General features: G+C 36.8%; 1 protein-coding gene and 3 non-coding genes across 5 annotated transcripts; 2 read left to right on the plus strand and 2 right to left on the minus strand.

Moving 5' to 3' along the window:
- Window positions 1-10,674: 10,674 nt before the first annotated feature.
- On the minus strand, window positions 10,675-106,672 carry PLOD2 (procollagen-lysine,2-oxoglutarate 5-dioxygenase 2). 2 transcript variants are annotated; one of them, XM_090275653.1, is made up of 20 exons: window positions 106,380-106,672; window positions 71,564-71,655; window positions 67,919-68,055; window positions 56,216-56,379; window positions 52,136-52,248; window positions 47,498-47,561; window positions 45,546-45,643; window positions 37,896-37,997; window positions 34,155-34,280; window positions 29,134-29,255; window positions 27,405-27,509; window positions 24,325-24,450; window positions 21,638-21,779; window positions 20,448-20,510; window positions 19,361-19,474; window positions 15,486-15,551; window positions 14,128-14,232; window positions 12,407-12,553; window positions 12,174-12,299; window positions 10,675-12,011 (listed from the first exon to the last, which is right to left on the minus strand). In XM_090275653.1, exons 1-20 carry the CDS (start codon window positions 106,486-106,488, stop codon window positions 11,856-11,858), a joined length of 2,277 nt encoding a protein of 758 aa, XP_090131779.1. In that variant the 5' UTR covers window positions 106,489-106,672; the 3' UTR covers window positions 10,675-11,855. The 2 variants fall into 2 exon arrangements, with proteins under 2 accessions (XP_090131779.1, XP_090131783.1); XM_090275657.1 differs by lacking the exon at window positions 20,448-20,510 and having other exon boundaries at window positions 106,380-106,491.
- Window positions 101,344-101,450, plus strand: LOC150021156 (U6 spliceosomal RNA). Its single transcript, XR_016513416.1, has one exon. It is a non-coding gene; the product is annotated as a U6 spliceosomal RNA (small nuclear RNA).
- A 6,839-nt stretch (window positions 106,673-113,511) lies between the features above and the next one.
- On the plus strand, window positions 113,512-113,641 carry LOC150021157 (small nucleolar RNA SNORA31). The gene has a single exon (XR_016513658.1). It is a non-coding gene; the product is annotated as a small nucleolar RNA SNORA31 (small nucleolar RNA).
- Window positions 113,642-113,798: 157 nt separating this feature from the next.
- LOC150021158 (U6 spliceosomal RNA) lies at window positions 113,799-113,902 on the minus strand. The gene has a single exon (XR_016513488.1). It is a non-coding gene; the product is annotated as a U6 spliceosomal RNA (small nuclear RNA).
- Window positions 113,903-141,737: the final 27,835 nt, after the last annotated feature.

Below are 141,737 nucleotides of genomic sequence, written 5' to 3' on the forward strand. Positions count from 1 at the left end.
AAATTAAATTTTATAATTTTCAAATATCCACTTCAAAGTTTTCTAAACATTTTATAGAAATTAGTAGTAATTTCAATGTTCTTTGTTGAAGATTGGCCTTAAAAATAACATTTGGAACTTCTGAAAATAATATCAGAGATAATTAAACTGGAACAGAAAAAAAGATTTGGTATTTGCATTCAGATTTTTTAAAAACTGCATTTACACACAGTTGAGGAAATCCTCATTTAAGAGCAAAACTTATTTTGTTACACATTAGAATCACTGAGGCACTCAAAAAAAAAAAAAAAAACAAACAAACAAACAAACAAAAAAACCTATACCTGGGCCTTACCCCCAGAAATTCTGGTTTACTTGGTCAGGGCTAGAACATGGGCATTACTGTTTTATAAAAGCTCCCCCAGGTGATTTTAATGTGCAGTCTGGTTTCAAAACCAGTGATCTCGTGTCTTCTTTTAAATGGCTATGGTACAACTCTTATAAAAGGTGATGAAATGTTAGGCTTTATTTCTAGAAGTACAGTGGCCTAGACCAAAAAAGGCAATCAAAACCTGCAGTCATCAGTGGTTTGTGTCCTATTCCAGGGGACAAAGGAGAGAGAAGCAGGAAGTCACAGAGAAAAGGATAATGAGATGTCATGAAAATCCAAAATGGCTGTCTTGGAGAGCAGACACAGAAAGATTACAACCCACTTGCATCACTAACGCATTGAAAAAGGCATTCAATTTAGTCCGTGTTCCTCCAAAAGGCAGAACTAGAGGCAACAGGAAGACATTAAGGGGGTAACTGTCAACAGCTCAATATAAGGAAAGGCATTCTGATAATAAGAGCTTTTCAGCCACAGATGAGCAATCTCCAAGATGTCCAAGCAGAGGCCAGTCAGTGGTCTGTCATGGGCATGGGAAGGAGGTTGGACTATGATCTTCTTTTTCTTTTACAAATAACATGAGAGAACATCTTGAATCTTCATAAAATTTCTTAAGCTATGCCTTAGTGTTTTTGGAGCTAAAGCAGAAGATACACCTGACTGAGGAAATTCAAACTATTGACTGGAACTAAGACGTCTAAACATGAGCAGTTTCTTCTTTGTGTGATTGATTGAACTAGGTTTAAAGCAACTGCCTAGCACTACTCAAGTCTCTGGAGGTAGCATACCCTCAAGAGAGAATAGTTTTGCCTTTCAATATAAAATTTTACTTATAGATTTCACCCTGATTGCCATTAACACTTGGCCAGACAGTTTTACTTAATATGGTTCCATTATTAGCAAAAAATTCTCATGTAGTAAACAAAGTATATGTTAGAAGTAGGTACTGTGTAGTGATAAAAAATAATCACCTTTGTTAAAAAATTATCCAATGACACTTGTTAAAGCACAATAAGGCAAACTTTATTCAGGACCATTGCAATAGGTATAGGAACCATTGCAATGGAATTCTGCAATGGGAGAGACTGAACTCAACTTGGAATATCGCATAGGCAAGTGGGAATTTATAGCCAAGGAGCAGGGTCGGGGTTGGGATATGGAAATGCCAAAGGGAAAACACCTGTAGAAAGGAGGGATTGTAGGTGGACAGACCTAAGAGGATTCTTGCTGAAAGCAGGCTAGGATGATGAGACATCACCTGGGGAATGTTGGAGGACAATGACCGCAATCATATCAAGGGTGATCAGACGTGAAGGCAGGGGTGTTCCTGCTAACTTGCCCAGAAATGGGCCTGGGAGAAGGTTCAAGAGGCTGACTAAAGTTTTGCCAAAAAATCTTTGTTACATTTAAAGGCTGAGAAAAGTCTGATCTTTCCAACTTTTTCTTCTTATTGGAAGCATTTAGGGAACTTTTAAAAATAATTGATTACCTTGGCTTACTCCCAGAGCATGGAATTTCCTAGGCCCATTAGAGAGTCACAGCATTAAATGCTTTAAAAAACTCCAAAGTGATTCTAAGAGAAGGCCAAGGCTGAGAAAATCTCTAAGAAAATTCTCTAAAATTTTAGGATTCTATGTTTATTTTCATGTAACTGCAAATATTGTTTTAAAAAGTAAATTAAAAAAACTGTGCCCATAATCAGCACTCTGATTAGAAGGTTCTACAGAACATGATAGGCCATCTCAATGTGCGTATGACTCTGAAGTGTTTTGTAAATTACCACAATGCAGTTGCTGAAGGTTTGCTCATCGTTTTGGATGACAGGAATCAGGAGAATGACAATATTATGTTAAGTGAGAGAATCAGCTTTCACAAAGATTGCAACAAGCTAAAACTATAATTTTGAAATAATAAATGAAATTTAATTTTAATAGCATTCTATACTTGGATCAATGAAAACAAGAAAATAAGTACTATACAGTGAAGTCATGGCTCAACAGCTTCCCATGTGAAGGAAAACAAAATTTTATCTGACTGTAAAACTTCAATGCCCACTCCCACCAAATGCAATTTGATATTAAATTGTATTAACAAAAATCCAAAATATGAGTAATCCTTCTTTGTTTATATACAACTTATACTTACATAGCACATTGAATTGAGATTTGATCACCACCACAGACATACTGACAAATCATTCCAGGTGTAAGGGCAGTGCTTGAAGTGCTACTAAGACTTTGTAAATCAGCAAGCTATGCTCAGCATGACGGAGCTTCCAGAGATGGTCATACAAGGCCTAGTGAGGCATAGGGACGTGGAGGGAACAGTTATGATTAATGCTGTTAAGTATTTAAAAGATAAGCCCATGGCATTAATTTTTTCATATTATTCACAAATTTGTAAATGAACATATTAATAGAAGTTACAAAAGACAGAATTTTGCAGTTAACAAAAAGCCTGGCTGTCTCTAGGTCAGGATTCAGTGAATAGCTAGCTGGCCACTGGATTATAATGAAGCATAATGTCTAAGTCATGTCTGTAATTTCAGGTACAACGATGGGCAAGAAACAAACACCTAATAAGCATTCTCTAAATGAAGTTTTCAAGTACAGTCTGGATGATCAATGACCAGGAATGCTTGAAAGGGATTTGTTTAGGGTGGGAGTAGGACAGAAACTAGAGTGCCTAGCTTCTGGACCACTTCCAATCCTGAGATTCTAGTTAGATGATGCAAACTAAATTGCTAAGCCCTAAAATAACTATAAGTTTTTATTATTTTTAAAATCAATACGTACATAAATCCAAATAAATTATGTTTTTTATCACACACAATTGTTGCATTAGGTAAAAATAAGCTATCTTGCAAGCCTTGAAACCTCAGTGGCTTCTCTGGGACTTGTGTGTCTCAAATGCATGAACTATCTACATCATTTCTCTTAGGCCACTGGCCCAAAGCGGCCACACAACCCACCAAACTGTGAGCAGGTGGGAAATCTGGGAAGCACACGGATACTCAGCGAAAACTCCACCTGTCACAAGAGCACACCATCATTGAAGATTGAGATTCTGGGCCATAAGCATCTGTGAGTGGATGGCAATGAATCATGTAACACAGACAAGAACATCTGTTCTTCTTGCTCTGCCCTCATTGCAGACCTTAAATGACAGTGTAACACTGGACTAACATTTGCAAGAAAGTCTGTGGGGAGATGAAACTGTGTGAAACAAGTGCACACAACATCTTCCCCAAAATGATAAAATCTTACATTTTAACACCAAGTAAAATGTGTCAAATTAGTAGATAGAACCCCTGTAATCAATGGCAAGTTTATGTCCATTTTTGGAATGTGCATTCATATCCATTTTTCACAATCTTACTTTGAAATATAATGTTTGATTATAACATTTTTATATTGATTATGCTGTTACAGTTGTCCCAATTTCTTTTCCCCCTGCTCCCCTCTCCCTGCACTTGCCCCCCCCTTAGTCCATGCCCATTGGCTGTGCATATAGTTCTTCTTAACATCTTCCTGTCTACTCCACTCCCTCCTACTATGCTTCTTAATTCCTGCATCATCTCCCTCCCTTTCCCCGCTTCCCCCTCCCCACTGACCTCCCCCTAAATGTTCCCCGTACCTATCATTCCTTTTTCCCTCTCGCTGCCTACTTAGTGTGCCTTTGTTTCGATTCCCTAGCTTCTGCTATTGGTTGTTGTGATAGTTTTTATTTTAATGTTCCTAGTTTTGATCCTCCTTCTAACCAGTCCCTTTAACATCTCATATAACAGTGGTTTGGATCTAACAAACTCCTTCAGTTTTACTTTGTCCTGGAAACACTTTCTCTGCCCTTCTATTCTGAATGACAGCTTCGCTGGATAGAGTAATCGTGGTTGTAGGTTTTTTATTTTCATTACTTTGAATATTTCTTTCCAGTCCCTTCTTGCCTGTAAAGTCTCCTTTGAGGAATCCGTTGATAGTCTAATTGGGACCCCTTTTACATAATTCTTTTCTTTTCTCTTGCTGCTTTTAAGGTTCTCTATCTTGAACTTTTGACATTTTGATTATAATGTGTCTTGATGTGGTCCTCCCTGGGTCCAGCCTATCCGGAACTCTCTGTGCTTCCTGGACCTGTAAGGTCATTTCCTTCCCCAAGTTAGGGAAGTTCTGCTTCATTATTTTTTCACATAATTTTTCAATTCCTAGTTCTTCTTCTTCACCCTCTGGCAATCCGATAATTCGAATGTTTTTTTGCTTATACCTGTCCCAGAGGTTTCTGAGCCTCTCCTCATATTTCTCACTTTTTGTGTCCTCTTTTTGCACTGGTTGACTGTTCCCTCCGTATGTTCCGATTTGTTGATTTGGTCCCTGGCTTTTCCTTTCTCACCACTTGTCTTGTATGTATTTTTGTTCATTTCAGTAGGACTAGCCTTCATTCCTTCCCTGTCTTGATTCAGCCCCGCTGTTAGGTCTGTAAGCTGTCTTATAACTATAGCTCTAAACTGAGCCTCAGAAAGATTCTCTATTTGTTCATCGGTCAAGGCCTTTATTTGTTTTTTCATTAGCTGTGTGATTGGTATTTCAATCATTAATTCTGCCATTCTGACCATTTTGTTTATTTTTCCTTCTTGGGCGGGGGGCTGTCACACCTCTTACACTATATTGGGCAGGGCCCCGTGTGCTCGTCACAACCTGGCGACCTTTCTCACCACACTGTGGCGCTTTGCGTGGGGGCAGGGATCCAAGATGGATTCCTGCTGTTACTCTCCGCTGAGAAACAGGGCCACCTCCCAATGGGGTCCGCCTTCCCGGGCATTGGAACTGCAAGCCGATGGATCTGGTCTGCAGCCGAGGCCGGCTCCCAGGCACATCTCTCCTTCCCCCAAATACAGGTGTGTACTTACTGGGTCTCGCTGTTCGCTGCCGCAGCTGCCGCAGCTGCCGCCTCCAGCACAGTTCGATCTTTCTCAGCTGTGCTTTTGCCCTTCCTATCCATTCGGATGAGCACCACTTGTTTATGTCTTCATATGTTGGACTTCCATGTAGCTTTATTTTCTGGAACTTATTACTTTTGGTTTTGCAGTAGTTGTAATCCTTCTTAGTTGTGGAGGGAGACAGAGTGTTGGTCTATGCCTCCATCTTGGCCAGAAGTCTTATTATAACTTCTGAATGTCATTATTCTCTCCCAAGATGTTACTTTTCACACTGGAATTCACTTTGTTACCCTTTATATGTTTAAGATCTGCCAAATTCTTGACCCATTTTAAAGTTAATAATATAGCCTCTATATTTACAACAAAATACTGCTTCCTAAGTCTGTTTATTCAAACTCTCACATGCAAACAAAAAGTTTATAAGTTCTGAAGGTTTTTTGTTTTTTCTGACATCACTCCAGTTACAGCTCTCTTAAACAATTTAGTTTTTTAACAGATTCATACAGGTCCATAGAGACAGATGTTTTTTGTTTTTGTTTTTAAAGATTTTATTTATTTAATTTTAGAGAGAGGGGTAGAGAGGGAGAGAGAAAGGGAGAGAAACAGCAATATGTGGTTGCCTCTCACACACACCCAACTGGGGACCTGGCCCTCAACCTGACTGGGAATTGAACTGGCAGCCCTTTGGTTGGCAGGCCAGCACTCAATCCACTGAGCCATACCAGCAAGGGCCAGGCAGAGGTGTTTTAAGTTGTGTTTTCTGGTTTCTTTTTTCTCTCACATCATAACTAGTTTAGGCTCTCCTAAACAATTCAGTTTTTGAACAAATTCACATAGGTCTATACTTTTGAAATTATAAATTTTTAATTCCATTACTTATCACATTTTTAGGACCACACTGAATAGATACTAAAATAGTGTTTGGTTAAAATCAACAAGCCACACCCAACAAGCAGGGAAATCTGTAACCATAGTAACAACAGTTCCAGAGAAAATACAATTGAAGTCACACTCCCCATGGCATTTGAAAATCCAGTTTTCACATTTCTATTTTTTTAAGTTTAAAGTGAGATAATAAAATATAGACTTTTAAGTCAGTATATTGACATAATGCTTTTTTAAAGCATTTTTCTAAAAACTGTTTTAAGAGGCATAAAACCAAATCCATGCCATTCAAAATACTATTGAAAGCCTAGTAAAATATAGGGCCCTAAGCAGGTTACTCCTATACTTACCACTTTGTTTCAGTCCTTTGACCCAGAATGTTGAGTGTAATAGTTATGTCAGTTTCTTTTTATATCTTAGTACATCATTCTGTTCAACTCAGGGCCATCTACATATCCCTCTACTCAGGAAAAAATGTACAAACTGTCTCAAGTCTTTACCTCACACATCATAACCAAAATGTACATCGATCTATTTTTATTTTTGGTCTATATGCTAAATTCAGTACTCCTATTCTCTCCAGGCTGTATGCTAGGCTCTACAAGCGTCAATACTGAATAAGGCCCAGTGGCCCTATTGAGGAAATGAAAGGTAAACACTCAGAGAAGCAGACCCTATTAGTTATCTACACGAACCACAAGGTGAGCCAGCGATGTCACAATTTGGCATGACTTACAAAATACATCAACTATGTAAACACAGATGAAAATAATTTAATAAAATAAAGTTTAATAGGATGTCATTTTCCAAATATGCACTTTTTTATATTATCTAATCATTAATGCTCAGTAGAAGAAAAATATGCTTTAATTTGTCCATTTCTCACTTGGAAGTTATTGAGCTTTGTAAAACGTAAAATTCTCCTGAGCAGTTGTAGAATTATATAACACAGTGTGATTTCCTTAAGGATTCTTTCTACCATTTCACAATAATATTCCCAAAGAAAAACTTAATGAACATAAATTAGTGTTAAGAATAATGTCTTTTAAAATTATTTTATAATTAAACTGAGTTCGCACATTACAAATCAACATAAAAGTTTTTCTCCTCCATTCCTTCCTTTTCTTTTTTTAAAAAAATATTTTATTTATTTATATTTAGAGAGAGGGAAGGGAGAAAGAGAGAGGGAGAGAAACATCAATGTGTAGTTCTTTCTTGCACTCCTCCAACGGGGACCTGGCCCATGACCCAGGCACATGCCTTGACTGGGAATCAAATTAGCAACCCTTTGGTCTGTAGGGTGACACTCAGACCACTGAACCACACCAGCCAGGGCTTCTTTTCTTTCTTTTTTTTTTTTTTTGTAGTCTAATATTTCCTTTGGTTGAGGATGTTTTAGCATTGTCTTATTTATTAAAACTATTATTTAAGTTGATTACTTGTGTGTTTTGTATTAGTAAATAGGCAGAAATTCCTTTCTAACTTTCAGAAGAGTGAGTATATTTATATTTTTTAGTCAACCATTTCTCGGGAAAAACAAAAATAGCATGCGAAAATAAACATTGTTACTTGATTTATCAAAATAATAAAAATTAAACACTACCACCTCAAAAATCAGCAAAATAATCTACTTTTCCAAATGAATGTTTTCTAATCTATTTTAATATACTAAGAATAAAGACAAAAAATATAGTTTAAAATTCATCTTAAAATTTTTCTTTAAAAGCTGTCAGGAAGAAAGGGGGAAAAATTGGAACTATTGTAACAATATAATCAATAAAATATACTTAAAAAAAAAAAGCTGTCAGGAAGATTTAAGATTTATAAAGTCTGAAAATCCCTAGTATATATAATTAATTTCAAAGTTTTCTAATTCCTTTTATTAGAATAATTTACACAGTACTTGCATTTTTAAAGCATGTTTACATGTACATTTTTCTACTTTTCATTACTTATTTTTTAGTATATTTCTCTTCAAATTTAATCCAAAATTCATTGATCTCATTAAATAATTCATACATATATCCTTTTTTTCTTACCTTTGGCTTTTTCTTCACAAAGTGTTATTCTAAAAGTTAGTTATTTAAAAAAAAAAAAAAAAGTCTTGCTATTCTAAAAGACCAAAGGTAAACAGTCATATTGACAAAGGCTGCTTTCATAAAGTCTTAAGGATTTTAATTTTCCAAAAATAGTCAACATCTAGTCAAAGAGAGGTATTTACTGAAACTGACTTCTAAACTGTGACTAAAAATTTTCTTTGGTTTTCCTGCAACTTGAAGAGAGCTTTTGAACAGACCACCCACTCTATACTCCAAATGAATGTCTGGTCCCCCAAATGTCATATAAGATGGGCTTTAGAGTTAGCAAGCAGGGAAATTGAGTGCATATGACAGGCAGGAAAACAGCAGTAAAGGAATATACAAAGAGATTCTTTCATTAGGATGGACTACTCAATTCATATCTTAATTGTTTTCCATATTTTCATTCTTTAGAGGGGTACAATTGGATACTTTAGGTTACCTAAAGTAACTTACTAGTTTTTTGCTTTTTTAAAAAATAAAACCAAATGGAGAAAACTAATATACTAGACTACTACTAAAGTACCCGCGTGAGGGGGAAATATTCACGCTGATTCCTATGCACATTAGGAATTAGAAAAAAAACTGTTGCCATGATGAGCTTTGCCTTTGGTAATATACACATGCACATGAATACACGTGCAAACATTAATGGTTACCTTTGAGGTTAATATACTTTAATCAAGCTAAATTAGTTATGAGAATTCTCCCCTTTCTACTGTCTTTAAGTTAAATAATAATATGCAAGTCTTTTCCATAATTTCATTTCCAAAAAAAAAAAAAAGAAGTTAAAGATAGCAATGATATAATCCAGCAATTCCACTTCTGGGTATATATCTAAAGAACAAATTCATTATCTCAAAAAGGCATCTGCACCCCTATGTTTATTACAACAATATTTACAATAAAAGACATGGAAACAACCTAAGTGTCCATTGACGGGTGACTAGATAAAGAAGTTATACCCACAGACAAAGACACACAAAATGGAATATTAGTCAACCCTAAAAAAGAAGGAAACATTGCCATTTGTGACAACATAGATGAGCTGTGAGGGTGTTAAGTGCAATAAGTCAGATAAAGACAGATACTGTATGCTGTCACTTATATGTAGAATCTAAAAAACATTAACTCACAGAGAGGACAGACTGATGGTTGCCAGAGCTGAGCATGTTTCAAGCTGCAGCTTTCTCCATCCATACAATTCTGTTTTCTATCTTTCAACTTTTCTGACCTACTTATGCGAATTTCTCACACTTTCTCTCACTAATTATTAATTTTTCTTTTAAAAACTATGTACAACATTTCATGAAATCTGGGATGAGAAGGAAAATAGAAACTGAGCTCAGCTGACTGCCCCAGTCCAGTTTCTGGAAACATGGCACATGGTCCACATAGTTGCTCTAGGTCAGCACCCATGTCCACCACAACCGAAATGAACTAGGATTCTGTTGATGTCATTCCTCTGAAACGATTACAAGGGACAGTGAGCTGGCTCGCACTGGCAGAACTCTGTTTTTATAACCAGAGTCTGTTCCAATTGGTGGCATTCATGACATACCAGCTGCTACATATTTGGAATACCTTCTCTGAAGTATACTTAAATATAAATCACAAATCATTACTAAGATGTCTCCTCTACCAACAGCTTGTCGGATAGTAGGAATTTACTCTGGGTATTAAGTGCCACTGAAGAAAAGAGGTAGAACCCAGCTTCCTTATTTCCTAAGTCTGTCTCCCAGTAATTATAACATCTTGTTCATCATCACATCCTCAGTGCCTATAACACTGCCTGGCCCATAGTAGAAACTTGGAAAACACCATTGAATAAGTAAATTTATATTGAAAAGAATAATGAGTAAAATAAATAATATAATAAATATATCTCTATTTCCTTACTTGTAAAATAAGTTAAATTTCTAGTCACTTTAAGATTGAAATATTAATTCTATTTATAACTCAATAGTTTTCATTAAGCTATGATACCAGTAAATGTACCAAGCAAAATGAAAAGAATCATAACCTATAATATCCAGATATTCAGGAAACTCCATTATAATTCTCTTCTGCTTTTTTAAATCCTCCTGAGGATATGTTTGTTGATTTTAGAGAGAGAAGAAGGGAATGAAAGAGAGAGAGGCAAGCACTGATGTGAGAGAAAAGCATTCATTGGTTGCCTCCCATATGCACCGAGACCGATGATCAGACCCACATCGCAAGTATGTGCCCGGATCATGAATTGAACCTGCAACCTTTTGCTGTATGGGACAACACTCCAACAAAATGAGCCACCCAGCTAGGGCTGATTCTCTTCTAAATCACCAATAATAAAGAGAACAACAAAAACTTATTTTTAATTATTTTATTTTTCATAATTTTCTAACACATGGTGTTAGAAAATGAATTTTGGCACCAGGATGTAGAACTTTTTTCAAGTTTAACCTATAAATTAAAAACAGTAGCTACAATAAGAATATTTAAACCTCACTGATAGAAATGGTGAAAATCAAGGCACAACATTTTTTGTATAGGGAAACTTTCAAAGTGGGAATTAAAAAAGCTAATACAAAGAATAAGAAGGATAAAATAGAGACTATGCTGGGAAGACAAAAAAGTGAATAACCCTCCCTAAAAAGAGAGTAAGGAGGGAGGCAAAGGGAAAAAGGGAAGAGAGGCTCACCAACTTATTTTCCTGATATAAAATTCAAGTACTTAAATTTTTTTTAATCATAAAATGCTGCTACTCATCTCAAAGAAAAAATAATCCTTATAATTTTCTAGAATTAAAAATACAACCACCTTCTTCGACTTAAGGACACTTAATGACCTTAAGTCAATACTTAAGGAACAGAAAAGTTTGAAAGCTTTTCTAAATCTAAGATCTACTTAATATAATCTACCTTGGAAAATTCACGAATGAAGATAGGACTTTATTTCTAATACCAATGTAAAAAATCTGTCTAACCATCTAAACAAAAATGTTTTCAACTGGATATGTAGCTCATTGTATTTTGTACTAAGTTCTTAAGGAAAAACATTGTGTAATACTGTTCTTTGTATTCCGTCAGGAACTACTGTAAAACATACCTACATAGGAGGTCAAAAAAGTACTTACACATTAATAGCACACAAATTCAGTTAGAATTCCAGTTTTCCAACATTTCAAAAACTGCCAATTTTCATTTATTTCCATTTTACCTAAATGTTGGTAAGTAAAATGCTTCCCAGGCTTTGTTAAATAAGAAAATATCATTAGTCTCATTTGTCACTTGTACATTTGTACCTGAATATTTTATCAATTGAAACAAAAATTCATAAAGTTGTCATTATTCTCAGAGACAATAAGGCAAAGAAATAAATATTCACTTTAACTTTTTCTTTCTTTTCTTCTTCAATCTGTGTTTTAAGGCTCAGAGCAGACATTAGGATATATCAAATATTTTTTTATAAAGTTTTTCAAATGTTTGGCCCAAAGTGAAGTTGTTCTGTTGAAGTTACTTAAATATTCCTCTCATCTTCTCAAGCACAACTTCAGACATGTTCATGCCGGTCATCCATTCCAAAAGAAACAATGATTCAAAAGAAAGTGAATAACTTAGGGGTCTATAAATGACACTGCAATGTATCTCGTTCCATTTTTAACAGGAAGTCCTTCATGCAGATGAGTGAGCCTCCCTGGATGCATGAAGCTCCAGCCCTTTCTGGGTGACTCAATAGAGCAATTGTACCTTAGAAATTTGCATCCACCTCCCTAAAAGAGATAGAACAAATAATTGTATTAGCCTATTATGCTTATTATTTTTATCAGTAGCAAAATTAAAATTATGCCATAAAAGCAGAATATTTTTTAAAAGGGTAAAAGCCTTTTTATAATAACATATTGGGAAATGTAAAAAGTAAAACTGACAATTACCTGGAAGTCTTCTCCCACATTGTTGAGTGCAATGTTGATAGTAAACGTAGAAGCATCATGATGAGGACGAAGGGAACGCTGTCTATCAGGGGAGTATTTTACCACAAAATTCAATAATGCAAATCCCTAAAGAATAAGGTAAACAAATGGATTTGCTTATTAATAAAAACATAAAATAGCATATTTGTAAAAACTAGTAGTAGGTAGGCAGGAGTAACGGGAGAATAAACTACCTTCGTGTAATAGCCTGCAAAGACTTTCAGTGTAACTGGTGCAATAAACTCCCGGATAAAATGAAGCCAAACATTCTCTAGATCAATTTGCTTCATGTGAATATCATCAGTTGGGACATTTTCATAACCACCAGATATACGGCTATCCTAGAAAGAACATAAATGACATCATAAAGTGTGGTCCATGAGCAATCCACATTTATACTATCTTGGAATTTTTTCAACCCCAAGACCATTATGACCAAAAATCTAACAGTTTAATTATGGCACACTATCTGCATTAACTGTAAAACTATCAAAAAACTTCAGTAACATGGCTTTGCAAATATATCAATGAAGCGAAATTGCAGTCAGTAGACTCCTTCCTACTTACCTAACCTACTTATCTAACCCACTTATCTAACCCAAAATTAAAAGCCCAACATAAGAAGCAACAAGTATTTATTTGAGAGCCAGAAGAACAGCTATTCAGAAAGCACTGATTCAGGCAGAAACCCAAAGAGTGTTCAGATAAACAGGCAAAAGGAAGGGGTATTTATGAAAAAGGGAAGGGGGACAATTACATCAACAGAAGGAAGGCATTTCTACAGGTGCAGATAAGCTAGCACAGTGTTGCTAATGCTAAATAATGTTTTCAATTTTCAGTCCAGGTAGCCACAGTATCTCCTTCCTTGTTATCATTGCACATGGTTGTCTGGGATACAATGCTGCCCTTAGGTGGAGTCTAAGGTTATTGTGCACTGTTTCAACACTCTAAAGATTTGAGGAATAAGATGTGCAAAGCTCTGGAGTGGCAGCTCCATCTTCATTTTAAAGTGGCTCCATTTATTAATTACATTATTTTTTTACAAAAGTGTATGTGGAGTCTGACTATAAAGTAGATAAAATTAATTTCCAAAGTCCTCCCAAGTCCCTGAAAAAAATGAGTTTTTTACAGTTACCCTTCAGGCAGTCTTAGCTGCTTGACTGATGGGCAGAGATCTGCTGGATTACCAACCACCAAAACAAGGTTTCCCAGCTCTGTTTCTCACATCTACTTTGTGGAACACAAAGTCCTCCCATGATAGGTTCTCATTATTCTGCCTGCAACCCGCTGACTTCAAGTTCTTCATCATTCTTTGAACTTTTTTCTCCCTGCTCAGCTAACTGGCTGAAGAATATAATTAAGCAGAGGCAGTAACAGTCAAGAGTTTGCACTTAAATTCTTGGCATTGTTAGGGAGTCTGCATGTGTGGGCTCTCTGAGGAAAAGAAAAACACTGAACCACTGAGAGTAAGACTAAGACTCCCTGCCAAGTCTTTGACACTGAATGCAAATGCAAAACTGAATTACACTAAAGGCATTCAAACAGATTCTTCCTTTTTACATTTTGTACCAAAAAAAAAAAAAAAAAAAAAGCTTAGACAATCTACCAGATAAACTTAGTATTAGAACAAAAAGTCATCTTGAAGAACATCACAAAGTGAAGACATACATTACCTTACCATCTCCAGCCTGGGGACAATGACTTTTAGGGACCATTCAGTGCAGTTACTTGCATAAATGAGACACTGAGGCCCAGAAAGATCAAATGTTAAACACTAATAAGTTAGTAGGAGCTAGCCTGTTCCTTTGGGTCTACTCAGAATTGTACAACAAAATCCTCTCTGAGTTCTCTAAATGTCTACTCCTCTTACCACCCACAAACACATTTTAGTTTTCTGTGTGCAATTACAACTTACATGATGTTTCCCTCCAGACCACTGACCATAATGCTCCATTTCTTCCACCAACTCATCGCAGGCTTCTTCAGAAAATATCGGAAACCAAAAGACATCTGGACAAGGCTATAAAAGAATGGCATCACCATTACAAGAATAACATTTTGTGTCTTTTAACTAAGAACTAGTATTTCAAAAGTAATAGGACAGAATATTCAATATTTATGTCATGTAGATGTCCTTTTTAAGAGATTTGTCCCATGTTACTGGCATTATTATTATATTACAAACAATACTAGTTTTTGTTTTTTTAAACATTTTCTGAGACTTTATTTTACATTTTAACATCAGTGAAATCATCATGTGTCTTAAAGTCATAGTCAAGCAGCCACTACAATGTAGTTTCAATGCTTTGTCAAACATTTATTCTGTCTTCACCCTGTATGTGTACATGTTGTGTGTCTGTGTGTGCATATGCATATGTGCATTTAGCTGGTGTTGCATCTGCTGAACTGAGTTGCCTTTTAAAATGTCTTTTTACATGATTTACACTATAATTTCCAACAGAAATGAAAAGTTACTGTATATACAGTACACTAGGACATGTAACATCTATGCATTAAGAAGTCTAAAATAAGTCTTTCAAATAAAAAAATTCTAAATGACTAAAAAACACTGTCATAGTTTAATTGGTAGTATTTTTTTTTCTTTCTCAGAGTACATAAAACAAGGTATCTCAGAATGAAAGACACCTTACATTCTCTGTTATACCTTATTAGCAATAGTTTGGAATACTAATCTAAAACAGTTCATTTTGTAAAAACTGCCTCTGAGAAGACTGTCTTGGAGCCCAATTTCTGTCAAAGGTAATTTTTCACTGAAAGAGATCTGCCAATGGCTCTTTATTTTTAGTGGTTTGAGAAAGCTAGGACATTGGGAGCACACTTAAAAAAAAGCCCATCATCTGAAATCTTCTGTTCATATCCAGATTTTACAGTTTTACAGCTAAATGACCCTTAAGGCTATAAAACTGGGAATTAAGCCATATGAATTTTACCTAAATTAGGATAGTTTCTCCACTTTCACAACACCTTCACTAAAGGAGAATTGCAGTAATAATTTGCCCCTTTGGAAAATATATAGCAAAACACTCTACATCATAGTAATTATTTTTTATTCATTTGTTATTTATAGAAAGAGTGGGATGGAGGGAGAAAGAGAAAGAAACATTGATCAGTTGCCTCTTTTATGTGTCCTGACTAGAACTGAACCTACAACACACGCATGTGTCCTGACCAGAAATCAAACCAGCTTTTCTGGACGACGCCCAATCAACTAAGCCACACCAGTCAGGGCTTGTAGTAATTATTAATACAAACCTGTTCAACTATATTTTCAGTAAAAATCTTTGAATAATCACGGTTTATATATTTTTCCTTCCAGTCCTACCAAAAAAAAAAAAAAATCAATTGAACAGATTAGAGCAAATACTTTTACAAATACTTCAATAAAAATATAAAGTATATGCATTTTAGAAATTGCTCGAACAACTTATAAATGACTGTTTTGGACAAAACAGGAGTTCTCAGAAACCACAGTTTATGTTTTTTTAATGTTTGCCTGATTCTGTGTTTGATCTTATATTTCTATGAAACACAAAATTTTTATTTATGAAGTTTTGTATCTCAGGATTTTAAAACTTGAGTGATCGATAATGATTAGATTTATATGCTATATCCTATGCACATATACAGATAAATATGTGTTTAAAATTGAACAATAACAAAGTCCATCAAATATTACTAAATATTAACACATTAATCAACTTTAGTCATACTTTTATAGTGAATTCCTCTAAAATAATTTCAATTTTTAAAATGTATTTAAAATTTCTTCTTTCACTTCAGTGTTTAATATTTCTCAAAGAATGATCATAGGGTTACTAACATTTCACTTCTTTTAGTTACTAAAATTAAGGTATATGACTTCATGTCAAAAAATAGGTCCTGTTTATACTAATTCATGAACCTGATTCTTCTCTTTAACCAATTTCTGACACATACACCACACATCTAGGATATCTAAATCTTTGTCAACATCAGCTAAGGAATCCTTTTCTTGGGTCAAGTGTTTCATTTAAAACCCCAATTATTTAAAGGGTATATATAAAAAATATTAAGTGATTTATTATCCCAAAAGATACCTTCTTAAAAGCATTTAGACAGTTTAACAAAAATCTTGATTTTCTACTTATGTAGTACAAATATAGGGAACCAAGGGGAAGAACTGAGGTACAGACATAAAATAATCCCAATCAAAATATGTACCAAAAATATTTATCTGAAATACACATTTTGAGGCTAGATTTCAGATAATTTATATGCCATTCTTAGTTTTGCATATCTCTGCTTATACATAGCTCACATTATTTTTGATATAGGGAAGCAAAGTTATCTCCAAATTTTTTAATAAATTTCATTTATAGTACATAATTATAAGAATCAAATTACTATATTATCTCAGTATTCCCTATTATTGATTAGTTTTCTGATTCCAAAATATGGGGAAAAATTATAAGTAAATAATTCATAACATTCTAGAATCTTTCTATCTTTCTTATGCATCATTACTAATTTTTAAAGTTAAAAAAAGCCTCTAAAAATTTACATTAATTTTTCATTTTAGACCACCTTTCAAATATGAATGAACAAACTGTGACCTTACTGATTTCTTAGATATTCTGATAATGGGACAATCATTAAATATTTTGCTATGTATATCTCCCACAAGGCATATCCATAAGGCTAATTTCAAAAAACAAGAAACAAAGTAAAACTATAGAAAGAAAAGCAGTCCCAAACTTACTTGTGATATTATCATTCCATACTCTCCCAAGATTTAAGTTTTTACACAAGCATCTACAATTCAGGATATAATTTGGGATATTTTTCCAGAAAGCTAACATTACGTAAGCAAGATATCAAATAATTCTCTTTCTCAAAATATCAAGAAATTTGCTGCTAAAGTATAACATGTAATTCTACCCTCACCATGTAAAAAAGTCTCTTCTCAAGTCTATTTCTGTGAAAGATGAAGATCTGCAGCTAAAATGGAAAGTACTTTAAAATACAAAAATGTCAAAAGATTTTTTTTTTCTATTCAATAGAGTGAGTATTCAGAGACCATTCAATTTACTATTCCCGGATGTCAAGGACTCCTACAAAATAAACAGAATTCTGGTAAGATGAATTGAGTCTTTGTAATTTAAAACTTTTCCTATTGGCAAGGGAAAACCATAAATAGTAGTATTACAAAGAAGATTATTGAAGGAAGTATTTTCTCTTGAATATGTGCTTACTTGACCAAAGAGACAAAAAAAAAAAGAAAAGGAAAGTTAATTCCTGTTTGATTTATATCTTTCAGTAAAAAAAATGATTTTAGACTTTAAAAGGAAATAGTTTCCTCAACTTAAGACTTCCTTTATATGCTGAATCCACTTACTCTGCAATTTTCTCTTGTTATCTTTGGTATATATTCACAATATTGTTATTAAAAAATAAAATGATAAAATAAAATGCATTTTCCCAAAGTAACACTTAAATTTTCTTCCTGAAAATCAAAATATAATATTGTCATATGGTCAGCTATTGTAATTTCTTCTGAAATTAAAAATTTGGTGGTGCTTGCCTATGTTTTCCTCTAGGACTTTTATGGTGTCATGGCTTACATTTAAGTCTTTGATCCATCTTGAGTTTATTCTCATGTGTGGTGTAAGTTGGTGGTCTAGTTTCATTTTTTTGCAAGTTCCTATCCAGTTCTCCCAGCACCATTTGTTAAAGAGGCTCTTCTCTCTTCATTTTATGTTCCTTCCTCCTTTATCAAAGATTAGTTGACCATAGAGGCCTGGTTTTATTTCTGGACTCTATTCTGTTCCACTGATCTATATGTCTGTTCTTATGCCAGTACCAGACTGTTTTGATTACAGTGGCTTTGTAGTATTGTTTGATATCTGGTGTTGTGATTCCTCCTGCTGTGTTCTTCTGTCTCAAGATTGCTTTTGTTATTTGGGGTCTTTTTTGGTTCCATATGAATTTATGGAGTGTTTGTTCTAGGTCTGTGAAATATGTCATTGGTATTTTAATAGGGATTGCATTGAATCTGTAAATTGCTTTGGGTAGTTGATGATGTTGATTCTTCCAATCCAAGAACATGTTATTTGCTTCCATTTATTTGTATCTTCCTTAATTTCTTCAATGTTATGTAATTTTCAGAGTACAGGTCTTTTATCTCTTTGGTTAAGTTTACTCCTAGGTACTTTATTTTTCTTGTTGCTATAGTAAATGGTATTTTCTTTTTTGTCTCTGTCTCTGATATTTTATTGTTGGTGTACAGAAATGCCTTAGATTTCTGTACATTTATTTTGTACCCTGCTATTTTGCCAAATTCACTTATTATATCGCCCCTATGTTCATTGCAGCACTGTTTACAATAGCTAAGTGCTGGAAACAACCTAAGTGCCCATCTGTAGATGAGTGGATCAAAAAACTGTGGTACATTTACACAATGGAGTTCTATGTAGCAGAAAGAAAGAGGAACTCCTGCCATTTGCAACAACATGGATGGAACTAGAGAGAATTTTGCTTAGTGAAATAAGCCAGGCAAAGAAAGAAAAATACCATATGATACCACCTAATACAGGAACTAAAGAACAACACAAACAAAGGAACTAAATAGAACAAAGAGCAGAATAGCAGTCAATAGGGGGAAGGGGGGAGGGAGAGAAGGGGGATAAGTAAGGGAAGGGTTTAGTCAAGGAACGTGTATAAATGACTCATGGACATGGACAACGGGGAGGGATATGATTGCGGGAGATGGGGTGGGCTGGGTTGTGGAGAGAAATGGGGGAAAATGGGACAACTGTAATTGAAAAACCAAAAATAAAAAAATAAAAAATTTGGTGGTGCTTTTCAATACATAACTAGAAATACTGAGAGAGAAATTTTTTAAAACTGCTAATTCTCTACCCCAGACCTAATATATGTCTTAATAAAAATAAAAAAATAAGTTCTCAGTCAGCTTTCATTCTACTCTAAAGAACATAAAATATAATTAATTACAGCTTTTAAAAAGTGATATAATTTTTAAAAGTTTAAAGCCTTTTACCACATTTTCATATTATTAACCCAATTTATTTTCATCCATTTAGAGTTACAGAAAAATAACTAATAAATAAAGTTGAATATGAAATACATACCACAGGATTTTCAAAAATCTGCCAGAGGTCATTGTTATAATGGGAAGTATTGTAATTAGCAGTTGATAATAGTCTTCCAAATTCATGTCTATTAGAAATGTACATAAATACACCCTATATGTCAAAAAAATAAGAGTATTAACAATCTCAGAATAAAGTACAAAATACACAGTTCACCATAGAAAAAATATTAACTTCAACTTCTATATTTTCATTCATGAACATGCATTTTATTTTTCATATAAAACATGCATGAAAAATGAGAGAAATGAAATTTTGATTCATTATGAATAAAGCCACCACACAAACTGATTGCTAGCACTGGCACTCAACTGAAAAACAGAAGAGGCAGAACGGACTGTCTGTGTCCCTTTCTCATGGATCCTAGATGTAGACATAAGGAAAAAAATTCCTGTTTGAAAGCAGAAGTGTTTTTGAAACACCAAAGTTCAATGAATTGTACCTCTTTTGGCTTCTTTCCCTTTCAAAGAAGACATCACATTTTTGAACAAGAATTGAAATGTCAATATTATTTCATCCGTCTATTTTATTCTTTTATTGTCCTAATATTTAAAACCGAACACAGATATTACTCAAACATTATAAGGCAGTTAAAGAAAATCAGTCTTATATCCCTGTCCCAAAAACAAATAAATGTGGCAACACCACTAAATTAAGTCATTTCATTTTGCACCTGTTTTAATGGTAAAAGGGTTAGTTATTAATAATAAAATAGAATTCATGAAAAATGCCCAAATCTCATTTTTATCAAGATGTACTTTATACATATTCCTACCTCTTCTCTCCCTTAAAAAACCAAAAACTAGTGAAAGGGATTTATTTAGGTTTCATTTCCTCATCTGTCAACCATAAAATGTAAATCAGCACAAGGAACTGACAGTTGAACATCACACAATCCCCACCCACAATACACAAAGCTTACAAGCACATATGCAGATTCAGAACCAATGAATACCAAAAGTTTACCGAGCTAAATGGAAAGATTTAAAAAAATGTTACTGTTAGTCAATATACAATATCTTATATTAATTAAACAAAAACAAATAAAAATAAATAAAAATAACACCTTTGGGGGGCTGAGCATTTGGAATGTTTCCGGAGTAGGGGAGTCTTTTTCCCTTTGTAACGTCTAAAATGAAGAGAAGCATTGGGTAAGTTGACCTGCACACCCACTCTCTCAGGTACTCTCAGGTAAATAAAATAGCAGCCCTTGGTGAAAAGCTGACATTCTGAAATGTCCTTCATAGAAAACATGCAGAACAAGCAAAGCTTATAGTGCACGCAAAGAAACCACTCCAGCATTTTTTTTTTTGATGAAACATAAATCCAAGCTCATTCCACAGAATTTCCAGTAGACACAAAATCAAGACAAAGAAAAAATTATGTAAGAAAAAAATGTGTAAGAGAGGCCATTCCAGGATGCGCTGTTGAGTCAAATCAGCCAAACATGAGCACAAATTATAATTACAGCGACTGAGGATATTCAATATAACAATGCACATAGGTTTGTAGGAGAAACGAACATATTCAAACAACACATGCCTATTAAACTGATAAAAAAATACTTGCCAACTTTTCTGATTTTCCCAAAATTACATTTGCTTACACAAATTTGAATAGAATAATTCAATCCTTTCTAAAACAGAAAATCGTATAAATACATTTTAAAAGGTATTTATACATTTTGAAAAAAATTACTTTCTACAGTCATTGAAGTTATATAATTAAAGTAGGTTTGTAGAATAGCAATATATCATCATTTTTTGGATAGATTAAATATACTACATTCCTTAATCCCTCTCCCACTTTGGAAGTAAGGAGTGTGAAGATATTGATGATAAAGTATGGACATCGATTTTCAGAGTAAAATTTTCTTGACTGTGTAAAAGATCACTTTACCCAGGCTCTATCTAATTAGTTTTAATTAGGTCCAGTTTTCAATATAGAATTTCAAATGGAAGTAAAGATGAATTCTTAAAAATGAAAAGCTTATTTGTAACAAATTCATATTTACTATTGAACCTCACTCTTGTTTATGAGTTAGCCTAATTACCAACCTAATTTTTCAAATGTTTCATAGGTAAATATTCACAAATTATTTTCCATAATTACTTCCAATTTTTCAACACAGAACCAAAAAAATTGGCTAATATTTACAAATTAGAAAGAAAAGGAACATCAACAGACAATGACACATCAACTGGGAAAGCAAGCCATTTTCTGAGACCATCAAGCAAGCCATCATCACATCCCTACCATTTCTCTAGCATTTCGGCAAAGAGCCATGTCAGGATCCAGTCTATCACGAACAAAATAGTTCCTTTCATTCATCTCTGATCGAAGAGTCTTTCCTTTAATTAAGTATACATTAGCCATGTATGGGACATTCCATATACCTCTGAAAGTAAAGAGAAGACATTCCAAAATACCACAAATACAAAATATTTGAAGTTTTATTTTTGTTTTAAAAATAAATGCCTTTTATGCTTTAAATTATAGTAGATATATAATTTATGTGTGTATATATATATCACTGAATCCTATTACATGGAAATGCAAACACAATGATACCTGACATATATACACACATACATATTATATATATGAGATTATCTGGTACACACTACATTTTTATGAGATAATTCACTATCTCCCTAAATAAACTTTATTTTATTTTAAAGTTGATATCTGTTTGACGTTTTGACTGTCACCCCTCACTTAGTTGTTACAGTTAGAGTATAATATTCTGTTGTACAGAAGGTATTTCCATTTAAGATTAAGCAGTTTGATAAACTAAAATAATAACATACACTGGCTCCCCAGAGCTTGCTTGTAATTTCACTTCCCAAGTCTATGCTCTGTGACTTCACATTAGAAGCCTGAAATCAGCCATGGTAGAAGTATTTACACCATAGAAATTGACAAACACTACAAATCAGGACGCCCTCCAACCCCCCAAACCAGCTGTTAGACATTTACCAGCACACCACTGAATATAGCCTAAAATTCTCCTAAAACATATTCTCTTGAAATTCATTAAGCCATCTCAAATTTTTGTAAAATGAGGAAGATAAAAAGAAATATAATCACAAGAACATACGAAGTACATTATTTTGTCCTTCCTTCTTCCCTCAGATCCATCCATCTCCTTACTCTGAACATGACTCACTTCCTAAGAACAGTATAGGAAATGATTCGCCTGAAGGAATATATATGCTTGTAGTTTTTAGAGAAGAGAAAGGGAAGATCTTGACAAAAAAATGTACGTATTAACAAGAACATAATACCATTTTGTCTTACTAGATGAGCCTCGTGAGAAGTGGTTATAAAAAATACGTATTGTGTCATCTGAATTGAGAAATTAATCACATAATAGCATAAGCAATAAAATATAATTTAAAAAAGAAATTAATCACTGGCAGAATGTACAGTCTTTCAATTTTGAAAGAAAACATACAGGTCATAAGATGTCATTCCTTTATGTAGTTTTCATACATGAAGTCTATTCTTGTATTACTTAGATCAAAAATCTCTACTTTATTCTTACCCTCACACCTTAGACAATAGTAAGAGTTAAGACAGAAAGTCACCAGTGCCTACAGCAACTTAAATAAAACATGAACTCCCTATTCTACTTCTGTGAACCCTTATTTCTACTATAGCCACAGTCAATATCAGGCATATGGTCTATACAAATAATCCCTGAGACAATATAAGTACTTTGAAACAATAGAATACAATCTTTATAGTGTTTTCTCAGCTATCATGTTTCTCCATTGTAGCTAACAAAAGCCTTTATCATATTTGTATCACTCAAATTTACTATTACTATTTGCACACCTATTTTTATTTTCACAAATAAAACATCTTTTTATTAAACTGTAGAACAAGAAGTGTGTGATTTTTTTTCTAAATTTAAGGGCACATATTTTAGTAATGAAGGAATGTTTTCCCTTTTTTAATTGGGCTGATGTATTTGAGAAACTAGGTAAAGCACTTAATATCTCCTTCACTCTGGTCTGTTGTGCATACAAAAAAAAAAAAAAGAATGACAGTTTTCCATAATATTACCTTACTAAAAAAATACTACTTCAAATGTCATTATTTTCTAGTTTAAAAAATGCCAACTATTGCCTTTGAAATAAATATCAATCATGCACACACTTTGTAACAAGTATATTCTTTTCTAATTCCAGAAACTGAAATCATATATTGGTAAGGAAATTGGTATTTAAAGGAGAATATTTTCTACTTTACACAGAAAAAGCTTTGCAATAGAAAATGTTGGGAGATTTTGATGCACAGCATTGATTTATAAGTTTCAAAAGCTATCAAAACAACCTCCATTCTGGTTATTAAATAAATTAGCTAAATTTGCTTTACAAACTTTTAACTAAAGAATAATTACTCTGTTAGTAATTGATCATAAGATTGCTACCCATGGTAACCATATATCATCTTTTAGTATTTCCCATAACAGTGAGTTGGTTCCTTTGAAGATATAGAATTTTAAATAAAACGTATTTTGTAAAATACTAGTTTACACAAGTATTTCAGGATCCCAAGTAGTCCCCAGTTTTCAAATTTCCATTAAACATAAAAAAAGATGACCTGGCTGGCTGGCTCAGTTGGTTGGAGCACTGTCTCCTACACTAAAAGGCTGTGGGATTTGATTCCAGGTAAGGGCACATGCCTAGGTTTTAGGTTCAATCCCTGGTCAGGGCATGTATGGGAGGCAACTGATCAATGTTTCTCTCACATTAATGTCGCTCTCTCTCTCTCTCTCCCCCTCCCTGCCTCCCTCCCTCCCTCAAATCAATAAACATACCCTTGGGTAAGATTGAAAAAAAAAATAGTAAAAAAAAAAAATCCCAGTAATGCTAGTAAGACCCCATCTCTAGATCATGGCATTTTATATTAAAAGATTAAATTAAGTAACTTACACTCTATTCCCTTGAACAATATCCACATAATCTTCAGATCGAGCATAGTATCCATCAGGACTAAGTGCTCCCCAGAAGTTGGACCACAGTTTTCCATGGCGAGTTACAAGAGGAGCAATGATCTTCCTAAAAAGAAAAAAAAAAAAAATCTATGTAACTAGTTTTTTTAATGATCACACAATTATGTGTTCTGGACTTAGCATGACACATAAAACAATAAAGTTAATTTAACATACATGCACTTAGTCCAAAATACTAAAATAAAATAGAGAAATTTCTTCCCAAAACTTTTTCTAAGTACACTGCTGATTTTCAATATTTCTTTAAAAGACTACAAAAGTAACTAAAAATGTGAATGAAAGTATAAAAAGGACTTCTAAAAGATCCTTACTTATGTCCAAAAAGTGAAACTATCTTAATTATTTCAGAAACTGTACTATATAAAATCAAATATTTTCATTGTTATTAGAGACATAACAATCACTGGTGCATTAAGGTATCCAATAAATATGTTGAATAATAAAAAAGAATGTTGATGGGCTAAAATATCTGTAAATGAGCCAGTACTCCTAAAGTTAAGTTCTCCCTTTAAAGTTTGTTTCCATTTTTTACAACTTTGAAAACAGGCTGTGCTAAGCCTGGCAACATGGAAAACTTCTGATCCCGTCACTATTTCAGAAGTCAGAAGACAAGGTAACTGCTGTAACACTGACCTACCCGGAAATAGTCTCTTTGAGGAAAGCACCTTACAAATCCAAAACATGTCATATTTCTCCGTAGGAAAATCTAATTTGTAACGTGTCAACGTTTTCCAAATAAGGTAACAAAATCTATTGTTTCTTTAGAATTACTTATAAAACACACTGCACTGTAGTGATATCTCACAGGTTTTAAGAAAAGCTCACAGAACTCCAAGTGAAAGCTTATGGACGAACTATTCTCCATGAAAAAACCTATTTGACAACACGCCCATCTTGTGAAGACCAGGCGTGCCCTTTCTCTTACCACAGAAAGGGAAACTTAGTCATAATATACACAACATGCAAAATAATGATTCTGGTTTAATTTTTTCTGGTTCCTATTAAAATGAAATGTTAACCAGCAACACTTGTATTTTTATTTGTTTAAAATACAAAGATAACAAATTAGAATCAATACATTATGTTTAAGAAATGATAATTCAGTGTCAATAATGGACAGATAAAATTTAAAAGAAAAAATTAAAATCTTAGCTGCCTCCCAAAGATAGATGGGCAAAGAAATGTTGAAAATCAAAATCCATGTGCTGTGTGCCTAGACAGCTGTGTGCTGAGTATGGAAATACAAGAATAACAGCTGGGGGTGATGAAGTGCACTAAATAACTGAAGGAGTAAAATTTGGAGCAAGGCAGACAACAGCAGAGACAGGAAGAAGAGAGGGCAAACAGGACTGGATGAGATGCCAGAAGCCTCATGCCCTAAGATGCAACCCACCCTGTGCTCCTCCAGCCTTCAGTGAAGTCTACTGCAAGAGTCTCGGTATATTACATGAGTTGTGGAAACTACATGCTCGGATACAGGGGCATATCATGTGAAACGACTCCTTTGATTAATTTACAGAAATTTGTGAAACTGGAGAAATAACCAAAGTTTTACTGGCTCTTATGAAGGATATTTTATATTTTACAAGGTTAAAAACATTAGATTGATTTTAAGGGGGGGTATACATTAAATGTATAGTATGAATTCATTAATGGTTCACTACAAGAATTAGTAAGTACCTACCAAGTGTCATATAAAAACATCTAAATATTATTAGAATCATGTGTATATACAAGTATTGAATTTCAGTCAAATTAAGAGAAAATTAACAAGGCAATCTCAAGAAAATATTACTGAATTCCACAGATTTTAAGAATTACAAATTACAACTTTATTCCATATGCTTTTTCTTGTGTGATGATTAAAACCTTATACACATGTTTTTAAAAATTGCCTGCAGCCTTGCTGGTGTGGCTCAGTGGACTGAGCGCCAGACTACAAACCAGAGGGTTGCTGGTTCAATTCTCAGTCAGGGCACATGCCTGGGTTTCAGGCCAGGTCCCCATTGGGGGCGCACAAGAAGCAACCACACTTTGATGTTTCTCTCCCTTTCTTCCCCTCTCTCTAAAAATAAATAAATAAAATGTTTTTAAAAATTATTTATACTTATCTTAGGTTGATATGTATCTATTCATAGTTATATAGTGGAACTGTATATACTGATTAATACTGAGAAGTCTTAGATTTTGAAGTATTAACTTAATTCTCAAATTGACAGATCGTTTATACACAGGGTGGGTTAGTAGGGCATAACAGCTTTCTCATATATTTTACCCAGTAAAATAAAAACAGTAATACTTCACTGTTAACTACTCTTTCATGAGAAATAATTGTGTTAATATATATAAGTATATTTAGAACAATACTTGGCACTTAATAAGCACTCATTAATGGTGTATTAATAATACTATTATTAGTGGTAGCAGTGGTATTAAAAAGTGAAGATTTAATATCATTATAAGCTGATATAGATGGAGTCTTTTTCCCATTTCCATTCAGTTAAGTGAAAACAGGTACAGACCAGTAATAATTAGTATAGTACTAAATAAACCCACAGCTCTGGCTGTGAAGTAATTTTTACCTCCAAAATTTCAACTTCTAAGAATTATAGCTCTCTTTGTAATAACTTTTTAGGTCAAAAGTTCTATGGAATTCTACTTCAAAAATATTTACAGAAAATTTAAAAATTCCAAATTTTATTTCTATCAGATATATCATAATTTCACCTACCTTTAAACAGAAAAATATGGCAAATATAATTGCAAACATCACATTTGTGATTGCAACTAATAACAAATACTAATTTTAATTAGCTTATTTTCTATTTGACTTCTTTAAAAGAAAACTAGTTGGAATTAAAAGTTTATAAAGTACAGAAAATGCTTAGTGTGAGTTCCTTCAATTTTTTCCTTCCACAGATGTCATTATAGTTTGCCCACAGTGAGAAAGAAAATGATCATTGTTTTCAAAATAAGTTGACACTGAATTTTATATAATACCTGTTTTGTTCAATCAAAATTTTTAAAGTCTTTGGATTTGTCAAAACAACATCTGCATCCACACTAAAGTAATAATCACAGCTGTCATCCTGACGGCAAAAATCCCTGACATGGAAAAAGAAATAAGAATTAGAAAAAAATAAATATTTTCTATTGAAAAATGTTAATATAAAGCTTATGTGTAAATTAAACAGTCTCTAATATAGTTTTCTAATCAAAATAGTAAGACGATATCCAAAAGGGTAAGTATTGCCTTGAATTTCAAAATGGTCAGTTTATTAACACAGATGTTCACAGGTAGATCAACACTAAAAATTTTAGGGCAAGTGAAATATGTTTTCAGCTAGTATATATATTAGAACATAAAATAACACATCAGAATGGCAATTTAGAATTCAGAATTAAATCCTCTCTAAAAGGGGAAAATAGTTTACCTCAATGTATTTATCAACTTTTTCAAAACTGCAAAATGTTTTTACACATGTGCAAATGCACACACACAAACACATACTGCAAAATCTTGTATATCCAAAAACTCAGATTTAAGTGAATCTTGAAGATACAGGTAAATTCCTCTTTAGATATTAATATGTATTTTAACTTGATTAGCATGGATTCTTTCTAAGATTGCTAAGTCTTTGCTTCTTACCAGGGACACTGACTACAGTGCATGATTTTCTCAGTAGCCTGCAGTGTTCCATCAGGACACCATGGAATGAATCACTTGTGATTCATGAAAATCTTCCCAGTATTATGGTTTCTGCATGAGGTCCTTCCTTTCTGGACTCCCAGATATCACTTTCAGCTATTGTCAGTGTGTAGCTCCACTGACAAACCAGTACACCAGGCAGCAAGTAGTTAAAATTGTACAAATAATTCAAAAAATAAGTTTTGAATGTGGACCCAAGGATTCTCCAAAAAACAAGTTATGGAACTATTAGTAAAGACATCGGTTTGGTTTTCCTGAGACCTGTTTCCCATATACTCACTACCCCCACACCAAGCAGTATCTATCACGCTGAGCCCTAAGCTTTCACAGCGCAAAAGAAGTCACCATGACTTATTCACCCTTTCATCAGTGGTTATTAACCCACTGCCTGGGATATTCAATTATCATTTTCTGAATAAATAATTGTTTATACTACTACCAGAAATTTTATTAGCAATCTCTCTGAAGTATTAAAAGGGTTAGACAAAGGACCTAAAATACTTCTTTTTTTTTTTTTTAATTTTTTTATTTTGGTTTTTCAATTACAGTTGTCCCCTTTTCCCCTAATTTCTCTCCCCTACCCAACCCACAAATACTTCTTTTGATATAGTATTTTCTAGATCACTGGGTAACTAGAATGCAGAAATAACCTTTCTCCCCCTTAGTCTAAAACACTCATTCTTACCACACAAAACCTTCAGATCATAGATATTTAAATCACTGCTTACATAAGTCATACTATACATTTGTCTGAGTATTTTTTAATCTTGACCTTAAGTTTAATTAATAGCTTGATTAAGTATGTGGGCTCTTAACCATGAAAAGAAAAATGAAAATCACTTCCACACCCTTTATATACAAACGCAGATAGAGTCTAACAGTAGAAGATGCTCGCGTATGTGCACAAACTCACATGCATACACATATAATTGAGACATCCAAATTTGGGTACTAATTTTTTAAGTTTTTAAAAAAATTTCTTCTGTAGAAATTGTTTAATTTAAATTTATTAAAACATACATTCCCATGTTTCTGGCTTCGGCGTGACTTAGATTTTCTTCGGGTCCTACTATTTTTATAGTACTGATTTCATGTTTAGCTTTATCAAAAAATGCCTTGATGTCTTTTTCATGATAAACTTCCTGTAACATATTTAAAAAAAAGAAAATTAGTGAGAAAATAAGACAATACAATAACTGAAGTATTCATATGTAGGATGGGTTCATATTCAAAGCAGTAAAGTCCAGTGTACATAATCACCCAATTACAGAAAAAAATCATAATTAAATTAAACATGTTTTATTTAAATTTAACCTAAATGTTACATGTAGAATCTAAAATAGGTAAATATTTTTTTAAGGGAAGATGCCTCAATATTATTTTAAAATTTACTTCTAGACAGGTGATAACATAAATATTTAAATCCTGGGTGCTATAAAGTATTTCCAACTGGGGCTTATGGCCTGAGAATGAGAAACATGTGTTGTAAAGTATCCATTAAAAATGTATATTAAACCTAATATATATTACTCTGAGTTATAAATAATCATTTTACAAAATAAATATTACAATACCTGTGACACCAGAGAGAAAAAATAATGTTCACATATAAATTTGTGGTTTTACAAACAGTATTTAACAAAATTTTAGTGATGTGAAAACTATCAACATAAAGTCATCAAATTAGTTTCATTATACTGTGCTAAAACTTCAATTAAGATTATCTGTCTCAGGAGTCACAAAAATGGAGAGACAGAGAAACAACCCCCCATCAAAAGGAAAGGTAGAATCTCCAGAAAGAGTGCTAAATGAAACAGAGGGGAGCAAACTATCAGATATGGAATTCAAAACATGGATTATGGAGAAGCTCAATGAGCTCAGTGGAAACTACAAGGAACTCCAAAAAAACTGCAAGAAACTTACTGAGAATTACACCAGCATGAAAAAGGACAAAGAAACTATCAATAAGAGACAAGAGGAAATGAAGAATACGATCTCTAAATTGAAGAACACAATAGAGGGAATTAAAAGCAGGCTAGAGGAAGCAGAAGATCGGATCAGCAAGCTGGAAGACAATGTAGACAAAAACTCCCAGACAGTGCAACAAAATGAAAAAAGATTGAATAAGACTGAAGAGGCTCTAAGACAGCTGCAGGACAACATGAAACATAATAATATCCGTATCATAGGAATTCCAGAAGGAGAAGAAGAGCAAGGGATAGAAAACCTCTTTGAAAGACTAATGACAGAAAACTTCCCTAACATGAGGAGAGAAAGAATCATGCAAGTCCAGGAAGCTAAGAGGGTCCCAATGAAGAAGAACCCCAACAGGCCCACTTCAAGATACATCATAATTAAAATGGCAACATTTAAAGACAAAGAGAGAATCCTAAAAGCAGCAAGAGAGAAACAACTAAGAACATACAAGGGAGCTCCAATAAGACTATCATCAGATTTCTCAGCGGAAACACTACAAGCCAGAAGGGAATGGCAAAAAATATTTCAAGCAATGAAAAACAAAGGCCTACAACCAAGAATACTCTACCCAGCAAGGCTCTCATTCAAAATGGAAGGTGAAATAAGGAGTTTCCAAGACAAAAGAAGGCTAAAAGAATACATCTCCACCAAATCAGCATTGCAAGAGATGCTAAAGGGTCTGCTTTAAGAAGATGAAGAAACAGAGACAGAGAGGAACACAAGTACAAAGGGGGAAAATGACAATGAGTAAGTACTTAAAGAAAGAAGGAACTTCTACCATTTGCAACAACATGGATGGAACTAGAGAGAATTATGCTTAGCGAAATAAGCCAGGCAACAAAAGGAAAATATCTTATGCTATCACCTGTTACAGGAAACTAATGAACAACACAATGAGCAAAATTGAACCAAAGGGAGGGAGAGGAGGGGGTAAAAAGGGGAAGGGTCTAGTCAAAGAACATGTATAAATGACCCATGGACATGGACAACTGGGTGGGGACTGAATGTGGGAGAAGGGGGGACAGGGTGCAGGGAAGCAAGTGAGGGAAAAAATGAAAATATAAAGAATGGAAATGCAAGTTCAGTGAATATTAGAAGGACAAGGATTTTCCTTCACACTATATATTTTTCTCCCTATCTGATCCCTCCAGAGTTTCACATTCTAAAGAAGTAAGTAATGACATAAGTTTCTTTGCATAAAGCTAATAAGACCAGTTGTTAATTGAGGTTTTTTTGACTAAGACTTTGACTGGAATGTCATGCCTAAAGGAAACATGCTTGGGCTCTGGTTGTTACCAAAAAGCCCTGAGGAACTGGGATTGACTTTCAAAGGTAATAAAAGCCCACGAGATAAAAGGCCTGGTACCTTGGTTGGATGTGCAGTCCATGGCAATCTTTCCAGGGAAGGAATGAAGGTTGTTTTCCTGGAAGATGGCTAGAAGGAACCTTAAGGCACATTGGAAAACCAGAAGGACTTGGAAAAGACAGGTGTTTACAGGCAAGGCTGAATGGCGGGTATGTGGCTCAGCTTCTGTGCCTTGAAGGGCAAACTGAAGGTCACCCTAAATAAATGTTCCTTGCATAAGTTCCAGCAAAGCAGAACTAAAGATCATAAGAGATCATTTGCTGCTCTTGTTGTGTTTATGCAAATTAACAGGATAAAATAAAAATGGACTTAATGCAGTCCCTTTAATGACAAGGAGGGTAATCTTAGGGAGAAAAATTGTGATTCAAGGAAAATCACAATGCTCAGTGATAGACTATAAAGTAGTGCAGCTAACCGTCTTTAAAGTTTCTTTTCATTTAAAATTTGTTTTCATTTGAAAGTTAAACTATGTCTGTGGTATCATCAAAGATGTTTAATTTACAGGCAAGAAGAATGTCAAATGCCTTGTAACTGGATGCCTTTCCAATAAGACAGTCGTACAGATTTAGAGACTGGTTTGTGGGTTATGTTACATAAATTAACATGTGTTTTCTATTTTCAAAGGGCATAAGCCTACAATCTCATTACCTGAATGATTGTCTGTACGTATAGGCCTCACTTAATCCTGTCTGCATCACTGCCTCCTGAGACTCAATGGTTTGGCTGAACTAAGTGGCTGGGTTGGTGAAGAATGGGGTGGTTTGTGGGCTTCACTTTAAAACTGGTTTCTCTTTTCTGTTCTAATGGCTTGGACAGAAAGAGCCCAGAGGTCTGAGAGGGGGAAACCTAAAATATTTCCCTCAGCCCAAACTAAGTATAATGGACAAAAGGGTTTTGAACAGGTGAGATGTACCTGGCACGCCTTCCTCCAAAGAAGCCCTTCTTTTCCCTAACGTGGGACATTGAAAAATTAATACCTGTTTTTTTGTCATCTAGTGGTTATGGATTGAATGATGTCTTTTAATCCTGTTGCCAAATCTGTTGCCTCCAGAATACAACAAGGATTCCAGCCTGTTAAATCAAGCATGCTATTGTCTGGGGACAGCCAACTGATCTGGAGTCTGCACGATCCTTCCCCATGTGGGAAGGCCACCCTCCTCTCCAGACCCCCACTCTTATTAGGGATTTCTGGACCCAACGGTAGGTAGGACGATGACCATGCCCAGCTTGAAGCAGCTAGAGGAGCTCGAGACCTTCGCCCATTGTCCTTTATAAGATTATAAAGGGTCTTAAGTCTGAGAGGGAGGGATTGTTATTTTTTATTGTTAAAATAATAAATAAATAAATAATTATTAATTATTAATTAATTAGAAAAAGAATATATAAAAGGGTGAGGCAGGAAAGCTTGTATGTACGACCCATGGGCGTGGACTTGGGGAGGGGGTTGTTGGGGGAAGGGGGTGCTGGGCTGAGGGGAGCAATGGGGAAAAAATTGGAACTATTGTAACAATATAATCAATAAAATATACTTAAAAATAAAATAAAATAAAATAAAGTGACAAGGTACTTCAACCTTAAGCATAAATTATTAACCAAAAAAAAAGATTATCTGTCTCCCTCTTTAGAGCATTTCAGAGTTTTTTATTTATCCAGTCTCATTAAATATTTTAAAAAGCTTCTCATAGCTCATTAATACTTATCACATAGAGGCTACATAGAGTTAATTTTAAACAAAAGAAGATAAAAACTCTTGCCACCAAAGAGTTTTAGGTCCTATGAAAGGAGGAAAAGTATAAATTAAATACAATGCAAGGTGGAACAAAAGCAGGCTCATAGTTTTTATATGGAAAACAGTACAATTAAAAATACTACAAGAATCAATTGTTTTGCATACTCACAACTGTGAACCTACTTTTGCCTCACCCTGTATATAAAAAACACTTTAATGTTAAGTATATACACTGCAACACGCTTTACAAAGCCAATTATTCACACTTTTAAACTTATTTTAACTGGTTTTCTGAAAATTCAGAACATTCTCTGGGAAAGGCGAATGATGAGCTGACTGTACATTTGGAAGCAAGAACAGAACAGTGGTAAAGAAAAAGTATTAGGATAGAGAGAGAATACAGCATTCTTCACAGCTATAGAGCTTTTCTCGATCACGTTAAATACCAACTGTTTTAACAGGGAAGAGACAAGTTCGTAGGGAGACACTGAATATTTCTGAAGGAAGTGATAATATCATATCCTTTGGAAAAGAGCACGCAATTGTGTGATTAACCAAAACAATACTCTACCTGGAAGATATTTCAAGTTTTAATGTTATGGTATTACCATAAGCTGCAAACAATTAATAACAGGTTCTGTAAAAGAAAATGCCACAACTAACCCAAAGTAAAGGAATATAAGGCCCTCTGACATCTCTTTATTATATATTAATTTGATCCACAGGAAATATTCAACCATTTTTGATCCACAAAAAATTGTGAGTTGCATGAGGCTTATCCCAATATTATGCTACTAGTTTCTAGACTCTTATTCTTAGGTCTGAAAAAGGCAGGTCAGTAATTACTCCAAAAATCCCCTATTTAATTTAGCCCCACGGATCTTTTTCAGATACAAATAGATAATAACAAATAGTTCCAAAGAAAATAAAAAATACATCTTACATAAAAGTAATTTATCAAATACTTACTTTGTTATGAATAAATACTTTAAGTGCTTCATTTGGGTAATCCAGAGTCAGTAATATGTCCAGAAATCGAGGTAGGAAAGGGGTTGGTTGCTCAATAAAAACACCTATTGTTACATTTGGATAAACCTTTGTTTTATGGCAAACATAAGAAAAAATTATCATTAGAGTGGTTGTACTTTAAATTCTATTCAAGTCTTACTCAGAACATCAAATATACTAGAATATCAATTCAATGTAATCTGCTAAATTTGAATAGCCCGACAGCAATTCTCTAACATTGGAAATACATTTTTGTAAACCTCATCAAAGTGATCAACTTTACTCAATCGTATCTTGGCATTACGAATTAGGTTTGAAGAGGAAATTCAGTCTCATATTTATTATATGGATATAATTAAAGATATTGCCTATTCTACTATTCAATGCTTCCTTTATGAGAGTCCTTAAAGAAACATCTTTCAGATCTGAACCTATTTTAACAGTTTTATCTAAAATCAGAATGCTAATTGTGTTTCCCCTTTTGTTTCCACAGCTTAGAAGTTCAGTGGTTAATCTTCAATTCAAATAAAGCAATTACAAGTGTTGGAGAGGATGTGAAGAAAAAGGAACCCTTGTGCACTCTTGGTAGGAATGCAGTCTGGTGTAGCCACTGGAAAGCAATATGCGGTTTCCACAAAAAATTAAAAATGTAACTGCCTTATGACCGAGCAATTTTACTTTTTGGGAATTTAGCTGAAGAAACCCAAAACAGTGATTTGAAAGAATATGCACACCCCTATGTTCACTGCAGCGTTATTATAACAGCCAAGATCTGGAAATAGCCCAAGTGTCCATCAGTAGATGAGTGGATAAAACAACTACAGTACATTTTACACAGTGGAATATTACTTGGCCATAAAAAGAAGAAAAGTTTACCCTTTGCAACATGGATAGAGTTGTAGTATATTATGCTAAGTGAATAAGCCAGTCAAAGAAAGACAAATACCATATGACTTCACTCATATGTGGAATCTAATAAACAAAGTGAACGACCAAGCAAAATAGAGACAGATTCAAAGATAAGAGAGCAGGATTACTGCTCCGTGGGGAGTAGGTTGAGGTGGAGTCAAAAAGAGAGAAAGAATTCATAGACATGGACAACGTGTGGTGATTCCAGAGGCGGGGGAGAGAGAATGGGTGGAGGTGGAAGACGGTAATTTTTGACAGAAAAACAAATACATAAATATTATAACCTTAAAGTTATGTATATACCAATTTATATGTGATAAAAATGGAATATAGAAATGTTTAGCAATCAAGGACACATTAACTAGTAGCTTCAATATGCTACATCTTCATAATCAACCTAAGTTCATTTTTATATACTAATGATAATAACAGTTACCATTTAAGGAAGGCTTATAAATTCATATATGTATAAAATATATATATATAATTTCATTTAACCCTCCTACCAACTCCCTAAGATAGCCATTATTATTTTTACATAAAGGAAACTTGCTTATGGCCCAATTGAAAAATACATTAGGCCTGAGATCTTAACTACCCATATAATTCTAATTTTTGTATCTATTCCATAATTAAATATATAAAACATATAAGAAATTCATTTTGCTTAATAGAATGGTTTTCCTTTCTAGTATATTTTAAAAGGCTGTGAGTCAAAATAGGCTAAGAATCAAGTGATATATTCCTATGTGCAAATAAAAGATAAACAATTTTAATGTAAATGTTTTTATCTTTGCATCAGAAAGTTTATGTAAATGAAACCAAACAGATAAAAAGTATGAATTCTCCCTCCAGAAGACACAATTAACTTTCTGCTAAAAGAATCAGAATAGATTTTTAAACATCATCAAGATGCAGCTTCATCTAGAAATATTTTGGCATTCTTTCCAGGTAGGAAACATTCAGTTTGTTATTTGATTGGCTAAAAATTCTTATTTTCATATAAAATCGGGCTCTATTTACAAAACTCCTCAGTGGGTGTCAAGTTGCAGAACACATTATTGCAAACCTGTGAACAGCAACTACAGAAACACTTTTTCCCTGAGCGACAGGTGCACTCTGTGGCTGATCAATCTCAGTCAGGTGGAGAAAAACTGAATACTACTCAGCCATTAGAAAAGACAAGATGCTACTATTTGTGACAACATGGATGTACCTTGAGAATATCATGCTAAGTGAAATAATTCAGACAAAAACATCAAGAACCATATGATTTCACTCATACATGAGATATAAAACTAAAAGCAACAAATGAACAAAGAAAAGCAAACAAAGACTCATAGACACAGACAACAGTATGGTGGTTACCAGAGGGAAGGGGGATAGGGGGAAATAAAGGGTAAAAGGAGTCAAGTTTATGGTGATGAAAGGATATTTGACTTTGGGTGGTAGGCACACAATGTAATATACAGATGCTGTATCATAAAATAAACCTATATAATTTTAATAACCAATGTTATCCCAATAAATGTAATTTTTTAAAAAAGAAAGTGACTCAAGGAAAAATAAAAACATTAAAAGCTCCTAACTGTGCATAAGTTAAACTTTATTCTGCTTTCAGATAATTACATGAATAGAATTTGGTAATATTTTACAGTGAGAGTATATTGTATTTGCATGAGTCCAGGAGTTACTGCAAATTTTATTTTTGTCTATTCTTTCTACTTATCTGGCATCCTGTAGATACTCAATAAGCTTATGGTCAATGGAGGAAGGAATCAGCCTTAATGACCAAAATCATCCCTAGAATCCATATACATAATAGAACTTTGAAGTCACAAGAACAATTTTTTGGAAGAAAACTATTACTATAGAATATCCTAAAACTACTCTAGTAGTAGAAGAAGTCATAAAAATGAATTCCCAATTGATCATTTACCCTAAAAGTGTAAATGATAAACTATAGTATAATTCTCTATAAAATATATAAGGGTAAGGCAAAGTAGGTTTACAGTTGTAAGTACATGAAACAGTTTATTCTTCTATTGTTATTTATTGATTATTGCTTTATTTTCCATATGAACAATTGCAAACCTACTTTTGCCCCACCCTGTATATATAAGTAGCATTGTGCCTGGTATATATGATGTACATGACATCCAGGCAAAACTGCACAGTGATCAAGAATACAGGATCTGGAGCCAGGTTGCCTAAATTCAAATCCCTCCCTCCAACACACAAAAAAATTATATCCCTTAAGCAAGTTACTTAACCTATATATACACCACAGTTTCCTCATCATAAAACTCAGTCAATAGTACTGTCTACTAAAAAAATTATATGAAGCTTAAGTAAGTTACTATATGTAAAATTCTTAAAATAGTCCTTGGTTATTCAATAATATATTATTATTTTTAAATCAAATTTAAAATCAAGCACAGATAAAATTAGTCAATAAAAATGCTGAAGCACTATAACTATTATTTCCTCGATGATTATGCCAGGTTAGCAGCTTAAAATAAAACAAGAACATCCAATCATAGCAAATTATTACACATTAACAACCAAATCCTTTTTATTGAGGTCAATTATTAGCTGGCTTTGCTTTCAAAAATACTTCAGATATACACAAATCTAGCAATTTTTCTTAATGTTTTAGCTTTATAAAACCATTCTCTACTTATCAAAACTATATTATCAAAACTATACAATAATGTGCCCCCCTTTATTTACAAATCACTGTATTTCATGACAATGTCTTTTTTATACTACATTTCACCCAATTTCACTTACATTTACTGCAGACAAGTCAATTGTATCCAGTTCACAGAGATTGCAGCCTTTATCCTGTGTCCATGCATTAGGTACGTAGTTCCCGAAATAATTCAGAAGAATCTAGTGAATGAAGGAGAACTGTATTAATAAAAGTTATCCTCTGCTCTCAAGGTACTTTCATTCCATATAACTAGCACATGTGACTGGGTAGATGATTCCTTTAATAATTCTATTAATATTTATCACTTAGAGTTACACACTGAACAACATTATCTCCAGACAATGAATCATAAAGCAGGTGAAACTTTGTCTAGAAACGCCAAAAAATGCATTACAAACCATAAGTCATTTAATTTATATAAGGAATGACACCAGAAGAGACACAATTAAAGAAATATGTCAAACATGAAGCAACAGTTTTAACTGGGCTAATGAGACTTATCAGGAAAACACCACAAATCAGGTCAGTCACATGAAGAGTAAGTTAGTAATGAGATAAATGTTTAAAGGATCAGCACAAACAGCTACAGTGAATGGGACACTGTCAGTGTGACTTCTTACTAACCATCACCACACAACACAAACACTATAAACCTGATTACCAAAAGGTACTAAAATATGCTGTCTACCCTAAACTAGGCTTCTGGGCACTGCTTTCAGGAAAAGAAAGTTTGCAAATTAAAACAGATCTGAAACAAACTGCTAATTACAGCCACCCCATAAATCCTATCAACAAGAAGCTAAAGTACAACACTGCTTTCCACTCACCCCTTCCAGACCTATCAGAGTATCTCCTTTGTGCCTCCTCCCCTAACCTTACCCCCCTCCTTAACTACCTACTGGCTGGCATTCCTTTTTTTCTGTAAAATCTGTGTCCTTGTGTGTTCCGGGTGAGGGAGCAGGTTAGAGAAGATGGATGGGGAAAACCCATAAAAACACTAAAATATGTTCTCGGCCCTCAAACAAATCTTGAATATCCCTAGATTTGAACATCTTAGGAAAAATTCTTCCAGTTTACTTAAAAAAATGTTTTGCACTTTCTACTGCAATAGTAATACCTATAGTGGTATGAACATCTGCAGATTTTTATTTTTTCTTTTCATGAAGTATTTCACTTCAAGATAGCGAAGCTACAGCAAACTAGTTTTGGTTGTGACTGTTACTTTTAACAGGAAGCACCTAAAATCCTTGTTATGCTATATAATCATTGACTTTCCATTGGAAAGGTGAAATGTACTCAAAAGAAAAAATGACCATCGAAAACATACAGAAGTGCCAAGTAAATTGTTCTAGCTTCCTAAGACCCTAAAAACACATCCTAAGGTACAGAACAATTGAGGTAATTAGTCCAGTACCATTCTACAAAAATCCTCCAAAATATTTGAGATTCCATCCAAATATCTCTATTGTACTGGAACTAAAACAGACTATAAAAACAAGTACAGTGTTAATTACAATGGGAAAAATCTCTATTAAATACTGCAGACCTAGTTACATTCGATCTGCACAGCACACAGAAGACATGAACAGCAACTGACTCATTCACATTTCTTATGAACTACATGATAATTCAGGAAACAAATTACAAGCAGGATATATGTAGTTCTGGCATTTGTTAATGACATTTCAAGAGTCAATGTGGTCACTTTTATGTTCCTCTATAATGAAAAAAAATTATTTTGCTCTTGTCAAATCACAGATGTAAACACTAATTTAATAATTCATGTTCTGTACAAAATTATAGTTTTGAAGGAAGAAAATAAAGCAATTCATGTGAAAATAAATTCCTTATTTAGCATTATGCGCAAAAGAAATTTTTTTAAGGCTAGTGGGAAATACACAGTTTTGTTTAAAACATCCTGGGAAAGAATATTTTTTAAAGCAAGAAAAAAATCCCCCAAATAGTTGGCCATATCTACAATTCCCATCTATATCTGCTTAACTGAGAAATCTCATTAAAAATTAAATATTTATTTCATGAATTATTGATGAGTCTATTAGATTCCTGATGTGAATATGAAAACAAGACAATATTTTTTGTAAAGGTCTGAGCAGAAAAGGCATTACCTTTAGTTCTTAAAACCAAAACTTTATTTCATAACCTTTCTACTTTTGACTGGAAACATCTTCCTTGGATTTCTCACCACACAGGCAGGGTCATCCACTATTCCAGCCTTCCATTTACATCTATTTTCTTCATTAAAAACTGCAGACATTTATGCTGGCAGCTTTGAAAAGTGCAGAAACTGTTTATGTATTTAGGCTGTTCTGGGAAGTCCCCAGCTGCTAGGTGGCAGTCCTTTCCAGATCCTTCTTTCACAATATCAAGATGTTGCCAAGTATAATGTCATGTCATTGGCAAAGAAACTTTTCCAAGCCCATTCTTTCTTTTTTTCAAATCATTCAATTATTCAAGGTCACAGTAACCCAAGCATGGTGGGTTTTATGCAAAAAAAATAAATTTTTATTGCAAGTCAAAATAGTTCCAGAAATGACTTGTTTTCATGTGCAAATTAGGCAATCTGATCTGGTTCTGTTAAACTTCTGTTTGTATAAAAATGCTACCACTGTCATGATTACTTAAGGATGTATATTAGTTGATAGTTAAAACAAAAGGTTGGGTATTTCATCTTTTCTTATGGCTGAGTAGTAGTCTGTGTATATATGGACCACATCTTTATCCAATCATCTATCAAAGGAGACTTGGGTTGTGGCCACCATGAATAATGATGCAAAACACAGGGGTGCATATATCTTTATGAATAAACGTTTTCAAACTTTTCAGGTAGACACCCAGAAGAATCATACAGTAACTCTATTCTTGACTTTCTGAGGAATCTCCATACTGTTTTCCATAGTGGCTATACCAGTTTACATTCTCACCAGTAGTGAATATAGGTTTGTTTTTTTCCTACAACCTCTCTTCAACACTTGTTATTACTTATCTTGTTAATAAATAGGTGTGAGGTGGTATCTCATTGTAGTTTTGATTTACATTTCCCTAACAGCTAGTGAAGTTGAACATCTTTGTATACATCTGTTGGTCATTTTTATGTCTTCTTGGGAAAGTGTCCTCTGCTCATTTTTTAATTGGATTGTGCTTGTTTGGTATTGAGCTGTATGCGTTCTTTATAAATTTTGGATATTCCTTGTTGGAGTTGTGTTTGCAAATATCTTCCCCCATTTGTAATAAAATTAACATCTTAGGAGCATGTGAGATCTTGCTCCCTGGCTTATGTTGTCAGTGCGGCTCAAATAAACTCTTTCAGAAATTTTCCAAAAAAAGCATCTTAAAAAAGAAAAGAAAAGCAGGCTGAAATGACCCCAATAAAATTAACAACTTATGTTAAAAAACAAAAGGACCTTAGGATGTATTATTAACAATAAATGAGCTTCAAGAATAAAAAGTAAAGCTTTAAACCAGAAATCACAGTCATTCTATAAACTGATTTATATATTTTATCTAGATAAGTATAAAAATTACATAGTATACAGAAGTATATTTCAAATAAAATGTTAATTAAAATATAAAACTGTTTATAAACCATTATGAAAACAAATGAAAAATAAGAATGCTCAAAAGATGTATACTAAAAAGACGTAAAACTGAAAACAGCTATGAATAAAAACAGTATGGGAGGTTAGTGGGATTTTAAGTGATTTTAAAAACTATTTATAAACCGTTCTTCCTAACAATAGCATAAGATTTAAAGAAAGTAAGAAATAAACTCACACTTAATATACTTGAGTCTACAAACACACTACAAATAATTTATCATTTACAGATTATATGTATACAGCCGTCCCCCCTAAACCACTGTTTAACTTTCTAGTGTTTTGGTTACCCTGATCAACCCCAATCTGAAATAGTAAAAGAAAAATTCCAGAAATAAGTTTTAAATTGCACATTGTTCCGAGTAGCATAATGAACTCTTGAGTTACCCCACTCACTCCTGCCCAGGACGTGAATCATCCCTTTGGTCCAGGTATCAAACCTGTATATGCTTCACACTGGTTTAGTCACTTAGTGGTTAGTCATTTAGTAGCCTTCTCAGTTATCAGATCAACTATCATGGTATCACAGTGAGTGTGCCCAAGTAACTCTTATTTTACTAAATAATGGCTCCAAAATGCAGGAGTAGTGATGCTGGCAATTTGTATGGGACAAAGAGAAGCTGTAAATGCTTCTTTAAATGAAAAGATATGTATGTATAGGAAAACACAGTATCTATAGGGTTCTGTATTACATGAGTTTCAGGTATCCATCGGAGGTCTTGGAACATGTGCCCTGCAAATAAGGGGAGACTATTGTATTTTTAAATTTAAAAAAAGCATAGATATTATTGAGTTCAATGTTATGGCACAAAAACCACTGACATACTGATGCCTCACTAAATAATAACTAAAATTAACTTATAAAACCTCATATAAAAATCCATTAATCTTTTACAATTGTTTTTTCACAAAGTTTATATCTAAAGAGTAATCTGCTTTCTTTTCCTGTCAGCCTGGACACAGGGGAAAGTGTGATATATCCACATACCTCTATTTAATTTTAACATAATATTATTAAATAAAACATTAACATCAGTTGAATGTTTATTTATATCATCTTTTCTCAAATTTTTATATTATACCAAATAATAAAAAGACTTCATGTTTTGTTGTAAAACAAAATCATATGAAGATAGACTAGATAGGATCATGTCAGAGAAAATATAGTAAGATCATCATACTGTTTAAAATGCCAGAATCAGTGATAGCCCAAACTGAGCATGTTTCCCAGAAGAGTTAAAACTTCATAGTACACATAGGTCTTTCTAAATGATTAAGGATTGATGATCCTTTTATTTGTGAGAAATCTGTTAGTCACTTTGTAAAACTCCAGTCAGATTATCCTGGGAATTCGTAAGGAGTTGTTGATCACATTGAAATCACTGAACCCACAATAGCTAAATTCTCAGGACCAAGCTCCCTCTTTAAAGACTTTTAAATTTGATGAGGATAGTACATTACCAAAAAGGAATAGTATACTATTTAGTTACAGGAGATGTCTGTTTATACAAGCCCTTGCCTGAGGCACACCAAGGTATCAGACAGAGGGCTAAAAGGAAAACTGCAACACACCCAAACACACACACACACACACACACACACTGTAAAGGGCTTCATAAGCAAAATTTGTCTTTTTATCAAATTTGCCTAAAGAAAGTTATAGTGACCCACAGCAATTTAACGACTATTTTGTCCTGCCAGGAAAAAAAAATGTCTTAACACTCCCAAGAATAATGCTAGATCATTACACTGTTTAGACTCCGACATTCAAGTTCCATTTATTGAAAAGCTAATGTAGGCTACATGTGTGCTGACTCCAGGGAAACAAAAGTGAATGGGATAGGTGTGAGTTCTGTAATTCCTAGGCTAAAGCACTAGTAAGTGGAGAAAGGTCCAGCTATGCTAAAAGTATGCACAGGAGTAAAGAACAAGCTGACACCTAAAAGGTAACAAGACTTAGTTGATGGGTACAAGAGTGGGAATTAGGGGGAGAGGATACCAGAATGAGTGAAATGCATGTACAAAAGACTTGCATACAGAGGAAACATGAAACTTTGTGAAGTTCAAACTAATTTAGGAGCTGAGGAAGAGAATGACTATCAGAACTGGGTGTGTGGATATTTGTTGTGTCAAGAATTGGGGGGTATAGGATGGTAGACGGGTAATCACTAAACAGGAGCAAAATTTTTAAAAAGCCTTATGAGACAAATTGAGAATTTGGAACTTCATACCTAAATACATGCATGGGTTTAGTAATGTGATCAGATTTCTAGTTTCAGGCCTCTGGTGGGCAACTGCTACCGGTGGGAGGTGGCAGGTGGCCTGAACTAAGGAAGTTGCCATGGGCACTGAGGAAATTAGATACAACACCATACATAGCAGTTAGAACAGCTCCTGGATTGGGAGTGGGAAGCAACTGCAGCCAAAATAAAACCCAGGTTTTGGTTAATCAAGTAGATGGAAGAGAATGCAGAGCTTAAGGTCCTGAGCTCCAAGGTCTCAGAACACGTAAATAAATCTACCAATGGGGTGTGCAGACCTGGAGTTCAGGAAAGGTAATAGGAGTTAGTTCAAGGATCTGAAAAATCATCAGCATTAAGAGAGGATTTGCTGATGTGGAAATGAAGCAAATTACTCAAGAATGTATGTGCAAGAGAAAAGGAAGATGCCTCAGATAGATACCTGTGGAACATGTAACTGAAACAGTACAGGAAGACCACCCCCCAACACATACACAAAAGGTTAGATTTTTTTTTTTTAATATATAGGAAAAAAGAAAAAGACAGCAAGAGAGATTGAATAGTAAAACCCAGAAAATTAGTAGACAAATCAACAGAGCATCCAGGAAACAAAGGGAAAAAGCTTTTCAAGTAGAACCAAATGAGAGCAACAATGTCAAAAGTTATCTTCGGGTGAAGTAAAAATGAGGGCTGCTGAGTGTTTACTATTCAATGAGCATGTCCTGGTGTGTGGGAAGGGGAATAGTGTGGCAGCGAGTTGTCCCTACCTGAAAGAAGTTTGGCTGTGAAGGGAGAAGACAGGCAGGCTGTAAGGCAATGTGGACTGAAGAGGATATTACAGTTTGTGTTGGCTCAATCTCTTTTTTGTTTGTTTGCTTTTGAGGATGGGAAAGACATAAGGGTCTTTAAATGATGATGAGAAGGAGAATGTGGCTGGGAAAGTGATACAAGATACAGAGAGGATAGTACATGGGAGGGCTGGAAAGGGTGGAAAAGAAAGTGGAAAGATTAACTAGAGAAGGAGATTCTACTTCAGTTTTAATGTTGGAAATGCTTCCAATGTGAGTTTTCCCTTGAATTTCTTCCCATGCATATAGCTTTTGTTGGAATTCAGACTACTCACTTCTCTGAAAAAGCACACATCTCCCCATCTTGTCTTCCCACAATGCAAATCTATCTGTGAATCTCTTTTTCAGATACTTATGAGTAAATCAGTCAATTCAGTATCTCAGAACATTGTCTTAAGCATATACAGTATACACACATACAAACACATATGTGTTTAAGTATATATACATACATACACACATAATTCATGTTCCATTTTTATTGGTTACCAGCAATACAAACTTTACCAACTTATCTATAAATTTGAAGTCAATAACATTTTCAGCAAGCTCAATTATATATATTTGAAAAGATCCAAAATTTCATTCAAAGTTATGTTTGTCGACTCTAACTCAGGTAGAAAATAAGTGCAAGAGGAATGTTTCTGTCCGATCTTAGTAGAGTTGTTAATTTAGAACTGGTGACTGAGATGAAACAAACGGTCCCTGAACAACCTCAATGATTTGTATTCAGAAGATGCTCTATATGAAGGAAGGAAATGTGGCTCATTTTCCAGTTAGCTGTTATTATTAAATACTATAGTGAAATATGTTACAAATAGAATTAAAAGTTATCATGCTGCTGAGAAAAAGTAATCAGCTAATCTGAATGAAACCATAACATACACTGTAAAAGATAAAGCCAGTAAATTGTTGGCACCAAAATAAAGCCTCTTACAGATAACAAAAAAGAAGATATTCTACATATTGCTCCATAGTCTATCTCCAAGAACTAAGAAGACACGAGAAAAGTCACTGTGAGTCACCTTGGTGGGTCCATTTCCATTAATTGCCACTGGTAATGTTTCATAAAATACATTCTTAACTCTGGCTTTGCCATTTTCAAATTTCAAAACAACTTCATCTGAGTTAAAAAGAAAAACAGGTTTTAGTAATTTAAAATGTGAGTGTATATTCATACATACAAACATATATTCATTTTAAAATTGCTCATGCATGCTATTCCATGTGTTACAACACTTCTAGTAACTTGGACTACTCCTAGTCAACAAAAACCCAAATGACACTGAATCAGATTCTAAGCACCTCACTTGCTCCAACCTGGCACCAGCAAACTGAGGTGCTAGGCTACTGAGGTGCTAGGCCACTGAGGTGTCTGGCAGAAGGAAAGCCTTTCTTCAATCCTACCTCTGCTTCTTGACAGTGATGTGATACTAAAAGAGTTAAATTATAGTCTCGATTTATTCATCAGTAAAATGGAATCCTTGCCTGCCTTTCAAGGTGATTATGAAGATTACAATATATGTACAGCAAATAGAACACTGCCAGGCACAAAAAGCAAAGTTTCTAGTTCTTGAAAATCAGGCTTAATGTAAATTCCAAAAATACAGGGTGTCCCCAAAAAAAGTATACACACTTCAAATAATTATGAAGTTGGTCTTTATTAAAATACATTTCATTATCAAAATGTAATAGAATCTACAGACATTATTTAATTGTTTTGTCAACGCCTGTTTTCAAACTGACATCCATTCTGGTCCAGGCACTGCTGACAACACGAAGCAATGGAATTTCAAACATCACAAAACAGCAAGATGGGGCTTCCCCACACTACCATCATGATGTTAGATCCTACCTTGATGAGCTCTTGCCAAACAGGTGGATTGGACAAAGGGGTTTCGTAGAATACCCTGCGCGTTCAGCAGACCTCACACCACTAGACATTTTTTTTAATGAGGATACTTAAAAGACAAAGTCTACACTATGAAACCTACAACAGTCACTGAATTGAGAGCAGCCATTGAACGAGAATGCACACAAATACCAAACGAAATGTTTCGTGACATGTTTGTGATTCCACTGCTTCGTATTGTCAGCAATGCCTAGACCAGAACAGATGTCATTTTGAAAACAGACGTTGACAAAACAATTAAATAATGTCTGTAGATTCTATTACATTTTGAAAATGAAATGTATTTTAATAAACACCAACTTTATAATTATTTAAAGTGTGTATATATTTTTTGGGGACACCTTGTATATACAAGTCAGAAGGGAATGAAAGATTTTGTTTGTTTGTTTTCAGTTTTTTTCCCTCATACTTCCTGAGCACTCCACACTAAATGCTTTCCACTCTGAGAATCCTATTACTCTATGCACTATCTGAAAGAATTATATTGAATTGCAATGTATTTTTTAATTTCAGAGCATAATGCATTAATGAATGAATGTTGATTTTTAATGTACTGATTAATTCTAATACATTAATGTATTTTATCAAGAATATATGTCTATTTATATAAACATACAGGTAGGTATACATGCATGCATGTATGCAAGCATGTGCACACAAACACACACTCCCCAGTGATGTGCCTAGTTACCAGGCACATTCCAACTAAGTAAAAATACTCTCATACCATTCCAGAGGAATTCACAATACAGAAAACTTATAATGAAAAATGTGTAACCATAAGGTGTAATTTATTTAGAAATACATCTATAGTTTCTAGATGGTGAGATACTAAATTCTAAGTTACTGAGGCCGGAAGCTTATCTTTTTTGTATTAGTCTCAGGCAATGATTTTAACCAAATGCACTTAACTGTATCAATAAGTTTAAGTCCAATACTTTTTAAAAGTTGCAATATCTACACAGTAAGCCTTAATCATAACCCCAAAATATAACAAAGGTAAGACCACTGAAAACACACATGTCCATTTGCATACACGAGCCATCCAGTATTTAGGAAGCATACCTACAGCTCCATTTAAAGCCTGGAAAATTTTGCATTTGTGATCCAATGTGATGTTAAGAGCTTCCTAAAATAAGAACAAAGATAGTATTAAAAATTACACACACACACAAAAGAAAAAAAAAACAACACTATCATATTAATATAGTTTTTCTTTAAAAATTTTTCAGATAGACAGACATGCTACATCTTCCTCCACAACTAAGAAGGAATACAACTACCTCAAAACTAGAGACAACCAGAAGTTCCAGAAAATCAAACTGCATGGCAGTTCAACAAACGAAAATATAAAGAAGAAATACTCATTCAGACAGGTAGGAGGAGTGGAGCTGGGGCGGAGAGGACGTGGTGTGGTGGTGGCAGTAGCAGCAGCAGTGGCAGGTCGGCGGAAAGCATAGTTACACGTTTTAAAAAGTCAGGAGGGACATCTGGTATTGCATTCCCAGCTCCTCACCAGACCATGAAGTTCACGGTCCCAGCACCATAGGAAAAAATCAAGCCTCATTGCTTCTGACTTTGCAGACCAGTGGGGAATGGGGCGGAGGCAGGAACTGCCGGTCTCTCAGCAGAGTCCGCTTGTTTAAAGGGCCCCCATGGTCCTAAGACATCCACAGACCCACCCACTCTGGGAACGACAGCCAGGGCAGCAGCTAGAGGGGTGCCAGTCCTGTACGGAAATGGGAGAAGTGCCTGGAAAAGGGGCCAGTGCTGGGCAAGCGGCATTGCTCCCCTCAGACCCCTCCCCCACATACGGCATCACAACATGGTGAAACAGATCGCCCTGTACTGACAAATACCTAAGGCTCCGCCCCTAACATCATAACAGGAGCGACAGCTGAACCTAAGACACAGAGGCAAACTCACACAGGAGCCTGTCAAGATGAGGAGACAACTTCCAGCCAAGATGGAGGCCTAGACTGACATGCTCTGTCTTCCTCCACAACTAAGAAAGAATACAACTACCACAAAATCAGAAATAACCAGAAGTTCCAGAAAATAAAGCTACATAGAAGTCCACCGTATGAAGTTATAAAGAAGTGGTGCTCATCCGGACAGGTAGGAGGGGTGAAGCTAGGGCAGAGAGGTCAAGCTGTGCTGGTGGCAGCAGCTGCGGTGATGGCAGTGGGACGATGGTAAGCACAGACACCTGTATTTAAAGGGAGGAGAGAAGCGCCTGGGGAGCACCCCCGGCTGCAGACGAAACCCGTCAGCTCACGATTCCAACGCCAGGGAAGGCAGACCCCCATTGCCTTGGACTGTGAGGGCCAGAGGGCGTGGGATAGAGAAAGAGGCTCCTGGTCTCTCAGCAGAGAATGAACAGCAGGAATCCATCTTGGACCCCCACCCCCATGCAAAACGCCACAGTGTGGTGAGAAGGGTCACCCAGTTGTGATGAGTGCATGGGGCTCTACCCCCTATAACGTAGGAGGTGTGACAGCCCCACCCAGGAAGCAAAGGTAAACACAAAACTGTCAGATGGCACAGATCATAAAGAGATCCCAAACATACAGCAAATATCTAATTTAATGGCTCAGAAGATAGGAAATCTTTCTGAGGCACAATTCAGAGCTTTGGTTATAAAAATGCTTACAGACCTAACAGCAGATCTTAAACAAGACGGGGAGGGAATGAAAGCTAGCCCTGCTGAAATGAATAAAAACACATGTGAAACTAGTGGTGAGGGCAAGAAGACCAGGGATCCAATCAACAAATCGGAACATAGGGAAGGAACAAACAGTCAACCAGTGCAGAAAGAGGAAATGAAAAGTGAGGAAAACGAGAAGAGGCTCAGAAACCTATGGGACAACTATAACCAAGCCAACATCTGAATCATAGAGTTGCCAGAAAGTGAAGAACAACTAGAAATTGAAAAATTATGTGAAAAAATCATGAAGCAGAACTTCTCTAACTTGGGGAAGGAAATAGACTTACAGGTCCAGGAAGCACAGAGAGTTCCAAAAAAAATGGACCCAGGGAGAACCACACCAAGACACATTAGAATCAAAATGTCAAAAATTAAGGATAAAGAGGGAATCTTAAAAGCAGCAAGAGAGAAGAAGAGAATTACATACAAAGGGGTCCCAATAAGACTATCAGCTGATTTCTCAGAAGAAACTCTGCAGGCAAGAAGGGACTGGCAAGAAATATTCAAAGGAATGAAAAGCAAAAACCTACAGCCACGATTACTCTATCCAGCGAAGCTGTCATTCAGAACAGAAGGGCAGAGAAAGTGCTTCCAAGACAAAGTAAGACTGAAGGAGTTTGTTAGATCCAAACCACTGTTATATGAAATGTTAAAGGGACTTGTTTAGAAGAAGGAGGATCAAAACTTTGAACATTAAAATGAAAACTGTATCACAACAACCAACAAAAGAAGCTAGGGAATTGAAACAAAGGTAGACTAACTAAGTAAGCAACGAGAGTGGGAAAAGAATTATAGGTATGGGGAACATTTTGGGAGGAGGTCAGCAGGGAGGGGGGAGGGGGGAAAGGGAGGGAGATGGTACAGGAATTAAGAAGCATAGTAGGAGGGAGTGGGGTAGACAGGAAGATGTTGAAAAGAACTATATGCACAACCAATGGGCATGGACTAAGAGTGGGAGGAACTGGAGGGAGGGGTGTCACTGGGTGGAGGGGAACAAAGGGAAAATAAATTGGGACAGCTGTAACAGCATAATCGATAAAGCATATTAAAAAAATTTTTTTAATCCCATGTGTAAATAAAGACTAATCTTATACTTGATTAAATTAGAGGGCAGAAGGTAGGAAAAAGCATTCATGCTGTTCTCCAAGTATTTCCACTTCTCCACCCTCTGACTAATTCTAGCCAGTTCAATTGTTAGCAGAATTAAAATAAATCATTTCCAACCTGGAGATGCCATTTCTAGTTTGAGACCCTAAGTGTGCTCCTTCTCCTTGGCACAAGCAGCAGCAAGGTTGGATATGGCTGGTCCATCAGCCAGGGTGCCTAAGTGACTACAATAAGCAGAAACACCCTGCTCACTGATAATGGACTGGTTGCAGAAGAAATAAACCTCTGTTGTGTTAAGTTATTGAGCCTGGGCTTATTACTGCAGCATAAAGTGCCTGAATGCCACAACGTAAACATTAATCAGCTTTACAAACTTTGACTCTCAGTGCAGCAGTTTCTCAGCTACCTTGCTCTGTCACAATATTCCTAAAATTATCTTTGCATGCTGTTATGAATCGAATATCTGTGTCCCCTCAAAATTCATATATGGAAGTTCTAAGCCCACTGTGGTGACATTTGTAGTTAGGGCCATTGGTGGTAATGAGGGTTAAATTCGGGTTATGAGAGTGGGACCCTCAGGATGGGAATTTTGTCCTTATAAGAAGAAATATGAGTTTGGGCACACAAACGCATGTTCTCTCTCTCCCTCCGTCTATCTGCCCCATGTGAGGACACAGCAAGAAGACGGCCATCTCAAGCCAGGAAGGAAGTTCTCACCAGAAACTGACCATGCTGGCAACCTTATCTCAGACTTCCAGACTCCAGAACTGTGAGAACTGAATGTCTGTTGTTGAAGCTACCCAGTCAGAGGTATTTCATTATGGCAATCCTAGCAGACAAAGACATGCTAACTAGATAAAAATCTTAGGTTAACAGTATTTAGACAACCAAAAATATCGCAAACTGAGCAATGAGGAAGCACCCTAAAATAAAGACAACAACATAAGCCTCAAAGCACTGCCCCAGGTGAATTACGCCAAGAAAAGGTGAGCACCATGCTGCCCAAGCGAGCACTTGGGCCAGGAGGAGGCTTCTCCAGGTGAGAGACAAGTCCCCAGGTCTGCCATGTCAGACACACAAGGGAAAGTGAAAGACAGGGATGAAGAAAACAAACAGTTTAAGAATGAAGTTTCTGGCCCTGGCTGCTGTGGCTCAGTGAATTGAGCGTCGGCCTGCGAGCCAAGTGTTGCTGGTCCGATTCCCAGTCAGGGCACATGACTAGGTTGCACGTCAGGTCCCCAGTTGGGGGCACGAGTGAGAGGCAACCACACAGTAAAAAAAAAAAGAATGAAGTTTCTTAAGTATTAAGTGTCTATTGAAAATATTTATATGACTGAAGTATTTATCTAAGAAACAAACAGTTTTAGTTACAAAGTCACTATAAAATAAACCTTGTCACCAAAAAAAAAAAACCTTGTTTCCTAATGACAGCATCCACAAAGACACAATTCAGTAAATTTCAGAAATATTGGTTATATATAGTAAATTTATTGAAACATTAACCTGTAATAAAAATATTGCTGAATTAGAGAACTTTGGTTTTACTTTTCTCTAAAGTTTCATTAAGTCAATCTCAAGAGTGTTCTCTCTAGGGCCTGTGGCAGACTGCTATTAGCCCCAACATTCACCCCCCCTTAATTACAGGAATCAGGTTTCTAGAAGGACATATGTACCTGAAATAAAGGACAACACTTCCTCTGCATGTTATAGGTAGCCACATAAATATGTTGCAGTAAAACAAAAATGTGAGAAAGTACTTTGTGGTAAAGGAGTTGACAAAACCGAGATGGTCCCTTATTTACTATTCTGCTGTTAACTGCCCAGAATCTCCACTAGCTAACATGAACAAGGGGGTTACACTGAAAATGGGAGCAGGAACTACTACACACCCTCTTCAGTGGATCAATGTAAATTTTAGTATAAAATAGCTGATCATCATCATTATCCTGTAGATTCCACTGCTGAACTATACGGTTGATATATGAAGCATAACCAATAAATCCTGCAATACAACAAAGAAAGAATGCAGAGTTTAGTATTCAAAGACCAAAACTCATGTCTATGTTAATTCCATTAATCCCACCAACCCACTGCACAGTTACAAATCCATTAGGTCTAATCCTTAGCTCAGGATGTCACAGCTCACCATGAGAGAAATATGAGTTATGGAGAGTTCTTTGTTTTATATGTAAGTTACAATAGAGTGAGCTTTAATTCTAATTGTAAATCAAAGATTCTTTCAAAAAACACATTCCCAAAACTAACTAACACAAGAGGGGGAACTAATACTTTCCAAGGCTCCTAAGAGAAACAGTTACTTGTAAAAGAATAGATGGAAGAACATTCTTTTCTGACCTTCTAAAATGATCTTCTTGGCTCCTTTATACAGGATTCACTGTTTCTGAAAAAAGAAAATCTCTACTACAATGATTTTAACATCAGTGCCAGATGCTAACGCAATCAGAGGAATGTTGGATTTGTCACTGACTATAAACATCCCAATGAAATTTTATATCTAGGACATTTGGGGATTTTTTCCTTTACTTGAGCTACTCGTTATAGTACCTGCTAAACCATTTTCTGGCTAGCTTTTGTGTGTCATAGTCTGGAGGAAAGGAAGTCTAAAATTGGATTTTTCCCCTTGGCCTGAGAACATAAGCATTAAGTTTGCCAACAACATTTGTCTATAAAAAAACATGGACAACAGGATCATTTTTCCCTTGTTTGAATCTTCCTCTAAGTTTTAAAAATTCAGCCAAACTATGTTTCACTGACATGCAATACTTTTTAAAAGAGAACTATTTTACTCCTGTGAATTAAAAAGAAACCTAAATTTTTATCCTCAAAATTAAAATCCCCTCATAAAAATATAAGAATTAAAAGAAATAGGTCCAGGAATATTACTGTTACCTAGTGAAAACAAGACAAAATAAAAACATGGCTAAACCAACCACTGGCTGCTCATTTTTGTTATTTTTGCCAAATAAAAAAGTCTTAAAACACTGAAAAATGCAATTTTTAATCCTGTGACCAATCTTCCCTGATGAAAAATATATGCAAGTAGACTATACGATTTTCAATGGTTTGTGTTACTGTTTTTCAAAAATTATGTTTCCTTATCATTTTTATAAATCCCAAACATCCTAAAAAATATGAAAAGGAATTATAATTGACCGTTGAACAACATGGGTTTGAATTACCTGGGTCCCCTTAGACATGGATTTTTTTTCAATAAATATACTATTAATCCTCTATATCTATGGGTTTCCTATCTGTGGATTCAACCAGCTATGGATTGAAAATAGTGTTTTTGATACAAGGTTAAGAATCCACAGATGTGAAGGACCAACTGTATGCATCGTTTTATGCGATTTTCAATGAGACTTGAGCATCTGTGGATTTTGCTGTCTGCAGGGTATCCTGGCACCAATTTCCCTAGGGTACTGAAGAATGCTGAAGTTTTGGGGAAGTCAAAATTTATACATGAATTGTTGACTGCATAAGGATCAATGCTCTTAACTCTGCATTGTCCAGTAGTCAAATATATATCTATTTTCATTGTATGTCATATGTATTTTATATGATTTATATATTTCTATTAAACCACCATATTATTTCAAACCAATAAAGTTTCTCATATTCTGCAATTTTCCTTAGAAGGAAACATGTTCACTCTCCATGATAAAGATTTTTTAAATTAAAAGATATGCCCAGAAACAAAATTTATATCCCTTAACTGACTCTCGGTATATCATTCATGAAATTACATTAAACTTTTATTGAACATATCTAGATTTTCTACCACCTCTTTAATTATTCTACTCCAAAAAGCATAAGTATTATGTTTTGATATCCTTGTATGATCTTTCTCATTTATAAACATCTTTTCCTTAATTAAACCTGCTCACAAAGGCACTCACTTGGTAGTTTTTTCTGCTATGTCTACAGTACTGTGCAGCTGTCTGAAATTAAATTTATGAGTAGATATATCATGATCAAGATTAATTTACATTTCATTATACATGTTAGAAAGAAAATAATAAATATAAAATAAAACATCCCAGAGTTGAAGAGCAAAGCAGTTTTTAAACTACCTAGGACTTAATGATAATTTGAAAGATTAGTCATACTGAGGGCCTGACAGTTTGAAAGCAGAAGCAGCACCAAGCTACAATTCAAGTGTTCAGACAAGAAGTTGAGAGTAGAAGCTTCTTAGCTTCATGTCAGTGCATGAACTGGAAACCCAAGGGAAAGACTGCTAAGACAATGAGGACTGAGTAACCAATGTGACAAACCCTAGATTTTGACTTGAACACCAAAGTAAAATCCAAAGCTGGTAGATAGATAGATTACGAAACTGTAACATAATCAAGAGATCCCCAAAACCATGAACTGTAGTTATATTGAGATGGTGAGGAAAATGAGCTAAAGCTTGTCAGTACAAACTGGGATTTAAGGTTTTAGAAGTATAATATTTATATGGCCTGACAAAGTTCTATGGTACAACTATAACAATGATTTACTTTTAAAAAGGTGCAGATGAATAGAGTTGGAACTTGGGCATCTCAGAGAACATAAACTACTTGCTAAGAAAGGTTTCATTCCCTAAGCAGCTGAGCAAAGCCTAGAATTCAGACATGCTGCTACTTAAAGCAGCACTTATTTTTTATTCTCACCCAAGGACATGCTTACTGATTTCTCGAGAAAAGGGAAAGGAGGGAAAAAGAGGGAGAGAAACTGACTGGTTGCCCCTCACACATGTTGTGACTGGGGACTGAACCCACAACCTAGGTATGTGCCTTGACCAGGAATCGAACCTGTGAACTTTCTGTTTCCAGGACGATGCTCCAACAAACCCACACCATCGAGGACAAAGTAGCACTTATTTGAACTAGCCTGAATAGTATCAGTTGTGTGTGTGTGTGTATGTAAATCACTCACAAACATCTGGTCTTCCAGTGTGGCTTACATGTCTAACATGTTCCCCTCATTCTATTTGATTATAAATTATAGCTATGTGTTTAGATTAATCTCAGTCTAAAAAGAACATTTTAGAGTCATATTAATGTCCAAAGTCAAATTTCACTTTATATTTTGATGGGAGGGGAGAAATGTGATAATTTGTTCCTTTAATCCATGGTGGCATAGCTAATGCAGCATTTGGAGTATACCACACAGGGCATGCTGAATCCTTTATAAAAATTTTTACTTATTGATTTTAGAGAGAGAGAAGGGAAGGAGGAAAGAGGAGAAGAGAAGAGAAGAGAAGAGAAGAGAAGAGAAGAGAAGAGAAGAGAAGAGAAAACACTGATTTGTTGTTCCACTTATTTATACATTCATTGGTTGATTCTTGTATGTGCCCTAACTGGGGATCAAGTCTGCAACCCTAACACATGGAAATGATGTTCTAACCAACTGCTACTGAGCCAGAACTGCATGTTGAATCTTTTTGATTAGTGATTTCAAGACAAATACTCATACTCCAATATATTTAAGATACAGATAAAATTAAATATTGCCTATTTTTTAAAGCTATATGATTGTAGCTTACACTTTTTCCTAAGAGAACTTACTAAATGCATTTCTGTCCTCCTATAGCCAGAAAATTCTCAATGATACTATAATCAAAAGACCCGTATACATATTGCTTTTCCTTTAACAACTGAATGTCTTTCAGAGAAATTAGTTAAATTTGGGGGACATGAGATTTCTCACTTGTAATTCAGAAATAACAACACACTGTCTAATGTTGTTATGGGCATCGTATGATATAATACATATGAGAAAATGCTTTGTCAGCTATAAAAATGCACTATGAATTTTAAACTGATATAATCTGTCCACAGTAATAAGATAATGGTTATTTAAAACTACATGTCTGTAGTTATATATACAAAACAAGGCTGTTTCACAATTATTTATAATTTACTATAACTTACATTACACTTTTCTGTCAGTATCTTACCCACCTCCTGAATTCAGATAGCGTTTTCCAATGTGAACAACAGGATACTTGTCTGCTAGTCTTTTATCTGGCCACAGAATTCCATCAGCTGCAAAGACCACTTTGTGATTTGACTTTTGGAACTTCCTTATAACTTCTTCTGGACCACTGGCAAATATGACATCAAAGCTGTTTAATGAGAGGGGAAAAAAGTTTTAAAATACAGAAAAATAAAAAATAAGAAAAGACTTTTTAGAATTTAGGCACACAAACCAAGAAGCAGTCTTTAATAAAAGTCAGAATTCAGAATCTAACACAAGGTTAATACAAACTACTTACTGAGTACACCAAACCATTTTCCCTCAACTTAAATTATATGAATTCTATTAAATTATTAGTGTTTACAATAGAATACTATGCAGCAGAAAGAGAGAAGGAACTCCTACCATTTGTGACAACACAGATGGAACTGGGGAGAATTATGCTTAGCAAAATAAGCCAGGCAACGAGAAGACAAATACCATGTGATATCACCTAGTATGGGAAACTAATGAACAACACAAACAAACTAGCAGAATTGAACCAGAAGCATGTAAACAAGGAGCAGACTGACAGTGACTGGGGTGGGGGAGGGGGGTTAGAAGGGGAAGGCTCTAGTCAAGAAACTAGTATAAATGACCCACAGACATGGACAACAGGGTGGGGATTGACTGTGGGAGAAGGGGCGGGTGGTGTACAAGGGAACAGCGAGAATGAGAGAAAAAAAGGACAACTGTAATAGAAAAACAATAAAATTTTAAAAAATTATTAGTGTTTGCATTACATTGAAAAATAAGGTCCAAATAAAAGGCAGATTTTTTAGTGCTAGTCTATTTTTTTCAATAATCACTTATTCCCCTAAATCAAAATCCTAAAACAGTCTTAAAGTCAGTAACTTGCTATCAAATATAATATAGACACAATCATCAATAGAAGTTACCATTGTAACTGCCTGATGTTTCAATTTAATTTGTAGCCATTCATTATAATTTCTGAAGGTTTCATTGCCTTAGAAAAATTTTGTGGCCACTACAAATGTCATCAATATCTATATGTATTTTCATCACAATTTAGCTTGAAATCCTAAAGTGTATAGATAAGAGTATTATTTTAAAACTCAATAAACTTGAAAAAATATGTAAAAACTGATACCTAAACTTAACGTCTATCATTTCATTGATTTTTCTGGAAACTTTATTCCTCAGTCTATTCACAGAGTCACAATGACTTAAAAAATATGAAATACAAAAGACACTACCTAATATATTTATACTCTGCAATAAGTTCTGTATTCTTGCTACAACCAAAAATTCTTTTGCATCATTTCTTTCTTTACATCAGAGTACCTCACAGCCAAAGGTTTTCAAATATGGTAATTTAATGATTTAATCCCCCAGGTAACAAACAGTAAAGCAAACTAATGCTCTTGAATTCAGCACCAGGTCTTCCTCAAGTCAACAGTCCAGAGGTAGTGCTGTGGCATCTCAACGGAAGAGCAGGGAGACAGCTCCACACGCGGCTCCCAGGCAGACTCGCTCTCCAGGAGCTGGTTAACATGCTAGGATAGTAGTGAAGCATCAAGCAACATTTAATAACTTTCTATATATGAATTATTTTATCAAAAAATATATCATTTCTCATCTCTATAAAAGTAGAAACCCAATAAAATTGTTTAAAACTGCTTTAACAAGAATACTGTAAGTTTATATTGTATTAATGCCTGTGGCAGAGATGCAGCTACCACCCCCACCACGTACATTCACATTCTCATGCGTTTATTTTAATAACAGAATCTCCTGTTACCTGGGCACATGGCCATCCTGCTAAAGACTACTCTGAAGCTAGATGTGGCCACATGAACTGTGCGTGTGCTCCTGTAATCAATCTCCAGGTGCTTTAAAAAGGAATGTGCCTGCCTTCTGCGCTCTCTCCCCCTCTCTCTCTCTCTCTCTCTCTCTCTCTCTCTCTTTCTCCCTTTCATGGTGAACCAGACCTTACAAAACACTTGACATACACACCCTCACCATGTAATCTACTTCTGAATCTTAAAAAAGAAAAGAGGATTAAAAAATGTTGTTAATGTGCAACTAAATGTAGTAATTATCCCTAACCAATTTTTTCTTAAATAGTAAAAATAGGGTTGGGATCAGAAACATAGACTATTTGTTTTTACTTTAAATTAAATTTCATTTAAAATTGTTCTGAATGACTTAAATGTTATCCATCTTTATTTAGCTACAGAAAAATAATTCAAAATTAAAATATATATATGTATTTATGTTTTGTACATAGTTTTTTTCTTTATTCCAGGATCAATAGGCAAGAAACTATTAGTGCTATTAAAACATAATCATAAAGTGACTTATGACATACAATTTGAAGTCTGCCAGATGGGTTTCTAATCCCAGCTTTGCCACTTGCTTTCCATGTAACCTTAGACAAGCCAGTTACTTAAATTCTTTATGCTTTAGTGCTTAATGTATAAAATGGAAGAGAAAGTAGTACGTATCTCATCAAATTAATGTACAAAATAAATAAAAATTAAGAATAATAGATTAAAACAATAAAATTAACAAAAATTAATATTATTATTACTAGAAGGGACTGAAGTAAAGGGGGAGGCAGGAGAAAAAGTCCCTTTTGAGTTTACACCAAATTTTAATTTAAAATAATTTTATTTTTAGCCAGATACATATAGTAAGATAAATTTAAAATCAGAATAAATATGTTTCTAACGAAAACTTCAAACCAATTTTCCTGTTTTTGGTTTTTTTTTTAAATCCTCACCTAAGAACATGCTCCTACTGACCTGAGAGATGTAGAAGGGTGGGGGAGAGATACAGAGAGCGAGAGAGAAACATCTATCAGCTGCCTCCTGCATAAACCCCAATTGGGGCTGGAACCTGCAACCTAGGTATGTGCCCTTACCGGGAATCGAACCTGCAAACTTTTGCTGTACAGGATGATACCCCAACCAACTCAAGTCACCCAGCCAGGACTTCCCTATTTATATAAAACACTGAACTAATCTGACTTCAAAAAATAATATTTACATAAATATATCACGTTTCTGTTTCTCTTATAAGTAAGTACAACTGATGTCCTCAGTATGACCACTTTCAAATTCTGCCTAAGATAATCTTATCTTTTCTAAGAAGGGTACTTTTCTCAAGACTCCGCTGCCTTGCGGCATACCTCTTCAGGGGAAAGGCTAAGGGAGTAAACCCCGACAGAAAATCCGGAGCCGGAGTCCCTAAGGCGGTTCGACGTTGTAGTCAACACCGGCAACTCCTGCGGCGCACCTGAAGCCAAGCTGTATTGACTCCGTCTTTCCCTTGGACCCTTCAGCTGCGAAGAGAGGGGGGGTCTGCTGCATGGGCAACAGCAGACCCTCCATATCACCCTGCCCAGGCTCTGTAGCTTCAACACGGGAGGAGACAGATACCATGTCACTCCCGAGTCGGACTGCACAGCCATTCTCGGCGGTGCAGATAGACTCTTAAGAAGCTACACCATCGTCTCTCGAGACGGACGGCTGCCGACGACGACGACGACTTTTCTCAAGACTACTAGTTGTTGACGTGATTTTTAATATTGAAGATTAGGAAATAAGACCAGTTTTATGGGGAACTGAGCCGTGAGAGACAAGGCAAATAAGCCAAAACATCTGAGACTGAGACTGCCTGACAAGTTGCAGAGGAACCCAGCGCGCTGTCTGGGGATGGAAAAAGGAGCTGATCATGTCACAGAATCATTAGATTGGACACGTGGGCCAAAATGATTTTAAAATGTTGCAGGTAGCATCATGTATTCAAAGTTATAATTGCACTTTTGGAAAGTGAACATTACCTGTCTTTGTAATCCTAGTGAAGGACACAAAATCTACACAGTCAGTATATCTCAAACTATCATATTAACAGAAGTCAATGGATTAAAAAAGGAGATGTGGCAACTCTTACTTTTATAATTTAGTATTTTATAAGAATGCATTACCTGTATAACAAAAAACAATTTTTTTAAAGCAAACTGTGAAGGCAAGAATTTTCTCCATGTAATTCAAATCAGAATTTGATTTTTTTAAAATTTAAGTTTGCTAAAATATTTCCATTTTAATATAGTGCTTTTGTTACTCCTGTGTTTAAGTACTTTAGAAAATTTATTTGCATCAATTTAAAACTTTTCAAAGTTTTCCTACTTAAAACGACTTTGATAACAAAAACCCAAATATTTTTTTTTAATGCACAAAGGACACAAAAATAATTTTCATAGCAATTTAGTCCATCTAAATATGAAGAATAAAATAAAACTTTTCACGCTTAACTGTAGTAAATATTCTGGGCTCTGCAAAATGCCTGAGGTGCTATATCTCCTGTGGCATATTGAGTGCCCCAGTGGATTGGTCAGTGTTCCATCTCCAACAGGTTATTGAAACTTTTATGACCATTTGTCCTCTGTCTTCCCTGTTTCCATGGCACCATTAACCATGCAGTCACCCAAACTGAAAATCTTTCATGCTGTCTTGACCGTCCCTTCCCGTGGCCTCCTCTCATCAAATCTTTTGCCAAATCCTATTGATTTCATACACTTAATCTATTTAGCATTCAAATCTTCTCCACTCTCATTAGAAGACCCTGAACCAGATTAATTTTAAAAACCCACAAGCTTCCACATTACCATCTCCTCGTTAATAAGGATTGAGACCTCTCCTGAAAACCATTCTGTGCCAGTCCCAGACTAGATCAGTGGTTCTCAGTGGGCCATGCGGTCTCTGTTGTAATGACTCAACTCTGCTGTGGTACCAAAGCAGCCACAGGAAGTACGTAAACAAATGGTCATAGCTGTGCTCTAATAAAACTATTAACAAAAACAGGCACTGGGCTGGGCCAGAGTTTTCCCACCCTGGCCTATAGAATAGTCTAAATGAATCAGCCTCACATTAATAATTTTCCATTATATGACCTGTTCTGAAGCCAAACTAAACTGTTTATCTGTCACCATGTCTTAACTCATGTTGTTTCGTTTGCTTATTAGCATGTCTTTTCCAAGTCAGGTCCAAACCATTCAATCTCATGTCGATTTCAAATGTCACCTCCTCTTCAAACCCATACTTCATTGGCATAAATGAAAAAGATTGCTTCCCTCCTTAACTCCCACAGCTCCTTTCCTCTCCCCTTTCACGAAACACTTTCTTTTCTGCTTTTTGTGCTGAGACCAGACTGTATGTTCTTCTTCTGTGTGCCAGACCCACATCTTTATTCACCTGTGTGTTACTCAAGTCTTGTATTTTGAAGACAGTCAATAAATATTTATTGAACAAGTGAATGAAAAAATGAACCCCAAGTTTCAACACAGTCTTCATCATCTCTGGTATAAACTTAATGTAACCTATTAGTGGCAAGAGTTTAAAAGCTTAAAGTCTGATGAAACTGAAGCACACAAGTAGCAACACCCCTTATAATTCTGTCTTTCATCATGTCTTCACCTTAAATACATATCTATTGGGTTGGCTAAAAAGTTGGTTTACTTTTTTTCCATAAAATACAATAGAAGACATAATTTTTATTTTCACCAATAACTTGATTGACTTTGATATTTTGAGAATGCCGGCTGTCTCCTGCATGGTATAAGGTTGATTGTTCTCAACTCAATTAATGTCTCGACTTAGTCACTATCAACTTCAACTGGCCTCCCCGGCCAAGGAGCATCATCATCCAGTGAGAAATCTCCAGACAAAACTTCGCAAACCATTTTTAACATGTTCAGATCAGTCATAGCACCTTCTTCATACACTGCACAAATCTTTTTTTAGCACCTCAGTTGCATTTTTACCTTTCTTGAAATAAAGCATAATATGTCAAGAATGTCACTTATTTTCTTCCATCTTCAATATTAAAATGGCTACACAAAAATTCACCAGTTTTGATGCATTCTAACAAAACTGTTTTCAATGAAGTTAAAGTCAACTAAGCACTACTAGAGCCACCTTATGGGAAAAAACCAAATGAACTATTTGGCCAACCCACTATTTCCATAGATAATAACCACAAACTAATATTATGAAACCACTTTCACCCCACCCCCAAAATGTTGAAAATGTCCACCCAGTTGAACCTGCAGAATAAATTACAATAAAATCATCATGGAAATGATTAAATTTCTACATTGAAAATGATTAGATTATTGTAGGGGTTTTGGAGGAAGCAGAATGAATCAGCTTGTATGAAGTAGGTACTATTTTCAAAATGAAATATTACTGGGAGGACTTTCCTCCAAATGGAATAAAATTTTGTTTCCTGAACATAGAAGTCTTCCTGGGGCTAGAAAGAGGTAGAAGTCAAGGAGGACAGGGTCCAGCTGGAGGGTCATTTCCTCCAGACTGTTTTCTGAGAGTGGCCTGGTACTGGTGTGACACCCAGCAGAGAGGCAGACCAGGAGAGAAGGGTGGGAAGACACCAAACTGCTAATACTGCTGGCTACCTGAGGGACCGTGAGTCTCACTACCTATTGCTGGGTTAGTCTCTTTATTATTTAAATAGATGGTTAATAGATAGTTAATTGAAAATCTCCCCTTAGTTTTAAAATGATAGTTAAATTTAATCTCTGCAACATTAGTACTTTCAAATCTGACACATATTTCCTGCACAATAAGTATTCATTGAGTCAAGAAATAAAGAAACCTTTTTTAAATCCCCAGAATGTATTATTATGTAGCTAAACATTCCAGATACATCATATAGAAAGCTACAGATAGAAAAATGTATCCAGAAAGCAAGGTTTCTATCCTAGTCAGCCTCCCCACCCCTATATTCTGCACTTAAGAGAAACTTAATACATTTTTACTCAGAAAACTAAATTCATGGAGTAAACAATCTGGTTTTAGGAAAAAATAATATAAACATATGTGTGTGTTTGTGTATAATATACACACACACATAAAATAGACAAATAAATGTCATACAAGTGTACCCTATATCAACTCCATATACATAAACACCCAATGTTTCTTTGGCATACAATCTGCTTCTTCCTCATTTCAACATACACACTAACACACTCAGTAAATATTAGGAAGAACACTTGGACAATTAGAAAAAATAAGTCATTCATTTCCTATATAATATCTAAACATATTTCATTATTCTGAATGAGCCAAAAGGCAGTGTAATATATTTAAGTGATAGCTAGTGACTCAGTCTTTCCTTCAAAAAAAAAAAAAAAAAAATCAGTGTGGAAACTGAGAACTTTGATGTGTTTTGGCTTTCCTTCATCTTAATATAGTGAAATGTTGTCCCTCACTAATGACTAGGTTCTTCAAATCTCTACATTTAAATTGTCATCACTGCCAGGATGTAGGAGTCCATCAAATAAATCTGCCACGGTTTGTTAAAATTATAGCTATCATACTTGAATAGCTCTGCTTTCGGAAAAATTTTACTGTCTTTTGTTTAAACAATGTAAGACAATATAAAATGTAGGCATACTGGGTATGTAATCTGAATTATGAGAGGCATAAAATGTTTATTTTGTAAAATAAAGTAAGATAGGGTTTGATTAACTGTAGAAGTAACATATAAATTATACTTAGGACAATTTCAAAATCATAAAAATACTTTCACAATTAGAAAAACAATCCAATAAAGTAATCTTTCACAATTTTCTAAATGATTCAAAGGAGATACGCTAATATTCAAAATTTTTTGAAAACATACATCTTTCTTCCAAATTATGTTCCTTCAGCTTTGTTTGAAAAATTAGTATGAGAATTCCTTGAGAGTGGGATCTGTGTTTACCTCATTTTCTGTAGTGTTAAGTTAAATACTTAGATCACAGTTTGCGCCCAAGACCTGTATACCAAATGCAAAGTGAAAAATCTGTTCTCTGATCTCACTTCTTAAGCAAAATAACACTTAATTAGCAGCCAAAAGAAATAAACATTAGCTCACATATGAAAGAGCAGAACCAAGAGCATCATTTTCATAGTTTCTAATATAAATTCAATTTTTTAATAATTTCAGCCTTTGAGAGTTAGAAACTTTGAATGTTTTCCTGTTTTTATGAGTCATTTAATCTCTCCAAATGAATGAAGAACAATCTTTAAAACTAGTTTCAAAGCATCCACCTTATTTCTCCCTCTTGAAAGTTGTTACTCCATCTTTTAATGCTATTCACTCCTAACTAATACTTATCGATTCCTTGCTATTTACCCTGGCAACATGTAAATCAGATACAGCCCCCAGCTTCGCTGTCTGAAACATACAATTGCAATTCAATTTGATAAGTGAATAGAAGCTAGTAATAAAGGATCCAAGCGATAAGGCACCCACGATAATAACAAAGATTTGTGTGACTAAGTTTTTCAGCCAGTATTTATTTATCCTAGATCAATCTCCCAAACTAGGGTCACCTATAAAACTAATAATGGTTTTATTTTATATTCATTTTAATTCTACATTAACTTTTTATTGTAACACTGACTACCATCCTAGTTTAAGCGATATTCGAGTAATCTTCCTTACTGCTATCATTAGTTAGCAAGAGCCTATTAATTACAGTCAGTTTAGATAATCATCTTTAAATATGTACCAGGAGTTTCTATACACCGAAATGTTTTGATTAGATGTTTTCATAGAGCAAATACTCCTTTTTATGAGACAAATAACCACCCCCCAATATGTCTTTCAGATATTTTATGAATTGGAAGTCTTTCAAAGTAGAGAATATTTGCATTCTGATTAATGGTATAATATTTAGTGCTGTCAAAAAAACAGAAATGTCTGTTCAGTCCAAATTCATATTCAAATAATTGCATCAACTTTTTTTCAACTACTTTTCTTCTAAAGAATTTTCTTAAGTCTCAAATGAAAAGAATAAAACAAATAACCAAAGTTTTCAAGCTTTTTAAAAAATCCTCACCAGAGGATATGCTCGTTGATTTTAGAGAGAGGGAGGAAGAGGGAGGAAGGGGGGAAAAGAGAGGCAGGGTGGGGTGGGGAGAGAGAGAGAGATATCTATGTGAAAAAGAAACATCAATCAGCTGCCTCTTACACACCCCGACCAGAGACCTAACCTGCCACTTAGTTATGTGCCCTGACTGGTAATCGAAGGCACAAGCTTTGGGTGTACCAAATGATGCTGCAACCAACTGAGCCACCCGACCAGGGCAATAACCAAAGTTTTTATGAGACATTTATCTAATACCCAAAAGGATTATTCCACATGCTTATTTTAGGATCTGCACACTGCTAGTTTATATTTTACTGTACTCATCACAGAATAAGTTTGTGGGGATATTCAATATGTATCTATTTACTCACAACTACTCAAACACTTCCTGTTACATATTGGCCCACATATGATCCTAAAAATAAAAATTGGTCATTATATAATAATTAGGTCGATCAGTCATCAGTGTGACTAGCATAAAAGAAATATATGCTTTGGTAAATAATTCTAAAAGTAATGCAAAGTACCTTATTATAAAACTCAAAATACCCAGTTACCTTGTTTAAAATTTTTTACATAACATTTTTTTAACTAATAAAATTGCATTCAAATTAATTAACAAAAGCTATGTAAATGAACTCAAAGGATCACTTTGGGGTATTGGAAATGTTCTAAAATTGAGTACTGCTGATAATTGCACAATTCTGTAAATTTACTAAAAATTATTAAATTTAACACTTAAAATAAGTGTATATCATGGTATATAAATTATACCTCAAGAAAGTTTTTTATTTTTAAAGAAAGTTATTTTTAAAGAAGCCTATCTAAGCCACTAGGCACATAAATCTTTGTATTTTTCCATATAGTGACCCATGCTTCCATAAAACTATTATAGTCGAATGGTCCTTAAAATATCATGTAAGAAATAGGAATTTGATTTATTAAAATTAATGTATTCTCAATTCTAACCTTAACCAGATGTAAGCTTAATTAGGAGATTAGCAATTCTATTATAGAATGGGTATCCTATTTCAAATAATTTACAAACAACCTAATTTATATCTCTATAATTTTCAATTGTATTGATTACTCTGCACATGATGCTTTTTTTTAAGGGTATTGTTTTTTTAAAAAGAGAGAGGAAAGAAAGCTCTAAAGTGGCAAGAATTGTCAACCCCTCTTTTCTTGGCTACTTTCTCATTAGCACTAGGTTTTTCCAGGACAGACAAGGGGGATGATAAAGAAAATGTTGACGATTCTTCTTAGAAAATGGCTTGACTGAGGTTAGGCTGCATGTTTTCATTTAGCTGACTGTTCTCACAAAAGGCATTGTTAGAAATTTTATCATTTGGCTCACTGATATAGTCCAAACACTAACAGAGCCTGGCACACAATGGCCTACCATTAAAATTTTATTGCCCTCTTTTTTTATCAAGCTGGGTCTTAAAGTATCGTCTAAATAAACAAATGCAACCTCAAGCAGTCTTTAGATATCTCTCTGTCTCTCTCCTCATTAGAAACAAATTGGCTCCTTATTAAATCAGTTTCTTCCAAGGCTAAATCTTAAATGAGGGTGGCAGGACAAGGCATGGAATAGGCGGCTAAAGACAGAGCGAAAGTTCTTCCTAACCATCACTGGCTAATATGCGGTAGGTAACTTTTACAAGGATAATCTGCCCCAAGGTCAAAATTGAAATCCACATGTGGTAAATTCAAACTGACCAAAATGATTGTTTGAAGTCCACAGTAATTTTAAACCGAAACCACAGTAGTTTTAATATTTAATCTAAACACTTATTATAAGCTTCCTACTATTTTACCAACTGTAAAAATATATTTAATAATAGAGCCTATAAAAACATTCCCAACACACAAGCTAACGCCAGCTATACCACAGCTCATGTTTGCAAGAATAGGTAACTATAAGCACAACTTAATTTTTTCATAGGAGAAACGAGGAAAATTTTAATACCTTTTAAGTGTTGATGGCACTGAGAATTCATGATGTCTATTTTCATTTGAAAATGTATGCCTTTGTTATTTACAGATTTGCATAAAAAGTATTAGTCTTTTTTCATCTGCAATAATGTGTGGTTTTAGATTTTCACATTGAAAGAGAGATAAAGAAACTTTCCTAAATTAGAGAAGAAAAAGCAAGGGGATTTCAAATGAGCAATCAATACTCAAAACATAAAAATAGAAAAGGTAGAGAAAATGGAAGAAGGTAGCAACCACTAATGACTCGTGACAACTCAACATTATTAAAAACACGTAAGAAAGTAAAGAAAGACAGCAGACACTCAATATTAAGTAGAAGTGGAATAGTATAGAAAAAGATATTTATACATTATAAAAGATATTTATATACCTTTCTTAATAAACACAGTTTTTCATATTTCTCACTTATAATTTTACATGCTCTATCTCCTCCTGGTTGACCAGAATCCCTTGAGTTACCCCCTCAATATAAAATCTCAACAGGATCTTTACTCCATCTCTAAATCAAGATTAAATCATTAATTTCAGGAAAATGTTAGCTCATGCCATGTTTTCTCATTGGTATTTATAACTCATCAAACTTGATCACGTTACATAACTATGTCAGACCATGGTTTATGAGTAAAATTTTTTTTTAAAATGATTCCTTGTGAATAAAATAATTTAATATGTAATCTACACATATGAACTTCAACTTTTTAAAAATAATTTAATATAGAGTTAAAAATCCACAAATTATTTCTCTTACCATTCAGTAAACAAGACAATCAAATCTTCTTGATTGGCATAATGCTCCATAACTTCTTTCATTAATCTCACTTTTTGGCCCCCTCCAATTATATTAATTCCATCACCACCTCTCCACTCTTCTCCTTGACCAAGAACCTATAAATAAAATCAACATTTCATCCCTGAGCAAAATTCAAATGACAGCATCATAAAAACTGGAATTCATCAGCAACTTGTATAGTATTACACAGTAACCACTTATAAACATTTCATTAAATCATGACCCTAAAAAGAAAACAACTCATTACCTAGGTCAGGTCATAATTTTTAAATATTATCCACCCCATAAAATGCTCTTCCCAAATTTACCACTTTAAATGCAGAGTCCAATCTGGCAGAGGGCTGGGGCGGGGGGTGGGGGGGTGTCACAGAAAGTACTTCTCATATGTAACTTCTATTTGTTCAGATTAAAAAGAAAATTAAGCAAGTTTCCATAACACTTTGAATCTGAGAGGAAAGCTATATGATGAACACAAAAAGCCCTTGAGGCTCAGTGACTCTTGAGGGGGCCTGAAGTAATTTTCCTACAGAACCAGAATGGATTGTTCAGGAAAACACAGAGGACATCGAGTCAAACATCTCCTTCTTTACTTTATACATTACCCTCAAAAGCTTACTAGTAATTCATCAATGCAAGAAATTGCCTAGGCATAATTCATCAGAACTAAACTTGGAGCTGTTCTCGTCACTACCTACATTCACCTAAGCAGCTGCCTCCTGAGTTAAGGTACCGTGACTCACCTGGCTGTGAGGGAGCAGGAAGTATTGTCCCCCACACCCCATATACACCTTGCATGACTTTATTCCATCAAAAGAAAGACTAAAGTTCCTGAAATAATGATATACATGAAGATTTGTGAAATTAAGGGGGAATGAAATTAAAAATCAATCAAAGAGGATAAAACAAATTTCAAAAATAAATTATTAGTCCCAATTTTACTTAATATTGAGCCAAATATAAATCTGGCTGACAAAGCCCACCTTTCTAGTTATCACTTCATGAAGGATGGAAGAAAAGGCTAACCAAGAAAACTTGGACTGACATGAATCTGGATTCATAATGCGGTTAGTCAGTAGATGTATTAGTTTTTGCCCTAAAAGTGGCCTCTTCTGTCCCTGGGATTTATTACACTTCCATTTCACAATCTCCCGACTTCCCCAATACTGCACTAATACCAGGCCCAGTGCCTCTGAGAGCCTCTCTGTATAGCGCACTATACTAGACTTGATTCTCTGTTTTCCTTGCACTAAATCAGTGTGTCAAACTTGGGCTTGCATCTGAATCACATAGAGGGCTTGCTAAAACATAGACTGCCACATTCTGCTCCCAGAGCTTGTGATTCAGCAGGTCTGGGGCGGGGGCAGAGGGGGGTGCGCCTGAGAATCATTTTTTTTTTAAATAATTTATTTATTTGTTGATTTTTTTATTTATTTTTTAGAGAGAGGGGAAAGGAGAAAGAGAGGGAGAGAAACATCACTGTGTGGTTGCCTCTCACTCGCGTCCCCAACTGGGGATCTGACGTGCAACCTAATCACGTGCCCTGACTGGGAATCGAACCAGCGACACTTGGCTCGCAGGCCGATGCTCTATCCACTGAGCCACAGCAGCCAGGGCTGAGAATCTTCATTCCCACTTCCCAGATGATGCTGATGCACTTTGAGAACCACTGCATTTTACAAAGGGAAGACAGCAGGAGGATCAAAAACTCCAGGCAGTCCAATAAGGACTGGGGGCCAAGATTTCGCATTATAGCTCTGTATCCTGGGGCTAGTTTTCCTCACCCATGAACACAGAAGAACCTTACATATCATATAATGAATCAACTACATAGCATATATGAGGTCTGTTCAGAAGGTATCCAGCCATGTAATATGAAAAAGAAACATTTATTGAAGAACATACAAAATACAAGAAACATTGTACATAGGACAAGGATGCCTTAATCCCCTTCAAAGTAGGCACCTTGGGATCTCATACAGTTCTCACAATCGCCATCATCTGCCCCACCGTTCTTCCTGAATCTCATCGGTGGTCTGAAATCTTTTCCTTTTCAAAGGTGATTTTAAGTTTGGGAAAAGCCAAAAGTGGTATGGTGCCAAGTCTGAGCTGTAGGGGAGTTGAGTCACCTGGATGATTTGAAGTCTTGCCAAAAACTCAGCACAAGATGTGATGCATGAGCAAGCACGTTGTCACGATGAAGCTGCCAATCACCAGTTGCCTATAGCTGTGGCCTTCTGAAACATCCCAATAGTTTCCACTGAGGAATGTTCAAGCTTAACACAATATTTGATGCAGTTTCATTGCTCTACTCATTCAGTCATTTTGAATGTGATGGCCACACGGTACACATGCTCACTCAATGTGTCTACTGCCCCCACTGACTAGTACAGTGAAGTCGTCATTGTTCACACATGTGCATTCCAGTCCACACTCCTTGGTTGTCAGGTTACATTGATGTTGGACAAACAATTCTCGCTATGTAAACAATGGCTGGACTTTTTCCAATAGACCTCGTATACCATATATAAAGTTCCTAACACAGTGCCTTACACATAAGAAACACTCCTTGCTCTCCCCAGCCAGAACCTTAAAGATTCCCCTCATTGGATTTCAGCATTATTTTACCCCTATTTTTCTGTTACTCCCATTGTGCCTCTATCCTAACAAATTTGTATTTTTCATTTATCCTGTACTAAACATCTAGTTGTTAACACTAGAGCTCTTTTCCCAGCAAAGTTCAACCTCTTTAGTAGCTGTTCTATATTGATGTCTGTACCTAGTCTTCCAATGGTAGCAAATTCGACCTTCTTTCTATATTACATACTGGACCAGCTCTGTTTTTCCTTAGGTAAAGCTACCCACCTTTGTAAGGTTTGTTTGTTTGTTTTGTAAATGCGTTAATTTATTTGTTTTTTTCATATCTGGGATTCCTCATTTTCTCTTATCTGTGGGGAAAAACCTGGCTGAAAGACCCTTATTTATATTAAAAATAAATAAGAATAAAAAAAGCCTTTCACAGCTCAGTTTACTAGTTCTACCAAATTCCTCAGGTTTCCTCTGATCATTTACCAATGAGATAGTCCCCTGAAGATGTCTTCTAAAACCTTTTTATATTTTTATGTTTCCAAACTCCTCTAAAACGAACAAAAAACGGGAAAAGCAATTCTCCATAATGGGACAGAAAAGGCATACCTTTCACCACATTTGCAATTCTCTGTAGATAAAGTAATTAATAGTATGGCAAACAAAAAATATTACTGTCAAATCTTAATTAGGTTGTGCTTACAAGTGACCCTCCAAAGAAATGTAAATATAAGACTACATTAAAAGATTTTTCTGTTATTTTATAAATGTGTTTCTGCAAAGCATTAGCAAGTATTAAGAAATTAATACTTGTGAATTAATTTTTGAGTGGCAGAGTATTAATGAGGGCAAAATGTATCTTTAAAACAATCAAATATATATAAATTTTAACAGCAATTATGTAATCAAATTCATCTTCCTTCTATGGATTGCAGATTGTGTTGCTGTTGTTATTATTCTTATAAAAATGTACTTTAGGCACATATTTTAACATGTCCATGAATTAAAGATAGACCATACCTTCACAGTATAATTGAAGTATTTGGCTGACTGCATAAACCGATGAAATCCATCACTTTCTTTTGTTGCTACAGTTATGACTAATAATTTATCTGCAAAGACAGAAGGAAAAGACATAAGGTGTTTTACCAAGAAAGAAATTAAATGCTCCCACTTTACAATGACCATAGCAATTTGAAATCTCATGCACTTATGGAAATGCTCTGGTTTGTTAATCTACACAAGGACTAATGAAAAGCCACTGAAAAAAGGCAATTCAAGCCGGTGATACTACTGCCAAATGACGAACCGTCGAATAAAAAATCATTTTAACGGCAAGAAAGTACATTAATGTTTTTGGAAAAGCATGCCCTCAACAGAGAATTTTAACACTAAAAGAAACACTTCCATAAACTACACATTTTTACCTGTAAAGATAGTCTCTCCTAGATATTATCTAATCAACCAGACTCACTGTCACCTACAAATAATTACTGATTTATTACACACATCAGTGAAGTCTGGAAACACATTTTATGTACAAAAAGAAAAGATCCAATCATGAGACTGATTGTAGTTTTTTTTTAAATAAATTATGATACATTGGAAGCAAATATTTAGAAACAAAACCTTAATTTTTTTCTTCCTATAAATGAATTGTTGCATATGAAAAGTCTGTAAAAACATTTACATCACCTTCATTGGCTTTTTCTTTACTTTTAAAGAATAAAAGGAACCAAAATCTGTACTACTCTAGTACATACAGTTTTTAGTCACCATTTTATTATAATGGATTATTATTTTAAATCTAATAAAATACTCCCTCTTTGTAGACAAGTAAATAGATTTAAGGAGTCTTTTCAAAATACCTATAGAAGCTATTAAAGAGAATGTTTATTAGGAAAAGACACGTTGCAAACTACGTAAAAGAAACAACTGCATCAGCAAATGTCATAGGTGTTAGGACATTTTTTTTAACCTGAGGATACAGGTTAAAGTAGAGTAAGAAAGCTAAACTAACACTGGCACTAAGCTATATGATTTGATTCTCACTTGACTGTTATAAGTAAGAAAAAAAATTCAGAAGGTCTTAAGTGTCTCCTAAGCAACAGACAATCACTGAAAATATCATTAATGTATTACAGGAATCAAGTTAAAACAATTTAATATGACTCAAAGTAGTCACCAAAATTTAAAAATAAAACTAAAAAAAATAAGTGCAGTAGACATAGAGAAGTAATAAATTCACTCATTAGTCAACGCAGAAAAGGAAATCATTTTCATGAAGACAAATATTAATATTCTTAGTTTTTTTTCTGTTGAGGCATTTATCACATAATATTCACCATTATGAAAAATAAATATTCAAGGAAAAATAAGTAATTTTTATAAAGTTGTTAGGCCCCAAGTAAATATATTTTAAATATTTTTCAATTAACTATTCTTTTATATTAAAAATATTTCATTTATATTGTTTTAAACAGGAGTTACCAATTAAGAAAATCTGACCATTCACAAAAAAATTTCAAAATAATAAATACAAGATTTTATTTATAAAAGTAAAAAATATGCAGCCCTGACTGGTGTGGCTCAGTGGATTGAGCACCAGCCTGTGAACCAAACTTTGACTCCCAATCAGGGCACATGCCTGGGTTGTGGGCCAGGTCCCCAGTTAGGGTCACACTAGAGGCAATTACACATTGATGTTTCTCTCTTTCTTTCTCTCTCCCTTCCGCCCTATCTAAAAATAAATAAGATATTTTTTAAAAAAGTAAACTACATTCTTTATAAAATCTTTTTTCTCTGTAATATAATGAGCATTTAAAGGTAGCTTTCTTAATTTTTTATACCTAAATCATAAGAATTAGCTACAAGTTTAGATTTTTAAATGGACAGATTTTTATGCTTACCATTTCCAGTATAAAATTAACAGCAAGGATTTCATCATCCTTAAGGAAAAGTAATGTTAGGCAAACCCTTGGGCAGACATATACGTCACCTAATCCAATGACTCAGAAGGCAAAACTAAAAGTATGTAGTACAACAATCTTATGCCAAATAAGGACTCCTGTTGTTTCAATACTGTTGCTGATTACAAATAATAATAAAAATAAATAATTTTGTTAAATGAAGGTGTGTTTAATAACATTTATATAAACACCTGTTTCATCTTCTAATCAGTATCTTCACTGTGATGAGAAATAAGTCTTAATTGGGGGACAGAGAAGAAAGGGCTGACATGCACCACTCACTCATAAGCTCTCTCTGACCAATTCAAGAGTCCAACTTGCTCACCGCTTAGGAAGTGTTCTTGGCAAAAATTTAACCTACATTTCATGTATACATTAGATTTCACTAAAATTTACACTACAAAGTTACCTAAAATGAAAACGAAAGGCAACTGACCTAGAAATCAATGGCAAGCTTGAAAAAAAATGAAGGAAAAATATTATACGATATTAACAGAATTAAGAGATAACACAACCAAAGGTAAATCATGGACTTCAGTAGGGTCAAGATTTGAAAAACTAACTGCAAAAAGGTATTAATGAGAAAATCAAGGAAATCTGAACACTAATTGGAAATTCATTGATATTAAGAAATTATTAATTTTTTAACATGGTAATGACATTGTGTTTTTTTTTTTTTTAAGAGTCCTTATGATTTAGAAACAGATACTGAAGTACTTACACAATGACAGGATAGAGTGTGTGTGATTTGTTTAAAAGTTATTTGAGGTTAGATACAAGGCAATGGAGGAGAAGGAGGATAAATATTTTTAAAGACTGGCTGGCTATATGTGATGACTGTGAAAACTAGATCCCTTTTGTATATGTTTGGAATTTTTGTATATATTTGGAAATTCCTATAATTAAAAAAAAAAAAAAGTTCAACTTTATGCACAATCCCTATCTTCCAACCAGAAAAATGACAAAAATATTCAAATTAAAACTTTATCAGTCTGAATTACCCAAGGAAAGATGAAAACAGAGAGAAAGCAGAAATTTTCTAAACAAACAAAATTATAATTTAAACAACTATAGTTAGTACTTATCCAGTCCATCCAGCACAACTAAAATGATAAAAGTGAGATAGGGAACAGGCTTGAATAACAGGCACCCATCAAACACTACCAAAACCAAACGATAGTGGTGTCATAGGAAAGGCAAATGGAAGCTCAATTGTGGCTAAATGTAAGCTCCATAGCCACTGTCTGACTCTATGAGAAAATAGATTCATACAGTTTGCATGAACAAGAAACATGAAATGAATCTAGAGTGGGGTAGATTAGAACAATCACTTGCCCATGAAAACAACATCATAGAAAAACAACAAAAAGACACTTCTGTAATCATCTTTAAAAAGTCCCACAAAATGCCTATCAGTATAGTAAGATTTAATAAATATTGAAATGGTTAACTATTTAGCTCTCTAAAAAAAAATTCAGATGAATATCAAAATTTCTCCAAAAGTTAAGAAGTTAATTTATTTAGAAAGGTCAAAACAGGCCATGTCTCTCATGAATGCCCTTACGGTTGTGGGGGGAAAAAAGTGTTATTAAGGACTCATTTTTTTCTCCAAATATTTGTTCATAGAAGAGCAGAATTTATCAGTAAATAGTGCTGACCTAATTTTTCTCTCCAAGACAAACAGTGGATTTAAAACAGAAAGTTTTTCTGCTCCTATATCCTGTCTTCAGATGCTAAATTGGCACATAAAAACCATCTGAAATTCAGTCTTAATGACAGGCATTACATTAAGTAACTCAGCACTAGCCCAGCTGCCTTTGATCCCACCACTGAAGAATAAGTTTCCTAACATCCCAAGAAACTTTCTCTACACAGAGTCAAACCAGTCCTTAATTATAAATTTGCAAATACCAAGAAAAATAATTCTACCACAAGAAGCCTGAGTTCATTGTTCTCATTCTGCAACTCACTCATTTTTGTGGCCAGACATGTCCTTCATCTGTAAAGATCAGTAGCTCTCAACTTTACTGAAGGAACATGTTTTCTTAAAATGGTCAACAAGGGCAGGGGCAGGAAACGATTGCTGCAAAAGGACAAATCGTAAATATTTTAGGTGTTCTTGGCCATATATAATTCCTGTTCCAATTCTCTTTTTTTTTTTCTTTCTTTCTTTTTAAACCTTTAAAAAAATGTTTTTCTCTTTTAGTGTTCTGGCTGTCTATACAAACATAGCCATGGGCCAGATTTGTCCTGGTGTCATAGTTTGCCACTGTGGTTGGCTGTATAAATATGAAGACAAACTACTCGAGTCCAAACCCCAGCTCTAAGACCATTTATTATTTGTTAGAAATTGGTCTGTTAAGCTTTGTGTCTCATCTTTTTCTCATCTTTAGTATGTGTGTAATAACAGCACCTACCTGACAGATCTGCTGTGAGGAGGGTTAAATTAGTTAATATATACAAAGTAGCTAATACATTGTGAGTTCGATGTATTGAATAGTATCTTATATATTTCTCATTATTTCTACTCAACAAATGCATGGAAAAGATAGGTTGTAGTTGTGCAAATTTCAGCAAACTATAACTCAATCTCTTTCTTTACCAGAATTACACACTCAAGAAGCTACTGTCTCTTCCAACTCTCAGTATTTTAGATACTAGTAATGGTAAAACGAAAAAACACTATGTAAAAACAGTTCGACTTGAAGTTGTTCATGCAAATAATTTAGCAAGTAACTGTAGATACACCTTCTCAAATCTTTACATTTCTCTTCAGCTCCAAGCAAGTTATATAAAATTCAAATTACAATCATCATTAGCCCAGGCCTCTACAATAGCCTCCTAAACCAGCTCTACCCACTCCAATCAAAGCTCTACAAAGCAGCCAGAGTGGTCTTTTCAAAAGACTTATATACCTGATCATGTCACCCCACTGCTAAACACCCCTAAATGGCTTTCCACTGCTCTTAGGATGGTGGCTGGGATACACCACTTCAAAGTGGTTCTTAACTACCTGTATCCTCTCCAGTCTCATCCACTGTCTCTCTCCTTTTGCTCTCTCTGCTCCAAATGCACTGGCCCTTTTTGATCTTTCCAATAATGCCTGCTCTCTCCCACCAGATGAAAAGAGCCTGTGCAAGACCATTATCTAATCCCTCCTGATCTCTTGATGTAGCTACCACATATTCAAATTTGAGATTCTTACATATATGCCATTTCCTCAGGGAGTCCTTTCCAGACCTACTAGTATAGGTCAGTACCCATGATACATTTTTACTGCACTTTCTACCTCTCTTTAAGTGAATTTGCCACAAACTGTAATTGCTGTAATTGCATACTAATTTGCATGGTTATTATTTGAGATTAAAGTCTCTCTCCCCAACTAAACTATAAATTGCAGAAGAGCAGACTGTCTTTTGCTCAGCACTATACCTCCTGGGCCTATCACAATGTTTGGCATATAGTATGTTCTAGATAAACATTTGCTGACTATGTGAATCAGGGACAAGGGATGATGTGCTTCAAATGTATGTATGTATAAAATAATTTGTTCTCAGTAAAATCTCTGTGTAGTTAGCTTTATCATCTGCAATTCATGATGAAGGAGGTCAGGTTTACAGAAGTCAAGCAACTTAGCCAAAGTCGCCCAACAAGTTACTAGCAAAGCCAGGAGTAAAGCTTCCATTATTCCTCAAAGTCTACTTTCCAGTGTATCATGTGGCTTTACTTGGTGGTGAGAAGCCAATAGGCTAGAAGCAAACTGAGTTTTATTGCATGAGCAGAAAAGAGATAATTCCTCAAGAAGATCTGCTTACAGGGTTGCTCCTTGGCTGGCAAATACGAAGTTAAATTGCAGGAGGGTTCCCACCATTCCCAGATAAGAATGGTTCACTGTGCCTAAACTGTACAACCAATATATGTGTACTGAACACATGCTTTCCTTCTAGGAGTTGGGGCTTTTGGTGCAGAGGTTGCCTGTGGAACAGTCCCCAGTAAAAACCTTGGGCACTAAGTCTCTAATAAGCTTTCCTGATAAATAACGTTCCATGTGCATTGTCACAACTAGTTACTGGGGGAATTAAACAAATCCTGTGTGACTACTGGGAAAGGGCTGTTGGAACCCATGTCTGGTTTCCCTGGACTTGACCCTTGTGCCTTTTCCCTTCGATAATTTTGCTCAGTATCCTTTCACTGTACTAAATCCTAACCATGAATATGACTGTATGCTGAATCCTCTGAGTCCTCCCAATGAATGGTTAAACCTGGGGATGGTCTGGAAAACGGCCTTCCTATTATGCTTCTAACTACAGGCAGCAAGTTTTCATCTCAAAGAGGCCCCATGGGACTAACTGGTTATGTGTCTGATAGAGGGCTGGGTATTGGGTTCCAGGCTCAAAGGCCAAACTACAGAGAGATTAGAAAAGCCCCCAAGCAGACTCCAGAAAAGAATAATGTTTTACATAAGGCAATGATACCCTGCTCCCCACTGACTGAGTCATTTCACTTTAACATAAACTGTGGCAAAGCCCATTTCTTTTATAGAGGAATAATCCAAATAAAGGGAAAACAAGACTTGTCTGGAATCCTTCTGTGAGGTGGTGACCAATCTAGTGCTGAACTCAGGGTTCCCAATTACTAAAATTATGGTTTCCCTAGGTCTTACCGCACAATAGTGTTGCTTTGTTAAGTACTGAGTCATGTAAACAAATGACAAACTGAAGCCTAGGTGACAAGAAAACAAATTCTATTCTGTGGAATTGTTGAAAGAAATTCAAGACAGAAAATCCTCAAGAGCAATTCACCACCCAATTTCAACAAAGAAGTGTCAAAGAGACAGCAGAGGATTTTTCAGCGTTTTTGTAAAGCGGGGAAAGGGGGAATGCTTAAGAAAATAATAGTAACTGTCAATCACTAATGCCACGGAGGGAACATGTTTACACATGTTAGCACTCAGCTGGATGCCTAAGCTTCGACATTCCACTGTGGACAGTGCACAGACATACAGCAAAAGATGTGCTATGAGGCAGTGGGAAGGGTAGTATGCAGGTGAGCAACCATCCCAGCCCGCCCAGGATCAGTACTGCCAGTTGTGTATAAAAGGCTGGACGAGAAATGGTCCAGGACACAAATGGCAGAAGGGCAGTACATTAAGGATAAACTCTTCTAGAACCAGAATATCAAGTGAAGCAGGACCAGATTAAGAGCTCCAGAGACCTTAGGCACCTAGTAGGTCAAAGTGGACTGAAACCAACTCTGTCCCTCATAAGTACTTCAAATCAAAATATACACTTCAAATAGAAAAAAAAGTGCTGTACATGAGTTAAAATTAAAAAGGCTCTTTTAGGTTTTCTGATTTTCTTTTTAGATACCCATGTTTTCTGATTATATATACACATGTTTAGTTTGTCTACTGGGTAACCCAGTGTTGAATGGAAGAAAAATTTCAAGACAGAGTCAAAGGGCTATTAATATTACACTCTAGAATTCCTAGCAGCTAGAAATAGTTGAAGGGTTAAAATTTCTTCTATCAGAAAAGAAAAAATAGATTCACTACTTCCCCATCACCTAATATTTGAAGAAAAAAAAAAAAGATTTCCTCTACGTTATTTTACAAGGGATAACTACCTGGGGGAAGAATTATTGGAGAGGAGGCACATTTTGTATTGATACTGTGTGAATCCATTTGGACTGCTGTAACAAAACAAGCCAGGTGGCTTATAAAAAATGGAAATATATTTCCACAATTTTGGAGGCTGGAAGTCCCAGGTCATGGCACCAGCATGGTCAGGTAAGAGCCTCCTTCCTGGTTCATAGCCAGTACCTTCTTGCTGTGGCCTCATATGACTGAAGGGGCTGGAGCCTCTTTGCAGCCTCCTTAAAAGACCACTAAACCAACTTATGAGGACTCTACCCTCATGACTTAAGCAAAGGTCCCATGTTCTAATACAATCACCTTTGGGGGTTAGGATTTCAACATATGAATTTGGGGGACGGGGGCACAAACATTTGGACCATAGCAAATATGAAGTACAAGTAGAAGAATGCAGAATGAAAGGACTTGTCTTGGAGAATCAGTTTAATGTCAAGGTAAAAGGGATCTGCCCCTTTCAGACGAAGCAGACTAATCTGTTGAATTTCAAGGATTCAAAGGTTGCAACCTTCAACACAGAAAGATGTACCACTAACAAAACCTCCTTTGAATAAGACTATGTAACTCATCTGCTGGCCAAATGCTTATTAGAGACTATCAATTGCCTGCCAGAAATCTGGTCTCAAGGTTGTGCAGTTTGTTCAAACAACTTTGATGTATTGCTGTTTATTCCACATTTTACATTATAAATTTTCCCCACTCCTAAGCAAAGAGAATCAATAGTAAAATTAATGACCAGAACAAAAAGGCAGGGGCTGAGATAACATATTCCTGCTAATTTGCCTACAAACAAAAAGAAGAGTTGCCCTAGGGCAGAGGCTACTGGGAGATCCACAAGCAAGACAAGCAAGTCATGCTCTATGAGAAAGGTGTAGGGTAAGGTGCCTCAAACAAGATGACTTTTACTTCTCCATAATAGAAAAAGAAAAGTCTTTTTGAAGAAGTCTGACTAACCTAAAGGAATGAACAGAAGTGAATTTGGGATGCAAAATTAAAAGTGGCATGGTCAATCACAAAATAAAAGTATATTCATTATGAAACGAATGGGTTCTGGTAGAATAATAAAGAGTGACAGAGCAATTTGCCCTAACTTATGAGGCTGTAATGCTAACGTATGTTGAATCCGTACTAAATGTATTATAATCCTCTGCTACTTCCCTACACCTCTCTCATATCACTTACCTTATATCTCTTCCATACCAGTGCCCAAACAAAACTCGTCTTTTTAAAAGGGATATTTTAAATGGGCATTTAATTGTTGTGCATAATTTAAAAGTTCATGATTTAGTGTTGTAATTACACATAATGCTATACAGCTTCTCCCCATTTTTTGTAATAAAAGTGAACCTGATAGTGTGGTGTGGCTGAAATGAAAACAAGAGAGGGGAAAAGTCATAACCTTCATTCACCAAGCATAGTGAAACATCTTCTTCTTCCACTCCACGTCACCATGAACACACAATACTTTTTAGAAGAGGACATTTTCTATTATATCTACCTTGCACCCATCCTACAGTCTTAAGAGTTGTATGGCATCTACTTTGGCAACTCAGAATCCTTGCCCCCAACTTGCTAGTTCGCCACACTGTTCAACAGCTGAAGTTGCCATATAAGAGCTTACTTGAAAATTGAATCAGTATATTAAATATTTTGGGGATGTAAAATGAAATGTAGGTGATCTGATATCTACAACTATGGATATCTTCTACAGAATTACTACAAGACTCTAAAAATAAATCAAGCTTTATTATTCACTTTGGATTGTAAACTGTCATAAACTTTAATCTTTATGTAAGAGAAATGTCTTTTTTTTATTTTTAGTATATCCCATAAAATATCAGAAACATTCTAGCATTCATTGTGCCAAGTCAGAGAATTTAAAATATATATTTATAAATACACATGATTGCCTTTTCCTTTGCCAGCCACTCTGTGTAACTTAAGTTACGGGCCGTGCTTTCCCAGTGCTCTCTCCCAGATATCTCGCTGACCTTCCTTGGAGATACCAGTGATATTGCTCTTATGATGGTTCAAGAGATATGTTAACACATACATAAGCAAGTACCTTATACTCCACACATTTTTGATATTTTAAAAAATATTTACATATCTTTGAGATATTTTCAAATAAAATCCAGCTGTATAGTATTATATCAAATGGATGAACCATAATTTAACTAACCACCATCATGACAGATATTTACATTGTTTCTAATCCAATGCTGTACTTTGGTTCATTTTTTTGTTTAAATATTTTATTGTTTATCTTATTACAGTTGTCCCAACTTTTCCCTCTTTGCCCCCCTCCACCCAGTCTGCCTCCCACAGTCAATCCCATACTGTTGTCCATGTCCATGGGTCATTCATATACATTCTTTGACTAATCCATTCACCCTCTTTCAACCAGTCGCCACCTCCTTCTCCCAGCTGTCAAGTGTGTTTCATGTTTCTACGCCTCTGGTTCTGTTTTGCTCATTAGTTTATTTTGTTCATTAGATTCCACTTATAAGTGAGATCATATGGTATTTGTCTCTCACCAACTGGCTTACTTCACTTAGCATGATAGTCTTCAGTTCCACCCATGCTATCACGAAAAATAAGAGTTCATTCTTTTTCTTCTGCATAGTATTCCATTGTGTGATGTACCACAGCTTTTTTGATTCACTATTTAATGATAGGCACTTAAGACTGTTTCCAACACTTAGCTATTGTAAATAGCACTGCTATGAACTTAGGAGTGCATAAGTTCTTTTGAATTGGTGTTTTGGGGTTTTTATATAAAAAATTGGCAAAGAACCTAAGTAGACTCTTATCCAAGGAGGACATACAGATGGCCCACAGACATGAAAAAATGCTCAACATCACTAATATCAGAGAGATGCAAATTAAAACCACAATGAGATATCACTTCATACCTGCTGAAATGGTTATCATTAATAAATCAACAAACAACAAGTGCTGGTGAGGATGTGGAGAAGAAGGAACCCTAAGTACACTGTTAGTGGGAATGCAGACTGGTGCAGCCACTGCGGAAGTGCCCTTTGGCCCAGTGATCTCAATGCTGTACTTAAAAAAACAACACCTGCAACTGATAATGATATATAAGTCATTTCTTACATGTAAGACTGCATCTTTAGAATAAATTCCAAGTACAAGTTCTGAGTCAAACATTTCCCCCCCGTTTACAATTTGTCTTTGACTTTGTTGTGACTGCATGACTTTTGCCAGGCAGAATTTCTTTTTCTATCAGCATTCTTCTAATGGCATTGTGTTTATCAGCTATTAACTCTTACTTTTCTGGGTTTCATGTTATACTTTACAAGGTCTTCCACATGCTGAAATTATAAAATAATTCTTCCATAATAATTAATAATTATTATAATATAATATTTTTCTGGTACTTTAAGTTTCTGTTTTTATATTTATATCTTTTATCACATGGCTGATATTCAATAAGTAAAATGCTAACCTGCTGAGGATTAATCTCATATTATTCCAAACAAGGATGGCCTTAGGTTCCATTTTGAATTACCGAAACTTATGACAAATTAACACATTAATATTTTTTTTTTAATTTTTTTATTTTGGTTTTTCAATTACAGTTGTCCCCTTTTCCCCCAATTTCTCTCCCCCACCCAACCCACCCACTCTCCCGCAATCATATCCCTCCCTGTTGTCCATGTCCATGAGTCTTTCATACAGGCTCTTTAATTAAACCCTTCCCTTACTTATCCCCCTTCTCTCCCTCTCCCCTCCCCCCTATTGACTGCTATTCTGCTCTTTGTTCTATTTAGTTCCTTTGTTTGTGTTGTTCTTTAGTTTCCTGTATTAGGTGATATCATATGGTATTTTTCTTTCTTTGCCTGGCTTATTTCACTAAGCATAATTCTCTCTAGTTCCATCCATGTTGTTGCAAATGGCAGGAGTTCCTTCTTTCTTTCTGCTACATAGTATTCCATTGTGTAAATGTACCACAGTTTTTTGATCCACTCATCTACAGATGGGCACTTAGGTTGTTTCCAGCACTTAGCTATTGTAAACAGTGCTGCAATGAACATAGGGGTGCATAAGTTCTTTTGAATTGGGGTTTCAAGATTCTTCGGGTATAATCCTAGTAGTGGAGTCATTGGTTCAAAAGGCAGTTCCATTTTTAATCTTTTGAGGTAATTCCATACTGTTCTCCATAGTGGCTGCACCAGTCTGCATTCCCACCAACAGTGCAGTAGGGTTCCCGTTTCTCCACATCCTCGCCAGCACTTGTTGCTTGTTGATTTGTTGATGATGGCCATTCTGACTGGTGTAAAATGGTATCTCATTGTGGTTTTTATTTGCATCTCCCTGATGGCTAATGATGTTGAGCATTTTTTCATGTAACACATTAATATTTTAATGAGAAATATTAAATTCAGTTATGACTGCCACATGATTTTTTAAAAGATAGAATAAGCCAAAAGTATGAAATATGTATTTATACAAATTATACAAATTCTGAAAACACTAAAATTAACAGGAACATAATACTGTTCCACAATTTGTTTTTCTATGTAAAATTGGCTTTATAACATTATTTTGATATAAAAACCCATATAGAAGATTCTCTATGGGCTCCCATCTGCTACACTGACAAAAACTCCTCTAAAATGTAGTGACCTCTGATCCAATCAGTTTGCTGTTGTATAAGTGCTGGATTTTCCTGCCTTCTTATTTCTTCTCTCAGTTTTGAATAGTGACCTCCTTAAATTCTGAAGCAGGTCATATGTTAAAAGGCAAACATGGATGATTCTCACTGACAAGTCATTCTTGGACAAGTCTGGCCTGAGTCCAATTAATCTTACGGAGTTTACAAGTCAATAGCAGAAGTCAACCCAATTGAACTTGTACCCTATTTCATGCAAAACAATGTAAAATCCTAAACATGTTGACTTTTCTAAGTTTTGTCCCCAATATAATGTGTAAGATTTTGGCTTTTATTCTAAATGCAATACAAAGCTATTAGAAAATTTTGAGTAAAAAGATGACATAGTAGTTGCTAAAGTACTACTACTATTATTAATCATAATAACATATACCATGTAGATATAATTAATTTGTTTAACCCAAGTACTACAACTATTCCAGTTTTACACTTATTTATGTTATATTCCGCAAAACTAAATAGACTATAAATGTCAGGGCCTGCATTTGAACCCAAACAACCTGGCTCCAGAGTCTGTGCTCATAACTGCTGTACAAACACTGTGTGTCCCATGGTGTGACTAGAGTTTAACAGGATTACTCTGGTTGCTATGACTGGAAATGCTCAAAGGTAAAATGAGGAAGCGTAATGGAAAGTGTTTACAACAATAATCTCAACTGGAGGCAATGGAGCTGTGGATCAAAGAGTAGCAGTAAAGAAAGTAAACAGTGTATCAGTTTGGATCTGCAGGAAGGCAGATTAAACAAGACTGACTGACAGATTGGATGTGGGGTTTGAGAGAAAGGAGTGAAGATGAGCTCCAAAGTATTTAAGAAGACTAACTATGAATGATTAGCCAGCCTGCTTCGCAGGTAAAATGGTGAGCACAGACTCTGGAGTCAGGTTGTCTGGGTTCAAATGCAGGCCCTGACATTTATAGTCTATTTAATTTGGGGCCACATAACATAAATAAGTATAAACTTGGAATAGTTGTAGTACTTGGATTAAATAAATTAACTGTATCTACATGGTAGATGTTAGCATGATTAATAGTAGTAGTAGTAGTAGTAGTAGTAGTAGTAGTATTTTAGCAACTATTATATCATCTTTTAACTGAAAAGGGATCCTGGCAGTACTCACAGGTAAAATGGTGAGAAAATGTTTAAATCAAAAGTATTTACTGGGGCCTTCTAAAAGATAAGAAATCTATATGCCATATTCCCTATCTTGAAGGGGATAGAGTCCCTGTAACTATTAAAAAACCTAAATGTGGATTAAGTATTTTATCATAATGCATAAAACAGGATAATAAGCAAGCTCATCCTAAAATGTAAAGCTTTTCTGTACCTCATAATACTTAATTTAGATTTTCACAGAAGAAATCAATATGCAGGGTTTTGGAGGTTTTTTTAAACATATTTGTAGACTAAACAGGCCATAGTTGCACATTCCTATTTAAATGTCATCACTTTAAGTCATTACTAAGAAATGTGTTACAAGGATTGGAATGTGTACGTTGAAAAGCAGCTGGGGAAAAGAAATTTCAGTGGTTAAAATGAACACTGTTAGAGGAAGGTCACTGAAAAAGTCGATCCCTCCCTCCCACTCTCTCCCCATTTCCAGCTGCAAGCCTTTAGAAATGAATAATTCACCAACTGCTTCTTCAAGAAGAATAAAAAATAGCCAGTCATTAAGTCACCATAAACAAGACACATATTTAAAATAGATATTCATAAAATAGCTCTCCTTTGAGAAAAATCTAATCTCAGCAGTTTAAATCCACATGGGGCAGGATGCTCCGATGTACTGGGTCAGGCTGTACCTGGACAAGCCAGCGACTCATTCAGGGAACCTGTGTAACTGGAACCAGATACCCTGGTGGGAAAACTCAGCCAATGTCACATGGGGCCAGATGCTGCAAAAATCCTCAAAAGTCCAAGCTCTCAAGGAGTCTCTGCACTCCAGAGCCAAAACAGGAGACATCCCCACCACTGAAAAGGATCCTGGCATTACTCATCAGAAAACTGCTCCGCAGGGAGTCTGATTTCACTGTGACCCAGAAGCAGGGGTAAGTAAGCATTCAGTATTTTCTTAGCATGGATGACTTCAACACTCACTCTTAATTCCAGAATTTCTCAAAGTAAATGAAAACTCACAAAAATGTCATACAACCATAGATTGTTAAAAATATAGGTACCTCAAAGAACTGCACTTAAACAATACTACTTATGCATAGTTTTTCAAAAATATACAGAATGACTTAAAATAAGAATAAAAAAGATTTCTTAAATTTACTGACTACTTTCTGTTAGCATTTTTAGGCACTGAGCATTCCTGTCGGTTAGACACAGAGCCTCTCTGATCTTTCTCTAAATTAAGCAAAGACTACCACACAAATATAACTTCTTCCTGATATTTTATGACCATTTCTTACTGTATTTTCCAGTGAGACAACAATTCCCCCAAACGCACCTAATTCTACAGAGCTGTTTATCTCCATAAGTGGGACAAAAAAGATTGCCTTTTCACATGCTGTTTCTGACCTTTAATTTCGTGGTCTCTATTTTGGTGTCCAAGTGCCAATATGCCTGCTGCTCTTGTTTCTGCCCCCTTAGAATTTTTATATTATGTCCTGAGACGTAGAAAACTCATTGTTCATACTTTGTATTAAATAAAGTCAGTAAATGGTTTTGTTATCTTTAATTATAAGGAACATAAAGAGTTGGATGTTTAGATTAATTATGGGCAAAAAATACAAATTTAACTGTTAAATTTAAAGTTGCTGTATTTCACAAATTCACTAACAATAAAATGATCACTACTACATGAAGTAGTTAGAAATTTATCTTGCTTCTTAAACTGTATACACTCCCCACATGCAGTTTACAAAATAAGATCTAACATTAGGGAGATTCTAGTTTTCATTAAAAGAAAAGTCAGGCTGACACAGTGAAAACTACCTCAGGCTTCCATGGTATTTGGTGAAAAGTCATCTTGTTTTGATAATTATGAGAATGGCATGAAAAAAAATTCAAAACTCCTAGGGGAAAAAAATACACAAAATACACACACATAACCTACCTACAAATTCTTCTGCCAAAATTAACCGAGTAGTATTTGAAGAGGAGAGAACCCTAGACATAAACTCCATACTCTTCTTTCACTGGTAATTTTGGACCCTGCATGACACTAAAGAGCTTTTTTGCTTTTTTTTTTTTTTTTATCCTCACCTGAGGACATTTATTCAGTGCTTTTTCAGAGAGAGGAAGGGAGAGCGAGAAGAAAAATCTATGCGAGAGAAAAGCAAGAGAAGCATTGATGGGTTACCTCCCACACACTCCCCAGACCAGGGATCACAGGCACCCAGACTGGGAATCATACCTGCAACCTAGGTATGTGCTCTGACCAGCAATCAAACCGACAACCTTTCAATTTTGAGAGGACAGTCCAACACAGCCACTGCAGCCAGGGCCTATAGAGCCTTTGAAAATACTAATGCTCAAGACCCACCTCAGTCAGACCAAATTAATCATTCAGAATTGTGCTTGTGTATTTCCCGTTTCAGAAAGGCAGATCACTGTGGTCAGACAGAATCTTGTGCACTACAGGAATACCACAAAGGCAGGGGTACCTGGAAATGTCAGCCTGTGAAAGGAAAGGGAGCCCCCCAGCCTCAGGAGCTTATATTCCAGAACCAATAATCCTCAATGGCTTTCATCTTCATTTCTTCAATAAGTAGTTACACAGTGAACCAGGCACTGTGTAAAAAAAAATGTTATAGAGATTTAATGGTAAAATGTAGGACAATGTAAACTCCAGGACCTAATGCACCCTCAATTCCTAGTTGAAATTAGTAAGCATTCAATAAATATTTTCCGAAGGAAGGAAAGAACTCAATAAATATTTTTGGAAGAATTAATCACTGTCGTCATCGATCTTATAATACAGTGGGGCAGAGGTGGCAGACAGTAAGCAACTAATTGCATGAATAAGTGTAAGTGGATATTGTGGTAAATGCCAGCAATGAATTCAAAGCAAGAATGAGCTAAGGGATTTTAACAGAAGAATCTTTTTAAATTGAAAGGTTAGGGAAGAAGTCAGGAATTCACACTAAAGCTAAGACCTGAAGGAAAGATGAGTTCAGGTGAAGAAATATGCTGTTTGTATTAGGTGATGGAATTAAATGTAGTCTCTGGGGCCCCTGCTTTGCCAGCTATTCTGATTTTTTTTTTTCATTTCTGTCCCTAGAGTTAGAGGATTGGTACCAATGTCCCTTTCTGTACCATTGACCAAATGTTCCTGTTTAAAAAGCAATTAACAAGTAACAATTTAACACAATTTCTATCCTACTTTTAAAAAAGATGAATAAAATATATATCCATTTGCAAGTAACTCCAAATAAGTCACAACTGAAGCTACTATTTACTGCTATTTAATGTCCTTTATTTAAAAAACTAAACTTTTTTCTATCATATTTTTGTAGCCTAAATCAATGTGTATACAGCATTTTCTGTTTTCGGTAAATATAAAAATTATGTAATTCAATGAATTTCCCTGTTTGAGTCAATTAGCAAAACATTTAGTGCCCAATTCACTGTCCAGCTGTATCAAACTATTCCTTCCTGACGCTTCTCTACTATCTTTTTCCTGATGATTCATTTCCAGTCTCTATTTCCAGTTTTTTTTTTCTTCCATCTGCTCCCGAAAATTAAGTGACACTTTTAAGAATCACCCAAAACTTTTTTTTCCAACTACAGGGTGCCTGCATTTACATGCAAATATGGTCAGTGAAAATACTGTAAAAGCCAAACCTCTTACATTACAAGATTTTTCTTCCCATTGAACTGAATTGAAACCGAGGAAGAGGGAAGTAGTTTCCAGGCACATAAATCCCCCACTGCGGGCCTTTAAACATGATTTAAGCATAATACATAACAAACAATAAGAGCAAAGTTCAAAATAAAGCTTTTCAATTAATAGTATACAGCATCAAACATAAGGGAGGGTCATTGTCAGCACATTCCAATCCATGAAATCAAACATGCTGATGTCCTGGTGCAGACCGTGGCCAACTGGGGCCTGTGCAGCCGAGCTACCGTCATGAAGCCCGGTTCCCTGATCTGCTCCCCTTTCCTTGGTTTGGTTGTATGACAGTTTCTGTAAACTTAGAAATCTGCTTCAAGCTGTTCTGTTGTTTTTCATCACTTTAGCATTTTCCATTCTCTCCCACACTCACAGCTCACTGAACACAGTAGACGTTTGGCCTTCTTCCAGAGGTTAACACGCCAACTTCCCTTGCAGTATTTCTGGTGCAGAAGCCTGTTTCCAGCACTAGCTCTCTAATGAATGAATACTTGCATAACAACATTATAGACATAAATTAGGGGGGAGGGGGGAGGGAGAGAAGGGGGATAAGTAAGGGAAGGGTCTAGTCAAGGAACGTGTATGAATGACTCATGGACATGGACAACGGGGAGTGATATGATTGTGGGAGAAGGGATGGGCTGGGAGGGGGGAGCAATGGGGGAAAAATGGGACAACTGTAATTGAATAACCAAAAAATAAAATTAAAAAACAAACAAACAAAAAAAAAATTATAGACATAAATATACTATTAATGTTAATAATGATAATTATTAAAGGAAGTGCAAAATTGTCACCAAAATCTCTTAGGGAAGGTGCAATCCATGTAAAACAAGAGTGAAAATATGAAGAATGGCAGGCAGAGTGTATTCCTAATTGATGCAGACTTAGGCAAATTTAAACTTTTAAAATCAAAAATTTTAATTCCTCTGATCCTCTCATATTCCCCAACCAGACTATGGGCAAATTCTCTCAGCTTTACAGAATGCAGCCTTACCTAACCACTTCCTCTGTGACTGGCCCCATTATCCCTACCCTGGACTACTGATGCTCTTTCTTCTCCCAGCAACAACCCCTCCTTTCAAATCTCTGTTCAAATGTAACCAGTATGAAAAACCTCCCTTGGAAAAGTACCCAAAAACAGCCTTTCCAACCTCAGCACTCTTACCCCTACCCTATTTTATGTTTCTTCTTAGTACTTGTATCCACAGAGGACACCTATTTATTGCCCTTTTACACTCCACTAGAATGTATGCTCCACTGACATGAATATGCCACTTGCAGAAAAAATAGCAGTGACCAAAAAAAAAAAAAAAAAAAAAAGTTTTTATTTTGGGAGGTAAAGAAATAAATCACTATATATTAAGCAATAAAAAAAGGAAAATAAAGAGAATTTAACCTTATTTCCCCCTAAAAATTGGAAGAGATTTTTTTTTTTTTAAAGTAATGCTGTTGAGAAGACCACACACCAACCCCTTGGTACCCTACTGGTGGAGCAAATTGTTAATATGTAGCAAAAGATATTAGAGTACATAACCTTTGATTTCAGTATTTTGTTTATTGGACCTGTTCGTTAAAAATGGAAACCAAACTCATTTTGAAGAACGCTCCTACAATATTTTGTTAGTACGAAATAGTAAACTATATTTCAATAATAGGATAATGGTTACACAAATTATGGTATAATCCAACAATAAATATTAGCATGTTACTTAAAAATCAATGATGTAAAGAGTATGTGAGAAAATACTTACAATATGTTTTATGAAAAAGGTAGAATACAAATTATCTCTTTGTGCTTATCAATAAGTACGTATCCTGATTTTATCAAGAAAACATACAAAGATATATGAACAGAAGGAAAAACACTATCACAATGCTTTATATTGTTTACTAATGATAATGAAATCATGGACAAATTTAATTTGTTCTTAAATGTCTTCATTTTTAGCTATATGCAAGTATTCTCTTATAACCAAAAATATAATTTTTAAATGAAGACATACCATCTTCATGAAGTCTGTTCTACCCTAGTGCTTAACTGATTCTTAATAACACCCTAACATTCTTGCCAGAAATCTGTTACTTCTTACTACAGTATTCAGGATGATTTATAGATGAAAAACATTATTAGAAAGAGCTAAACTGACTGCATACTGGGCACAAGTTATTTTATTGGGTAGATGTCATCAAAATAAACTCAGCTTCTCCAAAGATTTATTTTTATCTTCATCAAAATAGAAGCAAAAAATTTTGAGATGTATCATTTTAAACACACACAAAACCAAAAAGATAAAATTCCCATGGCAGCATATTAAACCTATATACACATTATTTAATCTAACCCACCCATTCCCAATCAACTTTTGTTTGTTTATTCATTTTAATATTGAAGTATATGTACTTACCACCTGGACTTGTCACCAACAATAAGCATAACAAATATAATTTTAAAATAAATAAATGCCACATGTAGCTGGGAAAAACCTAGAGATGTCATGTAAAATAAACAAACATTTGCATTTCCCAACTCCAAATTATTTTGAGGAAGACCAGTTGTAATTCTAATGTAAGGCACCCTTCTATAGATGTGCTCAGCAGTTTTGGCCACAAACTTAATTATAGTCTATGCTTTGAGCAAAGAAACTACAAAAGTAAAAAAAGGGATTACAAGAAAAGAAAACTTTCAGCCCTAACCAGCTAGCTCAGTTGATTAGTGTCGTCCTGATGCACCAAGGTCGTGGGTTTGATCTCCCGTCAGGACACATACAAAAATCAACCAATGAATGCATAAATAAGTGGAACAAATCAATGTTTCTCTCCCTTTTTCTCTCATTCTCTTTCCCCGTTCTCTCTCCGCCAACCCCTCTCAAATCAATAACTAAATGTGTTAAAAAAGTTTTCAGTTCTTAAAAAATGATTTTTGGTATCATCGAAAACAGCTTCATGAATGGTCAAGATAGAATGGGCCTTAGGAATGAAAAGTAGGATTTTGACAGTGGGAGGGGGCTGGAAAAACAGATATGGCTTTAAAAAGGTAAAAGCATGGTATCTTGGCAGGACAGTGAGATCGCCACTATGTATACAGAGCAAAAATTGAGGTTGACAGAGCCTGTCAACCTCAGCTCTATTAATATTTATGGCCAGATAACTCTTTCTTGTGAGGCGCATGCTATGCACTATAGGATGTTTTAGCAGCATCTCTGGCCTCCACCCACAGGATGCCAGTAGCACCTACCACTTGTGACAATCAAAAATGTCTCCAGACATTACCACATATCTCATGGGGGGCACTATCACCCCTGGGTATGAGCTATTGGTCTCAACACAAGATCAGTATGAGAAAAACGAGGCAAGAATAATAATTTAAAAAGCACTCACAACTCACCCTTGAACAACCTGAGGGCTGGAGCAGCAACCATCATGCAATGAAAAATACATGTATTACATGTATAACTTTTGACTCCCCAAATGACCCTCTCATCTGCAGGGGATTGGTTCCTGGACCACCCGCCCCCACCCCAAGAACACTAAACTCCTTGGCTGCTTGAGTCTCTTACATAAAATGATGCAGAACAATGCATCCAGTCTCCCTCCACATGCACAGACTCCCAACTGCAGATGGAAATTTTTCCATCTGCAGCTGGCTGAATCCACAGATGGAAAACCCAGGGCCAACTTACTCTACAGAATTAATTGACAGTCTGTACTTTTCTCCCCATTATCAATCAAAACACTAAAATCAATTCCATTTATTATTGATTTTACTTTAGAATAATGCTAACTAAAAGTATACTGTTTAAAATAGTAGCACTTACTGAGAAATTTCTGTTTGCAGACTCTGTGCTAAGCTCTCTACTAAAATGATCATATTTAACCCTTAAATCAACTCTCGGAGGCAGTCATCATTATAAAGAAACTATAATTTAGGCAAAATAAGTAACTTATTCCAAGAATATCAGCAAATAAATGTTAGAACTGGGATTAGATGCATGCTTTGTGATTCCAAAGCCCCATCCCCTAAACAATTGCCCTGCTCTGTCTCCCACAGGGCATCTTTCATAATTAGTACACAAGCCATTTATGAGCATCTGGCCTTTAAATGTCATGTACTCCAGAAAGCCAGCTAAGTCCACACCGACCTTTAATTCACAGTTAGAAGTATCTACCTTCCTTCCTGTATGGAGAACCTTCTCTGGTTCTATCTAATATAAAGTAAACATTATCTTCTATACCCTTTCAGTTGCCCTAAGGTCTGAAGAGCAAAGTAGCACCTTCCTCAAATTCTAAAGAATATATTTAGGATAAAAGTGGGATCACTACAGTTTTCCAGATAATTCAAAGCACAATGAACTTGTACCTAAACTTAAAACACCAAGTGATGTGAAGTGAACCTCTTCCACAATGGAACACATCCATGGTTGGCATTATAGTCACAGAGTCCATATTTATTAACCTCTGCTGATCACCAAGGCAACTAGCTAATACCATCAACCGGATGAAAACAAATCCAGTACCACACACTGTCTCAGGGTGCACATCCTTTCCGAGCCAACACATGCTGGACCACAGGCTGGGAGTCACAGTATGGGAGGAATGACTGGGACATACTATTTATTCGTCGGCAGCCGTCCGTCTCGAGAGACGATGGTGTAGCTTCTTAAGAGTCTATCTGCACCGCCGAGAATGGTTGTGCAGTCCGACTCGGGAGTGACACGGTATCTGTCTCCTCCCGTGTTGAATCGACATCTTGCGATGACGCTGAAGCTACAGAGCCTGGGCAGGGTAATATGGAGGGTCTGCTGTTGCCCATGCAGTAGACACCCCTCTCTTCGCAGCTGAAGGGTCCAAGGGAAAGACGGAGTCAATACAGCTTGGCTTCAGGTGCGCCGCAGGAGTTGCCGGTGTTGACTACAACGTCAAACCGCCTTAGGGACTCCGGCTCCGGATTTTCTGTCGGGGTTTACTCCCTTAGCCTTTCCCCTGAAGAGGTATGCCGCAAGGCAGCGGAGGTTTTTTTTTGGGGGGGGTCAGAGTTTTCCTTCTCTGATGTACCCTGACTGGAAGATCGAACCAGCGACACTTAGCTCGCAGGCCGACGCTCAATCCACTGAGCTAAACCAGCCAGGGCATACTATTTATTATAGTTATTATAAAATGCTATGCCATCATTTACCATAATCCAGATCAATAAATCTCTAGCATGAAGCTACTCAAAATGTACTTCTGCTTAGGGTATGTCAATTTTACGTAAGTCAAGTTCCCATTTACCAGCGTTTGGGGCAGTGGCTGCAAGTTCAGGATTTTATGAATTAACTATCTGAACCCATTTAGATCACAAATTTTATAATTTTCTAACAAGCTTGAAGCAATTTCACTCTACTCCCCACTTATCCTCTACCCTATCACCTCTTCACGCTGAATAAAACTCATTTCCAAAAGGATTTTCTACAAATCATATATGTTTGAAACTAATTTCAATGTCAACTTTTCTGAACTTATTCAGAAAAATTTACATCCTGCAATTACAAGAATTTCAATCTATTAACAGAAGAGGAAATATAAATATCACTTGTATTCATTTCTTAAGTTTACATGTATAATTTAAAGTAAGCTTCTTAGTTTATCTTTTACTTCAAACTGAAAAAAATCTTAGCTATCCAAGCAGCCATAAACGGTGACCCCCACCATGGTGCTGCTGGTGCTGGTGAAAGAGCCTTTCCATGACTGGATATAAAGAAGAGAGGCTTGGCTGTTTGGACTTCACACCCTATGATAAAACCCCACACTTACACTTGAGAGACATAGAAATATCAAGCACTTTTTATTAAATAGTAATAATTTTTTAAAAATACATTTCAAGAAAATAAATTTTTCTTCATCCTTACCTACTCTACAGAAGAAACATCTGCTAATGTTTACTTGCTTATTTAATACATCACAGTCAATCTCCTAAAACAACATCCAGGCTAAATGGTTCTGTGATTTCTTAACACTTGCACAAGTAACAACTGTATATATTTTCAAAATTAAGCCATCCTCTTCCCCTTCCAATTGTTTTATTTGAACTGCTGCCTTCATTTTACATACCTCTGCAAACAGCATGGAAAAAAATAAAAGCCAGGAAAAAGGGAAAGGCGGTGGGCACCACCAGGTCCCCCCAAAACTATATCACTCACTAGATAGGTTCCATTATAGAAACACAAGCACATGCAAAAAAAAAAAAAAAAAAGCCACTGAGACCACACTGAGCAGTACATCAAAGAAAAGTGCAAATCAAAAGGCATTCCAAATCTTCTGTTCTTAAGGCCTAACAGTAATCTCTATGCTAAATATATCAGTTACACATATTCATAGACATACAAATACTGCTTCTCACTTATAAACTGATTTTATTTACCATGTCCCTAGTTTACTAAATGCAACCATATTTTAAAGATATTTAATACAACTATAAGGTAAATCTAGGAATTTGACAACAGTTTCAGAACAATTTGGAGGAGGGCCTCTAATTTTTAAATAGCACATTCACATAAAAAACGTTTCTAACTTCTAAAGAATTATGGGCATAATTTTTGTTAACCAATGTGACTTAAATACTCAGGACTGAAACAGAGAAATACTAAGTTTTTTTTAAAGTTTATAATATTTAAATCTACTAAGGTGTACATGACTCCTCACAGAAGATAGAAAATAGCTTCACATAAATACCAGACTATTTTCTCCTGTCATATTAAAACACTTGGAATATTTTTAAATGTACAATCAATTCTAGTTATTCTTGGCCTTACTTTCTTACTTCTAAATCAGAATTTAATTAGGAACAAAGCAATACCAAAGTATGTCCAAGTCCAGCTCCTGAAAGAATAATTAGAATATTAACATATGAAAGAACTTTGTGTCTGCTTCCTAGGCCCCTATTGTCCAAGAAATTACAGGGGTCTTACCCTGATGGGCAGTGCTCAGTTTGCTGGGTGTTGTTACACAAAGCAGAAGGTTGGTGGTTCAATTCCCGGTCAGAGAACATGTCAGGGTTATGGGTCTGGTCCCCAGTTGGGGTGCCTGCAAGAGGCAACCAACTGATGTTTCTCTCACATATCTATGTTTATCTCCCTTTCTCCTTCCCCTCTCTCTAAAAATAAATAAATAAAATCTTTTAAAAAATTACCAAGGGGTTAAAAGTCTTGTGTTAGGAGCCATAGTCAAAGGCCAAATATTAGCAAGAACTGGGATCAGAGACCAAATATAAAATCCTTATTACGTCATAACCTATTAGCATCTATCTACCCATGGACTTCCTAGACTCCAAGCCTGGAGAAGAAAGAGCTATCTACGTAAGAGAAACTGGTGGAAAGTAAGAGAAACTGGTGGAAAGCAAGGAGTGGGATCAAAGAAGGAAGGAAGAAAAGCTGAGCAGGACAAAGAACCTATGAATCCCCTAGGATACCAAATACACAGGTCTCTATCTAAAGTCAGAATAAATAAAAACTCCGCATGTCTACTTTGTAAGCCTGTTCATTTCTTTGCTTTGGTGGTTTTCCAGTTGCAGGTTTTTTTGTTTTGCCCTTGGTTACCTAGTAAAGTCACTGTTTAAAAAATTCCAACCCTGTTTAAAGTAAACTAAAAAGAAAAGGAGAATTGTCCTGCTCTAGACATGGCTGACAGGAATTTCAGAGGTCTAGACCAGCAGGGCACACTGGTCACAGTTGTGGCATGAACTGCAGGCCAGGAAAGACCCAGCAAGGCTTGAACAGGACAGAGAAGGCCTCTGAAGACAAGGGGCCTCAGAGCTGGCTTAAGCAGAACTGGAAAATCCCAACAAAAGGCCAGTTTACCCTCCGCATAACAGTGCTTTACGACTTCCCCAGGTGATTGAATTAAGGCATTTTAGCCTGCCTATGGACTATTAGCCACCTTCTCAGTTTTTAAGAAATTATTTAAATTCTATATTTGTCAAATTTTTTCTGAGATGCTAAAATAGCTGCTAGTATTTAGTATACTTCTAGAAGGAGGGAGAAAATAATTACATGTTTAAAGAACCAGTTATAGAATACATTTAAAATATCTAAAAGCAACTGGCTTCCTTCTTAGCCCAGTGTACTGCACCTTTAAGTAATTAGCACCCTAAGGCCCCATGAAAGTTTGGCTTCAAACCTGCAAAACAGACTGGTCAATGACAGTGCCTTGCTGATGGGACACGGGCTCTGTGTTGGGGCTCGGTGGTCACTGGAATTAAGAAGTATAACTTCTGGGACTTTTCCTGAATAGTGTCCCAAAATGAGAAACCCAAAACTGCCAGGATTCCACCAACTTCTTCCAATTGCGGTTGTGCCTGCAGCGGTGAAGCTGTGTGTCAAGATACATATTCAATATCTCCTTAGAGTCCCTGAGTGTCTGGGACTGACTGGGGGTGCTGGTGAGAGCAATAAAATTGCATGTGTTTGAAAGCCCCTTGATGACATAAGAATCTTTACGAAATGGAGCTCACAGCATAGAGGAGCAGAACCACAGCACTTACATGAGAGGAAGACCCTCTTTCTCTCTGGAAGGAACTTTAAAATATAATAGAACTAGAAAATAAGTACAATTCCTTCTAAAATTTTGAGAATGTAACCCTAAAGAAAATGAGCAGATGAGCTATTAATGTGATAAAACACCAGGATGTCTTATGCATACAAAGTAATAAAAGCAATAGTTAAATCAACATGACAATATAACAAATGTAATTTAATTTTAACTCTGGCCTATAGGAAACCGGTCAGCACAGCAATGACGAATGTAGCTCAGCCCTGATTCCGAAAACCAACAGGTGCGAAGCGGCACACAGGAGCCAGGCCCGCAGACCCATTCCCCGTGGGAATCAGGCCTGCATTGTATCTATACTGCTTAAAAGCTTGCTTTTGCTACAAATCTTCCTCACCCTGAGCTGAAAAACAACAGATGTTTAATGTATAGCTTTAAAGTAACTTCTCAAGGTCTATTCTGAACTGTTTTAAGGACAGGATGTGACCCCCCATCTGAACTGTTTTATGGACAGATCCCCCATCCTTATCATTCCCTTGCATGTGCAGCATTCTTTCTTTATTATCTGTAAACAACAACCATCTAAAGCAACCTCAGCAAAGAGACTGGTAACTTTGTTTGATGTGATCTGCCCAGAAAAGAATAAAAGCCTGTCCAGGCAACGGTCATGACGCTCTCACTGATTTACAGAGTGGCCGTTCTGTCCCTTTTCTCCACAGGATGAGTGTAGTCTGTGTGATTTTGTTCATCACATCCACAACGTCCCGAAAACCGCTGGTCAGAGTCCCCAACACTGGCCCACTTTAGAAACTGAACCATGAATGTTACACTTTTCTTGACCATTCAGCCCCTCATTTTAGCCGTATGTCCTCCAAAACTCTTATTTGTATTTAGTTTTATCTAGTATACTTATAGTAATGAGCATGTTCTCTGAATTATATTGAAATTTAAAAGTTTTTTTTTATTATTTCTAGTGAAAACTTTTATTGTAAATGCAGTAGTTCCTCAGAAATATGAGCCCAGCTAAAAGGGGGAGGCTAATCAGGTATAGCAGACCCTGCCTGTCTTGATAGTAGCTGGGAAGTGTTCACATCACTCAGAAGCTTGCAAAGAGTAAAGGTCAAAAAGAACAGTAAAGGAAAAGATTTCAGTGTTGACTTTGCTTGAAATAAAAGCAAAGACTATCTACTATTTATTTAAAGTCTTCTCCCTAATTAGCCCCAACTGGTGTGGCTTGGTTGGGCATCATCCCACAAAGCAAAAGGTCACCCATTTGATTCCTGGATAGGGCTCATGCCTGGGTTGCAGGCCAGTCCCCGGATGGGGTGCATGCGAGAGGCAGCCGATCTATGTTTCTCTCATACACTGATATTTCTCTCCCTCTCTTTCTCCCTTACCCTCTCTAAAAATAAATAAATAATTTTTTTTTAAAAAATTTAAAAATAATAGTAAAGCTTTCTCCCTAATTAGATAAAATTTAATTCTAAGCCTATACAAAAATTTTAAACCAAATTTCTTGTAGCAAAACAGAAACAGTAAACAAAGTATATTTCTAATCTAACATATTAAGATTTTTCTTACTTAATAGCATATCCTTTAAGAAATAAATTTAAGAAGGGGGAGATATACCCTTATTTTAATAGGAATAAAAAATGATTGTTACTTTCCCCAAACTGCTACAATATGCTACCAATATAATTAAGGCTTGAAAAATGCTTATGAATCAATCTAGTAATAAAATATGTAAATATACCAACCTGAATTGGAATTTTTTAAATAAAGATTTTTATTTAAAAACAAAGTTGAATACAGAAGTCAATTTCCCTCTTTTAACACAAAAAAGAAAATATGTCATGAAAATCTTTCCTCTAGGTAGAAAAATAATATACCTCTGCTCTTTGAATTTTGTTTTAAAGTTATCCTGAGTGAGAAGCATTAAAAGTTATTTGAAGTTAATGCATTTTAAAGCTATAAACAGTATTTTTTGAAGGGGCATTCTTGTGATACAGTTAATAGGGTAGTAATCAGCTGTGTACTGCTAGACCATCTTTAGTAGCATGATTACAAACATAGGAAGCAACAGATGGGCCTTAAGCTAGTAAGTACTATGAAGATAACAAATCATAACACACTGTTTACTATTCTACTGCTCTCGATAACTATTTCTTTGCTAACTAAAATCTCAATAGCTCTGAAAATCAGGTCTATTATTTCAGTTTAGTTTAGTGAGGTAAGCATACAGCACAGGCAAACTACTAAAATATAATAGAAAAATAATCCATCACTTCAAAAGCAACCAATTTCTCAGTTTAGCCTTATTTATAGCAACTGTTGAAGAATAAAAATACTCATTGATAAATGTGCTAAAAATTTCCTCATGGGAACCTAGCCACATATCTGTAACCAAGTTATTAGACCAAATTTCTAGAACACACACAAGCTCTGAAGCAGAAATATGCATCTCGTTGACAAATGGCCACCACAGTGTTTTATTCATCTTTGATCATAAGTACATTATTTACACCAAAGTACATGTCTAGTTAGCATTAAACTCCATGGTTGACATGTTGTAACCGAGAATCTCTATATTTGAATTCAAAGGTCTAAATGAAAAACAGTTCTCTGCAAAAGGTACAAACTTCACTAGGGATAACTACAGTTAACACTGCTGCAGGATATATAGAAAGTTAAGAGAGTTAATCCTAAGAGTTCTCATCACAATGAGAAAGTTTTCCTTTTTTTTTTTCTTTTCCTTTTGTCATATCTACATGAGAACATAGTTGTGAGTTGAACCTAATATTCTAATCATTTCACACTACATTTCAATCAAATCATCAGGCTGTGCACCTTAAACTTTAAAAAGTAAATCAATAAATAACAGGCCTCTCAAATGCCCAGAGTTCAGTTCTTGCAAAGGAGCAGATGTGCATGAGCCACAGCTTAAGTGGGAATGTCATCGACAGCATGGGTTGGCAAGATTTTCCTGTACAGAGCTAGATAATAAACAATTTAGACTCTGAAAGTCACAGTCCCTACAACTACTCAACTCTGCATTATATCACTAAAGCAATCACAGACAATATGTAAATGAATAAATATGGCTAAGAGCCAAATAAACTTTATGGACCTTGAAAATTGAATTTCATATAATTTTCACATGTCACAATATATTAATTTTCTTTTGCTATTTTTAAACTATTTTAAAATGTAAAAACTGCCATGGCTGGCTAGCTCAGTTGGCTAGAGTGCCATCCAGATACACCAAGGTTGTAGGTTCTATACAGGTCAGGGCACGTACAAGAATCAACCAATGGCCCTGACTGGTGTGGCTCAGTGGGTTGAGAACCAGCCTACAACTGAAGGGACACGGGTTCGGTTCCGTCAGACCTGGCACATGCCTGGGTTGCAGGCCAGGTCCCTGGTTGGTGGCCTGTAAGAGGCAGCTGATAGCTGTTTCTCTCGCACACTGATGTTCCTTTCCCTCTCTTTCTCTCTCCTTTCCCCTATCTCTAAAAAAATAAATAAAATATTTTAAAGAATCAACCAATGAATGCATAAGTGGAGCAACAGGTCAATGTTTCTCTCTCTTTCTCTCTCTCACCACCCCCCCCTTCTTCTCCCTCTAAAACCAATGAATAAATTCCAAAAAAATGTAAAAACTGTAGGCAGCCAGCCATGTCTGCCCCATGGGATTTGTCCTGAGGGTCACAGTTTGCCACCCCGACCTAGAGCATAGTTTGCCGAAAATTTGTACCTATCCCTCCCCGCTGCCACCACCATTTGCATAAATCACAACGATGTGTTTTCTCTTCTAGCAATACATTCTTTTTGCTCCTATAGGTATCTAATGCCCAGTCTATTTCTTTCCCATAGGTCCTCAAAGTTCAACAGAACAATGAAGAGGTCAAGAAAGATATAGAGCATGGCTGGAAGAAAGGCCACAGGCTCCTCTAGAGTAGTGCTGCAGCTATGTGATCTACTGCAAGTTACATAACCATTCCAAATCTCATTTCACCTAGTATAAAAAAAAAAGAGGATCATGGTATCCAACCACTGGAATGCATTTCTGAAGGTGACTCAGAAATGAACAAGAAAGGCAGAACAAAAAATACAACATGGAGTGCTCACTCCAGCAGCACATACACTAAAACTGGAACAATACAGAGAAGATTAACATGGCCTCTGCACAAGGATGAGACGCAAATTTGTGAAACATTCTGTATTTTTAACAAAAATACACACACACACACACACACACACACACACACACACACACACACACACACACCATGGAGAAGAGTTGCCAACCACAGTTCAGAAATAAGGCCCTGTCTGATGATTCACTGGTAAATTGCTAGATCATGATAGAGTATAGTTCCCCAGGTAGAGAAAGGAAGCTCAGTGAATTTAATTAAAATCCTGGGAAAAGGAGCAACTAACAATCTGACTGACTGCATGCCAGTATTCATGTTTCTCTGAGTGGGTCAAAAACTCAAGAAACACAAATTGAGAACCTTCTTTGTGTTCATAAAACAGGGAAGGTACTGTGAAGAGCACAGAGATGAATAAGAGTCCTTACTTCAAAGAATTTATAATTTATTAAACATAAACATCTACTATACAAAGCAGTTATGATTTTTATATACCAACTGCATTAAGAAGTTCAAAAGAGAGCCGAACAAAAGATAGTAAGAGGAAAAATTCCCTAGGAGCTAAATTTAAACAGAATTTCAAGAACAGGCAGACAGAAATTTGAGAGTACAGTCATCCCTTGTGTCTGTAGGGAATTAGTTCCAGAATGCCCAAACACCACAATCTGTGGATGCTCAAATCCCTTCTATAAAATAGTGTACAACAATGTATGCAAATTATTTCCAAACATTTGAAAATAAAATCAGTCTTTTCTTATAAAACAAAAATATGTATGCAATCAGCCCTCTTGTGGATTGCCACCTGCAGACTGAAAATACTGTTTTCAGTTCACAGTCATTTGATTCTGAGGATGTGGAATCCTTGGATATAAAACCTGTGGATACAAAGGGCTGACTATGATTATAGGATATGAGAATTCTCAATGCCTCTAGACATTATTAAATTATTCTCCGAAGCTGTTGTTCCATCATCAACAGTCTGCAAGTTCTCATCCTTACAACCCTTAGATAATCAGAGTTCATTCTAAAATGCCTCGCCAATATGATGGGTAGAAAAGGTATCTCAATTTAATTCTCATTTCCTATCCTCACATTGTCTAGAGCTGTTTCATATGTCTGTGCTTATACTATGAAATAAACAGCACAGTCTGTTTAAGGATAATGAGTCGTATGTGACTGGAGCCCAAGAAAGTGCATAGAGGACAGCCTCTCTCTCTTCCTTCCAGAGGTTTCTCCAGGACCTTGCTCTTTCCCTCTCCACCCCATAAATTGCCGGTTTACATCGGCAGAGAGGGACAAACCTCTCCTTTGCTCCTTGAATGCGCCAGAGTAAATTAAAGAGTTTGCAAATGAACATGGTTGAAAAATACTGGTCTTGACAGAAACATCTGAAACCATTTCCTCCATTTTTGCCCAGAACTTGGTTTCTGCCCAATTTAGATTATGAAATAGTCAAGGTGCCTTAGAAAACACAGAAATTTTGATTCCAGTCCAGAGACCTGGTTGCAAATGTTTGGCAGGAATACATCCACTCGTCTCTTCTCATCCGAAGGCAGGAAAGTGCAAGAAAGATAAACCAAGGTATAAATCTGATTTTTTTTGACACTCTTTAGGAGGGTGTTGCTATAAAATCTCCCATGGGGATATAATTTTAAGGCAAAATTCCTATAAATAATTTTAGGAGAAAATGATTTTTACCAGAATCTTGTTTAGATTTTTTCCATGCCAAGAACAAAGTGGCAACCAAAAAGAAATAAAAACAGCACACAGCAGAATGCTCAGTAAATATAACAGAAAGCAGTGTTCTCAACTCTCGTCAATACACAGCATCAAAGCTAGGAAAAACTATATTCCAAATTCTGATTAATGTGATTCAACTAGCATATTCCCTACTGCAGTGGAAAAATGGAAAATCACTATAAATATTTGCTTTCAAAAAAAAGTTGCTATTATCATTCCAGTAACACTATAATGCTACGGTGCCTCAAATACACACATATTTGTCTAATCCAGTAATTTTCAACCCCTCAGAAGACATTTGGGCAACTTTAATTTTGAGACACTTTTCATTCGCACAACTGGAGGAGGGTTCTCCTGGCATCTTAGTGGGCAAAGGCCAAGGATGGTGCTAAACATCATACAATGAACAGGACAGCACCCACAATAAGTAATTATCTGGCTCAAAATGTCAATAAGGCTAAGAAACTCTAGTCTAACTTATTTATGGCTAGCTGGGACGTGGTGACAAATACAGGAAATTAGAGACGATAAGCACTCTTCTTACAGACCTCCTATTAAGCTAGAAAACTTAAAAAGTGTAAAGTTTGCTTAATATTTATTGGGCTGGCCAAAAAGTCTGTGTGGTTTTTTCCACAAAATAAAAGACACATTTTCATTTTCACCAATAACTATTGCTTTGGATGTTTTCAGTATGTCGGCTATCTCTCGCTATTGGCTTCTAGTGCGTAGAGGCCAGAAGTGCTGCTAAACATCTTCCAATACATAAAACAGCCCCGCAGCAAAGAATTATTTGGCCAAAATGTCAATAGTACCAAGAAATTTCACAAACCACTTCTGACACATTCGATCAGTCACAACACCTTCTCCATACACTGCACGAATCTTTTTTTGTGTTTCAGTTGGGTTTTTACCTTTCTTGAAATAATAAAGCATAATACGCCAAAAATGTTGTGTATCTTCTTCCATCTTCAAAATTAAAAATGGCTGCACAACAATTCACCAATTTTGATGTCTTTTTTTAAATGCATGCTGACATGATAGCTGTCACAATATAATCTAACAAAATTGTTTCAAATGAAGTTAAGGACAACTAAGCCTATTAGAGCCCTCATAAGGAAAAAACGAAACAGATTTTTTGGCCAACCCAATACATAGATAAATAAAAGATTCCAATGTAGTCATTTTCACTTGTTTAGGGAGAAAGAACATAGTCCAGGATTCTAGCCATGTTATCAAGCAGTGTACCATCTATATTTATTAGCTTATCACAACTATCTACACAAATTGATAATCAAACTGGATACTGCTGGCTCTACCTATTAAAAATTAGTGTTTTTCCTGCACTTAGATAATAACTGAATTCCCCATGTCTACCCACCAAAAGCAACTAGTCCTCAGATTTCAGCAATGGGTTTTATGTAGTCATTTTCTACGGAAATCACTCACATTTGAAATTCCCTTTCTCTGATATTACAGTCCATAAACCTTATTGTCCAGCTCCATGAAATTCAAAAGCCAAAGTGAGAAAGAAAGATGATTTGGACTGTAAACTTAAAGGCAGCAAGGAAGAAATGCCTTCTATAAAAAGTAAAGGGTGTTGGTGACTAAGTGAAATAAAACAGACAAAGGCTAAAGAGGTTCCTCTAAAAGTGCAAAGCCCTTAGAGGTTATTTTATTTCCCACTAAGTTTCCTTGGGTGTTTCACAAAGAAAGTCACTCTTCTGGTGAATTTTTTTTAACGTCTCCATTCCAAGTTTGTTGAAGGCATGTACTTAACTATTTTCTAGCTATTACACTAAAAGAAAACTTTAAAGTTATGGGGGGAAAAATCACTTCAAATTTAAAGGAACCACACAGGGTTCAGAAATCCATTTCAGTTGCTAGTTCAGTTGGTTAGAGCATCCTCCCAATACTCCAAGGTTGCAGGTTCCATCCATGGTGAGGAAGAGCACATACAAGAAGCAACCAATGAATGCATAAATAATTGGAACAACAAATCAATGTTTCTCTCTCTCGCTCTAAAATGAATAAATATTTTTTTAAAAAGAAGTCCATTTGAAAACCATCACATATGTCTGAAAGAAAAAAAAAGCATCTTGTTAACGAACAGAAAGCCATCTGAATGCTGGTTTCTCAAGCTAACAAAGTAGGAATGTAGAAAGATGAGCAGCTTAGCCACTGAAGTTTTGTGAGACGCTTAAAGATGAAAGCAAAACTATTGCTACATGGATTAGCTAAACTCTACACCAAATGTCAGTTTCTGAGTGTAAGCCTGAAATAGAAATTTCTGTCTTTGTGTTAAGCAAAATTCAAGCAGAAAAGTGCCCTATGTACTTACAAAAAAAGTAAAAGTGCCAAAACGATCCTATTTTTTTTTTTAAAGTATAGTAGGGCTACTATTTGTAAGATAATTTAAGATAATTGAGCACAGAGTTAAAACACAAAAGTGGAAAACTCCAAGGACACCTCATGTGTGACAAATGGTAGCAAAATATGTTTAGACAAACATGTGGTGAGGCTGTCTTTAATCTAGCTAAACGTAAAGTTTTGTTTTACATGAACTTGACTAGACTATTAACTACAGTTCCAGCTTCTGAAAACAAGAACCGGCACCACGTTTAGGAAAAGAGTGGCTAAGGGGGAGAAGTTGTGTATGTCCACAGCTTCCCCTCTAAATCCCCAAGGAGGAAAACTGCTGCCTCAAGGTATTGGGTAACTAGGCAGCCTTACTGAAAACAACCAAGGTTTTCAGCGTTGTTTTTGGCAAGAGGTAGGTGTTATAGGCTGCTTCCTGGGGTGCTTGTAAGGAATGTGTCACCATCAATCAGAAAGTACACTGAGCCCCGTGTTTAGGTCACAGAGGGAGTACTGCCTCATCCAACAGGGATGAATCATGCCAGCTCGAGGAAGGAGGAAAAAGGAGAGTTGCAGGAAAGGTGTTGGTGCCCAGTGCCTTGCAAGACCAACGGGAAACCCCGACTTGTGAAGTAGGAAAACTCCTGCGCTATCAGGTTCCTGAGAATTCCTGAGCCCGCGAGGGCAGGCTCTCCCACTCCCCTGGGGACTCTCCTCGGTCCTGGGGCGGAGGCGCAGTCCACCTACTCGCTCCAATCGGCGGGCCTGGGGAGCGTCTAGACTGCACTTCGCCTCTGCGATGCTGCAGAAGAACTGGCTCCCCACCTACACACCTGGCAAGTCCCGCGCTAAAGTCTGAAGGATGAATGAACCGGCCGCAGGGACGGGGGCGGGTCGCGGGAGTGCTCACCTGCGGGGATGTTGGAGGGATTCTCCCGGTCTTCACCTAAGCAGGGATTCCAGGGCTGGAGGACAAGGACCAGCAGCAGGAGCCGAGGTTTCACGATACACTCCCCCATCTTCGGCCCCTAGAGGGGCCCCGTGGGCTAGGGCACCCGCACCCCGCAGCAGCCGCGAACTTCTCGCGAGAACAAGGAGAGTCCCTGGTCCGCCCCGAGACCAAGATTGCGGCGGGAGCGAGCGAACTAAGTGCGCGCAGCGAGCCCGCACCGGGAGTCAGTCGGTCGCAGAGGCGCCCCGGCGCCGCGGGTGACTTATAGGCTTCCCGAGTGGGAGGCGACGGGGCGGGCCGCGCCCGGACTATTGGCCACGGCTGACCCGGCGCGCCGCTGCGTGCGCCCTTGCGGTCGCCTCCGCTCGGCTTTTCTGCCCCCAAGTCTGGGATTGTTTGCTCAGCGCCGGCCTTTTTAGGAAACTGTCTGCGGCTACGTGTAGAGGCTCACGCAGGGCTCTGGCTGGAACCGGGAAGCGTGTATTTCAGTTTGGGAGTGGGCCTTGGAGAGCGGGGAGGAGCCGCCGGCGTCTGCGGGCGGGCTGGCTGGCGGGCGGCGCTCCATCTAGCTTACCTCTGCTGTCCCTGCCCCAAACGTTTTCTTTCCATTAGCTTCCAAGGGTGCGACTTTTGCCCTTCTCTGGACTTGGATACTACCCCTTGTCAGAAGGGGCTGCAAATCCTCCGCAATCTGGGCTGAATAGCACCTCGCCAGACTCTGGCATTGAAATGGATCTCCCACTCCCACCCCTGTTAAACTCAGGGGTCAGGTTTCTTCACTCAGCAAAACAAAGGCTCTGTTTTTATTACCATGTAAAATGAAAGATTGCATTGTCCCGTGAACCTTTCTTCTTCCTCCTCCTGTGCCAGGAGAACCATAGACTCTCTCCAGTAATGGCTTGTAAATCCTGCGGAATTGGAGCCCAGCGGTGTAACCTGGGGCTGTGCCTTACAAGACCGTCCTCCAGTCCACATGGAAAATTACTACCAGAGATGTCCCAGCCATCTCTCAGCTCCTTGGCGGGTCTTCCCTGCTTGCAGTTTTGATTCCTGTCTAAGCAAATTTCATTTTTCTGTATTACTTCTCATAACATTTTAGCTAGCGCAGTGTTTAATCTGTTAGCATGAGCAGGGCAAAATACAAATTAAGGCGAAAGCCTGAAGATATTGCCTCACATATATCATGACATGCGCTGTATTATGGGACGAAAAGAAACAGACTGGCAGCTGGCAGTACCACAGTATTCTGTATTCTACCACTATCTTCCTAAAGGGGGCCGGGGGAGGGGGTGCTGATTTGAGTCAATACCCGTTCCAACTCTGAACATTTGAAGTGAAAACAAAAAATTATTGAAAAAGATATGTTCCATTATAATCACATCTTGTCTAAAATTAGCATGGTATCTAGATAAGATGAGCACTAAACAGGTGGAAAAAAACCTGCAAAGAAATGTTGCCTGGGGTGTGACATTTTAGAAAAAGAATCATTTCTTGTGCCCAGAACTAAGCCAGTTGTTACTGTGTTTTGAAGGTTTGGTCTCAATATTTTAAAAGGAAAATTGGAGAAAGTTCAGAAAAGAATAACAAATAATTAAATGGAAAGTATGACCTGTGAGAAGAATGAAATGAGAAGAAAAATCTAAGAGATGGATTCCTTAATAACATCCTCCAGTGTGTGGCCAGCACCACTCTATAAAACTAGGCAGAAGGCAAATAACATTAGCCCTCTGAGTCTGAGGGCTCTGCTACAAATGGCCGGTCTTTTGGCCAAATCTCAGCCTCCAGAATTCCAAACTTGTCTACTGCGCCTGAACTCTGCCAAACAAACTCCTTGAACTTGACTTCTTGCTTCCCTACTTGCCCAGTATCTTCAAGAACTTTCATGGTTAGAACCTAGCTTTCTGCCCTGCCTCATGCCCTCGTGCCCTCGTGTGCTTGTGCACATATGTAGCCTCTCCACATTACAAGTGTGTGTGTGCTTCTACTGCAAAGTCTGCCAATCATTTCAAGTTACCATGACATTCACCCTTCTCTATGCGGAGTTGCAAGGTCAGGACTGTAAGAATTGTATAAAGCAAGTGTTTCTTTGGGGTTTTCAAAATAGCCAGACATATGTATCGTCATCTGAAAGAGCCTCGATTCTGAAATAAAAGCCTTCCTGCCTTCTTATATTTCCAGCTGTCTGCTGAATATCTCTACTTAGACATTCCACTGGCACAAAATCCAAATGTCTTTAACTCATCAAATCCAGATCCCACTCAGTTTCCTCATCTCTATTAATGATACTGCTGCTCTTTAACTCACAGGGCCTGACTACATACAGAGCTTGACACCAAATCCTGTCCTTTTTTCCCTTCATATTTTCCCTCCATTTATTTCTTTCCATGCGCACTGCCACCTCACTAATGCACTTTTGAATATACCCTAACTGTGCTGTTTGAATTGTTTTCTCCCTGTAGACTATCCCTGCAGACTACCCCTGCAGTATTATAACACTGGATACCACAGCTAGATTCATTATACTCAAATATCCTTTTGATTACTTCATGCCCAAACTCAAAGATTTCATAAGGAATTTGGAAACAATTCAAATTCCTTAACCCAGAATTTAAATTCCTTTGCTACCAAACCTAATCACCTCCACTCGTATCCTATATCCAGCCTATCTGGTTTGCTTTATTATATACCAAAGGCTGTCATTTTTATTCTCTAAAGTTTAGGTAAGAATCACTATCTTCAATTGGGTTCTTCCAGAGGCCAACCCTTAATCAAGATTTAAAGACCAGCAGTTTGTAGGGAGTTTGAAAGAAAAAGGGTGGTTGAATATGAAGTGATGAAGGAAAGGGAAGATAGCTAGTAATGTCTGTATTGTTAAGTCTACCACAGTATCTGATCATAGTTTGCCCTGTTCATGTTATCTTTCCATGTAAAAAGCATTTCTCCAAACCTCTCCTCCACCCTTCTTTGGGCTAACTTTCATCAGACTCAGATACCATCTGCTACAGGAAGCCCAACTTGAGCACCTCACCCTACTCTAAGCTGAGGCTGGTTTAGGTATCCAAGTTCCATACCTTCTCACTCTTTGAACAAACCTTTCATTTTTTGACAGATTTTTTTACCAGTTTGTCAATCAGAGGAGGGCAGGACCCAATTTTTTGCATTATTTTATACTAAATAACTGGCACGTATTCATCCACTCTTTTGTTCACTTAAAAACCATTGTGTTGCTGCTCTTGTTGTGTTTATGCAAACAAACAGGATAAATTAAAACAGGACTTAAGGCAGTCCTTTAATGACAAGGAGGGTAATCTTAAGGAGAAAAATCGTAATTCAAGGAAAATCACAATGCTCAGTGGTAGACTATAAAGTAGTGCAGCTAACCATCTTTAAAGTTTCTTTTCATTTAAAGTTTGTTTTTATTTGAAAGTTAAACTATGTCTGTGGCATCATCAAAGATGCTTAATTTAAAGGCAAGAAGAATGTCAAATGCCTTGCAACTGGATGTCTTTCCAATAAGACAGTCTTACAGATTTAGAGACTTGTTTGTGGGTCATGTTGCATAAATTAACATGTGTTTTCTGTTTTCAAAAGGCATAAGCCTATGATCTCACTACCTGAGTCATTGTCTGTACATATAGGCCTCACTTAGTCCTGTCTACATCGTTGCCTGCTGAGACTCAACTGTTTCACTGAACTAAGTGGCTGGGTTGGTGAAGTGTGGGGTGGTCTGTGGGCTTCACATTAACACTGGTTTCTCTTTTCTATCCTAATAGGTTGGACAGAAAGGGCCCAGAGGTCTGAGAGGGGGGAAACCTAAAATATTTCCCTCAGCCCAAACTAAGTATAACGGGCAAAAGGGTTTTGGACAGTTGAGACGTGCCTGGCACACTTTCCTCCAAAGAAGCCCCTTTTTTCCCTAATGTGGGACATTGAAAAATTAATACCTGCCTTTTGTCATCTAGTGGTTATGGGTTGAATGATATCTTTTAACCCTGTTGCCAAATATTTGCCCCCAGAATACAACAAGGATGTCAGCCTGTTAAACCAAGAACGCTGTTGTCCAGGGACAGCCAACTGACCTGGAGTCTGCAAGATCCTTCACCATGTGGGAAGGCCACCCTCCCCTCCACACCCCCACTCTTATTAGGGATTTCTGGACCCAAGGGTAGGCAGAATGATGACCATGACCAGCTTGAAGTAGCTAGAGGAGCTCAAGACCTTCGCCCGTTGTCCTTTATAAGATTATAAAGGGTCTTAAGTCTGGAGGGGAGGTATTGTTATTTTTTATTGTTAAAAAAATAATTAATTCTTTTTTTAATGAATAATATAGGAAAGGGTGAAGCCAGAGAACTTGTATGTACGACCCATGGCCATGGGTTGAGCGGGGGTGTGGGTGGGGGGGGTGATTGCTGGGGAAGGGGTGATGCTGGGCAGAGGGGAGCAAAGCGGAAAATAATTGGAACTATTGTAACAATATAATCAATAATATATACTTAAAAAAAAGCATTGTGGGCTTACATACCTATTATATCTTAAGCACTGTTCTCAATGCTGGTAAAACAAATACATAAAAAAAAATCTCTGTTTTTATAGAGCTTTTACTCTTATATAATGAAAGGGATAAGATAAGCATATAATAGTGGAAGTGGTAGAGAGAAAATAAATCAGGAAAGTTAACTAGAAAGAACCAAGAAGGAGAAGATTGCTGAAATGTTGACTAGAGGGTCCTTGAAAGGCATCACTGAAAAGGTGATGCTTAAGCAAAGACCTGAAAGTGGTGAGGGAAAGAAGTGGTTTCTGAGGCCAGAACATATCAGGAGATATTAGCAGGAGATGAAGCCAGAGAGGTAAAAAGGAAGGCAGGGATAAACATATAGCAGTGTGATTACAGTAGAGCATGGTAGCAACTCTAGCCTTGAGGACATTGGGCAAATACTGAACGATTCCAGTTATATCTAAAATAGTCTAACTCATAAAAGCAAATGAATAGAATGGTGGTTTCCAGTGGCTGAGGAGAGGGAGGAAGAGGGAGCTACTAATCAACTGGTACGAGATTTCCATTATACCAGATTGATAAATTCTTGATCTCCTATACAACATTGTGTCTTTCGATAATGATAATGTATTAACAACACTTAAAAAGTTGTTCCTACCATAATTGAGAGAGAGAGAGAGAGAGAGAGAGAGAGAGAGAGAGAGAGAGAGAGCTGTTTGGCTGGTTGGCTGGTTGTATGTAGGATTTGAAAAGGTCACAGAGTCCAAATGCTGGGTTAGACTGAGACTAAGGGAGATGCGTGGGAAAATTAAACACAAGGCCTGAGACCAACATGGAGGTTAATGCAGTGGTCCAGAAGATGATGGTGGTTTCAGCCTGATTGGTAGAAGTAAAGGCAAATCAATTTCTAAATAGGTTTTGAATGTAGAGCCAACAAAATTTGTTGATATGAATGTGGATATGAGTAAATATTCAATGAATATTTGTTGAATGAATGAAAAATAAAGCCTTAGAAACATGTGTTAACAGTTCTGGGGGGGTGGAAAGGGAGGGAAAAGTTAAATGAAACAGATGAGAAGGAAAGACAAGCAGCCAAGAGTTAAAGCTAAGAGAAAACAGACCCTTGGGAGAGGGTGAGGGGCGGTGGAGGGAGGCAGTAGGGACTGGAAGGAGTCACCAAAAGAGACTGATAAAGTCAGGCAAATAGAATTCTATAGAAAACAGACTTAGGAAATAGGAGGAAGCAAGAGTAAAGGCCATTAGGGAGAAAGAATTTAAGATGAAAGTCTTAGATGGGAGCAGAAACCACAGTGCCTGTAACACACAAACTGGAGAGAGGGTGTGCAGGACACTTTGAAGCAGAGCCTCCATTCTGGGACTCTTCTAAATCAGGCCTCTCCTAGTGGGTGGCCTTTCTGATTGCAGCTGAGCAAGTTGCCACCAAACTGAAGGTACTCTCTATACAACTGTATGAGAGGCTTGTAGCATAGTCCATGGGTCCCAGCACTTTTTTCCTTAATCTTTCAAGGCACAATTTGGAGGGTACATTTTCCAAGGTGACTTTTTCAAGAGTAGGATATCCAAACAAAATTGGTTGAGGAAGATCCAAGATGGCGGAGAGTAAGTGGAAGCTACACTAACCTCCTCCCAGGACCAGTCTGGATTTACAACTTAATTTTGGAGAAATCATCTGGAATAACCAACCGAACACTAGCTGGAGAGAAGTCTTATAACCACAGAGAGACAGAAAAGGCCGCTATATCACAACGTGACCGAATACAAGGATGCTAGCCTGTTAAACCAAGCACACTGTTGTCCGGGGACAGCCAATTGACCTGGAGTCTGCATGATTCTTCCTCATGTGGGAAGGCCACCCACCCCTCCACACCCCCACTCTTATTAGGGATTTCTGGACCCAAGGTAGGTAAGACGATGACCATGTCCAGCTTGGAGCAACTAGAGGAGCACGAGACCTCCGCCCATTGTCCTGTATAAGATTATAAAGGGTCTTAAGTCTGAGAGGGAGGGATTGTTATTTTTTATTGTTAAAATGATTAATTAATTAATTTTTTATTAAAGAAGAAGTGTATATGAAAGGGTGAAGTGGGAGAGCTTGTATGTACGACCCATGGGCATGGACTTGAGGGGCGCATTGCTGGGGGAGGGGCGTTGCTGGGTAGAGGGGAGCAAAGGGGAAAAAATTGGAACTATTGTAACAATATAATCAATAAAATATACTTAAAAAATAAAAGCCAAAAAAGAAAGTTGGTTGAGAAAATAAAAGTGAACTGCTTAACATATGGTAAACAAAATAGGTTTCTTCACGCAATGTATGCCAGGCAAACAAAATCTCAAAATGCTTTCTAGAATAACAGTTTTACGGCTTCTTCTATGCATTTGAAATTAAGGAAGGGATGTAAGGAAGAATAAAGGAGTGGGGGGAGCAAGGCAGGAACTGAATTATAGGATAGTTAAGATTAGGTATTCTCTTGAGGATGGTTATAATTTACCTCAATGGTATGTTAACCTAGATGCACAGAAACAATGCACAGGGCTTGATTAAGACAAAGATAAATCTCTTACTAAAGAAGTTATCTGCATCCATTGATAGACCTTGAACAATCTGGCATTATTCTTTCAGTTTGCACTAGGATGTGAAACAAAAAAATCCCAGTTCTTTCATTCTGTTTTTGTGGCAACCCAGATGGAATAGGAGACTACATCTGCAGAAAAGGGAGAAAGAAAAGAAAAGAAATTATATGTCTGAAGTGTGATTACCCACCATGACCTTCCTGCTTAGGATTTCATGATCAGATCACCCTCTGAGATTACTTTCCATAGAACCTTATTTTTCTTTTTTTTCTTCTGTTCTTCTTTCTTTTAAAAATATGGAACACTTCCCAAATGTTCATGTCATTCTTGTGCAGGACCCATGCTGATCTCTATATCGTTTCAATTCAACTGTATGCACTGCCAAAGCAAGCACTAGAACCCCTTTTTTGTTCACACTCCCCAGGTAGATCTGAATTGTGAAACCCTTGTACCTAGCAAAATTATGTCAGTTGTACAACTAAACTCAGCCAGATTCAAAGTAAGAAGAGCAAGCCAGCATAGTAAAGAGAGCCAGACTGTACACAGGATTCCAAAGATGGTCCTAACAGATGTTTTATGAGTAGTTGCGCTGATTTAAAGAGCTCTGTGGCCATGAGTCACTCTAAAAGGTCAGCAGAAGTTTGTGGCTTCAGCATTCAGTCTTCCAAACATATTTTACAGAAGTTCCAAGCTATGACATATTTGTTGGCATAGATGATATCAGTATGACATTATGATTAACCAAAATGAACTATTGTCAATGTAAGAATTGTCCAAACCTGTAAGAATTTTTATGAGTTTATTTGAGCCAATCTGACTAAAATTGCTGGGAAGCAAAAACTTAATCGATTGAAAATGCTCCAGAAAATGACAATTTCACACCTTATTTTATATATTACAATCAAAAGAGGAGGTGTAAGGGCATTACGTGAAATCCCTCAGTGGTAGATTAGGGAGGTGGGGAAATCTCTGGGATTGGATAAAAAAGTAAAATTGTTACAGAGTGGAGGTCTCCAAAAATCCCCAAAGCCTGAGGGTTGGGGGATTGGGAGAAGGGAACAGCTTTTAAGATGCCTTTGCATGACTATGGCTAGTAGCTAGTGTCTTAGTTATGCAAATGGATTTGGTTCTTCCAAGGCCCCAAGGAGATGGGAGGGAATTTGACCATTAAATAGTGATGAAAAAGCATACAGAGTTGGGCAAGTTTCTGTGAATGGTCAGAACCGGTTACCACGCCCACTGTGTCACAGGCTGCAGTCAGGGATTTAAAAATAGGCAGCAGACATTTTAGCTAAGATCTCCATGTTGCTTTGAGAGGAAGAAAGGAGATCCACACAGTTTGCAGAAAGGAGGAAAACTCCATGCAACTTGGAAAGGAAAGGAAGAACTCCATGCGGCTTTGAAAGGGAGGATATCATGCAGCTTTGAAAAGGGCAGAGAGAGAACCATGCGTGATCCAGTGCAACACGGCACACGTTTTCCTGGACTGTTACACGGAGGCTGATGACATCATACCCCAGATCCTGAAGGAGAGAGCTGACAGATAAAGGATGGGGAACTTCTGGGAATGTTTTTGGCTTCTAGCCTTGTGGGGAGCAAGGGAACTGCTGGGTCCTGTGGGAGAACAGGGCTCTGAGCTGAAGTGCTCACTGCCCTCCCCAGGTTGGAATATTGTAAATAAAGTCCTGTTTTCCTCAACACTGGTTGTTGGGTTTTACACCAAGGCACCACATGAAAGAACCCCCTTTCTCTCTGTAACAAAATGGTAGTCACATACTTCTTTTTTTTTTTTTTTTTTGAGAAGCAAAGCGAGGCGTTTATTCACGAGTCTGCAGAGTTGGGCGCACCCTCAACCAGGAGAACGTGCATGCAGAGCAGACAAAGAAAGCTGACTTCCCACATACTTCTTTTATATAGGTGGACAGTTAACAGTCAACAATTAACACAATAACAATAACAATGATGGGATTTGTGGTCTCTGCTCTGGTGTGGTGGTTGTGCAAGGAGTTTGAAAAAGGGAAGTTCAAAAGTTATCATATGTTATAATAGATGCAAAAAGACAATAGACAAGCTCAATTAAGATAAAGATTGACTTTTGTTAGGAAATATTCTAGCCTAGGAGATGACTACCTGTCATAAATTGCTTTTAGTTAAAAGGTTTAATTTCACACAACCCTATGTGGTCATAACAGTGCAAACTGGGGCTCAATCATCTTGAATCTACAAGAATCAATATTTTTGTGTTGAAAGAAATCGCTTTTTGTTAATAGGGTTTCTACCTTGGGGAGGGAGGCTGAGAGCACTCCGGGGTGCTCAGAGCCCTCCTCTCCCACAAGACCCAGAAGGTATCTTGCTCCCCAAAGGGCTACAAGCCAAAACCATGCCCAGAAGTTCCCCATATTCTTATCTGTCCATCATCCAGTCTCACAAACAGATCTCCATCCTCTCTGGAATGTGCACTTGTGGGTTTCAGGAGTCTCCATCCTCTCAGAGCAGCTCTCTCCTTCAGGATCTGGGGTGTGCTGTTCTCAGTCTTCATGTAACAGCTCAGGAAACCATATGCCGTGTTACACTGTCCCAGAGGCAAGAGAGTGACTTCTCCATACATCCTACAGGAAAGCAGAAGTCTTCAGCTCTTCATTCCCAGTCACAGTTCAACTACAAGCATCTCTCATGAGCCTGGTTGGCCAGGCAAGTCCCCACAGCTCCATCAGCTCTGTCGCCATCTTCTTCAGGCAGACCTTCATGCAGACTTCAGGCAGATAGGCAGGCAGGCAGACCTCATGACGGACTGATCTTCGGACCTCTCACTCCAATTTTAAATGCTCAGTTCCCACTCCAATTTTAAATGCTCAGTTCAGAACTTCCTGCATGAGCTAACATCCGTCTCTTTCTATGGTGTGTTAATGTCCACTATTTTTGCAGCTCCCCAGTGTCTTTGACCCTTTTGCAGCTGCCATCTTTAGTCGGGGCAAGAGTTCTGAGCAATGCATGGGTATCTGGGGAGGGCATCTGCTCACCTGGGTGCTGTGTAAGCTTCCCTCCCTTACCCTCCCGCTATGTCATGGGTAACTGCATTTTTCACAATCACTATATAATTCTAGAGCTTCCAAGATCTTCCTTTCATGAAGGCATAGGCTGTTAACCTGCCTTTGTTATGTAATGTATCTTAAAGCTGTACACTTCATTCCCTGAGCATTGCCCACCCCGTACCTCTACTGCTTCCCTGAAGAATTTGGAGGGATGGTGTGGCTCCCCTGCCCTCATGGGACCCATGCTCTGCATCCCATTACATGGTTACTTTAGGTCTCTGAGTTTGTAAGGCCACCACTCAGGCTTCCCCTGAGCTTGTTATACTTAGTGTGTGGCCCCCTTTTGTCTACAGGATCAAAAAAATTTTTCATTCAACAGTAGAGTCTAATGATCTTTTAAAATATTTATTTAGTTAGTTCTTAGAGAAGGAAAAGAGAAAGAAAAGAACTTCAATGCGAGAGAGAAACATCAATTAGTTGCCCCCCATATGTGCCCCAGCCAGACTGAACCTGCAACCTAGGTATGTGCCCTGACCAGGAATCAAACCAACAACCCTTCACTCTGTAGGGACAAGGCTCAACCAACTGAGCAAAACCAGTCAGGGAAGATTCTTATGAAGATACTAATGATTTTTTTTATGCCTCTCTGTTCTTTTGCTTCCTCATTCCCCTGCATTTCAGGACTATTCAATTCCTTTATCTGGAATCACCTCTGTCCAGAAGCAGACTTGACCTAAACCTGAGAATGTTTAAGTGTCATTTCCTCTTATTTGCAACAACCTCTGTGAATGTTGGGAGTGGTTGGGAGTTGTACAACATCCAAGGTTGGAAATGAAGCCAGGTTGTAGTCAAGAAAAATTATGGAAAAATAACAAAAGAACAACAAGAAAGAAAGAAAGAAAGAGAGAGAGAGAGAAGAAAAGAATAAAACAACAATTACTGAGAAAGCATTTCTTAGAACCTATCTTACACCTAAAATCTTCCCCCAGTCCTTTCCATAAGTATTGAGAAATAAGGAGTCTATAATCAACAATCCTTGGGCTCAACATGGAATTGGACTTCACAGAGTCAACTCTGAACATAGGATTCAAAATAGTATTCTTACTGTATTCCTCTATGAGGGAGTGCTTTCACAGCTTATCTCGGATCCCTGTCTGATATCCTAGCTCATGTCAGGCCAAGATCTTTCCTTCTCTTCTCACAGTCTCTAGAGACCCCTGACCAGCATGGCTCAGTTGGTTAAGTATTGTCCCACAAAGAGAAGTCACCAGTTCAATTCCTGGTCAGGGCACATGCCTGGGTTGCAGGTTCAGTCCTTGATTGGGCTGCGTACAAGAGGCCGCCAATCAATGTTTCTCTCTCATATCAATGTCTCTTCCTCTCTCCCTCCCTTCCCCTCTCTCTAAAACTAAAAATTAAAAAGTCTTTAAAAGAATAAATCTCCAGAGAATGGACTGCTTTAGCTTCCCCAACATCTGAACTTTCTCAAGGTCACATGTTGGCATAATCTTTCTACCTATTATTGAATCCTTGCTTACATGCCTCACCCCCACCCCATGACTGACTGGTATAATGGTTCTGGTCATCCCTGTTCAGGCAGAGCAGGCTATGGCAGAGCTGAACTTAACATACATTGATTACAAGGGTTAGATTCAACCAGATTAAGAGTTAAATAATTGTATTATAATGTCACTTGGTGAGATCTTCAAGAATGCTGATTGGAAATAAAGCATAGCCTAACTAAGAACATAAATAGATCCATTATGCAATAGAACATATGTAAATAATACTAATATTAGATGTTATAAAAAGAATAGGGAAAGGGCTCAAATCCAAGAGGGCAGCAGAACAGGGTGATGCTATATTCACTTCCTCCAAGGACCAGCTGGAATTATAGTACAATCAACCTGGATAACCAACTGAAGATCAGCTGAAGAGAAGTCTTATAACCAGGGATTATTAAAAAAAGACACATGGAGACTGGTAGGATGAGCAGAGATGGGAAAAGGATGGGTCCTAATCCCATGGGTGGCAGCTGAGATTCCAGAGGGTTTCCCTGAGAAGTGTGGGGTCTCAACCCCAAGCTGGGTTCCCCAGCCCAGAACACTAGAGTCAGGAAGAGGTGCCACATAACATCTGACTGTGAACAGCAGCAGAGATTCTATCTAACAGGGAGAGAAACAAGTCCACCAGAGACAGAGGCACCCTTATAAAGAGCCAATGCCCTAACACCTGTTTGCAGCCACTTACCCTGGGCTCAGGTGGAAGAAGGATGGAGTAGAATAAAGAAGGGAGGATGGAGTAGACTAGAGTCCCATGAGGAGATTCTAAGGTTTGTAGCTTTGGGGAGAGAGCTGAAGGGACAGCCACCAGGATCCTTGAGCTGAGTTCCTCTCCCACACAGCAGATGCAACTTGAGTACCAATAGAGGCTCTTTCAGTAACTGAGCCTAACAGGCAGCCAGCAGGTGGAGAGAGGAAGAGGTATATCCTGGGGTGCCTTGGGACTTTTGCAAACCTGCCCCAGGGCCTTGTGCTGGTAAAAGTCAAACTTGGTTCACAGTTTACTACTTCCCATGTGCACCCAGGCCTAGCAGAGGCAGCCCCAAACAGTGAATCACTTTTAACTCCAAACAGATTGCCCAGGGAAGGTCAAGGGCAGTGTCCCTCACAGGAAGCCCAGAACCAACACACCTAGTGGCCATCTTCAGACAACATCAGAGCAGGACCCAATAACCTTCACAAGCATACTCATACTCAAAGATAGCTCTAGCTCTCAGCAGGCATCTGAACCACGGCTCGCACATGATGGTCAGGGTTGAGCCTCACAGTCAGCCAGCCTATGGGTCAATTCCACACACAAACAAGCCAAGAGAAGTCAAGACTCAATTATAATAGGAGGGCCCCAAAATTTATATGGAACCATAAAAGCCCCTGAATAGCCACAACAATCTTGAGAAAAAAGAACAAAATTGGAGAAATCATGTTACCTGACATCAAACTGTACTACAAGGCCATGGAAATCCAAACAACATGGTAATGAAATAAAAAAAGACATGTAGATCAATGGAACAGAATAGAGAGCCCCAAAATAAACCCAACCTTTATAGTCAATTCATATTTTACGAAAGAGGCAAAAACATACAATAAGCTAAACATAGTCTATTCAATAAATGGTGTTGGGAAAATTGGACAGATAAAGGCAAAAAATAAAACTAGACCACATTCTTATACCATACTTAAATGTTAGACTTGAAACCATAAAAATCCTTAAAGAAAACATAAACAGTAAAATCTCAGACATTTCTCATAGCAATATTTTTTCTGATGTATCTCTTCAGGCAGGAAAGAAAGTAAATAAATAAACAAATGGGACTACCTCAAACTAAAAAAATGTTTTGCAAACCAAAGGAAACCACCAACAAAATAAAAAGAAAACTCACTGAATGAGAGAACATATTCATCAATGATACATCTGATATGGGGTTAATATTTAAAATATATAAAGAACTTATAAAATTCAACACCAAAAAAATCTAATTAAGAGGTGGACAAAGGGCCAGAATAGACAGGTCTTCAAAGAGAACATACAGATGGCCAAGAGACATATGAAAAGATGCTCAATGTCACTAATTATTAGAGAAATGCAAATTCAAACCACAATGAGTCATCACCTCACAACTACCAGAATGGCTGTCATCAATAGATCGACAAACAAGTGCTGGTGAGGATGCAAGGACAAAAAACCCTAGTGCACTCTTGGTGGGAATACAGATTGGTGCAACCACTGTGGAAAGCAGTATGGAGTTTACTCAACAAATTAAAAATAGAACCTCCTTATGACACAGCCATTCCACTTCTGGGAATTTACCTGAAGGAACCCAAATCAGTAATTCGAAAGAATGCATGCACCCCTATGTTCACCACAGCATTATTTATAATAGCCAAGATGGGGAAGCAGCCCAAGCACCCGTCAGTAGATGAGTGGATTAAACAAAAACAAAAAACTGTGGTACATTTACACAGTGAAATACTACTCAGCTATTAAAAAAAACAGTCTATCCCTTTGTGACAGCATGGATGAACCTGGAGAGTATAATACTAAGCGTAATAAACCAGTCAGAAAAAGAGAAGTACCATGTCATTTCAGTCATATGTGGAATCTAATGAGCAAAATAAACTAACAAAACAATAGAAACAGACTCCTAGAAAAAGGAGAATTTGACAGCTGTTTGATGGGAGCAGAGTTACGGGACTGTGTGAAAAGGTGAAGGGATTAAGCAAAGAAAGAGAGAGAGAGAGAGAGAGAGAGAGAGAGAGAGAGGAATGAAGGAAGAAAGAAAGAGCAGGCCATAGACACAGACAACATATGTGTCCATAGGGGAAGGGAGGTAGGGAGGTGAGGGGAGGCAGACGAGGGCATGGGGGGGATAAATGAATATGGAAGGAGAATTAAGTGAATATACAATACAATACACAATATACCTGAAACCTATATAATTTTATTAACCAATGTAACCTCAATAGCTTCAAAAAAAGAAAGAAAGCAAAAAGAACAGGGAAAATAAAGTAACAGAAAAATCTAAAGCTCTGGCCTGAGAGAAATGGATACTATTTGGTTATATACCATAAAATGTACTAGCACTATTATTAATTCATCATTTCTAAAATATGGAGAGTAAATTTTGTAACAAGCACTGAAGGAAATATTTTTCAATATAATGGAAAGGAAGGATAATTTACTTTAAAGTGTGTGCCAATAGAGAAAAGCATGGCAGTGCCGACGTGCCATGCCACGCCCAGTCTGCCTACTGCACCCAGAATTATAAGTGTTGTCTCCTTTAGAGTATTTTCCATTACAGGTTTCCAAAAGGGGTGGTTTGTATCAGGTATAATTTTCTGTACTATAGACACATCACAATGGATGGAGCCTCTTTATACTTTTTGAAACTAGCCATAATGACCATGCAGCCCATTTGCTGACTGCTTTCAAGGCTCTGTCTCCGGAGAGAATGTTCAGTGAATTCCCTGTAGGCATCATGTTTTGCAGACTTCCTGACATCATAACACCACTCTGGTATTGAAGGTAGCCATTTGGTAACTGCCCTCTAATTTCTTTAACTTCAATCACAGTGTTTTTCTTAATTACTGCTCTAATGTTACTTTGTTAATGTGTGGCCTTCTTATTTTTTTACATTTAAAATGATTCTTAAAAATCACAATTAGAGATAATTAACACCAATGTTAGCCCAGAGTAAAAGCACTATTTATATGCAAAGGATTATTAGTATTTTTAAAATGTTTTAGGTGTAGACTATCAAAGCAAAAAATCACCTAAAAAACAAGTTTTTAAACAAGAATTGATTTTTTCTTCTAAAATTTTAAAAAATCTCTCAAAATGAGAAATATTATCAAATCATCTCTCTTGTCATTGCAAGACCCTGTTGAGAATTTTATAAAATTTTACTTAAGTCAAAAGGAAGATACACCTTGAAGCAAATTTCAACAGACTGAGCTAAATACTCTGGAAAAAGAAAAGCAGTTCTGCAGTTTCTTTTCTGTGTTTGAAATTAAGAAGGAAACATAAGAAAGATTACATGGAAGTGAGAGAAAGCCAGGAGGGACTGCATTACAGGACTCTTAATAAGATCATCTGCTCTGAGGGTAGTTAATTTTCTTTAAAGGTTTGTTAACCTAGACACACAAACAAAGGACGGACCTAGCTTAAGGCAAAGATGAACCTTTTACTAAAGATGTTACTATATATGCCTGGGGTGTGACTACACAACTTGACCTGTCCAGTTAGAAATTTATGATCAGATCACCTTGTGAGGCTACTTTCCATAGAACTCACTTTCTTGTTCACACTTTAATGTTCCCTTTTGGATTCTTCCATTTTTTGATAATTATAATTTATTGCCTAATTCAAAACAACCGTTACTAGTATCCACATAGCAAAATTGCTCCAAGTCAATCACAAAAGTAGAAAATTCCTTTTTTCTTCATACCGCCCATGGTAGGTGCACAGTTGTTCATTAATTCAGTCAACAGATAATTAATGTGCAGGCACCATGCTCCAGATGCTATATTGTCTTCAGGATGCGAAGATAAATTAGACACTCTCTCACTTTAAATATCATACCTCCATGCACGTTTAAATCATTGTTCTAAAGAGTAAACTAAATCCTACGTTTCTCTTTAGACTACAATGTACCTAAATAAAATCTTGTTGAAGAAAAATAAATGTTTTAAATATTGGATATTACATTATTTTGGACATACCTAAACATCCCAGATAAAATAATTTGCATTATCCTTTCAAGATAATGTTTTTTGTCACTTGTTGTTTTATAAGGATAAGGTATCATTTGGGTTTCAGGCTTTACAGGATTCTACTTAAGCTTCTACACATGTGATTTTCCACAATCCTTCTTTATTGCCCACTTAGGGAGGACCACAATGCTAATTAATAATCAGGTGTCACAAGGCAATTCTCAAAAATAATGATGCTGACTGATGACAGCTGCAGTGTCCCAGGGTTTCCTATTCTATCTCCTGCCTCAATGATATAGCATTCAGATTATCTGAAATTTGACTCAGACAAACCAGGCTTCTGATCCTAATTTTACAACATAATACCTATGAGACCTTGGCCTAGTTTTGTTAGTGGAAGCTTGGTTTTTTTCACCAATGGAGTAAAGAATTACAGATCAGAGAGATGAAAGGGGATGGATAAGGCTTTTATTGGTACATTCTTAACCCTTTGAGTGTCACGTGTAATTCAAAATTTGGATCAACCTGAGGAAAAGTTTTATCACTATATAACCTGAGGTACAAAAAAAGAGAACAAAACATAAAATATGAATTATTCCATTATTATTTACATTTATAGCCATCGAAAAAAGTCGCTCGCAGCGACACTGGCATTGTCAGGAAAATTTGTCAGCGTTGCTCACAGCAACATTGGCATTCAAAGGGTTAAGGGTGTGAACAGGTCTGCTGAGGGTAGCAAGAAAATGCTTAACACAGAAGCTAGAGGAGAGCGTAGAGTGGGCTGCCTTAGCTCACTGGGAAGTCAGAGAAAAGAGGTCTTAGGGATGGGTTCAGGGGATAAACCTGGGACAAGCTGCCAGCTGCCCACTGCTTTTGAATTTAGGAGATGCATGCCTGTGAAGAAAGAAGTTGGGGGTGTGGGAGAAAAAAGGAAAGGGAATGGTGGGGCTGCTCCCTGGAGGGAGAGCACAGGAGAGCTGAGTTCTTTGTCTTGAGGCTTTCATCTCTTTCTTGCAGTCAGGAATCTTAGGGAGGTCTCAGGGGAGGGTTTCAGCATAATAGTCATTAGTTCTCCAGGTGTGCCCTTTTGGGTCATGGTCTCCTCTGATTGGTTAGTGGCAGGGCAGGAGGTCATTAGTCAGTGCAGTTGGTTCTGTCATCACCCACCTGGTTTTGCTGCTTTTTGGGGCCTGGAGCTGAAACACAGCTGAGACCTATATGTTATTGCTGGGGAGGTGACTTTTTGGATCTGGCTATAAATTGCTTGGCCATTGTGTTCTGTTATCTCAGTTTCCCTATTCCACTTGCCAAGGAATTTTTCTTCGCTTCTTACTACCCTGTCTCAGCTTCCTAACCTTTTGAATGGGCTGAGATTCTAAGAAATTTACTATTGCATATCTGAAGGTGTCCAGAAGTAAGGAGGTCCCGACTTGGTATGTTAGGCGTCTGGCTCTATTTCTTTCTGATGTCCTTGGCTTTCCCTACTCTGCAGAGTTATTGAATTGGTAGTAACAAGTTGGCAGTAGTCTTGGGCATTAAATTAACAGGAAGATATCCAGGAAAAAAAAGAAAGAAAGAAAGGAAGGAAGGAAGGAAGGAAGGAAGGAAGGAAGGAAGGAAGGAAGAAGAAAGAAAGAAAGAAAGAAAGAAAGAAAGAAAGAAAGAAAGAAAGAAAGAAAGAAAGAAAGAAAGAAAGGAGGGAGGGAGGGAGGGAGGGAAGGAAGGAAGGAAGGAAGGAAGGAAGGAAGGAAGGAAGGAAGGAAGGAAGGAAGGAAGGAAGGAAGAAAGAAAGAAATGGGGAAAGAAAACTGCCTTTTTTTATGTCTCTGCTCAGAAACTGCTTGAAAAACATACCAAAAAACATCCTGTCATGTCATTGGCCAAAATTGGTCACATGGTCATTCATTGCCATTCATATTAACTGATCGGCCTCCTTCCCTGGAGCCATGCAGAGTCAGCTTTCTCTGAGTCACATAGCAGGGAGTCTGTTTTAGAAACATAAACAAAATTAAGGTTCCATTAGGAAGAATGATTAAATGGCTGACAGCCAACATAGGTTATTTACTGTAGTTTCATTCCTTTCTCGTATGCTTCCTGCTTTTCCTGCAATTAATAATTACATTTTTAAAAATTTAACTGTTATGTTTTCAATGTTGTATCTTGTATTTTGTTCATCTGATATGGGTCCCTAAGCAGGGAATAAATCTCCATGCTGCTGGGGGAGGAGGTAAGGGGGCAAATCAAGAGAGGGATGGCTTTCTGACCATGCCAGGTGGCACAGGGGATCTGAGGCCTACATACTTCCTGTACAGACCTTGACTGCATCCTTTTGTTATAGCCCCACCACTTGCTTTCATTCCAAAGTATTTGCTAGCACCCAATTAGGAGCATCTCTCTAGCAAGAATTGTTTTATCGCTCATTGAAATCCCTGTCTGCAGGCACTCAGGGTTCAGCTTCCTCTTACCTGCTGTCTACTTTATGTCTTCCCATAATTTATTGTATTATTTGTTAGGTGAGATAGATATTAAAGCAAGGCAGAGAGGAAGAGGGAGACATGTCTCACTCACTAACTCAGCAGTCCTGAGCCTGGTCCGATATTATTGCCAGGTGTTCCAACACCACAAGAAACACCATGCTAACACTGGAGGAAGGAAGTCCTTGAAATTCTGTGTATCTTTTCCACTATCTGAGAAAGAAAGCCTTGAAATTGTGTAATCATTCCAAGGCCTGGAGGAGGAGGGGGTCCACAATGCCTAAAGAAAAAGCCCATAAACCAGCTTTCATTAACAGCCTGCTCTCTTGGTCATTATCTGTTTTATGAGGGAGTCCTAAAGCTTACAGAAAGAGCCCATAAATACCTTTGGGTAACTGCCCCAACTTTAATTAATTGCCTCCTATCACATATCTGTTTTACAACAAGATTAACAAATGGGGTCTGGAGCAAGATAAGGATTGGGGCTAACAAACCTCCCACAGATAACACCCCACATGTATCTATAGCTGAGTAATCATGCCCCACCCAACCCCACCCCCTTGAAGCTAGTGTCACTTTTACCCATCAATCAATAGGTAACTTCTTGGACTTTCGGCCAAGATGGAGGCCTAGACTGACACACTCCATCTCCCTCCACAACTAAGAAGGACTACAGCTACCGCAAAACCAGAAATAACCAGAAGTTCCAGAAAATAAAGCTACACAGAAATCCAATGTATGAAGTTATAAAGAAGTGGAGCTCATCCAGACAGATAGCAGGGGCAAAGCCAGGGCAGAGAGGTCAAGCTGTGCTGGTGGCAGCAGCTGCGGGGACCATGGTGGGATGGTGGTAAGCAGAGACACCCATATTTAAGGGGAGGAGAGAAGTGCCTAGGGAGCACCCCTGGCTGCAGACCAAACCCGTCAGCTCTCAATTCCAACTCCAGGAAGGCAGACCCCCATTGCCTCAGACTATGAGGGCCGGAGGGTGTGGAGATGGAGGAGGAGGAGGCTCTCGGTTTCTTAGCAGAGGGTGAATGGCAGGAATCCATCTTGGACCCTCACCCCCACACAAAACACCACAGTGTGTTGAGAAGGGTCACCCGGTAGTGACAAGTGCATGGGGCTCCACCCCTAATAGCATAGGAAGTGTGACAGCCCTGCCCAGGAAGCAAAGATAAACACAAAACTGTCAGGATGGCACAGATCATGATAGAGATCCCAGTGATGCAGCTGACCAGACAGCAAATATCTAATCGAACGAAGCAGCAGATAAGAAATCATTCTGAGATGCAGTTCAGAGCTTTGGTTATAAAAATGTTTACAGACCTAACAGCAGATCTTCAACAAGACAGAGAAGGAATGAAAGCTAGCCCTGCTGAAATGAACAAAAACACATACGAAACTGGTGGTGAGGGAAAGAAAACAGGGATCAAATCAACAAATTGGAACATAGGGAAGGAACAAACAGTCAATCAGTGCAGAAAGAAGAAACAAAAAGTGAGGAGAATGAGGAGAGACTCAGAAACCTATGAGACAGCTATAAGCAGGCCAACATCTGAATCATAGGGTTGCCAGAAGGTGAAGAAGAACTAGAAATTGAAAAATTATGTGAAAAAATCATGAAGCAAAACTTTCCTAACTTGGGGAAGGAAATAGACTTACAGGTCCAGGAAGCACAGAGAGTTCCAAAAAAACTAGACCCAGGGAGAACCACACCAAGACACGTTATAATCAAAATGTCAAAAATTAGGGATAAAGAGGGAATCTTAAAAGCAGCAAGAGAGGAGAATTACATACAAAGGGGGTCCCAATAAAACTCTCAGCTGATTTCTCAAAAGAAACTCTGCAGGCAAGAAGAGACTGACAAGAAATATTCAAAGGAATGAAAAGCAAAAACCTACAGCCACAATTACTCTATCCAGCAAAGTTGTCATTCAGAATGGAAGGGCTGAGAAAATGCTTCCAGGACAGAGTAAAACTGAAGGAGTTCATCAGATCCAAACCACTGTTATATGAAATGTTAAAGGGACTTGATTAAGAGAAAGAGGATAAAAACTATGAACATTCAAATGAAAACCTTATCACAAAAACCAACAACAGAAGCTAGGGAATAAAAACAAAGGCAAACTAAGTAGGCAACAAGAGTGGGAAAAGAATTATAGGTATGGGGAACATTTTGGGTGGAGGTCAGTGGAGAGGGGGAAGGTAGGAAAGGGTGGGAGATGGTACAGGAATTAAGAAGCATAATAGGAGGGAGTGGAGTAGACAGGAAGAGGTTGAGAAGAACTATATGCACAACCAATGGGCATAAACTAAGGGGGGAGACAGCTGGAGGGAAGAGGGTCATTGGGTGGAGGGGAACAAAGGGAAAAGAAATTGGGACAACTGTAACAGCATGGTCAATAAAGCATATTAAAAAAGTAGGTAACTTCTTCACCACTATGTAAGTCCTCAGAAAAAAACCTGATGTCTCTGGCCACCTGGCCTCTTGCCACCACCCTTGCTTGTCTCTTGTTGCCCTTACCTTGCCTTGCCCTGAACCTATGCTTTTCACCCCTACCTCGGCAAGGCCCATTCTCTTCCATGAGAACGTATCACTAATAAATCCTGCTTGCACGCTAATAGACTTGCTGATCTGTAATTCTTTACTGCATCGGCAAGAAGAACCAAATTTCTTCCACAGCATATCCACTCCTATCTTATTTATTTTACCTTTTAGGTTTACCTATTTGGGTTTTATCCTTTCACTTACATTTTAACGGGATTTGTGGAGAAAGTAGAAAAAAATGCATGTGCTTAATGTGCTGTTTAACTAAGTATCTGTTTCTTAACTACATAAGCTTCTATTTCCCCATCAATAAAATAAAAATGTTAATAGTACCTATCTCATGATTGATGGTTTAAGGGAGTGAAGCATTAAAATTACTGGTATACTGCCTAACATATAGTAAGCATCAACTTAATATTACTATTATTATTGCTATTAAGGTTATACAACAGATATAAATACATCATTTATACCCACAAATAATGCATATGAAAATATATGTGATTCTCTGTTTTATATTAAAAATTCCATAAGAATAAATATGTTGCCTGTCCTGTGTATTATTGATTAATATATTTTTTAATTAATAGAATTGAATTTTTAATACTTGCATTACAAGATCTTACTAATTAAGTAAAGAATACATCTTTGCTATTAAAATTATATATTTCATAGATACAGACACGTTGGTCTGTTAGGCTCAAATCATAATGTAAGTTCAGAGACCCCATTGTCACTGTTAAACATTGATAACCTCGGTCTCCACACGCACCCAGCAAAGAATTCTCTCTTGGTTTTAAATAACTATGTTTTTGCAATTTTTTTCTAAAGGGAAACTATTGGTTTTAATAAAATAATTTGGAGCAGGAGGTGAATAATAAGTCTTGAAAATAGATTTATAAATATTTCTAATATTTCTAATTCTGAAGCTAATTTATTAAAAACTGAGGGACTTCCATAGTTCGGTCTGATAAAAACCGCCATTACTGAAGGATGTATAAAGTCCAAGTGATCAACATATTATTAAAAGCATAAGAACTATATCACCAAAATGAATTTATCCACTAAAAATGAATTTAGTAGTTCCTGGACATTCCATTAAAAAAGGGATGCAGTTAATCATTTTATATAAAAGGATTTCTCTGATCCCTGCAGCTGCAAATGCTTCCTCCCTCTCTCCCTGCCTGGAGTTTCCTCTGCATCCCTTTATCACACTTGCGGTCTCAGTGTTCTTGTTTTTTTCCAAATTATAAGAGAAAGTTTATTTAGAAAGTTACAGAGATAGTAGAAATAAGCCAGCTGGGCTGTGTGGACTCAGGAAACAGAAGCAAAAGAAGGGCCCATGAAGCTTAGGACAGGTAAAGACAAAGGTTCTGGTCCTGGGGGAAAGAAGGTAGGGGAGATGAGGGAGAAGGGAAAGGAAGGCAGGGCTGTGCTCCAAAGGAGAAGGAGAGGACTCAGAGAGTTCTTATATGTCTTCACACAGTGCTATCTTTTCCTTTGAGGCAGTGCTGTGCCTGATCCATGTTTGTATTCCCAAAGCCCTGGCATGATGCCTTAAAAATTGCAGGCCTGCAATAAGTATCTAATGAATGAATGCATTTACTTTTTTTCCCCCTTTCTGTCACATATAAAGACCAAATTATTGGTTCCATATTTCTAACCAGGGCTTTAATAATCAATATACACTTATTTTACTTACTATGCTGGGATCAATAAAACAGGAAATTGACTCCTTATGTAATTTAAACCACCACTCTTTAACTAAAAACTATTATAACTGTACTTTCTTGTTTTTAATTACTTTTCTTCTTCTTCTTCTTCTTTTTTTTTTTGTATCATTATATTTGAATCTCCATTTGTTTTTGTTCATGCTACAAAGCTGGTGTTAAGCCTGTCATCATGTGGTATCACCTTGGGAAGAGTAACTATTGAACACTGGACCTTTTCAGTCCAGTGTGGGATGTTCAGTTGAGCTATAATTTATTTATTGTCAAATCCTAAATATTTGCTATCAATGAAAAATCACGTTAGTTTGTAGTCTTACATTGTGACTTGTGAAGCTTATAAAAATATGGCATTAAAGATTATTTAAAAACAAGTGAGATATATTATGAGGTATGAAATAATAATATATAATAAGAACTAAAATGTTTTCTATGGGAGCGCCTCTGCCACTTGGTAATAGAAGTCAGTAGGCAGCATGCAAGAAGCAATGTATAGGCAACTGTATGAAAGTGGATCTGGTTGACAGAATCTCTCCTGATTTTAATACAATATGTACCAGTACTTTGTAAAATCAGTCAATCTTGATGTCATGATGAATTGTTTATGACATTCTGTTTCATATTAACTGTATACTATAAAGTGTTTGTCATTTCTCCAAAGCTTTGAATGATGAATGTTTTAAGGCCAATAGGTTATATCTATTTTGAGCGACTAAATAAAGTTTAAGTTTGGCCCATGGAAATTTATTTAAATGTATGCTTATTTTCCTATTGTATTAGATAAGTAGGTTTTGGTGTGTCTTTAGCAATCATTACACATATGATGATATAATGCATTGCAATCATGGGGCTCAAAATTTAAAAAAATGGGTACCCTCTGTGGCCTTTGACCTTTAGCCTGTGGTCACCATCAAGACAATCCAAGTCAATACTGTACCTTTTTCTTTTTTTTAACAGATTATTTTCTTATTCCAGAGAAAGAGAGGAAGAGAGAAAGAGAGAGAGGGAGAGAGAGAGAGAGAGAGAGAGAAACATGTGTGAAACAAACATTGATCAGTTGCCTCCCAAACCAGCAACCTAGGTATGTATCCTGACCAGAAATCAAACCTGTGACCTTTCAGTTTCCAGAACGGTGCTGCAACCAACTGAATCACATTGGCCAGGGAAATATCATACATTCTTGTCAACTGTTGCTGAGATTTTCTTTCACATGTCCTTCTATGTTGCTTTTTGCTGCATCATTTGAAAAAAGTTTTAGTTTCATGACAGTGTGAAGAGGTTGTCATTGAACATGAGACATAGGTTTCACAATTCCCTGAATCATCACAAGGATCTGCTAACCCAGTCTGGCATGATAGATGGTGTCATTGTGCAACTCAGCAAGAAAACATTTAGATACATAGAGGGATGTAGCTAATTATAAAAAAGGGTGATTCCATAATGTAGGGGACTGCCTTCCATGGTTTCGAGAATTGTAGCCCGGCCGCATGCTAGGCACCCCTGGGGAGGCCTATAAGTCTTGACTGGAAGACTGGGAAGGGTGGAGATGGACATGACCTGAAAACCCATTCATGGGGTTTTTGTGGGAAGCTTGCTTTGTTTTTCTCATATCTTAAGTTAGCTATAGACCCTGTGTAACATCGAATTACCGGAAGATGTATAAAGCTTTGCACCTGATGTCCCCATAGTGCCAGATTATTTAACAGCCCATGACCCAGAATGTTCACTGTGTTTCTTAAATTGTTATTGGTAATCAGTGATTGTTAACAGCAATCCAAGCATTTGAAATTGATTGATGATTTATGTATCCTGACTATGTATTCCCTGGATACCCTCCTCAATAAAAGGAGCTTGGAAGGCATGATTGGAGCTCTTCTCCACTAGAGAGATCAGCCACCTTTCCTCCTCCCAGATAAAATAGTGTTTGGGTTACTTATTGTCTCTCATCCGTGATCCTGAGACCACTGCTGGATGGTGAGTTTCCACCAAGCTGAGGGCATTGGGGGCGACCCGCCTCACCATAATGATGTGCAAGGCCACCTTTTGTGCTTGAGATCTGCTTCTCTAGTGAATTCTCACCAGAAATTTCCTTCTCTCACCTGCTAGGATCCTGACACATGGCAGGTCCAGAGTAACATCAAGGCCTTCCACATGCTTTGCAGCCTGAACTCTCACTCCCCACCGTCTTCCCCCATGAAAACATTTGTAGTCATTCTGATATATAAATTAAGTTGATATAACATTTTAAATACTTTTATAAAATCAATTGAGAAAAACTTGGGTTGTGACAGAAACAAGAGCCCAGCCCCTATTTTTAAACTTATATAAATACAATTCTCATTTAGGGAAATTTGGGTGCTAGTTCCAGAAAGAGGATTTTTGTTTTGTTTTGTTTTTCCTTTTTGTTTTAAATCAAGTGTGAGTTTCCACCCTTACAAATGGTATAACTATGCTCTATCTTTTATAGCCACAAACTAAATTTTTAAATAGTCACAGTGATTTTAACCTATAGTGGACATGCAAGAAGAATATACACAGTGACTTTTCTAAAAAAGAAAAAAACACTTTAATTTGTTTTTAAGTTTAATAAGATATTACTTTTAATATTATTATAAGAATCATTTTTTCATTGTTTAATTTTCACATGAGCTAAGGATAATATGAATGAACTATATTTAATAACAACAAAAATTTTAAGTTCTCCCATGGAAAGTTTCAGGAGTTCAAACATTCATCTTTGATTGTTTGCCAGTATAAGGTCGTACACTCCTGGGAAACTTTCCATCCCACTTCTTTAATGGTTAGTAGATATCTTTACTCCTTTGCTCAAAATCCAACTCACAACTTTAATCTCAAAAGAATTCTTTGTTTTCTACTTAATAGAAAAAGTGGAAGCCATCAGTATAAAGGTTCTAACAAACTTCCCTTCCTACTCCCATGGCTCCAACTGTAGATGTACCTTCATGCATTGCCATCACTAATCCTCCTAATTAGGCCTTTCCATCTGTACTCTGGGTCAAGTCACTTCAAGTTACTCACATACTGAACCTAATGTCTTCTTTCCTATATCTTCAACACCTCTCTCACTTTGCACTTTCTTAAAATCACCTGTATACACTACACAGTCTATTATAATAAAATTAAAACACCCACTTCTTTTGACCTAGAAATCCACCGACCCAATTTCTGGTCCAGAGATTCTTAAACTTTGGAACACTTCGCATCCTTAAAAATTATTTAAGTTCCTGCTATAGACTGAATGTTTGCCCCCCTCCCAAATTCATTTGTCCATATGCCAGATCCATAATCCCCAATGTGATGGTATTTGAAGTGGAGCCTCTGATATTAATTAGGTTTAAACAAGTTCAGGAGGGTGGAACTTTCATGATGAATGAGTGCTTTGTAAAGAAGACCCCTCTGATCTGTCAAGTGAGGATGCAACAAAAAGAACCATCTGCAAACCAGAAAGAAGCCCTCACTAAACACTGAATCTGTCAGCACCTTGATCTTGAACTTCCCAGCCTTCAAAACAAAGAAATGTATTGCTTATGCCATCCAGTCTAAGATATTTTGTTATAGCAGCATGAGCTGCCTAAAACAGATCCAAAGACATTTTGTTTGTGTGGGTCATATTCATTGACACTTGTCATATTTAAAATTTAAACAGACTTTTTGTTAATATTTATTTGATTTATTATTATTTTTTAAATCTTCACCTAAGGATATGTTTTTATTGCTTTTAGAGAGAGATGGAGAAAGAGAGAGAGACAGAGAGAGAGAGAGAGAGAGAGACATTGAGGTGAAAGAGAAACATCGATTGGTTGCCTCCCATATGCACCTCCACCAGGGATTGAACCTGCAACCTAGGTATGTGTCCCAACTGGGGATCAAAACTGTAACCTTTAGGTATACAGGACAATGCTCCAATCAACTGAGCCATCTGGCCAAAGCTATTTATTCATTTTAAAGTACCAGTGAAAAACTCAGTACCTTTTAACATAAATCATGTATTTTGTGAAAAAATAGCAATATATTCCATAACAAAAATTTTAATAAGAGTGGCAAACTTTTTGAATATTTGGCTTAATTAAAAAATCACTGGATTCTCACATCTTATTATGCATACAATCTGTTGTAATGTTTTTGCTTCTTGGTTAAAGTATATAAAGAATATCTAGTCTTATACAAACATGTCATCCAAAAGAACAGGATTATTGTAATAGCAATTTCAGATGATTGTGGATAATCTTCTCTGATGCCACACCAATATTTGAAAAATGCTAGTTTCTGAAAGGTTAGTTGGAAAGTGAAATCTGAAACCATGTCAATGAACATGTGATACTCTGTCAAATTAAAATCCATTGGTGTAATTTGTACCTTGAGTGTATCTTTTACCCATGCATGATGTAGCATTGTGTGTGTTTTTTTAATGTATCAGCTTATTGAGTTATGCAGACCTTCCAAATATACAGAGGAAAACTCTACCACACACTCATGAGATAATGAGTGAAAAAAACCCAATAGTAAACTATCATTACTATGAAAATAGTTTTGACTATTTCTAGAAAATAGAATTTAGTGGTAAAGAGAGCAGGATCTGGTGTCAGACTTCTGGGTATGACCATCAGCTCTACCACCTTGGGATAAATCGGTGCATCAGTTTTATAATGGCAATAATAAAAACACCTTCATCATTAAGACTACTGTTATGTTAAAATGACACAATACATGTGACATACTGGCACACAGTAAATAGTGGAGAATGATAGGTTTTTTTTTTTTACATTTTCTTTAGTTCCTAATTTTTTCCTGTGATTTTAATTTCTATTCATTACTTTCATCTTGTCTCCTCTTCTGTTCTCTGACATCAGGGGTATATGGGGCCTTGGGTCAAGCCTGAAGAAAATTTTCAGACATTACAATCTTCAGCTAAATCCAGATTGGACCACCAAGAGACAGGCTAGTGCATGCTTTTTAAAAAGTAAACAATTTCTAGAACTTGGAAAACAAAGAAAATCAGTCATTAAATCCCAAGGATCCAAAAGTTTCACAGGTGAAGGATAGGATTTATTAAAATATTTTCTTACTAAGGATAAGACATGACTCATTAAAAGGAGTCTATTTCAAGGGCTTCCCTGGGCATCTCTATAACAGGAAGCAGAGTTTTCCCCAAGTTGTTGGTACGCTCGGGAAAGTGTTTTGTCAACCTGAGGAATGATTGCATTTGGCTGCATGGCCATAGAAAACTAGCTGATTTCAGCTCTGTCAGAAGTCTGACTCAAGTTGTGCTTAAGTTTCCAGTTTTGTTGCTACTGCTGTGTAACAAATTGCCCCCAACTTTGGCAGTGCAATTTACAAAAACCATTTCATTAAGCTCACAGATGGTGCCATCAGAACTTCATACAGACCACAATATGAACAGTATGACTCCGCTTCTCTACATATGGGACCTCAGCTGGAAAGATCTGAAGGCTGGGGAAACCCTACAGAGTAGAAATCATTTCGAGGCTGATTTACTCATTGTTGGGTTAAGTACCTATGCATAGTCTTTCCATGAGGCTGAGACTAATTCACAACATGGCAGCCTCAAGGTACCATGGTGGCTTAGGGCTTCATGTGTAAGTATTCCAGAAAACAAGCTAGAAATGGATGGTCTTTCAGACCCAGATCCAGAATTCACATAATATCACTCCCACCATACTGAATTGGTTGAAACGGTCTGTCAAAAGACTGCCTTTATTCTAGGGGAGAGGACATAGACTCCAGCACTTAATAATTTTGAGATCATGTTTTAAAACCACCTGAATTTCAAACAAGGAAGCTATTCTCTGGAGCTTAACATAACGAACTATCTAACCCTGTGAACTTGGACCCAGGTATGCAGAATAAACAGGAGGAGTAACAAAGACTTTAGACCACAATGAGTTGTAAGGAAATTTGGACAGTTAGGGACTTGACTGGATTGGTCTTGAGAAGGATCAAGTGTTCTTTAGTAGCAGAGCTGGGTATGAAGAGGATGAATGAGAAAGCTTGGCAAGAAAATTGGGAAAATACAGTAAAAATAAAGAAAATAAAATCGCTCATAATCCAACCACCCAGAAATAACCAGTTTACATTCTGATCTGTTTCTCTCAGTGTTGTGTCTGCCTGTAGTGAATGAGACTGTTTATATGTGAGTGTGTTTGCCTACGTGTGTGGGAGCACACATGCAAAGCACCATTGCAACCACAACATACAATCAGTCTTATATCCTGTCTAGGCATCTTGCTCTGAACAGATTTATATTTCAGCTTTATTCACTTCTGTTAATTCAGTTAAGTTAGTCTTGATAGAGTTCCCTCATGCTTATGTTTCTGTGCCCAGTGTCACGGGCCTGCCACTGAGTTTTGTCATTGTTGTTGTTTAAGTATTTAGCAATTTGAGGAAGCCCTTCCAACATAGAAGTGAGCAAAGTCACTAATTACTCCACCAGAAACAAAAGGGCTAAGGTTCAAATACAATGAAGTTTCTGCCCTATAAACCAGACCCTGCTATTGCCTACTAATGTGCCATGCCTGGTTCAACAGCAAAGGCAAGAAAAGTAGCTACAAACAAATATCACTCCTCCCTTCCAGCAATTATTGGTATGATCCCAGGTTGACTGTTTGATCCCCTGAGGTCTTCTTGGAACAAATGTCCAAAACAATTTAGTAAACTCCTATCTCCTCAATGGGTAGCTTCATCTACCAAGAACCAGTGTTTCTGAGCTAGAAAAGAGCCCAACTAATATTTCCCAGGCTCCTGTGCCTACTTCTAAGACACCTGTTGGATTCCTAACCTCACCACCAGATAAGACCAAGGCAGAAATTGGTAAGAATGATTTCCAGAGTTGTATCTCAGGAAAAAAGCCAGAGCCAGAAGTAAATATCTCTTGCCAAAAGGCTTAGAAGAATCTAGGAACAGGAAGTCAAGCTGATTATATATAATGAGTTGTATTTTTATTTTTTAAAACTTTTTATTTATTGATTTTAGAGAGAGTAAGGGAAAGAGAGAAACATGGATTTGTTGTTCCACTGATTTATGCATTTGTAGGTTGCTTCTTGTATGTGCCCTGATTGGAGATTGAACCTGCAACCTTGGCATATTGGGATGATGCTCTAACCAACTGAGCTACCCAGCCAGGGTTAATGTTGTATTTTTTGTTTTTTAAAGATTTTATTTATTGATCTTTAGAGAGAGAGGGGAAGGGAGGGAGAAAGAGAGTGGGAGAGAAACATCAATGTGCGAAAGATATACCCATCAGTTGCCTCTTGCACACCCTCAACCAGAGACCTGGCCCACAACCCAGGCATGTGCTCTGACTGGTAATTGATCCAGTGACCTTTTGGTTCACAGTCCAGTACTCAATCCACTGAGCCATACCAGCAAGGGTTAATGTATTTTTAAACAGAAAAAAAAATATGACAAATAGATATCAAATGGATATTTTCAAATAAGTAGTGTCTTTTTAAAGTAGCTATCATGGTTAGGAACATAATTATTCTAAGGATTTAAGTTCCTCTTTCTTTTTATTTTATTGATTTTATGAAGAGAGAGCAAGGGGGGGGAGAGAGAGAGAGAGAGAGAGAGAGAGAGAGAGAGAGACAGAGACAGAGAAGAACATTGATTTATTGTTTCACCTATTTATGCATTCATTTGTTGATTCTTGTATGTGCCCTGACTGGGAATCAAACCTGCAATTTTAGCATATGGGGACGATGCTCTAATCAACAGAGCTACCTGGCCAGGGGTTAAAGTCCACTTTTGTAATTATCTTTATAGAGGCCATCATATTATTTTTCTTATAGTCAATGGCATTTATTCAACATTTATTGAGTTTCTGCTTGTTGTTAGTCACTGTTGTAGGTAGCGAGGATATAGTGGTAAACATAATACACAAAATCCCTGCCTCTTCAGAAATTAGTATAAATAAACAAACCAACAAACAAATAATATTTCTGATTGTGCTAAGGGGTGACAAGAAGAGAGTAATTTGGGGGACTGGAAATATTTTAGGCAGAGGAAGTCAGGACATGTCCTTCCTAGGGGGTAGACTGGAAGAAAAGGAGTAAGCTATCTTAACATCTGGGAAGAATGATCTAGGACCCTGAGAAAAAGCAAAGTTTGTGTGATAACATATGGGTAAATGGAGCATCTTCAGAAGAGAGCAACTTAATAGGGTAAATAGCTGAGTCGTCGTCGGCGGCAGCCGTCCGTCTCGAGAGACGATGGTGTAGCTTCTTCAGAGTCTATCTGCACCGCCAAGAATGGCTGTGCAGTCCGACTCGGGAGTGACATGGTATCTGTCTCCTCCCGTGTTGAATCGACATCTTGCGATGACGCTGAAGCTACAGAGCCTGGGCAGGGTAATATGGAGGGTCTGCTGTTGCCCATGCAGCAGACCCCCCCTCTCTTCGCAGCTGAAGGGTCCAAGGGAAAGACGGGGTCGATACAGCTTGGCTTCAGGTGCGCCGCAGGAGTTGCCGGTGTTGACTACAACGTCAAACCGCCTTAGGGACTCCGGCTCCGGATTTTCTGTCGGGGTTTACTCCCTTAGCCTTTCCCCTGAAGAGGTATGCCGCAAGGCAGCGGAGGTTTTTTGGAGTCAGAGTTTTCCTTCTCTGATGTACCCTGACTGGAAGATCGAACCAGCGACACTTAGCTCGCAGGCCGACGCTCAATCCACTGAGCTAAACCAGCCAGGGCAAAAATAGCTGAGTAGATTGGAGATAAGTGGGTGAATGTGGTGAGCGTTTCAACCAAGTCATAGAGTTTATGGTACAAAAAGCATATCAAAATGTGGGGAGTCATTTTTAAAATGTAACTTCCCAAACTGTGTTAGCAACAGTGACCTTAGGAAGTTCCCCACCCTGGTATCACCCAAACTAAATCTTTACCAAGAGTAAGTATCTTGTTAACAATGGATGTATATATGAGGGCAGTTAAGTTTGTAAAGAATTTACTTTAGTATGTCTAAGCATTGAACCTATAAATTATATAAACAATTACATTGTTTTTCTTTTGGGGGAGGGAGGGTTAAATATGCTGTACAATTTTTAAAAAATTCTTTATGGAAACAGTAATACCATACTTGAGTTTAGAGGTTGACTGAATGATCACGTATTCAAACTTGGAGAAGCCTGATGTGATGCAGTGTCCTTGAACTCTAAAAATAGAAATGGGTTCTGATTCATAAGGAGAACTTAAACCAGCTAATCTACCTAGACATGTGGAAACATGCCATCTGTACACATTTTTTCCGTTTCATTAACTTTACCACTCAAACTTTGGGGATCTTCTGGTAAATTTGTCTGTGACTCATCCTCGGGTGGATGACTTAATCTAACCAAGGGAAGGGAACATGATTATTCAACAAATCCACGATCTCCAGTTAGGGTGCCAGGAACCTCTAAGGAGGCTTTTGTGGCTTGGCACTTTTCATCTTTGAAATCAGTCCGTCTGGTAACTGGTATTTCTTTTACCCATTGAGGGCATTTCTGGGTCGGTTTGCTTTACTAGCTCATATAAAAGCCTGGCTCGGCTTCTTTGTATAGAGCAAAACAAACCCTGTTCCTGCTTCTCTTCTCTTTTTTATTTTACAGTAAAAGTGCCAATGTTTGGAATAGCCCAATCTTATCACACATTATCTCATTGGAATTCTCACAATAACACTGTTATCAAAGCAAGTCCTCCATTATGGCTTTAATTTTACGAAGCAAGAGTGGAGGAGCACAAGAGCTTCAGCTTTGTTTCTAGCCTAGTCACATAATTAGTAAGGGTGGCCTCTGGACTCCAAGCAAAGTCTGGGCCCCACAAAATGTGGTGCACTCTTTCCGATAGATCACATGTCTCTGCAGAAAACACCTAATCCTTACTAGATACATGCCTCCCACCCTCAACTGAATAGTAGACACTGTTACAGTTTAAGCTTCATTGTTCTCTTACCGAATATGAATATGCGTTATCTATAGTGGTGATTTGCCCATGGTTAATGGAGAATTCCAGACAATGAGTTTACATGTTGGCAGAGATAATAGTTCTTTCTCTTCAATAGACCATTTACTGAAAGAGACTGCGGTTTCTGTTTGAAACTGACACTGAAAGCAGGAGTTAAAAGATAAATTTTCTCAATTCCTAATGTAGCACTGACAGGCTATATACCCTGAGGCTGACATTTCCATATGAATGAAAATGGATAATTCCCTGAACAAAGGGTTCTTATAATCCTGCAAAAGTACACACGCATAACTATGCACTCATACTCTCTCTTTCTCTCTCTCTCTCTCTCTCCCTCTCTCTCTCTCTCTCTCTCTCTCTCTCTCTCTCTCTCTCTCTCTCTCACACACACACACACACACACACACACGCACGCACGCACACTGGCCAACCCATCTGTGCATCTTCTGGCTTTAGATCTTTCCTGTGTGCAGCAGAAAAGAAAAGATTAGCAAAATCTGAAACTAGGATGGTGAGTCGGTTGCAAGGAATAAGGAATGAGGATAGTGGGAGTGATGGGGCCAGAGTTTGGCAGTTATTTGCTTATTTCTTGAGTTTTGTAGAGAAATTCAGCCAAGAAACTGAGCCAGCTGATAAAAACCCAGAACTATTAGAGATGAATAAAGACGATTTTTAGGTCATTTTACAGGCATTAGCATGGTGATCTCTTTTTGCTTCCTCCTCAAGTATTCAGTCCTTAAAAGCTCCTTTTCATACAGAGATCTACATTACTCTTCAGTGATTTTTGGAATAGTATTTGTGTTTGGTTTGTAGGGTTGCCAGAATTCACAAATAAAAGGACAGGAAGCCTAGTTAAATGTATTTTCACATAAACAATGGATAATTTTGTGTGTGTGCAAGTCTCAAATATTTCATGGGACAATCTTTTACTATAAATTGATATCTGTAATTCAAATTTAACCAGGCGTGCTCTATTTTATTTAGCCACCCTATTTATTTGGCTAAGACAGAGATAAAAGCAAGAAGGTTTATTTTATTGACTTTAATGCAAATTGGAGGGAAGTTTCCTGAGGCTTTTGGGAGGTAACTTCTGCTCTCAAACTTGGATGCGTGTTAGAACCCCCAGAGGAGCTCTGAGATCTGGAGCTGCTGCTCCGGGGTCCAGCAAGGGTATGGGGCCTTAGAAGGCACTCCAGGTAATGCTAATGTGCAGCAGTGAGAGGCCAGGGGGTGCATGCTCAATGGTTCTCCTCATGCACTACGCACATGGAAGACCTGAGGGGCTTGTTTAAAGTACCCATAACCAGATCTCACCCACAGAAATTAAATCAGTATTTTGGGGGTGGGCCCCCTGCATTGCAATATTAAGGGCAAAGCAGCTTAAGGGGATAAAATAGACACTGAGTATTGCCAGGAATAATCCTTATAGCTGACTCTCATCCTAACTACCAGATCCCCAAATAAAAGCATTCCACACCCACTGCCATATCATCTGTTTCTGTCATCTGTTGGGTCAACAGACAGACTAGGTCTTATCTATGCAAGAATTGTGTTCAGTTGTCCATTAGATGTGTTTTTCTATCCATACTTAGGGTAATGGCATGAACATGTTTTTGTTCAACTGATTTATTTTTGAACCAAAAATTACATTTCTTCAAAGCAGGAAAATCTATCAAACAATAAATAGTATTTTACAAAAAAAAAAAAAATTAAATATATCTATTGTAATAAAAAATTTTAATTCAGATGTGATGATTACAGAATATATCACTGTATCAACAGATGAATAAATAAAATAAACTTCTATGTTACCCATCACACACACACACACACACACACACACACATCTTCATCTCCCAAGGATATGCACAGGAGAGGAAGGGAAGAAGAGAGAGAGAGAGACATCAAAATGTGAGAAACATCGATCAGTTGCCTCCTTCATGAGCCCCAGTTGGGGATCAAACCCCCAACCTAGGTATGCGCCCTGAATGGGAATGGAACCCACAACATTTTGGTGCATGGGATGACACTGCAACCAACTGAATCACCCATCCAGAGACATGATAAATGTTTCTATTGTCACATAGTAATTCAGTTTCTTTTTCATAACTAGAAGACCTCTGAAATTAGGCTGGTTTACTGAGGTAGATTCCATTCTATAAGCATGTGCTTAAAAATGATTTAGAACATTTTTCAAA

This window comes from Furipterus horrens, unplaced genomic scaffold (genome assembly GCF_987537825.1).
Source record: "Furipterus horrens unplaced genomic scaffold, mFurHor1.1.pri manual_scaffold_1, whole genome shotgun sequence".
NCBI classification, from domain to species: domain Eukaryota; kingdom Metazoa; phylum Chordata; class Mammalia; order Chiroptera; family Furipteridae; genus Furipterus; species Furipterus horrens.

What these genes read in the sequence shown, in the direction of transcription:
- PLOD2 (XM_090275653.1), bottom strand. Translation starts at nt 106,488, where the DNA reads ATGGGGGAGTGTATCGTGAAACCTCGGCTCCTGCTGCTGGTCCTTGTC. An exon ending in GAAGCCAGAAACATGGGAAT is followed by an intron (nt 27,510 to 29,133) that starts GTATGTTTTAAT and finishes TTTCCATGTCAG; the next exon opens with GGATTTTTGCCGTCAGGATG. An exon ending in GCCGAAATGCTAGAGAAATG is followed by an intron (nt 20,511 to 21,637) that starts GTAGGGATGTGA and finishes TCTTCATTTTAG; the next exon opens with ACGTTACAAAGGGAAAAAGA.